This window comes from Phalangium opilio, unplaced genomic scaffold, assembly GCF_054372755.1.
Source record: "Phalangium opilio isolate 3A_F unplaced genomic scaffold, DU_Popi_V2 ptg000009l_1, whole genome shotgun sequence".
In the NCBI taxonomy this organism is placed as follows: domain Eukaryota; kingdom Metazoa; phylum Arthropoda; class Arachnida; order Opiliones; family Phalangiidae; genus Phalangium; species Phalangium opilio.
Window position 1 is genome coordinate 3,443,248 of NW_028324146.1, and position 121,896 is coordinate 3,565,143.

Consider the following 121,896-nt stretch of genomic DNA (forward strand, 5'->3'; position numbering starts at 1 on the left):
AATCCGTATTTCAACGGGAATTCGTGATTGTTTTATCATGCCAAGTGCCCTTTAACTGATTGAGGGGAAAGTTTGGACATTAACGAAATAGTGAACAATCCAGAACATGCCTTTAAAGAAAAACCCCGCGTTCACTATGTGTATATAACAGGCGACACTATTTCCCCCTGTTGAGAGAAATTCGCGCTAGCGGAACTGCGTCATTTTAGGGACAGAATTAAAGGTCACGTAAGAGGGAGCTATCTAAGGCGGCATACAAGAAATAGAGAATGCGGTTTATGTAAACAGGGAGAAATGAGGTAAACTGTAAATACTGGCTATCACTGTTAAAGTTTGGAAACACACAGTGCTTATTCTTAACCATTTTAGTTAAATAACAACCAAATTCCATTAACTTTAACCACGTTTTACGCCATTAGACTTCAAAATTTCAAATATTATAATTTATTTATTCACCCGCAGATGACGTTAGCAAAACCCAATTTATTTTTCTCTCTCAAACTTTCACCCCTTTCTTGTTACAAGTATTGGATGTCTCGGTTTGTACGTGCAAAGGTACGGCTGTTAAGGCATGGTTGGGGGAATGGTAAGTGGATGGCGGCAGTGGAGAAGTCAACATCAATGTAAATCGTCACTCACTGAGTTTTTGAATCGATTAAAGCTTTTAAAGGCAATATTAATTGACTTTTGTTTCGGATGGAGAAATGTTGTTTAAATTGAATTCGAAACCAAGCTAAACAACTATTTGCTCACCGTACCAAATTAATTGATTTATACAACAACATTATATCGGTGGCCCAAAGGGTATCGACAACTTCATTTGCCTTAACTATTTTACCCTCGTAATGTTAAGAAACATCGCTCACCATCTATTTAAAAACACATTTACACCTCCGAGAGGCGTATGCCACGGAGAGGTTATGTTCTCGGCGTATCGGTCTGTTGTTACACCCCAGGGGAGAGGGTTCGCAGTCTGCAAATCGGAGCAAACGTGTTTTCATTTTCCGGACCGCATTCACAGTTCACGGAAATCTGGAAAATTGTATTCCACTTAAGTCTCTTTCCTGTTTTCATTCAACTTATTTTTTAACTCATTAAGTTTTTTTAAAAACATTTCATCGTGCTGTATAATCGCGAATATCTTCATCCATTTTTTAACATTTATTACATTCTCTTCTAGTAATTTAGCCGTTTTGTCCAGAATAATTTCGTACTTTCGCTCTGTAAACGCTTGCAAAAAATATCCAAAGGGAATCTCCGACTTAATGTACTCGCAACGGTCCTCGTCCCACGCTGTAAGTCGAAAATAGGGGGCTCCAGCAAAAACAGCCACCCTTGTCATCAGGCTTCCACCTCGTGTCGTGTATCTAGATCCGGTAAACGATGTTACAAATTCTGATTTAATTGGTCGTAATTTCGACTGCTTTATTATGAAGGGGCATTAGACTGGGCAGTGGACCTCTAATAGACCGAATCTTAACAAATACGTTGGCCTGGCCTGTGTAGATAAATGTTACACACACGTCTCTTTAATCAATCTAATTAGATCTAAAATTCCTTTTTAGTCATGACGAGGCTAGTAGTTTGACCTGACCTGGAGATGAGTTATGAATTTTAGTATATTGTGGAGGGAATATTAATGAATAAACAATCATATCTGTATGTGTTTTAGGAATCCACAAATCTGACATCTTGCCTTATATCAAATGGGATGTCATACTTGTCATGTCAAAATTGCTCACACTTTAAGAAAAATAAAAATTTCGGTATTTATTCAGGGAAAGAACCGAAGCTGGATGTTTCACCAAATTCTTTTTCTTTCAAACTCTTCTGGGCTTCAGTCTATGTTAAAATTTTACAAGATATGCTTTGTTTCGATAATCAAATTTGATTTTGTATCGTAGCTCAATGATAGCACGAGCCATAAAGGGACTATAAATAGCCTTCCATTTTGTAACGATTTAGATCGATAAACTGACACCAAATTTTAAAAAACATTGAAAATTTTCAGAAATTATTAATGTTTTGGGTAAGTTGTTCTTGTGACGGGGACCCACATGTAACATAGAAGCCACACGCAGGCTTTGTATGGGTATCCCTTCGTAGATAAAGCTTATATTGTTAGATTATTATACTAAATAGGTGTTTGTATAGAGAAAATGTACAAATGTTCATCTAACGAATCGCGATGGGCACGTGACCTATGTAGTGATATTTCCAGTACATTCAAACAAACTGATCAAGCCTCAAATAATCATATTATACAGTCATCAATTGAAGCATTTTAGCGTGCTAACCTGTCTGCTATGTTATTGAGTAGTGTCAGTTTCCCAACAAGATCCAATCGCTGAAACGCACCACCAACAAAAATTCCCGATCTGAATTTTGTCACTTTTTCATCGGGGCTTTTTTCATCACCGTACAGCTCAACGAAGTTTTCACTTAGACAAGTGAATCTCGCAATTCTTTTACCGAAATCCACTTCACTTTGCGTTGGTGGTTTATTATCCAGCATTACAATGGCGGCATTGCTTGAACCTAAGGCGTTATCAAATATTACGAAACCAATTCGACCGCTCATTTGAAATTTTATTGTTAAAATAGCGTGTCCATGAAAATTCAGTAAATGGTGGTGATTGTCTTCCATATCTTTGGTGATTTTTAACATTAAGTTCGTACTGTCTAAAGTCGTTGTTGTTACGTAAGGAGCTCCGATAATATCAGGATACTCTTGACCTAGTTCGCTGCGTAGTAGTCTTTGAAGTTTTAATGTTCTACCCCTAAAAATGGAGGTTAGAAACGGTTAAAGGGACTCTCGATTGGACGGCAGACCCATGATGTTCTACGTTTCAACATAGACGATCGACAGGGAATATCAGACACTAAAAAAAGACACATGCTGCTTTCTGACACGTTATCAGCAGCTCTCGCAGAAATACCTCTCGTATATCCTGATATAGAAATGAGGTACGTTACCTGCAGGTGGGTAAGTCTTCGTTCGGCGTATCTACTTGGTATTGGCTGTAAAAATCCGGAAGGGAAAGAGACTGTGTTTTGAATGCTTCGTAAAAGTCGATGAAACAATGAACTCTTTCGTGATTCTGGTTTAATAATACCGTATCCATCACTTTTTGGCATTTGTTAACAAAAATTTCTAATTCATTAACTGATTTGAAAAACATCATTTTAATATTTTTATTCCACGACTCCAAGCTCAAGTCTTCTAGGGTGTACCTCGTATGAGCAGTTCCCGGTAGAGCAGTTCTCGAAATAGCAGCCGCGATTCCAAAAAAACAGCGGCGTTCTTCAAAACTGCTGTTTTAGAAATAGCGGCTGCTGTTTTAGAAATAGCGGCCGCTGTTTTAGAAATAGCGGCTGCTATTTTGGGAAATAGCAGTGTTTGTCTTCAGTTTCGAGTATTTCTTAACAATACAGTTATATTCGTTGTTTTCGAAAACTACCTTTTTCTATGATCATTTAGTCAGTAATATGACCTACTAACGGATCGTGTTTTTAAAGTACACTTAAATATTACACTATTCTTCAGGCTGTATCAGTTAACAATTCTAATACCAGAATAGAAAATATTTCAAGAAAGCTTATTTTATTTCGGAAGTAGATAATTGTAAAGAGTAATTTTTTGGAAAAGGCATATTATTATTTGGGAAGTGAAAGAAGACAAACAACAATATTTTGGAAAAGGCGTAACATTGTTACACCATTTCCAAAATATTACTAACCTAAGTCTAGCCAATCAAAACAAAACCTAAAAAACCCAACCGAACCAAACCTAACCTAACCTAACCAAACCTAACCTAACCAAACCTAACCTAACCTAACCTAACCAAACCTAACCTAACCTAACCTAACCAAACCAAACCTAACCTAACCTAACCTAACCTAACCTAACCAAACCTAACCTAACCAAACCTAACCTAACCTAACCAAACCAAACCTAAAACTATTGGGGGGTTCAAATAATCAACTTGAAGCTAACCATATCTGACCTAGTTCTATTTAAGTTCATATAACACAGCGTACACCATAATAAAGAACAGTCGTTTTTCGCATTCCTGTTTTTCTGCTCTTTAGAGAACTGCTGTAATGGTACGCCGCGTTTACGAGAACCGCTGTAATGGTACGCCGCGTTTACGAGAACCGCTGTATCGGTAACTGTTGTAACGGGTAAACTGCCATTTCGGGAAACCGCTATTTAGGGAACTGCTGATATGAGGACCGCTATTATGGAATCCGCTCATACGGGAACCGCTCAACTGAGGGCTTCCCGTCTTCTATGCCGTCCATTATATTCGAGTTTTTTCATTCATTTGGTGAGCAAAATTAAATAAAACTGGCAAAATCACATAACAGTTTATCAAATTTTCTCATATCTTATCATTTTAAATTATATGATGCAACCGCGGTGGCGATAACTATGTATTTAATAGACTGGTAGAATTTAAGCCAGCCTTTTTAAAGTAACAACTCGGAGCCTCCAAACTACTACATTACAACCTTCTTCAATGGTTGGAAATATTTGATAACGGATTTATCCTTAAAAAATTAGAGACCACTAAAATTGAAATAAGACAGTGATATGAAAAGCACCCACCAGATTTAACCAGCCATCATTTACCGCCACCTATAATGGCCTCTAATTGTATTCAAGGAGTTTTAGGGACTAGAAGACTGCTGTTTAGTGCAAAATCTTTGTTTTTACAATATAAATAACGAAACACAGAACACACAAGCAAGATATATTTAATATAATAGTTCAATACAATAAAACTCTATAAATGGGGCGTATATATTACAGTGCACAGAGAGGTGGTGGCTAGTTCCTAATGCCACAGCCATCGGCCTCTACGTTTGTCTTGGTAATCACAGGTGGAATTTTCCAAAAGCCGAAATAGCGGAGACATGTTACCAAAAGTATATAAATGTAAAAATAAAAAGTTCACTTCTTTATCAATTCCCTTTGGCTGTAGACGACATGCGAACTGAGAAGCAAACTATACACTTCTCTCATCCCCTTACACGAACTAGCCAATCAGGGAAGAGCTTCTTGACGTTATAGATTTATTGAAAGTTGTACATGATGCAGGCGTTCTAAACGTTATTTTCTGGTACTAGAGCTACCATCTGCAACTTTGTGAGTTTATTCACGGCTTGTTTTCTGTGTCACAGTCCGGAAGCTAGTCATGCGCAGAGGAGGGTCAACACCAGGCAGAGATAAAAGAGGGCTTCTCATACTTCATGGTGCCAGCAAGTGTCAACGAAGTGTACTTTTTGTTCTTATATCTATATACTTTTGATGTTACTTCTCTTTTACATTGTTTGGCTTATCTCGTTTCCCATACCGTTATGTTATCATGAGCATTCATTCGCCACCAAAATTTAATGTTTTGCAAAATTCGAATCTGTTTTTTCGTCTAGGAGAAAACCATGACAAGCACGTGATTTGTCAAGTTAACCATATGTGCTATTATTTTTAGAAGTGCCGCCCATTTATAATAAAGATACAATAAAAAACAGTACATAACTATTATATTGAAATCTCAATACGTACAAAATTATTCTTTCACTATTATATATAATCTTTGACTCACGCAAGCCTACATGTAGCTTTGTATGCATGGTGGAAAACTTCGCCGATAACCCTTAACTCACAGTTGTTACGAAGAGTCAGTGTTTTAGGGATTTACAGACGTTATTAGAGAAAATAAATCAAAATTTTTAATAACTCTATTAAATATGGGATTGGGATCTATTCAATTCTCTGTCGTAAAACATCCCAGCACAAAGGCTTAATGAAGCTCCTTTAAAGGGTATGGGAATTTACAATTTCATATCATATTTTAGCACGAAAGTGGTATTATATTACACTTTCAAGTCTCTACTTTCAAAATATAAAGTTTTTAATATAATTGAACCAAAGTTTCTATTTTTAAAATCCATTGGAAAATCACGAAAACTCAGCTTCGATATATAAATTATTTTGTCTTGTCAGCTTGTTCGGTTGGTTTATGACATCACACGGGCAAACCTATAAAAGCGAGAGCGAGCGCGAGCTATACCCGTCTCGTGCTCTGTCTATGCTTTGATAGCGGAGAGAGTGGCACCATCTCGCGTGCGTGACGTCAAAAACAAGAAAACGTTGTAGCCTTTCTTAAAGACTTTTAAAAAGTGGATTTTAAATAATTTCATATGAAGCATTTTCAAATGCATATTGCCAAATAACTAGAAATCGGAGAATTAAAAGCTTGATATTTCTGAATTCACAGTAATTAATTCTATCTTTTGCTATATAAATCAGAGGTTTTTCAAACGAAGCTTCTCATACCCTTTAACAATGGATTACAAACACATAATTTATACACTAATGCCTGTAAATACCCTAAAAATCATCCCTGCATTTCAAAATCGCAAGAAAAGTATCTATCTAAATTGATCAATACCGATCTTTCCACCCTGCACATACTGAAATTTCAACTAGTATCTATGAATTATTAAGTAGGTGAAGGTCGGTAAATTTACGGTTAAGTTTGAATTTTGTTATTAAAATTTTACTCTTAGAGCTTAAACTAAATTGTCTTGGAATATGGGTATTTTAAAATTGTTATAATTTTTTTTCAAATTTTGATAAATTTGTAAAAGTAATTTCTTCTGTTTAAAAATAATTATCACTTGTGTTTGAAAACAATTATTTAAGTTAGGAATCGCTAATGCTAACTGTATTTCGAGTAAAAGTGATAATCTCGCTTGCTTTTTTCAGTTCTTAATATTTGCACGAGGTGCAGAAACAAGGATATGGATAAATTTCTTAATTGGATAAAAATAGTAAGAATGAACGGTTTATTCGTAAATTGTACTCGGTAGCTGGAATAGCAGGAACGATGTGGCTTGAATATAGCCTGCAGGGGTATCTTGTTTAGTTATGATAATACATGTATTACTTGAATGCATATGGGTAGGTAATTATAAGTTACTTTAACCTATCACAAATATTGTAGGCAATCACTTTTAATATTACAACAAGTTGGGAAAACCAAAATATTACCTCTCCGTGTCGAGAAGATTATATAACCTTAAGTATCCAATGAAGGAAATATATCACAATGCACGGGCCTTGATAGATATAGGAGGCAATGAAGGAAATATATCGCATGCACGGGCCTTGGTAGATATAGGAGGCAATGAAGGAAATATATCGCATGCACGGGCCTTGGTAGATATAGGAGGCAATGATAATCTCTCTCTTTTTACGAGAGGTTTATCTTTAATATTTAAATAAATATAATTATTTTTAATTATTTTAATCTTCAATAATTAACATTAATAATAGTTAAATCGTTTAAAACAAAGTTATACCTATTATCTTCTCAAACTTTGCTAATATTGACGTTTAAAGTGAAGGGTACCCCTCTTCCCGCATTCTTGAAATTTTGGGGTATATATACGATTCGTTTCCATTATAATAGTAAGGAAAAAGCGCAATTGCGAAAACCTCTGGTAGCGATCCTACCTTAGGGAGGCTAGACGTTTCTCGTAACCCTAGCTGATCGCCGCGTATATCCTAAAACCAAACGATGAAAAATGGAGTAGAAGCCAATGGTACAGATTGGTGTCTATGTGGGATAGACGGAAGACCAGTGGATGGTGGTGTTAGAAGCCAGTGTAAGTGCAGACGGGTGTCAATGTGGGATTGACAAAGAACAGAAGATGGTGGTGATTAGAAGCCAGTATGTACAGACTGGTGTTCATGTGGGATGGACGAAGACCAAACATGGTGGTGTGAGAACTCAAGTATAGAGTAGCCAACGGAGAGAAATACAATTTTCCAAATTTCTGTGAACTGTCAATGCGGTCCGGAAATTGGGAATACGTTTGCTCCGATACGCAAATTGCGAACGCGGTCACGTGAGTGTAACAACAGACAGACACACAGACAGACAGACACACACACAGACACGGCCGTTACAGAACCTCTCCTGGACTACGTCACACGGAGAGGTAAAAAGGATTATCCTACCTCGAAATAATCTTAAATAACGGGTCCAATCATTGTGCAATAAGATTGCTGCACAAACCCTTTTTTTAACGAATCATTTTTCTTGGTAGCTAATCTAATGAATGATGATTAATTGTTTACAACCCATAAGCAATTAAATGTGAGAGAAATTTCACGATAAGCTGATAAACATCAAAAACTCTTTATGGGTGTCAGATTGTTCCCATATTCTATTAAACATTTCGGCGTTAGTAATGAATTCCCCATTTTTACAGGGATAAGAACATGGAATTTGTAAACTCCGAACTAGGGAATTTTAAGTGCCATACAGAAATGCATTGGAGCTGTTAAAGATAAATTGCCCTCGATTCAAGGATAAAAAACATGTGATTTTACAATAGCTAAAAGCCCAAAACAAGATAGTTTGATTTGAGATTCCCGGCTTGGCGGTGGATCAGAATATAGGCGATTTTCGGTCGAAAGTGCGAAATGCCTCGAAGGTGAATTATAGTCCGTCATTAATTGTGGATCTTCAAAATTCAGAAATAAATCATTATGAAACATCCTCATAGCTGCTTATTTCACTGGGAAGTTTAAATAAGGCTAGATTCCATTTCATCAAAGTTCTTAATATAGCAGTTAAAGCAATTTTCATCGTACCTTCACCTAGAAATTATTAATGAAATAAATCTAAATAAACGTACAATTAACATTGAATTACAAAGTATTACTGAGCGATACCATTGTACGTATTTCGATTTGATTATCGTTTGCATATCGCAAAGTGACGGTCACATAGGACGGGAATATGGTCACATAGGAAGAATAACCCATTGACCCGAACCCAAATAACAAAATTTCTTATTTTGTCTAAGACGGTATCAAAGGCAACATTTAGAAATGTTATACTTTGAGTACACTCAAAATAATAATGAACAGCTTTTCATAACCTTACCTTTCATGAGAAGAGTCCATATGAAAAGCTGGTGTTTTTTTTTAAATATTCAAGGAATTGCTAAACCAAAATATACAAAAAATGCACCTTTCTGTGCTACACCTTATAAACCGCTTTAATCGCACGAAAACGATAGTAATACTTAACGTTATAAAGAATTATTTAAAAAAACCACCAGGTTTTTATAAAAAATTGTTACAGGAAAATAATTAACTTCAAATATTCGGAAGTGTGGCGCACTCCTGTCAGCAAAGCTTTTGGGCAACGAAGTTTGAGCAAATACGACAAATGTGGGCGTAACCTATAGATTCCGATTGCCCCGTGTCTGCTTGCGATGGCTTGACCCCAACACTCTTCCAGTACCTTACAGCTAAACATCAATTCCTTCCCTGAAACTTGCACATTTTCAGTCGAAGGGGGTGCAGTATCGTGCTTGATGGTTAAGACAGGACATCCGTTAAGGTGATACAAAGACGTTATATAGGGCTTCAAGGTTACCAGTCCATCAATGTCCTTTTGTTTTAAAGGCATATATAACGTGTTTGGATAATCAAACCGAATGTTCTGTCTTAAGACCACAAGATGGTCACACGCCAGACGCTACATTTATCCGTCTTATGATAAGGGTCTATTAAACGGGTTGGGAAACAAAAGAGTTTTAAAAGAGTAGAATAGTAAGAACAATAGTTGACGGTCAATTGGTAGTCGAAATATTGGGAAGATAACCCAATCATTGGGACCCGCCGGGATGAAATAATAAGAGTGTGTGTCTAAGCTATGTGCAGCATACTACAATTTCTATACTGTAATAAATGTTCAAATTCTTACTTGGATACATTTTAGAGAGAAATCTCTTGATGAGAGATAGTTCAAAGTTCATTTTCTTAAGTGCAAAACGTGATATAGTTCATGAAAAGAACAGGATTGTCCCATTGATTGTGAATTTAAGTAAAGAGTATTCAGATAGAACAATGTCCAGTGTAAATTTTATCGAAGATCGAAATGCCATGTCATTGTTTTCTTCCGCTTCTACAAGCAAAAGTTGATGATAATTTCGCAAAATGCCACGACAGTTGACAAGGAAAGTCCGCATATAATAATGACAAAAACCCTGGACAGAAATCCAACCGTCAGGGGTCCAGTCTCCTGAATCTGAGACATTTCATCAAACATAATTTCCCTGCCATTCCAAGCTGATTGTCTGTTCCATGGTTCGAAATGTCCTGTCTCTTGAAACCGTAAAACTCTGAAAATGCAGTGATATGATAATAACATACCAAACCTCCTCCCTCAAGTCAGGTATAGAGTAGTTTTTTTTAATATGGCAACCTAACTATTGAGCGCAGAGGTTTAATATTTGAGCTCGGTTTTGCAATCTTTCTAATTATAATATTTACCAAATTTCATAATTTTTAAAAATGGACTGGGGAATAATGTATCTGGCGTTCCCGGACGCCATTTTCAAAGAAGGCGGTGAAAGCTTGCCTTCTGATAAGGGTACTTGACTCAAAAACCACCCGTGAAACGAAAGATAATTCGTAAAATGATTTGGACTGCTTGTTCTCCGTGGGTTTACTGTTTTTGTCGATGTCACACAGTCGCGTACAGTGCACATACCAAAGAGATTGGTTATGTAACGGTGCGTGTGATCGATTTTCCTCGCATAACTCCGTCAACAAAAACGTCGTACTTATTTTTAGTTAGTTGGACGTAAATATCCGTTAACACCATTCCCAGTCTCGGAAAGTACAAAACAGTAAATTTCCCTTGGAGGTTTTTACGAATCATCTCCCAAACCTTAACGGACAAGAAATTATCATAGGTAGTATCGAGAAGCGATATCTAGTTTACTATGGAGAAGTTAAAAGATGCCTAAATATTCGCGCGCCATAGTCCCAGTCCCCCTTTCAAAGTATAAGGGAGGCCGGGCTATTTCGCCTCTCCTCGATCGTAAAATACGTAATTTTCGTCATTATGATGGTTGTAATTTAGAGGCAGGGATTAACTCCGGACCTACATTTGGACTCGAGATAAAGCTGCACATGGCGAATTTATAACTTCTCCCTAGTAAACTAGATTTCGCTTCTTGGTAGTATAGATATTTCTTCGTAGCTCACAAGTAATCCAGTCGTTCGAGAACGTTGCGAGGAAGTTGTTTGTTGAAAATATAATATCCATAACGGTTTTCGGTAGCCTTTTTCCCAATGTATACTTTTCGGTTCATCTTTTCGATTCTTTGTTTAGTTTTCTTAATCTTGAGAAGGTAGGGTAGGACCCTTCTATCGACAAATATTGCTCCAAGTCCTTTGATGATTTTGTTAACCATGTCGTCGCTGAAGTCATCGAAGTAAATTCCATTCTGGTCCATACGTTTTGAAAGCCGGGAATAGTCCATAGTTTTTACTCTCTTGAGAAACAAATTAAAAGAGAAACATGTAGGGCATTTTTGTTGGTGTTTCAATTAATGCGTTATTAGTGTGAAATAGGTTTGAAAGTTATTATTTAGCTTTCAAAACGAAATATATTTTAAAGGTGAAATATTTTTCAGTAAAAGTACTTACTACCATAGCAGCGTGAATCTCGTCGTTTATCTTAACCATCGGTATTAAACGAGGTTGGTTTAAGATGTCAGAGATACTATCGACGTATTTCGAATTGTCAATTATTAATTCGCTCTTGAGTAACGAGGAATAACATTTTAAGAAAGCGAAAGAAAAGAAGAGCCATCCGCATTTTAAAAAGAAGGATCGTTTTTCAAAGTTATTTATATCTGTTAAATATTTTCAATTAGTGAAATTACATTTGTATGACTAGTCAAATCTTGTTTGGGAAACTGTAGTTGGTTAAGCTGAATCACCAAAAAGGTTTGTTATAATAAATGTGCCCATTTCTCTTTTACTTTTCTGGTAGACTGAAAAAGATTGCTTGTCTGTAAAGAACCCCTCGTTTCATTTCCATAGAAGAACCTGATTTCCTTGGTTTTAATACAATTTAATTTGCAGCCCTAGCCCTGTCTTACGATAGGTCTTGACAATGAAACTACGTCGAAATACTGATATAACCCAAGGGGTATGCTATCGATTGGGCGTGTTATCAAAACAGCATTGTCCAAAACGGCTTTTTCATAAACGCGTTTGCCATTACAGCCATTTCTCGTTTTAGCGCATTTTGATTACAGCGTTTATATCTTGAGCGTTGTTTCGTACGCCTTTTCCAAAATATTGTTGTTTATCTTCATTGACTTCCCAAAATAATATGCCTTTTCCAAAAAATTATATTTTATATTTACTTCCGATATAACATTACTCCTTTTTGCATAATATTGTTCTTTGTTCTATATACTTAATATAATAGAGATTTCCTTCCCTATAAATCACAGTTTGGGCGGAAACAGCAACCGCTGTTTTGGGAAATAGCGCTGTATTGAGAAACTCGGAAACAGCAACCGCGGTTTTGCTTCCACGCGGTTTCGCAAACTGCTGTTTTGGGAACAGCTTTATTCCAAAACGCTCTTTTGAAAACCGCTCAACTACCCGTGAACCATTTCAAGGTAGGGGGGTGCCTACGGTTAGGGCTTTGGCCTCGCAGCAGGGTTCGTTCCCGGATTGTGGCACCTGGTGATAAACCTAGGATTAAACCCTTCTGCGCTGGGTTTGAAAGCTCTGTTTACACTTGTCAAAGAAATTTTCCTTCGCAATTGCTCCATTCCATCAAAAACTTAATGAGGTTAACGGTAATAGTTAGTACCGGGCGCTGTAGCTTAGCTGTGGCATAGCGGCTTTTCGAAACTCCAGTTGCGTCGTGAAGGGACCCACATGTAAACAAGCCAAAGGCTTAGTGTGAACATCCCTTCTTAGAAACAGTTTAAATTATTTTTATTTTAACATAAAGCTTTAATTTGCGCCACTATCCTTATGACAATTTTTATGTAGGTAAATTTATCAAATCTGAAAGTGTGACACCCGTATTTGGTTTCCTTCAGCTAGCTTGGATGAAGAATAGTTACACTTCTTCATCCAAGCAGCTAGTAAGTTAAAACTTCATTTCCAAAAGTGAAAAATGTTTTCGCCATGCATTTTTCCTACAGGTATTTTGTAGTCCTACGTGAAACAATTCCCACTCCCGCTGCTTAATAAGCGATTGCCCTCTACAAGAGATGAGATGAAAATACTTCAAATTTATAGGAAAAAAATATTCTTCGCTGGTGCGGTATTCTATGAGGATTGGTTCGTCATCGCTTTGATGAAAAAAGAGGCAATGAATCTCAATAATATGAGTTTCGCTAGCTCAATAACGCTAAAGATAGGCAAAACATGTGGATTAATCCTCAGAGAAAACTGTCTTCACCTTCTTGAAATGAACTGAAATTTGGCATATTTCTGAACTCTGAATCAATTCTGGGAGAGTTTCGTTTTGCAACTGCCATGGGACACCGAGAAAAACGTTCCAGAGTTCTGGCCAAATTCCAGCTCTTTTAGAACTAAACCCTGAAAAATTATTTAACACGTCTGGCACCAATGTATTATTACCCATGATGCGAAATAAAGGGGCTTTCAAAGAACAGATATATAGTTATATAGGCTTGATTGAATAGTCTTTGTTTCTTCCCCATGAATAGTAAATAACTCAGAGTAATAATGTTCCCAGAAATTATTAGTAAATATGTATTATCCACAACTATTTTCATGGACATACGAAATATTGTGTAACTGTAAGAATTTAATTATTATTTTATTCAAGTTCAGCTATGAGGAAAATATTTTTGTTAATATTTTATACAAGTTTATGTATGAGGGAAGTCATTTTATTGGAATTTTAATTAATATACGTTAAGAGTTCCATGACAGTTGCAAAATTGCTCAAGACACTTTGAAAATGCCCATTCTTTATTTCAGGCCATCTCAGGTCTGTCACTTTGCTTGAGGGATTAACTTGAATGCGTCTCACTTGCTTCTCTCCTAATCTTAAACATTATGAAATTTGTAAATATCCACTCCAAGTTCCGAAAGCAAGTTGGTATATAGTCACTAAATCAGCAAACGGCCAGAACTATACGTCATTGTTCGAACTTTTCCAAATGAAAGAACAAACACTAAGGTCATTGCGGTCTTGGCAGAGCCTTTTGTTTCTCAACATTTTGAATTAGAATAACCTTTCGAGTGACGATTTTATCGCTAATCATCAGTCAGCTGTTGCAGTAAATATCTTCGGTAACAATAAATTCGATTACCTCATAAAAAATTCTTGGAAGGTCAAAAACATTATTGGCTTCCCAAAGGTCAACAAATTTTCAAATCAAGGGTTCTGATGGCCACGACTGGTTATATCCTTGATATCATTCGCCCAAACTTCGCAATTAAAACCCGAAGAACTCTTAGGTCATTCTTCATATTCAATGATGTAGTTCTGCTAGACAGTGGATTTTGTGACTCTACTAACTTGCTTTCGGAACTTGGAAGGAATTTACAAATACTATAATTTTTTAATAAAAAAAGAAACGCAATTGAGCACCGCTGAACATTGTTGGTATTTATTACTCTTAGTTATGTTTTACCAAGAATTAATTTACTATAAGAATGCCTAAGTCACTAGATTTTACGCTTCTACTCTTACGCCGGTGTTAGTGGACTAGTTAGCCCCACCCATTTCATGTCCGTCATTGCTCTGCGCTTTCCTATTGGATCCCGTGGGGATAGGTCATACAGACGCGATTGACGTATTACTAATAGAGAAAAAAAACCTCGAGCAAAGAAAACAGAAAACGGAGGCTTCCAGCGGTGCTGAACGGTTAGGGAATGGTTTTTAATTGCCATTAACAAGTTAGTTAAAGGTTTTGAACCTAACTTAATGGATTTTGAATACGTGTCTCTACGTGAAAATCGTTCGTTCTATAATTGTTTCTAAGTCGAATCAAGTGTACTATACTTATGATTTCGTGATTTCCTAAAACCAAACCAAGGCTTAACGAAAAGGTTAAAGAGATAGATGGTGGAAAACATCGAGTAAGATAAAATATTAAGTCCCGCCTTGGTTTCCAGCCTCCCCCCCACCCATGAGGGGGAATTGTCGACTATCACGCGCGCACCGGACGCCTTTTTAGGCATTCTTATAATAAATTCCTTCTTGGTTTTACCTACTTTTACCTACAATTCATGCGGGAAAACAAAGAATATACAATTCATCCTATATAGTTATGTATGTTTTTGGCCCCTTGATTTCGCATTATCCGCAATTCTTTGGTGCCAGACTCGATAAACATTTTTACAAGGTTTTCGTTTAAGAAATCTGTAATTATGCCTGATTATTAGGACGTTTTTCTCAGTGTATCGTTGCAGTTACAAAACTAAACTTTCCCAGAATTATTTTTGATTGAGAAAATCGAGATATATTCGAAATTTCAGTTCATTTCAAGAGGGAAAAGACAGACTACTCAGAAGTTAAATCTACCTGTTTTGCTTATCTTTAACATTATGGAGCGAAACTTAAACTGCCTCAACACCTAGATTATTGAGATTTATGGCCTTTTTTGCGACAAAACCACACCACCGAACAATATTTTTTTAACATTTGGTCGCTCAAAATCCTGTGCTGTTGCCCTTATTCTTTTTTTAATTTTTCTCGTGTCCTTTAATTAGAGGAGACATTACTGAATGCTGGACTTAACAGTTTTCAAAGAAACAAGAGGTGAACTCCCAGAGATTTTCGTAGAAGATTCGTAACTGAGAGCGAAATGTAGTTTTCACGTTCTCTTCAAGATAAGCGACAAAAGCCACCACCATGATAGACGTGACCGTGATGAGCCAGATAACTGAATCGAAGCATTGTATCCATAGAATAGCACCATCGACGTTGTTGTCGGATTTCACAGTCGTCACTATGCAATATTCTGTATAAAGTGCGGGAGATGATACATGGAACAGTGGAAAGAATTGCTCATCTGGTACGTAATAAATAACGGCAGCGTGAGATATCTGTTGTTCAAAATGAAACGGAAATTAGTAGGCGGTATCTATCTAACCTAGCATCATATAAACAGCCAATAACGTTCTAGAGCGTTCTTTGACTGTTTTGCCAAATATAATAAACTGAAAACATTATTTAAACACCGGAGAACATTTTTCAGAAAAAACACAAGTTATTATTAGTACATTTTCGATCCTGGCATATTTTGACCACATCTCTTTTTTACATTAGTCTATTCAGTCAAAATTCTTACCCCTTTAATTATGGCACTTGCTACATAATAAATTTCAGGCAAATCGTTTCTTTGGGCCCTTGCCATAATCTCGAACATAGACATTTCTTTTACGCTGCAATGATGAAAATATTAGTTTTGGAAACTATTGTAAAACATAGCCCTTCTTAATTCTCTAGTACTAATAACACTGAATTTCAAATCCTGCAGTAGAAAGTTCAAAAAAATAATATAGGCACTGATTTATTCGACCGTAATGACGAAAAAAACTAAGAGCCTCATCGTATACTACGATGTGGCTAAAAAGAAACCAAACTGCTAAGCCGTTTTTCATCAGTGTTGGGTTTGCTTCAAAGAAATGCTCAACTTTTTTCAACCAACTTTGATCCAAAAATTATTTCTTAGCTTACAGATTTTTGTATAGTTATTATTTGGAATACATAACGATTTACAATTACAGATACATTACAGCATGAGTGAATCATATACTAGCTCCCTATAAGTTACTCAGCCACACTGGCCTAATGTATCCAGCATTTTCTTCCCGCCAAAAAAAGTGTTACCTATATGTGACCCCCAGTGAGAGAATATAACACTACTCTCGGCGATTAGGTATTTCCGGTAAAGAACCGGAAAAGGCGATCAACCAATGAAACTTTGAACTGACAGGGAGTTAGTATAAGCAGACGACGTTTTAGAAATGTTGTGATTGTTTGCGGACGGTTCACAGTCGTATTTTATCTTTGAAATTATATTAATGGGCAATAGGAAGTTTTATTTTTTGCATTAAAATGGCTGAATTTTGGATATTTTTGACAAAGCCCAAATGAAAGAAACTCATTTAAATTCATAGCGTTGCCTACGGAATAAGAATTTTTATGAATGAATGTGACGCAAAGAAACCAAAACCTCCAAAACCGTTAATACCATTTGGAACTATCGTCACTTTCAAGTTCTCGATATATTAATTTCAAAGCCCTAAGAGAGGGCGCCGACTACTATCACTTTCACCCGCCTCCCCTCCTCTCGACTATTCGGAAGAAAATGCTGGATACATTAGGCCAGTGTGACTGAGTAACTTATAGGGAGCTAGTATATGATTCACTCATGATTACAGTAGTAACACGAGAGGGTTTAAAGCTGAGATGAGCTAACATTTCCCCATGCCCCGATTGGTCTTACAGAGTGAATTGATAGATATACAGTACATTTTAATTGCGATGTTAATTTTTATTTTATTGTTCATGAAGTCAATTCGCCATTGATATTATACCACATTTTTATATAGTTGTGAATTACAAGAGGGTTTTATTGAAATCCCAATATATTTGCGAGTATTTCAAGTAACCGATCTCGGAGATATCCAAGGAAATGTAAACTTACGTCACGTTTTGAAGGTTTGTAAAAATGTAGGAACATTGCAAGAGACGATTATTTTCATACAGGGACATATTTCCGTTGAGAATACTCTTTCCCTTTTGTTCAAGTTCCTATTAAATACAAGACAAAATATATGAATATGGGAAGCCCTCATATGAGCAGTTCACGTATGAGCGGTCCTCATAACCCTGGTTCCCTAAGCAGCTGTTTCTCGAAAACGCAGTTCACCCGTTACTGCAGTTCCCTAAAGAGCAGTACAAGCGGGATGTGAAAAACGATAGTCGTTTATGATGGTGCATGTAGTTTTGATCATTTGAACTCGTATAGTTTTAGGTCAGGTATAATTAAGTTACTTAAAACTTGGTTAATCGTACCCCAATAGTTTAAGGTTAGGTGAGCTTAGGTTAAGTTTGGTTGGTCCAATTTAATTATTTGAACCCCAAAAGTATTAGGTTAGGTTAGGTTTGTTTGGTTAGATTTGTTTATTTGTACTAACAGCGGCCGCTATTTCTAAAACGGCAGTTTTTTTTTTGAATCTCGGCTCCTATAATAATCTTATAATAATCTAAATTTTTTGTGTATGAAGGAATATCCACACTAAGCCTGTGGCTTATTTACAGGTGGGTCCCTTTACAATGGCTAGCCCCTATGCCACAGCTAACCTACAGCGCCCTATACTAACTATTACCGTTAACCTCTGCAAGTTTTGATGGAAAGGAGAAACCGGGTTAGACCGCAGAGGAAAACTCTTTTTTTATTTGGGAAACTGCTCAATATTACTTGTAAATTTTAATTTTTGATAGTACGTACTTTTGGCAATAAAACATTGAAATCCATGTTCCTGCAAAGAATTAAGTAATTTTATTAAAACCAGAAAGGTGTGCTGATATACTTATTTTTAAACCGAAATTTTATACCAAATTATATCAGTCGAGAAGTATCTCTAAAATAATCGGCTGTGAAACTATTTTAAAACAGATCCGTGGTCTAACAATAGTACCAATAGTTAGATTCAACTCTAAAATAAATGCTTGGAAGGTTCCATAAAGTTTATATATCAACTTTAAAACCATAAAGAGAAATTTCGAGAAAACTTTAATTCATCAAGCGAAAAATGAGTGAGTTTTTCCGTGCGAGTAAAATATTCAGTTCTTAATCAATGTTTCATGAACACAAACTAATTTGGTTCGCTCAAAATTCGTTTTAACTTCCAATATCCGGAAACAATCACGAACATTTAAGGGCGGGAGTATTCTCGATTCCTGAACAAGAACTGGGGGGGGGGAGACCGCTTGGTTTACGGAGAATTGCCACGGTCTACTGTTTGACCAAACGTATGGTTCTTAATAGAGCCTTGGCAATATTTCCCTGCCTCTCTTTGGATCAGAGCCTGCATCCCCCAGGGCATCATTCGCCATAGGATTCACTGCCGGATGTCTACACTTCAACTGAAGCTCTGGTTTGACATAGATGGGCAGAGACAAACCAAGGCGTTTGTCCCAAGTACATCCAAGGACAAAAGAACTGTTTGCCCTCACCAAAAAAAAAAATCAGGCTGGTTACCAGTTTCCTCACTCACACCTGCATTTAATGGGCATCGTTGATGACCCGTTTAGCAGCATCTGCTGCAGGGAAACAGAGAAAACCTCCTCCCATATCCTCTGTAGCTGTGATTACATCGCCGTTCTGAGGTTTAAACATTTTGATATGCATTCAATGGAACCTCACCAGTTCTCTACTATCTAGGTTAATCGGATTCTCCGATTCGTCGAGGCACCAGCACTCATTGCATAACTAGTTCGGTCTGAACAATATACCCCGTAGATATTTTTTTAAAGGATGAAAAAAAAATATTTGTCTTTTAAGTTGAGATCATAGAATTTTATGAAGGATATCATTTAACTCTGTTCACTGAGTCATCGGTAAATCAGCAACATATTGAAAAGTTGATAGTGAACCTTAATCGTACTTCTGATAAAATTTAAGCTAAAATCATTATCAAGTCATACCACACACCGATAATAGTCTCGGTTCAGTGTTTCATAATATAATATAAACAGTTCTTCGAGCTGAAAAATACTTTTAGGGTCTTCCCTACTATTAAAGCCTTAAAGGTATAAATATCAATATAGTTGATTTGTAACTCCATCAATCAGTTGTCTGTCATTCCTCATACATGAAAAGTTTTCTTCTAAACCAGTCATTTATAATATCTTGTATATTTTTGCTTATACATATGAATATAAAAAGTGGTGAATCCTTTTGGCCTATACAATAACTTTGCGTGCAAAAAAAAACTTTTCTAGAATACTCTTTTGTTCTTGCAATAAACAACAAACACATCAAGTAAGGAACTTTTTCCCATTGGACGTAATTTAATGAGTTAACAAGGAAGTTAAACTTTAAACTCAGTTGCGTGACAAAATCATTGCAATGATTTCACCATAAAGAGCAATTTGGAGAAACCCTTATTTTGTCAAGCGAGAAATTATAGTGCGATTCTTCAAGCGAGCAAAATTTTGAGTTCTTACTTAATGCTTCATGAACCCAAAATAACTGGGTTGATCAAAAATAGTTTGAAGTTCCAATATTAGGAAAAAAATCACGAATATCTAATGGCTGGGGTATTCTACAACTTAGCCACCGAGTTATTTGGACTGATAGGGCAATTGCTTCCATTCTCTAGTAGATATTCTCGTTGTGTGCGGCTAGAGACAATTCAACTTTAGCACGGGAAAAATTTAGCAATCATGCTGGCACTCCAAGAAAATTGTTGTTGAGTTGTGAACAGAACTTTCTATCACGTTTGAATTATTTATTATTTAAATTCGTGCAGTTGCTTATCAATAAAGAGCCATATTTCCTTTCTAGATTAATTATTAGGTCCTCATCTAACCTCGGAGATATAATATTTTGGTTGCCCAACTTATTTAATTTCAACCCTCTAACTAATGCGGGGCCATTTTGAAAAGAATTATGATGCAGAAATGTCTCTGGGTAAACATCCCTTAAATGGTTGAATAGTTCACTCGTTGCATACAGTTAAAATTAGAATAGTAATATAAGAAAATGCATTGAGCGGTGCGAAAAGTGCATAAATATTGAAAAGGACTAACCTTTTATGATGCTTGGGTGTTGTCTCCAGGAGTGGTTCAGAGACAAAAAACATTTAGAGTAATCACGAATAAAATGCATCGTTCTCTCGTTATTGAGCCACGCTATTAAAACTAGGGCTCACACTTTGAGTTACGCTTGAGTTCCATAATGGCAGAAGTTTATGACTTCTTATCCTGGGAAGTATTGGACTCTAACCATATCCGGAACCATCTCTGTTAGCCAACTTCTTATTAGTTCCGATCACCGCGCCACCTACGGCATTTCCCTCATTTTGAATTGGCAGGCTGATTTTAGCGCCAGCAGCGGGCAAGAAACGAAACTTGAAGGTGTGTCCTGTGGTTTGAGGTAACGAATCAGAAACGGTGACAAGAACAGCTGTTTTAATAGACTGCTAGAAATTCCGGTCAAACTAGTGTGGGGTCCTAGGCCCACGGATTGTAATGCATTTTCACAGAGTTCTAGCTAAGTTTTGAACACGCCCCACAGTTTGAGTGCCACAGCCTCTTGGCGTGGGATTTTTTTCAGTAGATTAGATAGTTTTCGTCGTTTGGAGGAAACTTTCGACCCTCTTTTACGATTGCCATAGGCAATTTTGACTTGCAGGGATGGACACTATATAATGCCTTACTGTCCAATACTTCCCAGTCATCAACTTCTGATAATGGCCTTATACTCAATTAATATTATAATTGCCTTATACTCAATTAACATCATAAGTGTGTCAGCGAAAAGTAATACTTCTCTACTAACATCGATTAAAGGAGCGTTTTACTTCCCAATCTATTAAAAACTGCTTTCATACACAACAGCTCTCGGTCATACTTTCAAAGGATCAGAAATTTAAAGTTAATAGTTGTGTAGAAATTAATATAGGCATTGAAATTTAAAATTAAGTTTATTTAATAAGTGAAATTTAGTTTTTATTTCTTAGGCTAAGGATTTGTTTTGATTCGAAATTTTTCCTTTCAAAGTGAAAAGCTCTTCTAATTAAACTTTGAACTAAACTACTTCTTTGACTTCTTTATAATATTTTTTAATACTTTTCAATATTGCAATAATTACCCTCCAACTCGGAGGAATTTTTGAAACAATTCACTAAATATGAAATTATAAATTTTTATTCCAAAACCCTTTTATCCCATGACTCACAACATATTTTTTATTCCATAAGTATTTTTTAATTTTATAACACATAATATATTTTCTGTTTCATTTTTGAAACAAATTCGCTGGACTGTATCGAAAATTTAAGATTTCAGACATTTCTGAAATTTAAATAAAAATTACATGATTGGAAATGCAAGTTATCAATCAAAACTATATTTGGAGGATAGTCCAAAGCACCTAAATGAAAGCTACTCAAGCAGACGGATAATTCTGTACAAACTGGAATTGAACGTTTGTCACTTGAGGTACTGCAGTGTGGACCGTGAACCACTGGGTTAAGTGGCCATGTCAAATCAAACTGAGATAACTTGAGATATAGCTCATTATTTTATTTGTCTCGTGGAAAAAAATTAAGATCCTTCTCAAAAATTAGGGGGTAAAATAGAGTCTGGTTTTCGATCATCCTGTTTTCTACTGAAGGATCATGATCAGGAATGTATGGAGGGCCTGGAATGGCTAAGGTGGCTCTCGTTGCACCCTTGATGGTGGAAACATAAGGCGAGTCCTTTTTTTTTTAGAAGTGTAGCTTCTCCCCCTACGTCTGTTTAGCTGTCTACCGAAGGCAAAAAATGTCATGACTCGTTAAAAAAGGCATGGCAGAAGTGACCTTTTAGATTTTTTAAAGTTAAATGCGCTGATTCGCCGCCGTTCGCGTTCATATTCGATTCTCTCAGCCTAGGCAGAGGACCTAGGGTAGAGGGTGGAGATGGAGAATTATAGCAAACAAGTTTTTTTGGCAGCCAATGAATGAATGAAAATAATTTAAGTGGTAAATACGATTTTTACGTCAGGCTATGACGTCACTAGCGTAAATTAAGCCACGCCAGTTGTTTCCAAGATCATTTCACGCCGATTAGGATTTGACCTTAGCCCTTCCAACCCCTCCATACATTCCTGACTGGGCTTGTTCACTCCCTTAAAAATAGGTCTTGTGTTAATTCGCGGTTACGCGGTTACCGTGTTTGTAGTCAGGACAGAGTATGGTAATGTTTTAAAAGGTATTTGAAGGTACAATATGGATTTAAGTAAGGTTATCGAGGCAATAGAAGAGCACACAATACTAGATATGATTAAAACAAATCTCGGTAATTTAGCTATAGCGCGGGGAGCTTGCGTCGTGATGCGCGTGAGCGAGTGGGCTATGGTTAAACCAAGGAGCATAAATGACTGAAATACTTTCAGTCGCGAGTTTGCAAGTCCATTAGTCACTAGTAAACTAAATAGTTATTGGCGAAACTTTAATGTTCGCGTTTTTTAACACAGGCTCTATGGCCAATGTCATACTTTCCCTCTCATCCACATTTGGTAGAAGATATAAATTCGCCACATTTCTAGCTTTATCTCCAGTCCAAACGTAGGTCCGGAGTTAATCCCCGCCTCTAAATTACATCCAGCATCTCATTGGTTCTTGAAAACTCACATCAGTGCGACGAGAATGAAAAAAATTACGTATTTTCCGACTGAGAAGAGGCGAAATAGCCGGGCCTCTTTTACGTCCCCCCTTGTACTTTGAAAGGGGGACTGGGACTATGTCACGCGAATACTTAGGCATCTTATACCTTCTCCCTAATAAACTAGAAATCACTTCTTGATTTAACTTGAAGCAGCATGGACTTTTACCCATCTAAAAGCTTAAAATTTGACCTGTACAAATGGCGTTGATATTATTTGAGTTTCATTTATATCTCCGTAATTTTATTTTAATCGAGTATTAAGAGCGAAAATTTCCTCAAGCCAAACTACTTTTGTTTCTATGTATTTTTGTAATTAGAGATCGACAATTTTTGTAACGAAAACCGTGTAACTTAATTTTAAGAAACATTTTAACATGGGATCTTTTTCAAGTTAAAATCAAATATCCGAGGACAAAATCTTCGAAGAAATTTCGTTTTGAGCATTAGAGATGGTAACTAAGTTTATTTGAGATAAAGATATATTCATGCATTATTGAACAGTATTGAAAAACTTACCACATAGAGATGACACAAACCTGTAATGTTCCTTTGATGGAAAAGTATATTTATACGAACTGATTGAAGACACGATACATAAAATAATAACATATTTCAGATCCATTTCAACCTAAAAAGAAATAGTAAACTAAGTTTTATGTAGAAAAAACTACTCAAATGAAAAGAGATTTTGGTTATATAACCGCGACAATCTGTCTACATTTTCATTACTTACGTTATCAAGTGAAAAGTTCAAAATGCTAAAGCTACGTGTACTATTTCTATTTTATAGGACAGTTTTAGTTTAGTACAAATATGTAATGTCATATTTTCATCATAAAACCACGAGAATCTCTCTAAATTATTTTCAAGTGAAAGTTTTAAATGCTAGGTACGTGTTATTAGTTTCAATATATACGAACTTAAAAGAATATATTGCTATCTGTTATGTCAGGCTGTTCGAATTAATACTTATTGTTCAATAATTTCATCGCGGTCGTATTTCTTTTTTGAAATTAAATATCATCTTGTTATAAACTATGTCATTCTAATCAGAAGAATGCTCAGTATTTTATGTTTTTCTAGCACACCTAGACAAGTGAGAGAGTTATACTTCCATTCTAAGATCTATAAACCGCGTAAAACCCTAACATCTCATAAAATTTCGAGATCAGGAAACCCCTGATAAAATTGCGAGATCATGAAATCCCTGATAAAATTGCGAGATCATGAAATCCCTGATAAAATTGCGAGATCATGAAATCCCTGATAAAATTGCGAGATCATGAAATCCCTGATAAAATTGCGAGGTCATGAAATCCCTGATAAAATTGCGAGATCATGAAATCCCTGATAAAATTGCGAGATAATGAAATCCCCGATAATATTCTCTTTCGAAAATGGCGAGTATTTAACACAAAATATCTGATAATTTTGTGAAATCATGTAATCTCTGACTGAATAGCGAAAACACGAAATACGGGACAAATTTGCGAAAACGTAAAATATGGAAATATCTGACACAAATACAAAATATCTAAATCTTTTGTGGTTCGGAGATTTCGAAGAAGTCTTGAAATTTTTCAGGGTTGGTCGAGTGTCAGAGAAAGACAAATATGATGACTAGCCAAAATTCCAAGATCTAAAACCGTAATATATGATAAAATAGCTTAATTCATGAAATCCCTGGTAAAAATCTTAAATTACGAAGAGTTCCAAACACTACGACTAAAACGGGACATATTTCCTTTTTTACCTCTCCCAGAGACGATGACGTCGACATCACGGAGAGCTATTAGACTGGACGTGTGTCTGTCACCGCGTTCGCAGTTGACAAATCGGAGGAAACGTGTTCGCAGAAAGCAATTTTTGGCTTCTATTCTCATCGTTAGGATTAAGATGTACAAGGCGATCAGCTAGGGTTACGAGAAACGTCTTGCCTCCCAATGTCAGTGTTCTACCAAAGGTTTACGCAATTGCCGTTTTTTTATCATTAATTGTGAATCAATCGCCTTATATACCCTAAATTCCCAAAAATTGTTTAAGAGGCATACACCGGAATTCAAACGTCAACAATAGCTATGTTTAACATGATTTTTGAATAAAGTTTCTTAAAACGATTTAAATAGAATTAAGATAAATTAATGACGATTAAAATAATTAATATCAATTATATTTATTTAAATATTTAAGAAAAACCTCTTAAGTGCGTCTCGACTCGGAGAGGGTCTTTTGGTCTCCCAACTTGTTTTTAAATATCAATTCATCTTCGTGCTATACATAGTATATTTACCCCCCGAGTGACGATGACCTCACGGAGAGGTATTACACTGGGCGTTTCTGTGTGTGTGTCTGTCATTGAGTCTAGATAAACTCTTAAATCGACTCGTATGTACGATGTATCGATATTATGATAGCAATAAGTGACATTTTTCTTTTTTTCTTTTAACTTTTGAAAGTAACGTTTCATGTTTCATGCTATCTCTTCGGCTCTTTTTGGGTGTACACTTCCGCTCGAACCGGGAATGGATTGCCAGTGGTTCATATTTCGTCAGATCTCTTCAATAGTGAACAGGAATGAGTCTGGGTGAGTATTTGTTGAGGTAGAATTGTTCGATAGGTTTTAGAATGGATTCGTGGTTGTAGGTTTTCAATGGATCATACTGGGTACTGCATGATTTCCATAGAATTATATACTTTGGTATTTAAAATTTTCATCGTCATTATGTGGGTAAGATTTGACTACTACTAATATCGATTAAAGGAGAGTTTTACTTTAAACTCTTTTCATACACAACACCTCTTGGTCATACTTGCTAAGGATGCGAAATTTAAAGTTAATAGTTGTGTGGAAATTAATATAGGCATTGAAATTTAAAATTTAATTTAATTAATAAACGAAATTTAGTTTTTATTTCTTAGCTTAAGGATTTGTTGTGATTCGAAATTTTTCCTTTCAAAGTGAAACGCTCTTCAAATTAAACTTTGAAATAAATCTTCTTCTTTGACTTCTTTATAATATTTTTAAAACTTTTCAATATTGTAATAATTACCCTTTAACCCGAGGGAATTTTTGAAACAATTCACTAAATATGAAATTATAAATTTTTATCCCAAAACCCTTTTATCCCATGATTCACTACATATTTTTTTATTCCATAAGTATTTTTTTAAATTTATAACACATAATATATTTTCTGTTTCATTTTTCAAACGAAATCGCTGGACTGTATGTAAAATTTAAGATTTCAGACATTTCTGAAATTTAAATAAAAGCTACATGATTAGAAAAGCAAATTATGCCATGAGGGAAGGGCAGGTATAATAAAAAAAAACTATACGGGGAGGGTAAGCCAAAGAACCTTAGTAAAAGCTACTCAAGCAAACGAATAATTCTGTACAAACTGGAATTAAACGTATGTCCCTTAAGGTACTACAGTAAAGGTAATTTAAGATGAACAGATCCTTCGCAAAAATTCGGGGGTAAAATAGAGTCTGGTTTTCGAGCATCCTGTTTTCTACTGAAGGATCATCCTTTATGCTGATTCACAGACGATAGATGTGGCTTCAAACAGGACTTTGATGGACTGGTAACTGTCTAACCTCTTTGGACCTACACACCGGTAGTTCCGTCTTAACGCTGTATCTTGAAATGGAGTCTGTATCTTAAGAGGAGTGGTTATGGTGCGTTTTTAGCCCACGCGAATCGATCACAGCCTGAGGTGGAATTTTTGAATATTGACCTTGGTTTACTAGGGGTATTTCTGTGGGCGCTTCCATAACCTGTAAAACGCGCGCCATTGGCTAAAATTCCCTGTCGGTTGTCGAGGTTCTTAGCATTGACAGAACACTTTTTCGAAAAGGGGGCGATAACCCGTATATGAAAAGCATCTCCAATTTGAAATTTCATGGATCCGTGCGGTGCAAACGACCATGAGCTACTGCCAGCCAGTCGCTCGAGCTGATAGAGACGCGGGGAAAGACAAATTACTGCTCCTCTTAAAATACACACTCTATGATCTTGCCAACGTTGAAAAGAATCTATTGGGTATACGGACGTTTCTTTACAGTTCTAATTGTCAGCTCATGTTTTCCACTACTTCGCACGATAAACGTCAGATTATTTATAACACAAGTTACCCGAAGCTCTTCGGTCCACAACTTCATTTTTTTTGTAGGTGCCGTATTCTCTAACCCAAATCCAAATCGACATTTGAATCTCCCGCCAAACCTTTATCCAAACCAAATGTACGTCACTTCCTCTTTCATTACGTAATTTTACTTAGTGTTTATTGGTCAATTCTTTTGCGGCGTTTAATATAAAAGTGAAATGTTTTTAAGCCTTGGATTTTTGCATGTTAGATTGTAATAATTTTGTACAATTAAGAAACCTCTTAATTTGATAGTTTAAGCTTATTAGGCCTAATTATTATTAATTGGGAAATTAATTTGATAGTTTAAGCTTATTAGGCCTAATTAATATTAATTGGGAAATTAATTTGAATGAAAAATTGGTGGATATCTTTTATTAATTGGGAAATAATGCACACATTTTACATTTAAATTTTGGAAGTAAACATTTATTTTGTGTATATAAAATTCATAATTAATTTCACTAAGGCGATAAATTAATTACCTACGAGGAATTAACTAGTACATATGTTTAATATTAGAATTTAACTCGTTTCAAAACTAATAAAGTTTTGAACCGGTTTTTTTTTTTTAATTTAGTTAGTAAAATTTGTGATTGTCGATTGGTAAATATTGTAAATTAACCAATGGTGGAATCAATTTTTTTAAACTCAATGAAACTGAAATATCAATCAATCTTTCAATCATCTACTGAAAGAGGTATAAACCTATTTTTTTCAAAAGAAGGTAAATAGGGATTAGATGGCTTGCTGCTTCAAACAAGATTTTTAATCATGAAGAGAATATTTTGTTAATTTTGGTCAAATTTAGATATTCGGTAATCGAGTTGATATGAATAAAGCCCTTTTTGCTCATGTCTATTTTAAACTTTAATCACAGATTTCGCTTACCATTTTACAAGCATAATAAACACTACCGAAGGGCGCAAATCTATCTGTGAGCGGTAACAGTGACCAATATAGCAATTTGCCCAATTAATCGGTTTGAACTTCATTTGCACATTTCTATTCGTTAATTTGAAGTGTTGCGAGAAATTTGAATGGAATATAAGTAGATATCTCTTTCAGTAGATAATTTTTGATGTTGATATTTAAGATTCATGGAGTTAAAAAAATTGGTATCAGTATTTCAATTAAGCTTTGATATCAACATCGGTTAATTTACAATATGGGCTTATGATGGTAGTCTGTTTATAAGATTAAATCGTTACTTTAAGTGTCACTAGACAGTATCTACCTCCAAAATCGAGAGTTAGTAACTTTGTAACCATCTCCTAGATATCCGAGGGTCAATTTCTTATATCATTGACATGCGATGATGTCCCGAAGAAGGCTTACTATAGCTCAGTCAACTTTTGGCAAGGCCTAATACCGTTTCTTTTGCTTGACTTTCGCCGTCAAATTCCTTTTAAAGCATAGATCATATAGTATCCACCCTTGATTTTCATTTCGTAACACTCGTTGGATTCGTAAACCTCGACGCACACCACGATTAGAAGCATTAAAATGCAAAAACAACACACTGACCGCATACATTTTTAGTAAACAACATTTCTCACTACAGCTGTTTTCGGGGCTGACAGACGGCCATAAAGGAAGGGGGTAGTTTCGAGGGAACGAAATTCAAATGCAAGGCGCGTCCCTTGAATTCGTAAACACCGACGTTTAACGCAATTATAATATTGAAATCTTATACAATTAAGTAATATTTAAGAAAACAAAGCACTACTTTCAAAGTCTAAACTTTAAAAATACGACGATAAGAGAAGGCGAAGTAACGGGCAACGAGAGGCAAACATTTTTTAAATGGCAAAAATTAACGGTAAGCCAAGGCTTAGCGCAATTTCACCGCCTTAAAAAAAGGGCCAAGTTTAGAAATAGATTGTGGGATAGTAAAAAGGTGGAAAATTATGATATTAGGCTTTTATTAAAGCTTGAAACCTACTTTATATTATATTTAAAATCCATCCATAAGCAAATCCTCAAAAAATATGAAAATGACCACGAAAAAGAACCCACTCTCAATTTTTTTCCCCTTAAAACAATGGCGGCCACAAACGGGGTGAAAAAGGCGAAAAGAGCTATCCAAATGACGATTTGGCCGGCCATTTGGCTTGCCAAATGTTTGGATAGGGTTTGAACCAAATGAAAAGGGATTTGGAGTTACAGAATACCGATTAGTGTCATTTGGGGATGAATCGACCCCAAATCCAAATCATTTGGATTAGGAACGATCCAAATGCAGTTAGAGAATAGGGTCCCTGGACGTAATGAGCATGGTAAGTTTTCCTTACTACATCTTCTTCGTTTCCGTTTTCTATATAATCGCAAAGCTTTTGAAATGGCGTTCGCTCGTTAATGTGATGAAACCTTGTACACTTGTGGAAAATGTCTTCCAAACACTATTCAAGGAGTTATAATATCGTGGAAATTTCCATGAAATTAACATTGTTCGTTAAAGGTTATGCAATTGAAGTTTGAGAAGCGTTTCAAATATATATTTTTAAGGGCACACACGTACCACGTCGTTGTAACATAGACGTGTTATTTTACAGTCACGGAAAAGTACGTCCCCAATTTGTTTTACACATGGAACATCGTTCCAATTTTCTCCCTTGTTAGATGCTTCTAAAAAATTGTAGAAGGCTTATAAGTATTTCATTATAAATATTGCATTTTAGATGATTATGACTTTTGCGCGAGTTTCTCTAACTCTTGATTTTCCGAGAGTTTTTCCTTTTAAACAAGAATTATTTTGAAGAATAATACTAATCAGTATAATCAAATGTAGTTGACAATTTTAAAGCGAAATCACATTTCTCCAACCAAAATATAAAACTCAATGATATTATTCTGGGAATCCTGTAAGATTTAACCAAGAAGTGATATCTAGTTTACTAGGGAGTACGTATAAATTCGCCACATTTCTAGCTTTGTCGCCACTCCAAACTTAGCTCCGGAGTTAATCCCCGCCTCTAAATTACAACCAGCATCTCATTGGTTCTTGAAAACTTACATCAGCGCGACGAGCATGACAAAAATTACGTATTTTCCGACTGAGGAGAGGCGAAATAGCCCGGCCTCTTTCACGTCCCCCTTTGTATTTTGAAAGGGGGACTGGGACTATGGCACGCGAATACTTAGGCATCTTACACCTTCTCCCTAATAAACTAGATATCACTTCTTGATTTAACTTGAAGCAGCATGCACTTTTACCCATCTAAAAGCTTATAATTTGACTTGTGCAAATGTCGTTGATATTATTTAAGTTTCATTTAGGTCTCCGTAATTTTATTTTAATCGAGTATTAAGAGCGAATATTTCCTCAAGCAAAACTACGAATTGAGCCAACTTTTGTTTCTGTGTACTTTTATAATTAGAGATCGACAATAACGAAAACCGCGTAACTTAATTTTAATAAAAATTTTAACATGGGATCTTTTTCAAGTTAAAATCAAATATCCGAGGACAAAATCTTCGAAGAATTTTCGTTTTGAGCATTAGAGATGGTAATTAACTAAGCTTATTTGTGATAAAGATATATTCATGCATTATTGAACAGTAGAGAAAACTTACCACATAGATGTGACACAAACTTGTAATGATACTTTGATGGTTCAGTATATTTAAACGAACTAATTGAACTTATTGAAGGCACGATACATAAAATAATAACATATTTCAGATCCATTTCAACCTAAAAAGAAATAGTAAACTTAGTTTTATGTAGAAAAAAAACCTACTCAAATTAAAAGATTTTGGTCATAAAACCGCGACACTCTCTACATTTTCATTACTTACGTTATCAAGTGAAAAGTTCAAAATGCTAAAGCTACGTGTACTATTTCTATTTTATAGGTCAGTTTTAGTTTAGTACAAATATGTAATGTCATATTTTCATCATAAAACCACGAGAATCTCTCTAAATTATTTTCAAGTGAAAGTTTTAAATGCTAGGTACGTGTTATTAGTTTCAATATATACGAACTTAAAAGAATATATTGCTATCTGTTATGTCAGGCTGTTCGAATTAATACTTATTGTTCAATAATTTCATCGCAATCGTATTTCTTTTTTGAAAAGAAATATCATCTTGTTATATACTATGTCATTCTAATCATAAGAATGGCCAGTATTTTATGCTTTTCTAGCACACCTAGACAAGAGAGAGTTATATTTCCATTCTAAGATCTATAAACCGCGTAAAACCGTAATACCTGATAAAATTGCGAGATCATGAAATCCCTGATAAAATCCCTGCTTCCCAATGGCAGGGTTTCCACCAAAGGTTCTCGAAAAGGCATACACTGGAATTCAAACGTCAACAATAGCCATGTTTAAAATGATTTTAGGAATAAATCTTAAAACGATTTAACTAGACTTATCAATTATATTTATTTAAATATTTAAGAAAAATATCTTAATTGCGCCTGGGCTCGGGGAGGTTTATTTTGGTTTCCCAACTTATTTATGTTACCAAGATTGATAAAATTAAACTCTATTTTAATCAGCGTCAGTCGGTTTTAAATATACGAAAAACGTATTAATTGATTGGGCCTTTTCACGGGATGTTTTACCCCGAAAGAGAATAATTCGAAATAACTTGTTGGTCGTGGACGAAAATTCAGTAGATGAGTTGGCAGATGCTGCTTGAGTCTCGATTAAACTCTTTTAAATCGACTCGTATGTACGATGTAACGATATTATGATAGCAATAAGCGACATCTTTCTTTTTTCGTTTTAGCAAATGTGGATGAGAGGGAAAGTATGACAATGGCCATAGAGCCTGTGTTAAAAAACGCGGACATCAAAGTTTCGCCAATAACTATTTAGTTTACTAGTGACTGATGGACTTGCAAACTCGCGACTGAAAGTAGTTCAGGCATTTATGCTCCTTGGTTTAACCATAGCCCACTCGATCACGCGCATCACGATGCAAGCTGCTCGCGCTATAGCTAAATTACAGAGATTTGTTTTAAACGTATCTAGTTTTATGTGCTCTTCTATTACTTCGATAACCTTACTTAAATCCATATTATACCTTCAAATACATTTTATAACATTACCAGCTAGTCTGTCCTGACTACAAACACAAATCGAGGAAGTTCTAGCATACACAATAGCAGACGACGGTAACCGCGTAACCGCGAATTAACACAAGACCTATTTTAAGGGAGTGAACAGGCCCAGTATAGCTACGCCAATTAAACGGTCAACTACGGCGAAACTCTGATGACTCGCGACTTTTGGCCATTTTCACACTTTTCCTCTCATCCACTTTTGGTTTTAGCTATTGAAAGTAACTTTTCGTGTTTCATGCTCTTTCTTCGGCTCCTTTCGGTGCTCGAATGGATTGGCAGAGGTTCATATTTTATCAGATCTTTTCAATAGTGAACAGGAATGAGGCTGGGTGGGTATTTGTAGATTTAGAATAGGTTTTAGAATGGATTTGTGGTTGTAGGTTTGGAATGGGTCATACCAGGAATGTATGGAGGGGCTGGAATGGCTAAGGGGGCTCTCGTTGTACCCTTGATGGTGGAAACATAAGGCGAGTCCTTTTTTTTAGAAGTGTAGCTCCTCCCCCTACGTCTGTTTAGCTGTCTACCGAAGGCAAAAAATGTCATGACTCGTTAAAAAAAGGCATGGCAGAAGTGACCTTTTGGATTTTTTAAAGTTAAATGCGCTGATTCGCCTCCGTTCGCGTTCATATTCGATTCTCTCAGCCTAGGCAGAGGACCTAGAGTAGAGGGTGGAGAATTATTGCAATCAAGTTTTTCTGGCAGCCAATGAATGATTGAAAATAATTTAAGTGGTAAATACGATTTTTACGTCAGGCTATGACGTCACTAGCGTAAATTAAGCCACGTCAGTTGTTTCCAAGATCATTTCACGCCGATTAGGATTTGACCTTAGCCATTCCAACCCCTCCATACATTCCTGGTCATACTGGGTACTGCATGATTTCAATAGCATTATATACTTTGGCATTTAAAATTATCATCATCATTATGTATTCTGTGTGTAAGATTTGACGATGTGAGATGTACGATTTCTTAAGCGGAACTTCTATTTTGCTGGTCGTTCTATAGTTTCGCCATTTCCGTGGGTATTGTTCTGTATTTCATGGGTCGATGATGAAATTTGTCTCTTCGATAGCATATTCAACGTTAACTCCCTGATAGATCGCACATCAGGATCCCAACTTAACGGTGCCTAACCTTACTTAAACAAAAAAAACCCAACCTTGATCTAATATAACCATAGTTACTCCAACAAAAATAAACCAAACTTAATGTAATATAAACAAACTCAACCAAATAAAACTTGTATTAGCCATGTTGTCTATTTTGCCTCTTGAAGGAATGTAATCAAATGCAAGGCTCGGTGCCTAAATGACCACGCCTACACGGCAACGCGAAAAGGATCCAGCCAGTAATCCGGTATTGTGGCCTAATCAATATAACGCGTGTTTGGAAGTGAATATCAACGCTAAAGGTTGTGTCCTAGAATCAACGAAAACATGCAACATGCGCAAGTTTCAACCGAAAATTCTCGGGTTTACGATTTCCACGTAAAAATTATCGATAATTTTTGATGTAATACATTAATGTGCTTGTTTTTTGTTACTTCATCGTCATATCGGTTACATTTCTTACTTACGTGTTCCAGCACTAAATCACCAAGGCAACCTCCAATGCCCTTTTGGGTTTCATAAATAATATACATTTATTTGCATTTACATTCTTTTTAACGTTACCGCGTGCGGAAATATAAGAACCATTAATTCGATCGTTATTAGAGAGTACGCTGCCCACCTCAAAGGGATAGAGTCAAGCGGCTCTAAATGAAACTCATAGGGAAAAACAATGCAAACAGCCAATTTAATAAAAAAACTAAGAGACTCATCATATACTACAATGTGGCTAATTATGAAGTGTTCTATGTAAGATACATATTTTGTGAAATACGTAGCTTGCTAATTTAGTTTGAAAACTTTTATTTTAATCTATTATATCTCATCCAAATTCATAATCATTCGGAATGTTTCTTCCAAGATTTTTGGAATTGCGAAACATTTCACAATCACCCAATCGAAATTAAACCTTTTTTACGGTTGTTTTAGCATTTTTACCTATAATTAAGGATTTTACATGAAATGTTTAAGAAGTATTTAGGTTTATAGGTATTATAGGATCTCCCATAGGTTTATCAGATTTGAATTTATTATCGCTGAACTCGCACGGTGAGATCATAAAAACCACCTAATTTTGTATCGACATGAACCCTCGACAGGCAGAAGTAAAATAATCATATGAAGGAACTTTTATATAAAAATTTTGTAACTATCCCTTGAATTAGTGTTAGATTACATATAATAACGTGTATCACCTCTTAAACATGGTCGTTGTTTGCGTGATACCTTTAATGATTAGAACGCTGACAATAATACCATATTGCGCGAATCGAAAAACTAGTCCAACTTAACTTCAGTAAGCCAAAATATTTATTCTCCGTAACGACACACAGATAATTACGAACAATGTTTTTTCTATGAGTTGTTAAGAATGATCAATTGGTATTTATTCTATTATTATATCTCAGGAGTTATAGTGTGCGTTTGTTAGGTAGAAGTGCAAGTCCCCATGAAATCGCTTTACCTTAATTAGAGAATAGGGCTCGGACTCCGTTATACATTATCTGAAATTATAGATATTGAGATGTATATATTATTTATAAATATAGCGGAACGAATAATGCTAATGATTACGTTATTTACAAACAATAACATATGTATATAGAAGAACTTAGTGGATATTCAATTGACATTGTTAGTATACAACATTAGCGCTAGACATTTCTATTCCCGTATAATATTGGCAACTGATAAAGATAACATATTTCTTCATATTGGCTCTTTTCCATAACCATTCATACAAGCTTTATTTCTGAAAGTAGTCTCTCACAGACAATGTATATCAACGTTACCGTTACTAACGTATATCCATGAGAGGCTTAAATTAAATTCCGTGCCTATATAGGATATGGCTTTGTTTAATATTTAAAAATATGCTTCAAGATGACATCAGTCGTTACAGCTGTAAGCGAAGAAAGTCGTGTTTCACTACGAAAGGGTTGTCATTTTACGGCTATTATTACTCTTAGCTTGATTCCCTGGTGTTTTAATGATAAATTAAACCAAGACGTTAATGAAATAACGTGTGTGTTTGGTATCAAAATTATTTGAACGAGATAGCCTCTCAATAACATTTTAAACTTTCACAAGAGATCCAAAGATTGTCAGCGGATGTGTATGCGTAGGACGAACGTTACAAACGCGGTGGGTAACTCTACTTTCAGAAACTGACAAGTATTTAAACACACTTAGGTTTACTTGTAAATATGGGTGCCACAACAATAATAATAAAGCTTTAGTTACGTGGATATTCTTATGAGCTATGCACAAGAGTCTTTTAAGTTAAATTCACTAGCGTTAAGTAATTCCCAGGTCAATTCGGTTAAAGTTAAATAGCTTCATGCAGTACGAGATGTACAAGTCAGCTGAGTTATGTTATTAAAATTTTTGCACCTTTTTGTAAATATGATTTTTAAATAATTTTAAATGTTTTAAATGAGGTTTAACTTATTAATAATAAATCTAGTGAATTCCATAAGCCTACAATAAGTCCTCAGCAATCACCTCAGAAACATCGTCCTGACGCGGGACATAAATCCACAAGCGGGGCTTTTCAAATAGTTAAGCCGTAAGAAAGTAAACAATATATCGCGTATGTGATTAGGTTTAGTAACCTTGCTCCAAATATTCTGATGTTGAGAGAGAATCATGTTACAATTACCCCGCATTGTGGTACACCTCTCTCGAAGAGAAGTATTATATACATCTGTTATAATACATGAAGAACCAACCGCAATTTCATTAACGAGGTATTTATTTTCTGGTACTGACTGAAACCCCGAATGAAAACCTACCTTAAGGTCTTCAAGTTTGGTGCGAGAAAAGTGACGCGTGCTTTTCCATTTTCATTTCAAAATTGTCACATTAGGCATAACTACATCAAGTTCTTTTTAACTGCAAACTTAACGAAACTAAAGTGCGAAAAGGTTCCGGGCGCTAAACTAAACGGAGTACATTTGTATCCGACTGTATTCTGATAAACATGAAACACTTCTCAATCTAAGCCTCTAAACCAAGTATGGTTTGACAAAGACCCCGACTCACGCTTATATTTGGCTGTATTTTCAACCTAGAAAACATTTCAACCCAAGAAACTAGAGAGCTGCATGGAAACGGTAAATTTCTATTTATCGCGGTAACCATTGAAAACCGTGGGAATGGATGGTTTTTCGGTTCGGGAATGGACGGAAAAAACCAATATGGAATGAATGTGGTTAAATTGATACACACTTTAGTTGGAAATGGTTAATAAATGGATAGAATCTATTTTCTATGGAAGATCCTAAAATTGTAAAATAAATAAAAACGGTTTTGCCACTGAGTAATGGCAGATATCGGCCTTTGACAGTATTAGACGATATAAGGCCACTACTACTCATCTCACTTAGTTTGTTGAAGGCTAGTTACTAGCTAGCTATGCTCACAGTACCGTCTTCTAGCTCGTACTTCTATTACTATAGCACACGAGATTCACGGCTATTATAGCTGTCAAGCCACTTAACCGAGTATGCTTGGACAGGGACACCTAATCCCACTTGTATTTAATTCAAGTTTATAGCTGTCCCACGTAGTGCAATGGGATTTTGGACGAGGGGTTGCCCAAGAGTGGGAGAGCTAAGTTTAGTTGAAAATTTGAGACTGAAAAAGAACTTAAAAGTCAACTTTAATCATTTGAATAAAATTAAAGGGTTAGTCGAACTAACGTCGATCAGAAGTAATTCGGTGGAATAATGAACTGATTTTAACAAACAAAATTATTACTTTAAACCATAAGCGTGATTCACGCGAAAGTGAAATAGAACTATGGGCAAGAGAAACCCAAAAAGACTATTGATAAAACTTTTTATTTAAAGGGTTAGTATTTCAATATGAAACAAAACATTTCCAATTAAATTTTTGTACAGAGTTATGACACACATTTACAGTTCACAAAACAAAATAGGGTTAATAATCAAAATCAGTTTAGTTATTTAGTAATTTCTTTAGTTATAGTTAAGGTCAACAAAAATAATTTAACACTTACTACTCGGAAACTTACTTCGTACAATATACTCATTTCGCGACACGTTTCATTTTATTACCGACTGTTTCACATAATATATCAAAATGATGCCAAACACTGATGCGGGTACGCGGAATCCATGGTGCGTTAACCTATACCGGAATCTCCAACATGATGGCAATGGATAATAAAACGAAAATGGATCGCAACTAAGTTATGAAACCATAAACGAGTAGCCAAAACGAAGGATTTAAAAACATGAAGATTTTAAACTGTCAATGAGGTCTGCATATATTTTTTCAAAATATAACATATTGTTGATTTATAATTTCTATTAGTTGAAAAAATTCTTATGAGTATTAAAAAGATGTGTAATAAGTTGAATTTTTTTAATGGATTATAAAGTATAAGACGAAATTATTTTCTTTCATCTATAAAAAACGCTATATACGAATGAACGCCGACATTTATTTGTTGATACGCCTTGTTTATATTTTATTGGTTGTTATCAAGTCTAAAGTTACGATAATTAAACTGATAAAGTATTTCGATTATCCATGTTTATAACAGTAAATTGAATAAATATATACTTCTTTTGGATGTTTATAGATATTTGTATATAAACAACTTAATCGTCTATTTCAGTTACAATCCATTAATGCATATCGTATTATGTATAATGACATGATAGTAATCATTATTCAAATGGCTTATATTATAGAAACTCCGAGCCCTATTAGAGAAAGCGGAAACCGCAATGGCGTTCGAATAGTATATACATTGAGAATCAGAACTTTCTATACTACTAGTGGATTGAAATACATTTTTTGAAGATGCCAGAGTCAAAGACAATTCGACTTTTCTCGGGACATACGGTAAGGAGAACATAATATCGATAAATGTAATCTGACCTTTGCTGTAATGCTAAATTACTCGAAGGTTTGGTCCCATGTTATAAATAGTGCTTTAATACCTATTGGCCTAGACGTGTTTGCTAGCAAGTTTAGACACTCGAATTGCGAGAGCTTAAGTACTTTCAAACTCGACTGAAAAATGTCAGAAAGTAAATAACTAATTTTGATAATGTTCCTTCGATACGCGCAGACTTAAAATTAGCAACTTGGAAACGGAAATGGACTTTAGTTAATGCAAATAATAACAATGCCTTTAATAAAAATATTTAAAATTCCAAAGTTTCGATTTACAACTAGATTTTATCGATGAAGTGGATTCACAGAAGAATCAATAACTTCTTAGGCTAAATAACGCGTTACAACTGATGTTTTTAAAAATTGTCACTTCACTAGGTAAAAAATAAGATTTCGCATTTAAAATTGGTTTCTATGAATAGCTTATTTTTTAGTATATATTAGTATATTTTTAGGGTCTTTAGGATCGTTTACAGATAAAACCCAATTTTACGAGCACACTATGAATACCATGAGATTTAACAACGCAAAATCAGAATTTTATTTTTACCAACTGTAGGCCTACCTAATAATGGTCAATAGTGTAAACTGTCTATAGGGGATGATAGTATTTTCATTACACGGACTAATTGGAATATATATTTTAAAATTGGAGAAATTCCTTCAATTTCTTAGCCTACTTCAGGGGTATCATCTGATCTGGCTCCCGTTTAGCTCTCGCTGCGATTCGATATCAGGCGAATTATAGGGCAACTCGAGTGAACTTAAATCAACGGACTATGGTTCAAATATTTTAATAATTTTTTTATCATTTTCTTTCTCCCAAGTTTTATCCTTTAATTTATCTGAGTGAACATAGAAAGAAGATTGTTCAACCCATAATTGACGACTACGATGGAGTTATTGCCGAAATCATGTTCGCGATAAGAAGAAATCTCAAGTAAAAATTTATACATCTTTAAGAAAAACCTGTCGAAAGCTTTGTCCACATTGAACTCGCGTTCGCGTGTTCGCGCCTTCGTCTATTCGCGTCTTCGTAACAGATCACGAAAAACATTTGCACTTCTATTCTGATACACGCAAAAATTTTGCTTTTCCCATTCTGAGAGCCAATAAATTTTGAGCAATCATTTCGCCATCTGCCCTTCTCCATCGACGTTGTCCAACGAGAAAAACGAAACTAATCGCCCCAACCTTCCTCTCGTCTGTGATTGGTGCTTTTCTCGCGAAGGTGCGAAATTCTTGGCCTTGTCGCAAGAAATTTGTACCTTCGCGAGGTGAGGACGCAAAGTAGCGAAAACCCAATGTGGACAGTAGCGCGATCTTGCAAAGAAGCATAGTGAAGATGCGAACTCGCAAAATGTGTCAGTCTGGACAGGCCTTTATACCCGTAGTCTTACGCGATTTTCAAACTCTACCCTTTAACTAGTTATGACGCGTTCGCTACGCGTGAAGGAGCCATGGATATTTTTAAATATCAACGTAATAAGGAGTACCTTCCACATCTAACGTATTTCGGATTTCAAGTTGTGAAAGGAGCCATAGATTTTCCTAAATTGATCTAACTACTTTATATCCCCCGGTGTATCCTACTTTAGGAGGCCAGGTTTGGAATCCATAATGCGTTAGTATTTATACATATCCATAACTGAACGCTAGAAATGTATTAAAATGGTGCTACATCATGTGGGGCCGTTCAAAATGCGTAACATCGCGAACAATTTTCAAATTCTCGATTTTTTTCAATTTAGCCTGACCTATCAGCAAGTGTACAATGTAAGACATTTAAAACTCTTCATTTAAACATAGTTTAATGCAGCTTTGGGTATTTATAATAGTTTGAAAGCGAATGGGACATAAAGACCTACCCGAACGTTATCTCACATAATCGTTTGCGGAGTGTCCGATTTGCGACTGAAATCTATTATTCCAAAGTCACCATGTTTTCGCAGCTTTCTCATACACAACGTGATAGTTTTTTGTCGAATATAATCGCAATACCTCTATGGGTAATGTCACGTGTTAAATAATTTAGTCTGAATTTTGTTTCCGTGTCAATTGTCACATGGTTGGGAAAAATTCGCAATTCAATCCTCAAGTTTAATTTTTATCCCGTGTCCAGTTTCTCGCCTTAATCTTTCTGGTCATTTTGATTCTTTCGGCGTTAACGAAAGCATTTGAAAAGTCGAACAAATTTGGAGCATACACGTGGATGTATTTTGCACCACTCTTTCAACAAAGTAATGTAAAATAAAAAAACATTCAAGCTCTCATTTTACCATTCAAATTTGTTTTAAGATTTTGGTGTGCAAATTGTTCATCGCATGTCGGCGCATTTGTTGAATATCTGGTACGCGACTTTGATCGTCCTTAATATTGTGGTTTTGTCCCATATTACCGCCGATGTGTTAGTGGGGCAGAAAATTATAATGAATCATTTAAGCGATATCTTGCGAGTTGAAAACGTCAAGTATACGTCACGTCACTCCGACGCAATGCATGACTTCTTTGAAGTGAGTCATTCTTCCTTTGGCAGATAACTTCGTGTTATTTTGAATTTAAATGAACGTAATTTTAAATCGGGATAAATATTTTGAAATTAAATAATGATTTAGTCAATATACTCATCAAATGATGATTTACTGATCGAGCTCCAAGGCACATATCAAATGAACAATAAAATGGATTTGGGACATTTTTTAGGGAATACCCGGCAATGTAGGAATTGAAATTCGAAAAAGAGCTAATCCTCAGAGTAATGAAGCCAATCGTTTCAAGAAAGTGGTGAAAGGTGAACTTGTTTACATCGACTGGCACGAAGAAGTGGCTGATCTCAATAAGTTTTGTGAAAATGAACTTAAGTTACGTCAGAAGGGCGATGGACGCCCTTTGTTGTACCAGTCACCTTTTCCTTTAAAAATTGATTCAATTGGGTTCATAGTGTCGCGAAATCACACTATTGACAAGGACACATTGCAGGGAATCAATCGAATGTAAGTATATAAACTTTCCATTTCAAATGCTTCGGAGTTAACGAACGCCACCACTATAATTTAGCAGGAGTTCATAATAGCCCGAAGTACGAAACTGGTTCAAAAGCCCGTAACAACAAAGTTTCGCCGTAAAGTTCAGCGGATTCATACACCGCTTAACTCCCAAAGAAATAGTTACCCCATTTTTTAGAGCCCACGCGCATTAACTTACACACTTCCGGTTTAGCACTATTTTTATTTTGTGATTTTGGGAGCGAAAATGGCTCACGTGTGCTTCTGTCGGAACGTGTAAATTAAGCCTTGGCTAAGAAGTTGGCTTTTAGTCGGGGTTTCCAGTTTTCTTCAAAACATTTAAACGATCGTCAATTATGTTTTGTTGTGATATGTGTGAGTGAGAATTCCGTGGTTAAATTAAAACGGTTTGGACAAATTTATTCCCAGTATCTTTAATATAAGAATTGCAACGTGTTTCTGCGTCCACCATATCGCCATTTTTCTTTTCGACGGAGGTCCCAGGAACGAAAACCAAGGAGCATATATACCACTACGATATACTGTAAGGTTGTATGTCCATAAACAGGCTAATCCATTTTATGCGCAACGACAGAATCTTGTTCGCGATTTTTACCATTAGCTCTATGGCCAGTTTCATACTCCCCCCCCCCGAAGGGGGTTATTATGAACTCCTGAATTTAGTTTTTGTTTGGTTAATGATTTTAAGGCTGAAAGCGATATATTAAGCTGGAGAAAATGAAATTCCACTAAACGATCATTCCGAGATTGGTTTTGTTCTTACTACCCCAAAATATTTTGCAAAACTATTGAACCATTTGGTGCAAAATGCCACCCACAGTAGTTAGTCATGAACGTTTTATTTGAAACTATGAACGCTAGAAGTTTCGTTAAGTATTTCCTTTGAAAAACAGGGTGCAACACGCTAGTAGTGCAAGCAATTTCCTTTGTAACTAACGCACAAATAGGACCTGGAACTGTGTTTAAAATTCAACTCTGACAAAGCTAATTTCGGAAGCATGCAAGGCAGCTTTCATGTGAATGCTCGATTGGAAAAGGGTATTTTCAAAATCTCGACCTGTGATGGTTTTGAGTCATACCTCCAGTTGGTTTTTTTTCTAAGTTCCTGAACATCATCTTTTATCACTTGCTCTTGATTGTCATGGGCGTATAAGGCTCAGTCTCTTTCGAGGTCTGGTTCGAAGCGCGGTTAAAAATTTACCGCAAATATGATTCACGGTTCAATCTTGCGTAAAACCGGACATGATTTTGGACATAGCTGAACCTAATTTATTTGCATGTTACAAGATTCAAATGCTTTTTAATAAGGTGAACCTTGTAACAAAGCAAATTTCGGACAAAGTGCCCTGAAGTAATTGAAATATTGGCCACATAATGGAATTTAACCCTTTTATTTGTCTCGTCTGGTATTCGTAGACTTTTAGAGAATGAACAAAAGATAAAATAATCTAAGCTTTGCCTATGAAGGGATTTCCACACTTTGGCTTGTTTACAATGCATAGAGGGGAGGTGGCTAGCCCCTATGCCACAGCTAACCGACAGCGCCCTATACTAACTTTGCCTTTAGTATGAAATTATATGAAGACAAAGAATTTTTTGTGGTACTAATTTGTTTCACTATTTTGAATCCTTACCTCGCAGTTTGCGCCGCGCCGCTTCAGCGTGCCTGTGTGATGAAGCGATCAAGAAAGCTTACTGGCATATGAACACAAAATGCGTCACGACGGAGAACCGCGTCGACGACATAGATTACACCAAGAACGAGAGTGAAATTCGTCTCTTGCTCAGCATATTAATCATCAGTCTAATGCCGGCATGTCTTGTTATAACATGGGAACTATGCTTCAAGCTATGTCCGTTTTTCAAAACAGCACGTGTTGAAAACCAAACTCGTCGCAGAAAGAATTTGGCATTATTTAGACGAGTTCGTGTGAACCCAGCGTCGCATTAACAGCAACCTCACTTCGGAAACTCACATTAGCTAAAGATAAGCCATGACTTGTTCCGCATAGCTATAGGGGTTCACTTTTAGTAAATTGAAACAAAAACTGGACCGTATCATTTTGGAACCGGCGATTCGCAAGAACAAAAAAACTTTCACGAAGGGCGTTGGCATACTACGTTCGATTATGTGGCGGATTGAGGATCAGCGTTTTGAACCTGTTGATAAATACCGTTGCGATAACATACCTTTTGTAGTATTGGTTTCGGAACTGGGGTGGGGAGGAAGTTCTCAAGTGGATTCTGAGAATGTTGAGCTACATGATGTATTCACTCGACCATTTTATCCAAGCTCCATCGAACCTGTACCGTTTTGAATCAGAATTCATATATTTTCTCTCTTGGCTTTTTATTCGGGACAGAATTGAGAAACTTAACGGGGTTTCTTCTTTTATTTACATTCTTTGATGTGGCTGAGATTATAAAACACACATCATTTCAATTACAAAAAAATTATATATTGTAACGTCAAACAATTGTTGCTTTAAACGATGGAACTAGGCAGGACTGTTCTACTTGCTTATTCAATCAATTCTTTGGAATATTCTCTTTGTTAAATGACAAGTGGAAAAAGAATTAAACTTAACCAGTTTTGAGTTCCATCTCCTGAAGCCCTTCAGACAATATGGGCAATTTTTTAAGGAACGTTCCAGGCTAGAATTTTTTCGTTATAATTCGTTGCTCATATTGTCTTTTTATATTGTAAACATATGGTTCTAATTTCAAGTATTATTTTATATTATTTTTTGAATGATAACAAAACAGTTCTAGCCTGAACCCTTCCTTTTAGATTTAATCTATAGCACCCTCGATAGTTGCGTTTGTGCAGTTCAGTTTTCTTAATGAGTTTTAATCAATTATTACTAAAGAAATTAATAATTTTGTTCGGAATTACAATATTGGCACTACCGCTATCATGAAATGAACTGCCGCCACTACAAAGGGTGATATAGGCGTATTTAAATGTTAGTTTTTAAGTCAAATTCATGGTTTCTGGTTATAAATACAGTAAGTTAAAAGAGTAAGTTTTCGTTTTTTAATCTCACATTTCATTTTTGGCATTAATTTTAAATACATTTTACTATGTCATAGTTTTGGTAATAAATTATTAAAATTATGGACCCTTTTTTATTCGTGTCTAGATATTTAGTTCCTAAATATATATTAATTTTTATTTAAATATTTTATATATTAATTTATTTATTATCTATTTATAAATTTTTACTTTCTTATTTCCGGCAAAATCCTAAAATACGGGTTTTCCGCCAGCGTTAAAAAAGTTGTTTTAAAAACCAAGTTGAAACTACCCAGTAAAAAGGTGTACACTCGATTATTCGCTCGTAAAATTACACGAAAATGTTTCGAGATTATGACATCAACACAACATACTAAGGGAATTCATTAAGGACATTAGCTTCTTCTTTCTTCTGGTTTCTTAGGAGGTAGGGTGTAACGAATTTTTCAACTGACTGTTCAGTCTTACATCTTGTTCTTGTTCGGTCTTAGAGTCATGGAAACGTTCGCATTTTTGACGTTGAAATTCAAAAATCTCTAAATACTTATTAAACATTTTTTCTCTTTTCGTGTTATTTAGAATATAATTAATTAAACGTATTTCAGGTTCAGAGCGTTTATTAAAATTCGAGAACCACGTGATATCAATCGAGAGAAAACCTTCGTGTCACGCGCAATTCAAAATGTTGTCTTCGTCAACTAAAAGTTTTGGCAACCTTTTTTGGCAAATTTAATTCTGGAAAAGTCAGCTTTCCGTCTTTGGGAAAACTAAATTTGACTTTATGTTTAAGTTCCATTGCATTTTATTAAATGTTCTCGCTATGGTGAGTAAATGTCTATGCGGCCTAACTGGCCTTCAATGGTAATGAACAATTTTGCATATATTATATAAAAATTAATTTAATTTTGTCTATCTCTCTCTTAGCTATAATTTATAATTTATATTATCGGTATATAATTAATAATACTGATATTACACCCAATTTAATCATGTTAATTACCTCGAACTTTTGCATATTTCCAGATAATTTTGACAAGTGTACACCTTATTACGCAAGTGGTTTCACCTCGTTTATATAATTCTGACTCGTAAACTACAAGATGAACAAAAATCAAATACCATTTTTCACATACTCTAAACCTGATTCGACCCTTACCATTACTAATTCTGTTTTCATTCCCTATTTTTGAGAAACCAGTTTTACATTCGTATTTTTCATACATTATTTCTAAACAAATTTTGTTTTTGACTTCATGTCTTAATTTATCGTTCCGATTCTTTTAAAGCAATATATAAATCAATTAACCATGCAGTTGGAATAATTCTGACTACATGGTTAAAGTTTGTAACTGCTTTGAAATTAGATTAAAATAATAAAATTTGTGTATACGCTAATTATCATGTCATGGGACTGCCAAATGGCTCGCGTTTTAAAGAAATGGTTAGCCTAATATATAGATTAATTTATTTTCTAAATTTAAAGTGTAAAGTAATGTAATAGAGGGTTAGAATTTAAATTCAAAATAATGGAGTTATACAATATTTAATATAACGCTATAATTCTCTCTATAAGTATGGGTCTGCCATACAAGCATCGTCCATGTTAGGCAAAATCGAAGACACTTCGCTAAAATCTTCAGTTAAGCTATGCCCGCTGTAATTTTCGTTTCCTGATCCATTCAAGTTACAATTAGTGGAAGTGATCATTGTACGTAATGGTTTTCTTTTCCGGAAGCATCAGCCACCAGGTGACGCTGCGATACCATTTATTAGATTACGCGTATTCCACCCATACTTATGGATAGTGGTATAGGGCTATGAATTAATCTAAGAAGCGTTTACAATTGCAAAATGTAACTCATATCGTCATATTTTTCAAAGTACAAATAGACGCTGCAAAGCAGAAGGCTTTAGTAAAATCTTATAAAAAGGCAGAGAAATTTCATTTCGTTTTCATTTGCGAGATTCTAATATTACACAAACTTGATTCCATCTTATCCAGTAACTCTTAAGTATTTTGTATTTAAAGTGATACTAAAACACTACAAGTGTTTTTCATTATGAGCCATGTCTTATGCAATACCAAATCTATGAAACTTTCATCTCCATTGGCAAAGTTCAATCATTCTTTTTATAAATCACGCGCCAAGAGTGAGTAATGAAAATTCAAAGGTTCATTTATTACGTACTACAGATTATTTTCCTTTCACTTGCTTCATGTTGTCCATTTTATTGATAATGAAGTGAAACTCAAATTTTAAAAATTAATAAATAAAATAACTATTATTTGGTTTATGCGGGCTCTGGTACTTCTTACTAGAACTCTGATAACGAAAAACACTTGCTGGAACGTTGCAGTATACTTTGACGAACAATAATAAAATTCTATTAAGTTGCGTGTAAAAAAAACGCTGGAACGAAAATTATCAGTTTCAAAATTGTTCTTCTAAACTATCGGAATCCAGATATTATTTAATTAAAATTTATAAAATTGACTTAGTTTTCCTAAATGTAATCTTTGGCAATTTCGCAATATTTCTGTTAAGTTTTACACGCTGCTTTTTCAATACATAATATATTTACATCAGTAATATTTTTATAACAACTATAAATATAGTTAATTTAATACAGAATCATATCTACTTTTAAAATAATTTGGATAAACAATTCGATGGCCTAATTTACAACACAGAAGCTGAATTGTTGTCTATAAAAACATTGATAATTCCTGCCTTCAAAGTAACGCGAAACTACCGAAGATGTTTCGTTTTAACTGAAATATTAAATATTTGAGGCTTTTTAACGAACCGATATCGACAACGTTAAGGAACTATTCTTGAGAACAAGGAAAATTAAGTGTTACTGATTATTTTTTAAACTGTTGTCGAGATTGAATTCAACCATCAGGGAGAGCGCTTGAAGCGCTTGACAATGCGGTCCTATTCGTGCTTTCCAGAGGTCGAGGAGTCGAGTTGTGATGACCCATCACTTTGTGCAGTTCTTCATTTTCCTTCCGTACTGTTAAATAGAAAAAAAGAAAGAAATATTACTTTCAATAAATATGAATGCGATAAAGTAAACAATTAGAAAATGGTAAAAATCGAATATGCACAAAACATTTTTAATAGCCCTATTTTAAATTTTTTAAACTTTTAGAATAAATCTATAGAATATTCTACCAATAGTATAAATGTGAAAGTTTGTGAATTTGGATTTTTGCTACGCAATCGCGCTTTAACGGCTAAACGGATTTCGGTGCAATTTGGCATGCAGCTAGACAACAATCTGAATTAAAATATAGGATACTTCACACCGCGGTAGTCTATTTTCGTCAAAAAATATCGAAGTTGTGCGATTTACGTCGATATATTGTACTTTTTCTTTGTATTTAACATACGTTTCCGTGTGCTAATTTTAAAGATTTTCAAAAACATACCTCATTGACTTTTACTTTATAATTTCAAAGTTTTTGCGCTATTACGTCGAAGAAAGGTAGCAGATATTTTACTGTAACCTGTGGAATAATTTTTATTCCGGTAATTCCCGTAGCACGTTTCCGTCTGATAATATCAGAGTTATATTATTTGCATTCTAATTATAATTGATTATGTCAATTACGGTTTGACTTTTTGTATGGTAAATAAAACTTGACACATATATTAATTGTGCGTGTATATAGACAGTACTTTCAGGGTAAACATAATTAATTTTTCACTAGGTTTATGAATCTATTTGTCGTTTTAAAAAACAATTGATCGAAATTTGTTCGGATAGTTTCTATTAATCGAGGAATTTTTGATAATTTCATAAATAGTTTTTTAAAATAAGCCATATTCCCACACTCCTACTGAAACGAATATCTGTCTTTATTCAACATTAGCCCCCCCTCGCTAAAGAACCGAAATTTGCAATTTTGTAAAAAATTATTATTTTTTCAGTGCTAAACTAGTTTCTGCCATATGGTAAAGGGAATAGGTGTAATTTTTATATTTTATCATCATTAGTCTCGCCGAAACAATGGTAGTTATTTTTAGGAGATTTTATTTCATATTAATGTAGCCGTATTATCTCATATTTTTAAAAACAAATTAGCGTATTTAAACGTGAATAAACGATTTACTGTTACGAAATATTTTTATAAAGTTAATTAGAAATAATTTTCCTATCATAAGGCAATTTAATACGTATACCAATACTATAGTATTTGTAATTCAATTAAAATTATGACATCTTTTAAAAAATAAATCCTTTGGGTGACAGTTAAAACCTCCGAAGATAAATATGAGAGTATTCGCAATAACACTAATTGATATTTGATCTTTTCAATTCTGTTCGGTCAAACAACAAAGGGTTTAGTGTAGCTCGTTAAACAACGGCATTGGAACAACCCTTTGCAAGTCCGGTGACTAATGACTTTGGTAAATTTAATTTCTTCAATTAAATATATTGCTACTTCTAATTCGAGTAATTTCTCTAAAGCGCCTCTTAACGCCGTACAAGTTATCCACGCGTAAAATCAACGCGTTACGAGAAGTAGCTAGACTGGTCGGCGGCGATGTTTTCCACCCTAAATTTGGATAGCTATTAGAAATAAACATAATTTCAAGGACCTTTGTTAAAAGCCTGGCACTTTCTGAAGAGGGGTCTATTAAACCTTCGATTAAACAACAAACGACTAAAATAAACTTACAGAATCCGTCAACAGCTGGATTCAGCATCAAAGTTATGGCCACCAAAAAAACACTGGCGGTTAAAATGGCTAAGCTTATAACAACGACGGCGAAGACAATTCTACGTCGATTTGACTCCTTAAAGGAAATTTCGGGGGTCTCTTTGAGTCCTAATTCAATAGCCACGCTTTCGGAGAGTGATCTTTGTCGGTGAAACGATTTCCCGTTGCTTTGCACACTGATTCTATCAGCCAAAGATCCTAAACTCTGTTTCGAGTGGCTTAGTGTCGCTTTGCTTCTTTTACTACCTTGTCTATGATTATGGTGGTGGTGATGTCTATGCCGCTTAGGCCTATCTTCGTCTTCCCCGCGTTCGCTGACGCTTCGTCGAACCTTATGCCTAGTTTTACCGGCGTGTTCATTACCGTCTCTGGCTGATTCGCACCTACGTACTCGGCGACCGCTACCTCGACGTTTGTGGTGTTCCAAGGAAGGAACTCTTTCTAAGTTCTTGTCAGAGTGGAACAAAACGTCAATTTCCGCGCACGAATCATACAAAGTCACACTTTCTGGCCGAGATTGGGAGAGGCAATTAGTTTGTACCGATGGATCGGAACTTCTTTTTAAATTCTCCGAGCCTTCCGTCAGCCTTATGGACGTGTTATGTTCAGGGCTGCTCAAAGCGCTTGACGCCCGACTTGGAAGACCTGAGACACCCGAGTCGTTGTCATTTTTATCCAATTTTATAGTATCCATTGCCAAATTTTATGTATTTAGTTGTTTAAATTCAAATATCGCGATGAAAAAATAGCCAGTAATGTCTTCAAACATCCGAGATACTGGTTAGTTGACTGTCAAATGAGGTCCCTCGTCACCAGGAGAATATTTTGCCAAACCTTTGGATTGCTAATAAAAGCTAGGGCATCTTTTTTTTTAGCTTTCATCGTCCCCTGTTGAGCCTCCCATGAACTAAACAACCCTCCTGGTTCTAAATTTAGCCTGGATGGAGGGACTCTGTTACTAAGTCTAGAGAGTATGAAGAGGCGGGCCGATAATTTTTTTCCTAAAAATGAGTTTCTTCATCTTCACCGTCTCTCTCTCTGGTCATGGAGTCTTTAGCTAAAACCTTATAACCGGACGAGCAGTGTGGCGCTTTGACGCGATGTGAAAGTTAGAAGAAATTTCTCAATCGCAATCTGAAGGCAGAATAAAGATGTGATAACTATACATTGTCTTTTAGCTCTATTGAAGACTTTACATCTCCAAAACCAAGTAAAAGTATTTCCGAAACAAACCATGACTTAACGTTAGATCATAAACTATAATGGGAAAGAAGCCTCGTCACGAAAGTTTTGTCCTTTTCCTAAGCAATAAGAATTGTTATTGCTGTAAATGCATAACGTCAATGTGTTTAAGAGATGTATCCATACTGGTCTTCGTCTAAGTCCCTCCTCCCTATAGAAGTTGTAGGCAAGGTGTTATTAGTAAAACTTAATTTAATTTATTTCACCATTCATTTTTACACGACCGAACAAATTGGTGGTAGCAGCAGAGAGAATTTATAATAGGGAGTGGAAACTGAGGAATATTATGTAGCTCAAAAATCACGTGATCAACAAAACTGGCCAGGTATATTTTTGGTATAATTTTTGTGGCCCCTCCCTCTAGGGTGGTTCTAGAATGTTGCGGGAGGGTCTCTAGAGGAGATGGACACTACCTTTTTAGGGAAAGGGAAACGTCCGACTTAAAATAACTCCAAATGGCGCCAGTCGCACTCGAAATCGCGAACCCTTATTGGGTAATTGTACAACCAACAGTGATTGAGGGCAAACATTAAAATTAAAGGATAGTCATGTGACCGGAAATTTACCTGGCCAGTTTTAGCGTCGCAGCCTACTTGTTTGAGCTACATTGTATTTAGCACTGTCAATGGCAAGAGTTTCCACTCCCTATTATAAATTCTCTCTGGTAGCAGAGCTTCATTTGTATCCGCGCAAATCAAAATTCGTCCGAACGCGTTTCTCTTATTAACTGCTATACAGATCAAAAATAATTATGAACATCTTTAAATTTATGTTTACTGTTGTTACGAAGCCAGTTTTGATCACGATAGAACACATAAGATAACTTATGCGGCTGTCCATAGAGATTTTGCATGAAGTAGCTTTATTGGATTGATAATTAATGTATTACTTTAAGTGAATTGCATTGTATCATTGTCTCATTTAAAATAAACAAATGGTGGTATGTTACACACCTATAGTATAGTCAATGAAAATCAATCCTAGACATACAATGAGATTATCCTAGGGTACATACGTAGAAAATAAATTACAGTAATAGGTTATCAATTCCTCACAATCTTGGGCTAGCGTGTTAAGTTTAGGAATGATCGAATATCATCTAGTTTAAAAATTAGTTCTTGTATTTGGGATCGCAAGTGTAATGTTGAAATAAGCTTTCGAACACCGTCCATACCGTTTTTCAAATGTCAGTGACATTGGAAACTCTTCCTCATCAATGCAGTTTTGTCAAATTTACATTCATTAAAATCGTAACAGAAATTAATCTCTACTATAGCTATCGCAATGTAGTTAGATAGTTTTATTACACAGATTTTCTGTCCCAATAATATAGAGGTTCCATTATCTAAGCGACCCAGAAAGAAATTTGATAACCTTACTGAACATGAGAAAATATGACAAGAGTGTGGTTGGTATTGAAGAGAGTGCGCGTAATAAACGATTAAAAAAATGTTTTTTGGAGGTGGAATAAAATGAATTAACGCAGAATTAGCAAGATTCGAGAAATCTTGATGTTTTTTTAAAGAAATGAACTATTTCGTATCTTAATGCTGCAAAGAGTTGGAGACTAAATAGAAGAAAAGTCCAATTTTCATCTGATCTTGGAAACTCTCCAACAATGGAACGGATATTGTAACGAACAGTTCCCGTTATAAGAAGCGTTAACAATAATGCATTATGTCGGTTGTAGTTTGTTTTTTGTTGACCTGCATTTACGAGATTTTCATTTTAAACATACAGTGTTAGGCGTTTGCAATGAATTTTTAAATAAAAAATGCACCAGCTAAAAGGGATGTCGTGGTTTTTGTGAAAGCATGTGAGAACGCAAGGACAATGGGGGGGGGAATATCATTCTGGTCTAAAAAATGTAAAGAAGCTAGGTATTGAATGTTTTTTATTTCAAATTTTGATCGCGTTTAGTTGTGATATCGTCGATACCGTTTAGAAAAATATCCCCCACTTTCATAAAGGAAAACAGTCCCCCCCCCATGTGTACTGAAAAGGGATAATTCTGAAAATTATCATGGCCCAAACAAACGGTCTGTAGTAACTCCCTATAAAATACACTCCTGATATAACGAAATTTCTGGAATCGAGCTAATTCTGAATTTTGAACTCGCTCCAACTCTGAAATTTATTTTTTATGTTTTAAAGAGTCCATATTTTTATATAAGGGAAGCTATTAATCATTAATGCCATTTTCTCCTCATTTACACTAGTAGAGAGTAGGGACAAATTAGTTGGCTAGACTATGGAACCTTTATTCTCATTGGAAGAGAAAACCAGCAGTGGAATACGTCCCCACCATTCTGCGCAACTAAAACACAGGAGTTCATATTGTTCGTTAAAAAAGGTTACTGATTCGAGATATTGTACTTAAATGCGAAGTATTTAAGGCGTATATTCGACGAAGCTTGTGTGAGGTTTTTACGTTTCTTGGTAAGTTAATTCTTGGCTTTAGATCATTTTCCATATTTTTCTTCTTTGGAAGTAATAAATTCAACCTGTAGGTTCAATTAATCGATTCAAAGTTTCAAACGAAACAAAAATGTTTCATTTCTCAAATAATTGCAAACATTTTTATTTGTAACATAAATGTTATTTTATATATAATAAGTATTTAATTTTGCAATTATTGCTTATTTGTTTTAATTTAGATATTAAATTACAATCGTCATGTCTTCATTTTAAAACATCGGCTTCCATTCAAAACATGTATTGAAGTATTGAATTTCAATGAACTTGTGTATGGACCGTCACATTCCACTAAATCCCAAGATATGATGCCTTGTATACGTTCTTATTCTCCCAAAATAGAACTATTGTGTTGCCCATCAGATAGTAAACACTAGCTCTCAGCGCTAAATACACCACTTCAACATATCTAATTCACAAGCACCAAGGACGTTAAGCGCGTCAGTCTACGAAACAGTGTTACGTTGGGTGTTTCTAAAACAGGCTTAATCCAATCTAAGTCGATTAAAAAAGGTTGTTTTTGAACTTGCGGGAAAATTTATTTCGCGCAAAACCTTTAATATTACTAGGCCTAGTAGCAAATAAATTAAGCATGGGCGAATACCAGTTTTTGACTGTCGAGACAAATATCGAATAGTGAAAAATTTTCTTATCGAATACCGAGACGAATAGTTGTTTGGGAACCGAATATCGAATAATTAGGCTTAACTTAAAATTGCCCTTATCGAATAGTCAGAAATAGAAGGATTAATTAAAATCCATTTAAATTATATTTAGAATTTAGATGCGCTATAGAGTAGTAGCACTTCAGGCCTATTTTCCCATAGAAACTTATACATTAAAAAGTGTAACTGCCATTACTTTTTTAAAACATTTTAGGGTTAATATTTTTGTTTTCTCGAATAGTTAGTCGAATATTTAACGAATAGTAGGCCAGAATAGTAAAATTCACTATTCGATATTCGTTCGAATACCCGAAATGGGGCTTATCGAATATCGAGACGGTTATTCGTCTCGATATTCGATCGAGTTATTCGTGTTACTCGAGTATTCGCCCATGCTTAAAATAAACCCGGATTTCAGAAAATTGTTCTTACTTTTCAGTAAATGCTGTAATTTTAAAATATAGAAGAATGTTCATGATAAAAATACTGAGATTGTCTATACAATATGGTGAACTACTGAACTGAATATTGATGAAATCTGTTGAGACGAACGGACTTTTTTGTATGAGGAAGAGTGTTTAATATTTCTTTCCAATTTTCAAGATGGACGCGGTTCCAAAAGTATTTCTTCGTGTGGTACATGCTACTTAGTAGTAACGGATAAAAATGTACGCTTTTAAGATAAATCGGTTTGGACTCGGTGATCATTATCAATCAGTCGTGACTTACATAGAATATTGAGGTATTAATCTTTTAAAGAAGTTTTACGTCTTATGAATAACATAAAATGGGTTTCGACTCTAAATTGTGTTAAGCTTGTGTAATTTCCGCTCGTGACTACTGTCAGAATTTGACAAGAAATGGGACGCGGTTAATTATCCCCAAGAACGAACGACACACGGAATGGACAGCATGATATACTTGAGTTGAAATTCCGCGGGAGTAAAGCGATATCCCGGCGGACCCCAACATCCGGTACCGTTTAAAAATAGATTGGGGTCAACAAAAACGGCATGAATATCGTTTAAATCTATGTTATTCCATTTCGTCCAGATGTCCGTGCTGATGAAAAACCTCCGCTGTTCTGGAATTGGCTAACCATTATAGCGCTATATACATTTGAAGAGAGAAAGAAGAGTAAAATAAAAGGGATTTTTTTTGAACGATTCTTCTATTAACCTTCATCGATCCTCAGCCTATATGGTTTATTTACAATTGGGTCCACCTATCTGCATAGTGAAACATGCTGAAATTTAAAACAATGAAAACCGTAATATTTCTCCGAGAGATTAAAAGTTGCATCTACTATAAACTGAATCTTATAAATAATAATTTTCTATAGTAAATCATGTAACGCCCTACCTTCCAGCTACCAAAATTGAAATTTTGAGGCGATAAATTATCATTAAAAATATATGCATAAAGCGAGAAGTTTAGTATGGCAGAATTGTGCAGCGTAATGGTATGACATGAATTGACATTGAAAAGACATTGTCAGTGTATAACACTAAATCTATTATATCATCAGCTGTCACATTTATTAGGGTATGGTAACTTTAAAATATTAAAGGTAACAGAAGTAAATAAATTTTGCAAAGGTCAAAACTTAGACAAAGTAACGTCTCGGAAGAGTTAATTTGACAAAAAGAACGCTTAAATATGTTGGAGACGATGTAAATATGATCCCTTAGCAATTACAACACGACTGTCTTTCATGGTCGGTCGTTGGTAAAAATGTTCCAAAACGACTTTCCATTAAAAAATCTGTCTTTAGCTTCGTTAAATGTCAACTTCTGAAACTTAATTACGCAATAGATTTATACATATAATTACCGCAAGAGTTTCTTTAAGTTTTATTCGTGATTTTGATGTTTAGTCTAAACCGACTGAAAAGGTTTGTGTCACCATTTCATTATCCCTTTTGATGTTAAGAACACGCGACGCATTTTTTTCTGGATGCTCTTATAATAAAAAGCTATCACAGTAAAGGCTCGTTTATACAAGAGCGGAAAGCTGAAGCGTAAGAGCGTAGCTGAAAAGTTCGATCTTCCCGCGTTCGGCAAAAGCTTGAAGCGTCGGCTTTCGCACTCCGATTAGTTCATATAGAAAAGGGTAAAAGCGTGCGCTTACGGCGAGAAGCCAAGCTACGTTTCATTTCAAAACAACAAACATGGCGCCTGGGCCTGGGCTTACCGTCACTCTACTTTTATTGAAAAAGAAATTATTACTTTTGAGAAGGTTAAATTTAATAAATAACAAAAATAAACGGCGTCAACGACGTTGGTGGGTTCATCCCATATGGAGAAGGAGGACAAACGAGGGATATTTTCACACTTTGGTCAGTATTTACTCTTTGTAATGTGCCTAAATTTTAGCATTGAGTTTTACACGTTGTCAAATCAAATGTTTACATTCCAGCTTAAAAAATGAGACGACATGATCATGTGTATTTTAAAAACTTTACTCGAATGTCACCAAAACTGTTTGATGAACTCGTAAATTTGATAAAAGATAGGGTCCAAAAATTCCCACTTTCTCGAGAACCACTCTCACCAGCGCATAGACTGGCAATTACCCTCAGGTAATTATCTTCTAAATGTTTTCAGATAGCCTAGAATATCTTAAATTTAATAGATCTTTCAAAGATTTTTAGCTAGCGGTGATAGTATGATTAGCATCGCGTATGGATTTCGGATCGGGAAATCAACGGCCCATATGGTCATCAAAGAAACTTGTGATGCATTGTGGGATGTCCTACAGCCACTTTATCTTAAAGTAGGTACACAAATATGAACTACTGGGAACTATATTCATTGTGTTTATTACATAAAAACACCAACTCAAGAAATGTGGAAGGATGTGGCTCATGATTTCTGCCGATTATGGCAGTTTCCAAACTGCTCTGGCGCCGTCGATGGGAAACATATAGTTATCCAGCAGCCCCCAAACAGTGGTTCTGTTTATTATAATTACAAAGTATATGAATTGTTCTGGCATATGTTTTACATTTTTTAACGTTATCATAACTTTTTATAGGGCACTAATTCGATAGTTCTCATGGCGGTAGTAGATGCAGAATATAAATTTTTGGCGGTGGATATTGGAGGTTTTGGATCAAATTCAGATGGTGGCATTTTCAAGGCCTCGCTAATTGGGTCTGCCCTTGAAAACAAACGCCTGAATCTACCAGAACCCAAAACACTACCAAGAAGTAATATTCTTGCCCCTTTCGTATTTCTGGGGGATGAAGCGTTTCAGCTGCAAGAGAACTTTTTGCGTCCCTATTCATCAAAGGAATTAAATTCCCGATCTCGAGTATTTAACTATCGACTAAGTAGAGCCCGGTAAGTTGTACTTTTTAAAAACCTTTTAAGTTATTTACAGTTTGGTAATACTTGCACACTCATGCTATATTTGTAATTGTTGAAGGCGTTGTAGCGAAAATGCGTTTGGGATATTGGGTGCAAGATGGCGAATATTTCACAAGACTATAAACGTTGCCCCAGAGAATGTTGACAAAGTTGTAAAAGCTACTGTGGTCTTGCACAATTTTCTAATATCGAAAGAAAAACACTTGAAGGCATCAGAAAAGTCATACTGCCCTCCTGGATACGCAGATTTTACTGACAATATGGGAAATTATCGCTATGGTGTATGGAACGATGAGCCAGAAAATGCTCTATATAATCTTCCAGGGTCCATGTCCAGAAACTCGACAGAAAAAGCAAAACATTGCAGAAAGATATACATGGATTACTTTTGGTCTGAGCAAGGCGCTGTTCCTTGGCAATGAGATATGCCTGGAGTTACTCGTTGAATTAATAATACCTGTGCTTTTAATAATGTGTTCTTATTAATGAATATTCTTGTGTTTGCATGTAATTGAACATGTTACTGTCAATAGTTATTTAGCCATTTAATTATAATAAGTAATAAATTTCAACAACAGAATTATTTTTCATTATTTACAACTTCAGAATTGCTTTTCCGTTTTAAATACCCCCGAACCACACCAACCAAATCCATTTCACAATCAAGTTGCATTTCTTCTGGAACCCCTGATAATAGTTGAGCTAAATATTTGCAAAATGTTTGTGGCCTTTTTTCTACATTGTTTTGGCACTGGTGAGCAATAGAAGCTTCCAAATATCCATCTATTTTGGAAATTTCCTTAGTAATTTTATCAGCAATCTCCTTCGGGTCCGTTTCTGCTTTTCGCTTCGTTTTTCTCGATGATTTGCTTGTGTCCAGGGTTATATTTGTGGAAGTAGAAGGTCCAGCAGAAGTTGGAGGCCCAACAGAAGTAGAAGGTCCAGCAGAAGTAGAAGGTCCAGCAGAAGTAGAAGGTCCAGCAGAAGTAGAAGGTCCAGTAGAAGTAGAAGGCCTAGCAGAGGTTGAAGACCCAGCAGAAGTTGAAGGCGCAAAGGAAGCGCATGTACTTCCTTCATTCTCTTCCTCCTCAACAGCTTCATTGTGGTCTTCTTCGTTGTTTAGTCCTATACTCTTCAGTATTTTATCAGCAGCTTCGCCATCTTCGTCATTGTATGCCAAGTTGCAAGTTGTCTCCCGACGACACACAACGTCTTTCAAAAACATAAGTTGTTTAAAGAAGGGCCATTTAATGAGCTGCATATCTTGCTCCTCAATGTATTCCTGGCCCGACTTTTTTTTACTGACAGCGTGAAAATTAGTCCTAAACTGATCCTTCAGATATTTCCACAGTGTTTTTGTGTCTTTAACTATAAATTACTTCATTTTAAATATTTTTAAACTTTGAATTTAACCATCAACTTACTGGACATGTTCATTATGTTGGATATTTCCTCCCATTTTACTGCTTGTAACTGCCTATCTCTGAAATCCGGACTTGCTTTATTCCATATTTCCGGATAATTAAAAATTACACTAATTAGCTCCTCTTTTTTTCATTATCTTTCTGCCTAATTTGAGCCTTCAACTGTTTTTCCTGCTCTTTTTTCTCTTTCAATGACATTTTAAATTGCAAGCTAATTACAAATTTTTTCTGGTCGGTATCAACAGACAACGTGACTGCAAAAATGGGAATCCAAAATGAAAACATTGCACAATATTGCGCAATTCTAGGAGTTATCTCGATATCTACTTCCTGATTGGTCGAACGAGGTCACATGTAGTTTTGCGAGAGTTCAACTCGAGCGAGAGAATCTGCCTCGGCAGATCGCGAGCGCATCGCTAAAATCGGCTTCCGCTTTCAGCAAAAGCGCGCAAATTTCAGATCTCGCCCGCTTGTGAACAGTCGCGCGGGTTCGAAAAATCGTTTCAGTTTCATCTCTCAGCTATACGCTTCAGCTTTCCGCTCTTGTATAAACGAGCCTTAAGTCATACGAAAACTGGGTGAAATGATAAAGAAACAAAATTAAATATTAAGATCAACATTTATTGGGGGTAAAATTAAAATAACTTCGAGCTCCTTTTGAGAATTAGAATAGAAACAACATAAACATGTCTACGTCCATTCATTCTAGGTTTTTTTTATAATACTTCATTCACATTTGGATATTGGCAAATATGAAATTTAATTTATCATATTGTTGATTCCAATCAAGTCTGAATTTACATACGCGTAAAAATAATTTCCAACCCATATAGGAAAGAGAGCCTAGCGGAAGATCTCCCATCCACCCATTTTTTGGCACAGTCGATATAACGAGTTCGCGCCGAAAATAGAACTAATCTGAGTGGAAGCTCACAGCGTCGCTACCCGAAAGATGGTTCAAAGAAGCATATAGATGCTCATCGTGCCTCGTCTGCATTCATACCCTAAATGCAATGTTCTCGAGGCTGGCGTAGGAGTACGCGATTATATCTTGACAAAATTTATTTAAGGGTGTATTGTATATTGCCGGAAATTTGGAATGATTTTTTCTTGTAATTTATATCATAAGTATATGTTCCATAAGTATGACACTGCTTTCCCTTCTTAATTCTAGAGACTTACTGAGACCTAGTTCGAGAACGACAAGCGAGAAGTGACTACACTCGGTTTGCAGTGCATCTTCCTATTCAGTCTGAATTAACCCTTTGACAGTGCCTCAACAGGCGTCGCTTTACGAGAATATAAGACGTTTCACTTACGTCACTTCATGACCTGGGTAACCAGTGACAACACTTTTAGTGTTTCTGTCTACTTCCGGAAAATTTCATTCTAAAAGTCATGAATGGCTCGCCCTGTATTATTTTAGGATTCTATTTCATGGAAAAAGGTTTAAGGTGACCCCCAAGTCCTTTCTCGGACTTAAAAATGTCCAGTGCAGTTAGTTCCCCACAATATTGCCACTTTTTTCGATCGGCCAACGACTTCAGCCGTATCAAAAGTTGCTACAGAAAAGTTTCAACTTTGGAGCTATGAGTTTTTCCACCAAAATGGACGGAAAAAATAAACATCAACGATTAATAAGGTTCGAAAATAACGAACTCGAACGAAAAAGCCATGAAGAGTCCAGATGTAGAAAATTGAAGCAAAGAAAAGGATAAGTTATACCATGTCCCATCAGACCAAAAATACTGCTCCGCAGAAGAGCGGCTCAGAATCAATAGAGAAATGTAAAGCAAGATTTATACAATAAGACTACTCACAATAATTGTAAAAACAGGTTAATGCCGAGACCAATGTAACAGGCATACATTCATCTATAATTAGGCGGCTGCGGTCTCAAACATTATTTAATATAAGAAAGCCTATTTATTTATGTTTCGGATAGACGAAATATTTATGTCAGGCGTTATACCGACCAAAAGAGAGTGAATAGTTCACCTAGTTGAACACATCCTGAACAAAACTACCAAATTATTGTCTTGGGAACAGTTTTCAACATTAAACTTGGTATTAAGGATTCGTTGAAAAATCTGAAGAGAAAAGACCATCGCTTTCACCGAAACCATTTTACAAAAATGTATAGCCATGGATCGTCACTTCAACCATAGTCATGCAGCCATTTGAAACCCTTTCAGATCTCTATAATAATATATAAAAAACTCTAACAACACGTTAGAACTCTATGGAATAGCATTAAAGCTAACCTACCATTAGAAATATCTAAGAGAGCAGTTTACCGCTTGTTGCTTAAAACCATTTGGGGTGCGGTTCCGAATAACTGCGATAAACACGATCGATTTAAATTCTGCTACATTACCATATAATAACAGCACAGATAGTATGTCCTTCTAAAACATTGAACGGTCACGAAACTACACGACATAATTCGAACCACACAAACAATATCTCCGTGGGTTGGAATATCCGTTTCCTTAGAATTATTGCCCATGAACTTAGTTTAAGCTAACTCTTAAGTGTCACAATACATTATTAAGAGAAACCTTTATATCGGTATATCATCTTTAGACTGTTCTTTCGTAGATCCAGATTTGGGTTTAGCGACTAAAAATATTTTGTTTATAGTTTTGTACCTTCGCTTTGCAGCCTCAAACCAAAGGTTAAAGGCAAACTGGCAGTTGAAATCTTTGAAAACTAGTTCTTACATATCAATTCTAATGGAATTATTTAGGTTTCTTCGCTGTAAGTAGCCTATAGATACGCACGTTTAGATATATAATAGCTATGGCTTTATTTGACTATAAACCCCAGCGGTTAGATAATTTCCACGATTGTCCATAAAGGTTTCACAAGATTTGTTAGATTGTACAAAAGTGCTAAGCTAGCATCAATTTTTAAATAGAAATAGCTATAGAAGTCCAAATCTCTTATTCTACAGCTGATACTAAGGAGAAACATTGGTCACTTAGACTTGGGCAGAGAACCAAATCTTTGATACTTGTCTATTTTTTACTTGTTTCTTTTAAGATATGAGGTAGAATTGGTAAGTTTGTTGAATGACACTAAGGAAATTATCATATTCCTTAATTTTTTTGAATATTTCCTTACAAGATAGCTGAAGCTTATAAGCCAAGCACTAGAGCTATCACAGTTGTGACGTCAGTGCCTAGGTGAAACGTCACGGGCTTAGCTTTGGGAGTGAGCAGCCATGTTTGGTACCGCTTTGGTTCTATTTCTTTCAAATGATCTCAAAAAATCCTTAATAAAGGCCATGGTACACAATACATGTTTTCTTATCTAGTGAATATCATATTTCCTTAATGGTACACAGAACATAACCTTTTCCTCAGTGTTAAACCCAGAAATGTAACGCTGCTTGCATGGTCATTGGTTAAATTATCTTTGACTTGGTTGCGATGGATTTTTCAGTTATATTCGTTGTGTATTTAGCTTCATTATCCTGCGATTATTTAGTCAGTGGCTTTCGATTTTTAACTGCTAGACTGCCTTTCGTTTTACCGGTCAGTGGTGGTTTTGGTTTATCACTATCCAACCTTACAGCTCCTGCCGCATTTGGTTCTTCTACTCTTTAACAATTTTATAAATTGAAAAAATATATAAATACTTACAACAGGTTAAAAAATTACACTAATACTTTGGATTATTATTAATTAAAAGTACTGGTGTAATTATTAATCCCCTACTGAGAATTGATTAATATCTTTAAACTAAGTTAAAAATTCACAACTCATCAACTTTTAAAAAACATTCGTTTTAGATGGAGTAGAAAAAAAACAAATTTGGAATTTAAATGCTACTAGTTTAGCTAAGAAGAGCACAGCACGTGGTTTCCATTCCCTCCTAGTAATTAAATTTGATGAAAAATTATTTCAAGAAGAATTAAACTTTTCGAAAGCTTAATTTCTTTACTTTTACGATAAGAATTTTATGTAAAATATAACCTCGTTGCCTAAATTTAAGAAAGAACATCGGCCTTAGCTTTACAACGTCTAAGTCAAACAGCCTTTTCTCATGTTGTATATTTTTCTCGAATTTAAATTGCATCATATGCTTGCTCCCACGCGTTAATACTATCCAAAACTCGGCCGCTTCACCTGGTAATTAAATTACTATGCCTTTGGAAGTTCACTTTTACAGACCTTTGTTTCAAATTGGCTCTAAATCTTGTGCAATTTAGTTATTAAGTTTACAACATTTATTTTTGGAAAGTTGGTTGACAATCGTTGTTGCTTTGCCTAGGATAGATCATGATAAAAGTTGCTTTAATTTACGTTAACGACGGTTGATACACATACGCTAATGCTTCTGAAGTCTGATTATTTATATTTTGGATCGTATATACTGGTTCACGCTCTGGAGTCCCAAAGCTTATTTCCTTCGACGAATTAATTTCTGTATCCATCTGAACCGTCACTATAATGATTTATCATTAGTAATTTCCTTTTCGTCGCCAATCCGACGTTGTATTTTTCTGCCGGCTTCTTCTTTTGGTTTCGGTATAGCTGATGATTTGCAGCCCGTCCTCCTCTACTTTTATTGTGCATGTTGGCGATTTCGCAATTGCATCGATAGCCTTTTCACCGATGACCCGAGGCTCTCCATTACAGCGTTTTGATCATAGTCTCCTATATGGGTCATAATTATAACTTGTCCATTGTCGATTAAAGTTTTCTTTTTGTTGAACTACGTGGCTTTTACCACCGTAAGTTTTGCCTGTGCAGAGTTTAAATGTTTAATAATTACCACTATTGTGACTCTTTGTCAACTGAGTCGTAATTCATCATGAAATCTACTAGAATTAATTTCCAGGAATGTTTTTTTTACATTTCTTATGGAATCTGAACTTTTATTTGTACTCACAAGGTTTTGAGATGATGAAATAAACCTTTCACAACTGTTTCGTTTTTAGAATATATTTCGGCTGGTTGATATTGGTTGAACTCGACATAACGTATTTCTTCGTTACGTAGTGTTCATAGGTTACAATCATCAAAACACCATGACCCCTAAAAAGTCAGTTTCTTACCAATTTTGCGTCACTTTCTTAAATTTAATGGAGGTGAAAGAATATTAACAGAGCTTAAGTGAGGTGCTTAGTTTAAAATAAATCATATACTGAGCGTGTTTTCAAAAATTACGATTTTCTAGAATTCACAGTAACGAGTTGCGGCTAGTACATTTTTAAGCCTCTTTTTTAATTTTGAGATTAAAAGGGATTATGGAGTAATTCATAATATCACGTTTTTTATTTTATTTTTATTCGTTTCGCCTATGTTTTTGAATTTTCAGATGCCCAGTGAAAAAAGAGAGTAGTGTCGCGTTCTTAGTGAATTTGGTAAATATATATATATATCAGTGCACTATATGAATATTTTTTTCATAACTTTTATAGTGACTTTCTTTTTGACCTTTTCCCAATTTTTTGACAAGTCCGTGTTCGGGAACTGCTGTCTAATTTTTATAAAAGCCTATCCAATTATATACTACGTGCTTTATATTTTATTGACCGGCCACTGGTAACTATAAAGATAAAGATAAAGATAAGAAGCCGTTTTCTATTTTTATTGGAATCTCACGGAGGCCGTTCTTTTTACGTGGAATTTCTCGGAACACTTAAATTCGTAAGGTTAAAGATCACGAACATGGTCTAGCATCACGAGTAAAGGAGGCTAACAATGTCATCCAGACTGTAAAAATATTTTTCCCTTCAACAGAGGTCGCGTAAAGCCGGTTACGAAAACTCCAGCCAAATCGATAATTATGTAAGTTCCTGTACTTAATCAGGCTTTGGAAATGTCCGAGTATTAGTAACAATGGTAACAATGGAAAATACTGATAATTAGTTTCAATAGCGGGTATCAGCTTACCGAGATCGTCGATAACGGGGGCTAGCCTCAGCGTGATGCCAACGAGCAATATACACATGAGAACCAAAGCGACGGCGGTTATTATAATGATCCACCTGGCTTTTCTGGACGACTCGTTGCTACTCTCCTTAACCGCCAACACTAGAGAAGAATTATCATTTCCGTCTGATAGTCCGGTAACTCCTGGACGGACACGAGTCACTTCACAAAAAGAGACTTCCCTGAAAGAATTCGAGTTGGCCACTTTGTCTCTTCGATGTCTCCGGGACGATGATTCGTTTTTAATCCCAGACATCGATGACTCCCTAACCGAAACGGGACTGCTGTTTTTAGACCAGCTACTGTCCGCTTCGAAACTCTTAATTTCAGTTGGGCTTGCCAAGCAAACTGCGCTGTGGCTTTTTGGCTTTCTTAATTTTGCCGTGTCGGGTACACTAATTTGTAACGAATCCATGACACATTGTTTTTTGAGACTTTCCTTACCCGACCGTTTCGACGTCTTTTTGTCTGACATGATTTTTGTCTTAACCGCGCTCGTATCTTACTACTTAAGGTTTATAATAATTCGCACGAAACCATTACTGGCTGAGCGTATCCTCGGGTACCCTAAAAGTGCCTAACTTCTTCACTGATGGGCCGTCAGCTCGAAAATAACACCAAAACAGCGCGATGCACATCACCTGTGTGAATACTGTGTAGCCGCCGACTCGGAGCAGCGAGAGAAAATATCCCGGTTTTATCGATCTAAAACTTCCTTGGGCCAGACACTATAGAGTAAGGGGTCCAAATCTCAGCTACATCGGCTGGGGAGATTTTTCGTGGGGTGGTACACTTCACAACTTATCTAGTATTCATTGAAATCAGCCAATAACAACAAATCCAGTCCTATTTTAATCTCAAAAACATTTGAGATTAGGTTGATTATGAAGAAATTTTCATGACTTGTTGAACACGACATTTTGAAAACTAACAATTAACGAAAACAACAACTCACGACTCACGGAGCACCGTAATGTTACCCTCGAAATTTCTCTACAAGTTTTGTTTTAATTCGTATTAGCTTACTATTTCGGCACGTTGCCTCGTTGAACTTCGTTCTTAAATCAAATGAAATATAAACGCTAGAATTTTTATCGAGACGTTACCACCTCTACTCGCGGCAAGATGAGGAATAGACTGTATTTTTTATCCGTTCTCCGCGCTTGCTTTTTAGATAACGTGTCTCTGTAGTCGAAAAAAAAAACTGAAGATTTTCCTAGTAGGAATGAATCGACTCGAAGATGAAAGGATCGCTTTCGTGTAACTCAGTGTGCTGTGTCAAAAGTATACTGTAAGCATTTTCTGGAAAACGTTGCTGTTGGGGAAAATAAGTTTGACGGTGAAATGTAGAACTTCGCGTCTTAATTAACTGTGCGAGAATAACTGGAACTATGATTCCAAGAATTCTGCACCGAAATTGTAGGTGGCTCCACATTTCATCATTAAAAGTATAAAAAGTTAAACAAATTTTGCTATACACCTTCATAACTATCGGTTTGAACCTCTTATGAACTGTTAGTCGTTCATAACTAATTTTAACCATTGTATGCCGAATTATTATTAACGATCGACTAAAGTAACGATTCTTCATAATGTTTGCCATTAGTTCACAAGATATGTTGCATAAGTTTGTTACTGGTTACAAACTGGAGCTTCTCATGAGGTAACGTAGGTGAAACGTCATAGATTCACGTAAAGCGACGCCTGGTGAGACCAAATAGGAAGATAGATTCCAAAACCGCGTCGTTCTCGACCTAGCTCTCAGTAAGTATAGGAAATGTCATACTTATGGACCATATCTTATAAACTTATGTTATAACATACAAACGCTTTCTGATCGTTTAAAGCTAGCTAGCTACTCGGCCTAAATTATTGATTATAAACAAAGAGAGATAATGGAGTTATAATTGATAAAGAGAAACCTGGGTCATTGTTCCTTCTTTGTATCCAGTGTTATCTTCCAGAGGATAGAGTTCGGGTTATAAATCCCACTCAAAATGCAATATTCTATTTATGGTAGTTTGTTTCAGGAACGTACGCATTGATGAGGGTGGCGCGCTCCCGGAATATAAATTTGGAAGATATGTTATTTCAACCAGATTTATATAGCCGGTTTTATTTCGTACCGTTCTAATTAAGGCAGAGTGGATTGCATTAACATATAAAAATTAATATTTAATTCAGGAATTTTAAGGCAGGAAACAAAATTTACACTCTGTATATATAATTTACTGAAACACAAAATGTATTTAACTCCGAACACCTGGAATGCATATTTCCAAACATCATTTCATATATATCTGAAACATGAAATTTTTTGGTGCATACTTTATAATATGGATTTTGTGAAAACTATAGACCGTTCCATTAATTCCAGAGGAGAAGGAAACGCAACAAGGGCCGGGCCTTCTTGGGTTATTTCCCAGGCGCCAAGTAACACCGCTAGAGGAAGCGGGTATCGGTTAACCTCTCGCGTGTAGAGAACTCGGGCTTCGTTTGTCGTTGCATCTGGGCGATAGGGAAATAACATAAGATGGCGCTCTCGTACTGTGCGTTGGTTTCTCGGTAAGTTTTTACTTTATTCTAAAGTATTTTTTTTTTGGTCTAAAATCAGCCATTTTTCATAAAAGCTGCGTATTTTTCCCGTTAAACTCATGTTTATTACATTTACACACAATAACCTTTTCCATATTTATTCAGTATATTTCTTTTCCCCACTTTAGCGACGAAAAATTTTAAAACTGGGGCTTTCTTACAGCCGGGCTGTAAGATATTTAGTGTAGCCTGAAAGAATTTCGACTTTTTGTACCGTTAAAATTCTTTAGCCGACACGCTAGCCAAAGTCCAAGGCTTGGCAATTACGCTTGAACAGAAACATCCTTCTCATTCTTCATGCTGTTCTTATAGTTCGGTATTCAACAAGTATTTTTTCCTTTCCTAAAGTCCTTTAAGCAGTTTTAAAATAAAATACAAAGGAGAGCATATAATAGTGTGGCCATTAGATAAATGTTATACTTCCATATGTATAAAATGATTCGTCATACGACAGCTAAGCTACTAAGGCGCTGTTAACAAATTACGTGACGCTGAAAATTCTCATTGACGTTTTGTCAACTATAATGTCCGTTATGTAATGTCGTTCTTGCACGAAACATTTTCATAGACCTTCTTTCCCCATTATTTTTAACACTTAGTCTAATCTCCTCCCACTCTCTCAGAGATAATTGATTTACGAAAAATAATGTTTGTATTATAAGGAGTTTTCATGGGTCCCTCTACAGTGATATTGTTACCTTGTCATAACAGGAATGAAAATATAAAAATTAAAGCTGAGTTTTCAAGAAAATCTTATAATATTTTTGAGAAAATGGTCTGTTTGTCTCTATGTTTGCTTGTTCTTTATGCAGAGTCACAATTCGTTACCGAATTTGACCAAACTGCATGGTATGTAACAGTAACACGCTGGAAAAATTTTATAAGTAGTTTGAGTTCTTCAAGGTTGGGTTCACGGACGCCTAGTCTGTATAGAACGTCCTATTCTACACCCATAACATTTTAGCTTTATGAAAAACCTCTTATCAAGAATAATTTAGTGGATTTGAAATTTGAGGAAAAGAAGTTTCCTAAAATAAAAAATAAAATAAAAACGGGTTGGTTCAAAGACTACTTTGTGTTTAGTGTCTACGTAGACTGAAAAGTCTTCATGGTTTATTGGTTTCTAGGCTAAAACTCCTGGGTAACGCCGGGTAGCTTAGCAATATATTAAACAAAAATGGGAGCGACCAAGAATGCAATTGAATTCTTCCACTGCTGTTAACAACGGATCAAAACTATTCAATCTATTGGGACAAAGCGCTATTATGTGATAACTTTTCTATTACGAAGTTTTTCACATATGCTTTTTACATAGAAAATAAAATAATACAAGCATGAGTCATCTATGTTGGGGCTGAGACTGTCTAATCTCATTTTTTACCAGATTAATTTCCTTTGCCATATCATAAAAAAAATGTGAAAAATAACCTTAAAAAAATTTGAAGACATTAAGAGTTGGGATTGTTGTTTAATGCAATTTTTTTTTCAAAACAGTGAACGCAATACGAAAAAGGTTATATCCAATCAAAAAGCCATCCTTCCACATTAAATCAGGTATAAATACTAAGTTACCTGCAAACGGAAAATCATCAAACGTCTCACCACATGAGGGTTTCAACTTGTAGCGTGAAATATTCAATGTAGACACTAAAGATATAACTAATATGTTTCCACTTTATCGACCCTAATTTTAAAACTGTAGAATCTGATATTAACCCTAAAGTTTAATTGAATAAAGAATGTTCATGAACAACAAACAAACCAACTTTCTGAAATAAAAAATTATTTGTCTAAGTCGCTGCTGTACATTTTTGCTATTTTCTCAAGTGCACTCGTGGGTATTCTGGCACCTTTGAAAACCCGACTTTACTTTTTAGTCAGGGCGGTGGGTAACAGATGGGCAAAAAAACCTTCGAAACATATAACTATCTTCTTACATTCCGTTGCGGTGCCAAAAAATGAATTTCTCCTATCATTAGACTCTCGACATAAGCCTTCCAAGATTTGCGAAAATGTTCCCGAGTCTTGCACGGTTAATGAAGATTCCATCTGGGTTACGCCTATTAGTCGCGCTTCAATTTAATATAGTGTGAATCCGGATTTTGAATCAGACCGCCGCTTCAATGGCAACGGTAAATATATATGTCTTCGTAGGACGGAGCTATTTATAGATTCCATCATTAAACTACAAATTTTAACGAGCGCTTCTTCCAAAGATATATCTCAGGGGGCCTTGACAAAGATTTGAAAGACTAAGCAATAGAGGTCGGCAATATCTACCCTTTGACCACAAATTAGGGACTTTTGCACTTCTCTGGATAACGATAAAATGACGTGGATTACAGTTTAAAAATGCCGCGCTTATAACATGCTAATATGCTATGTTAATTAAAAAAAGAGTTTCTGGATTACTTCCACCAGCTTCCACATGGAAAACTAACATATAACTCGCGGTTTTCATACTGACTTGAAAATAGAAAAGCTGTTCATTTCACTATGAAAAGATACCTTGGGGTCCCTTAAAATCCATTAATTAAGCGAACTCTCAAGTTAAAACTGAACATCCAACGCCTATAGATTTCTGTTATAGGGTGGTTTTTTTTATGACGTAGTGGGGTATCAGTTTAGTTTGAGAGATGACAACGTCGGTAGCAACGTAAAGCGTGGCGCTTCAAGTATCGTTGTTCAAATGGGGTGGGGCCACAGGCGACATATTCTCCGTTTTTGAACCATAATTTTTAGGTTGAAACTTTTTTAGGGGCAAAAAAATTTTATATTTAAAATCTCCTTATCTTGATCCATAAAAAACTACTTCTAACATAAAATAAGGGAAGAAGTTTGTTTTGATAGTTACCCTTTAAATGTATGTCTAAATAAACTTATTGAGCTTTGACCGTGCCCATAGTGTTTAAATATCAAGGTTAGAAGCACATGTAACAAATAACAAGCTGGTAGGAGGTAATCATGTTTTATTCGGAATCGCATTCATTAACATTTCTATTGTATCTTATCATATAGAAAAATGTATGGCACATGTGTTGCTTAGCTTCGTTTCTTAACCATATTGCCGGGGGTGACTCCCATAATCCCCCTGGACATAATCCCTCCAAAAATTTCCCCCCGTCCAAATGGGCATAAGACAAAATCCCCCCATTTGCAGACAAAATCCCCCCAAACTGGAGACAAAATCTCCCCCAAACTGGAGACAAAATCCCCCCAAATTGGAGACAAAATCCCCCGCTTACGGAACAAAATCCCCAGCTTGGAGACGAACCCTTCAGAGATCATTCCTATTTTAGAGGTCGTTTTCCACAGTGAAAATTTGTTTAGTAGGATAGTAGTAAAAATAGTAGTATTCCCCCTACGAGGAAAAGCGGAACCAATGATGGAGAAAATAGTATGAATTGCCGACTAACCATAAATTTTCGCCTTTTCCAAAATATCGCTGACTAACCATAAACTTCCGCTTTTTCCAAAATATTGCTGACTAACCATAAATTTCCGCCTTTTCCAAAATATCGCTGACTAACCATAAATTTCCGCCTTTTCCAAAATATTGCTGACTAACCATAAATTTCCGCCTTTTCCAAAATATCGCTGACTAACCATAAATTGCCGCCTTTTCCAAAATATTGCTGACTAACCATAAATTGCCGCCTTTTCCAAAATATTGCAATTTTGGAAATAAGTTAAAACAAAATCAGTAGTTTACTTCTTTTGGTTTAGGAACATTGTTTGCAATCCCTTTCACTCTTGTGAATTATACTTTTGCATTATTATTAAAGATAATCTTTGGATTTGGGCTTCCGTTTACCTTTACTTCTAAATGCCTATTATCTGGGGGATTTTCAATAAAATGATCCTTTCGGTAGGATTTTGTTGAACAGTTTTCCTTTTGGGGGATTTTGTCCTGGACGTTTTCTCTGGGGGGATTTTGTACAAACGCGTCTAAAATCGGGGGGAAAAAGTCTTGGCAAATCCAAAATAGGGGGATTTTGTCCGGGGGGATTATGTACGAGACCCTATTGCCGGTAGCCAATGTAATAAGGTTTTGCCACTTAATTGTTAGTTAACGAGTATTAAAAGAAAAAGCTATAAATGATGGTTAATAATGCCGAGAAGAAGCGCCAATTCAGTACGATGCAAGGACGCACATGTGTGTAGAATTGAGACGTCACTCACCCAAATTATCGATTGTTGGCGTTATCGAGAGAGACACGGCAATTAAAATCATGCTAACTGTCAAAATGAAGAGAGTAATGGCAATGACGACTATCACCATGATGCGCCTCTTGCGTCTCGTTTCTGGGTCGAGTTCATTCGAGTTCACGTAGTTCAACTCCTTTTGAGTCGAACGTCGTTTTCCCCGGCTTGAAGTACTCGATAGCGAGCCTTTTCTATTTGAAGGGGTACCGGGTAATCCGGTAATGTTGAAATTGTGGCAAGAATTGTCGTATTTTCGGACAGAACAAGAACTCCCTCTAAATTCCGTAGCGCTTCCACTGAGGCGGGAAGAAGGTGCCCGGTAAATACTTCTAGAGTTCTTGGACAGCTCTCGTTTCGATCCTGATAAAGAGCTGCGAGAACTTCGAGGGCTCACACTCGAACGACTCGACGACTTACTTCCGCCTATTCGAACGAATGAACCCTTAGTATTGCACCTCACAGTGCTTAAAATCGGTCAACACAAGTTTGAGAAAAATCAATATCAGCGGTTCTTAAAGTTATGTTTTCTTATAAAGTACCAGTTCAACTACTTTAATTTTACATCGTTTTAAAATTGAAATTTAAGGCTTAGGAACTGTACAACCGAATTATTATTTTATTTTCATCATACGAATATTTTTCGGAGACCTCGGAGGCCGTGTGCTACATTTTAAGAACCATTCAATTAGATTACATTTTGAAAATAAATAGATCGTTAAGGGTTGTTACCATATTGTGACTCGCAAAGATGGTCATTTTTCGACCACTCACTCCCAATTGTAACAAAAAGAAACAAATTCTCCAGGGACTTGACCAAGAATCATGCTCGATACCTGCCGCATGAAACTATCAACCGAGGCAGCAGATAGTTGACCGGCTACGCTTTAATTTACGCGTAGAATGGACTAGCTGTGGCCTAGGGGCTAGCCACCACCCCTCTATGCAATGTAAAGGGACCCACCTGTAAATAAGCCACAGGCTTAGTGTGGAAATCCCTTCATAGACAAAGCCTAGATTATTATTATTATTATTATATCATAGTGTTTTTCGTTGCTCTGACGAAAATTTTTATTGTTTCGATTACTAAACGTGTATTCAAGCTGAACGCTGTTTCAGCGTAACAGGGTTAATTTAAGGAACATTTAATGCATACTTTGAAGACGTTGCCTATAAACTTTCGTTTGAAAAAATCTGAAAATATTAAAAAAAAAAAGTGGAAGAAATTAACATAAACTAAAATTTGTCGTCGTAAATTGAAACTAAATTTGAAAATTAAAACGTTATGACAGCCATTCCCGTTTATATCACAAGTGCGTTCGAAGAAACTAGCTGCGTTTAGCTTTATGTTCTGAAAACTGGATAGGTATGAAACGTAAATGTCTAAAAACTGGATGCGTTTGAAGTATGAACATTTCCGAACTAAACTTTTATAGGTTTGAAGTGCATTTTCCCCTAGAGGGAACGTTTCGAATTGAAACGTAGTTTTTTTGTATGCAGAAGAAGCAACACTATCTCGAGTTTCTATTTTACTTTTAGCCCAACTATATATACCAAAGTAAATTGAAGATTCATGAAGGCCACGGTTGGCTGCAACACACTATGGATCATGTGGCTTTCGACCAGCTTGTTTCACGTAAACAAAAGTATATACATTATAACAAAATGTTTCGGCTTCCCACCTTTGTATGTGGGTGGCCAATTATGAACGTAGCGGATGATTCAAGTCAAGCTCTCGCCCAATCACAAACAGATCTAGGTTAATTCAAAAAGTATCTTGGCTTTAGTTGGTCTATGTTTAACTACTGCCCGTACGGTTTCTTGTTATTTCATCGGCTATCTCTGATAGGTTATATTATCAGAATTTGAAATGATGAATAGAGTCAGTGAGTGACTCCGTAGTCTGCGCGAAATCATTTATTTTAAGTGTGAAGCTTTTTTAAGGAATTTAATATGCGTTTAAAAGGAAATGCACTTAATTTTCAATTTAAAAAACAGCCAACTGTAAAAAACTAAAACCCATGATTAATAGATTTAAAACATCTTGATTATTAGAAAATAATTTTTTCTCTAGTACTAGTTCTATTTCTACAATTCAGAAAACCATAATATCGGTTTCATACGCGCAAATACATGCCATGGCATGGCTCTCGCGGTTTTTTTCCAATTTACGCTGCTCAAATTATTAAGCACGGCTTAAAATTGGAGGAACGGGTATGACCCTTCACCCTTTCGCTTGCTTGATCGAAACATTTTGTTTTAACATGTTGAGTTTTAAATTAACCTTATCATAAATTTGGCATAGACACATGTTTTGTTGTTTTAGATCTCAAAATCTCACCAAGATTATAAAAATTAAATTCCAATATTTTCAGAATATCGCGAAAGAACTTTCACTTAAAACCACTTTTTCTCAAACTTGTTTAACCCAGATAGCCTTATCCTTAGAGCAGCTATAAAAAATGACGTAACATCCTACCCGATAGGCGTCCTTCCATTTTTAATTCTTCCAGACGTCTGTGATGTTTTTTTGATGGTTTAGCTTCATGCTGGACATAAACCTCACTCAAAGAATGTCTTCGGTTAACAGAACATTTCCGCGGGACGGTGGTAATCGGATCTCTCGGTGCTTGACGCCGGCGACCGGAAGGCGAGGCGTAGGTAGGCGGTAAAGTAGAAGTTGACGCGTACCTGGCCGAACTGCCCTTATAAAGACGGTATTCTCCTTCCGGAAAAGGAATGTACGACATAACATCTTTTTCCATTTGTGGTAGCTCAACTTCTTCATGACCACGGTCGTTTTCATTCATTCTTAAAGTGTTTTACAAGCGTTTCCGTTAAAGTACGTTAAAAAGAACTAATTTAAACCGTTCTAGCTTTGGAGGCGTCGGTCGAGATCACCCTTTGGCAAGGATCTGGAAGTTAAATGATACATTATATCCCAACTTTTCCGCGATACAACTCCCGCTTTCTCACCTGTTATGTGTAAAAAGCCGAATGAAATATATAAACAATCCTCCGCGCGTGCTGGAAGCTCCTTTTTTTTAATTTATTGAAGAAAGCTTTAGAGATTGCCTGAGGTTTTTGGAGGAAAACTGACGGTTTTGTCCATGAGATCAGAAACAAATGAACCGGAAGATAGCAAATTGTAAATCATTTCCTTCCTCACATTAAGTGTAGTTTTAGACATTTTAGACATAACCGAAGATCTAACTTACAAGGAAAATTGGATAAAACGTAACTGGAAATCATATTCACTGTTGTTGAATTATTTGTTCGAATGAGATGCTAATAGGGTCAAAATGTGCAATATAAATATAACGTACAAATTTAATTATTCCATCTTTGCGGTAGAAAATTCACTTATTGATATGTTATATTGGAGAAGTTGGTATAAGTATACGTACGATAATGTGTCTTCGATAACGTAAACAGTCCAAATATCTAACCGATCCATAACTTGCAGGAAAGGACCCGCGTTGCTTGTAAGCCCATCAGGACATTTTGGTAACTTTTCGGCGCGTCATTTTGAAAGATTGCGGCACACTCAAACTGTAAACAGTAAAGGTCGCAGGTGGTACGCAGAAAACCAGAATATAGTAACTATTAATAAACTTGGTTGAAGCTTACGGACGTTATTGCTTTTTTAACATTATTCGACGCAATTTTTCAAGATATCCACAAAGGCACAAATTAAAAAAATCTTTCATCGAGAGTACCTGGAAAATTTAAACTTCTTTGGCAAAAGAGGTTTGGGCTGCGCCTTTATCAGTTAAAACTTATTTTTCAAGACCTCTTTACATTTCATTAGATTTGCTATGCCGCAAAAGGAATCTCAAATTTCGATACAGGTTATCTATGACGAAGACTTTTATAATAATAAAAATTATAGCTTTATTTTCTAAATAACTTTACAATTTACTAAAAACCTATTTACATAAGGGTCCTAATAATTAATATAAATTCACTAAAACCTATTTACATAAGGTCCTAATTAATTAATATAAATTCACTAAAACCCATTTAATAAGGGTCCTATTAATTAATTAGTATAAATAAGTTATTTCATCAATAAATATTTTATGTATATTGTTATTCCGGACTTAAATAAATATTATATAAAAGTTCTTACACAGTGTTCGTATAATATCACTTTTATGAGCCCGTCTTAAGCTGTTTGCGTTTAGTGGCCCAAAAAATCTTTGTTCCTTTAGTAAAGAAAACCGGATGTTTAGAAACTTCCGATTATATTATTTCTGGTAGTGTAGCTGTGTTATTGAAATTGCATTATTTTTGGTTCGAGAGGCAACGCGGCGGCCGTAAAAGAGAGAAAGAACCTCGTGAATCTTCGAGAAAGTGCTTACCACAGGCCCTCACAAATTTTCCTAAACTGAAAGACAATATTTGGATTTGCTTGTTGCTTTTCCCAATCTGGATTTTAGCGGAGTTCTGGATAATGTTAACTACCTAAGTCTGGTTTTCACACTCGGCACAAATCACGACGTAGTCGCCCAAGTTAAGGCTTTAGAGTATTTGAGCAAAAATGTTATTATTGTTGCCTGAACAAGCAAGGCTTCTAAATTGGACAATGATATACGAAACCAAGTAAAGGATTAATTTTAGTATTGAAGAAAAATGTCTTATATTCCCAATGCCTTAGATAATGACCCGACGGTAGCGTTAAGTGAAAACACGCTTCGAAAATCTCAAAATCTGGCGTTTTGAAGTCGGGAGCACCATAATGGTTTTTTGCGAGGTATCACGGTTAAACGATCTAGTCTGACGTCATAAACGAAATTTACGTCCTCCCAGGATTTTAAAATGGCTGCTCTAGTTAAGCCTGGAAATACCGCAAACGAATGAGTCGAGTTTTAGAAAGAATGTTAGAAGCTTAAAATTTTAAGGTAAGTTTTTAAACTAGTTTTATTTGTTAAAAGCATAAATAGTATTATTTATTTATTTAATTCATTATTTGAAATACGATTATTGACGAATTTAAGTTGGCATTTCTTACTTTTCAGGATTTATACTTTCTTTCTGTGAAATATGAAGACATACAGCCTGGGCAAGATGTTTTTCCCAGTTACATTTAAAAATATACCTAATTGATTAGTTCAATTTATCTTGGAATTTCAAATCAATAATTAATAGAGTTGTGTAGGTTTATTCCAATGCATCGAAGTTCTGTTTGCACTAATGAAAATATTTTCTGGAAACTATAACCACTCATAGAGCACAGTGTGTATATTGCTTGCAAACGTGTCCCACTATTTATGTTGCTCGTTCGAAGTTAAAGGGTATACGAATTTACAATTTCATATCATATTTTACCACGAAAGTGGTATTATGTTACACTTTCAAGTCTCTACTTTCAAAATATCAAGTTTTTAATATAATTGAATTTCTATTTTTAAAATCCATTGAAAAATCACGAAAACTCAGTTTCGATATATCAACAATTTTGTCTTGTCGAGCTTGTTTGCTCATTTTATGACATCACAAAGACGTGAGGATATAAGGCGCGGGAATCCTATACGCGCGAGGTATACGCGTCTCGAGCTTCTCGCCAGTCTAAACTCTGGGTCTGATAGCAGAGAGAGTGGCACCATCTCACGTGAAAAATATATCTGTGACGTCGAACTACGGGAACCGTTTTAGCCTTTCATAAAAAGAGGATTTGTTCGATAAAACTTAGCCATTTCCCTAAAACTGATATTTTCTACCATTTCATGATCCCTTTAGTCATATTCCTATAATTGTATCTTTTTCTTGGAACCTTTCTGCGCGATTCTATTGCTGGTCAAAGATCGTCAGAAAGGAACCGACAACTTTAAATTCTCAAAGGCCACGAGAATTTACAAAGCAATTACCAAGCCTTCCCAATCACGCTAAGCACCCCCCAAGTTTTTTATCTGGTATTCCTCGAAACTCCTCGATCTTTATCTTTAAGTGCCCCACCTGAATATTTTTACCGAGAGTTACAAAAAATACAGGTCATTGTGTATATATTGTATATGTTATAGTGTGTGTATATATATTGCCTAGCGTTAAGTTGTAAATAGTATCTGTCATCCTTTGTGCGCGAATGAAAAGTATTGGCCCGCCGTAATGGGTTCTAGAACGATAAAGATCGGAAGGCACATGTGCGAGAACGATGTCGCCGAACTAAAATATAAGGTAACGAATCTTAGGCGCCATGTCCATCAAAGGACTTATAAGCCGAGAGTAGCTATTCCCTCGTGGGAAAGCCCTACCTCGAAGTTCATGGTTAAGGAAAAAGAAAGAACTTTAACCAGAGAGCAGAACCTACCTTAACTACCTACGGAGAAGATGGTACCGTGTCGACTCCGCGCTAAAACTTAATGTCGGTTGAATGCGAAAACAACTAAGTCTAGTTGGAGGTTAAAAATATAACCCTCACCCGCCAAAAAGGCTCGATAGCCCATACGGTTATTTCGCAATTAAATTTATCCGTCGCGTTGGGCGCCCGCCTCCTAATGTCATCAAAAGTTAACTCCGCATAATTCGAGCCGGACGAGCGACTAACTCTTAAACCGGACTCTCGCGATGCTGTGGTGTTTCGGACATCCGCCGCGAAATGAACTACTCCTGCCAAAAGGACACGTAACGTTGGCCGTACTTTATTATTTTGTTAAGATGTTTTTCTGTTTATTCCAATCTATCGCGCACAATATTAATTATTTGTTTTGTATTGTTTTGTATTAGTTGTACTTAGTACAAAGGTCATGACCAAGTTTAATTACTTTGCTACGTTAATTAATTAGTATTTAGTAATGATTAAACATTCTTTTGGTAACTCTCAATATTGTTTCTTATTATGACCCTATTCAAAATTCCCCTAGACAAACTGACCAACTCCTATTTAATTTAATTCTCCCCCTTTAACATGACCCGGACCAGCACTAATTTGTATAAACCTTTTTGTGGCGAAGTGTTATTTCCCAAATTCTCATACCTTTATTAATGGTACCCCAAAAATCGCTCCAGATTTCATATGAAGCATTTTCTAATGCATATTGCGGCCAAATAACCAGAAATCGGAGAATTAAAAGTTTCATATTTTTGAATTCACAGAAATTAATTCTTTCTTTTGTTATATAAATCAGAGGTTTTTCAAACGAAGCTTCTCATTCTCTTTAAGGCAGATACGGCGGTAACAATATAGAACAGACAAAGGCCAGGTGCCATAGAACATTAGTTTTCCACTTTCCCTGTCCAAAGTGATACACACGTCCAGCGTTAGTCGCTGAAAATGAAGTTACTAAATTGGCTTTTTAAAACGCTTAGATGATTTATTGAGATGAACATTGCTTCTGGGGAGGAAAATGAAGACCAATAATCGATAAATAATTAATTAGAAGTCTGCCAATGTTATAAAAATGTACGTTTGCTAGGCCTAGTAGTGTGATTTGAAGAAAATATTTTAGGAATTTGAGAGCAATTCGTAATTGAGTTTGAAAATATCGGAAATACGGTTGCAGAGAGCCTGACCAAAAATTTTAATTATTTATTGGAAAAATTTAATCCCAAAATGTATCATCCCTCTTTTCCTGTTTTCAAATCGCAAAATATATCAACCTCTTTACTGTTTAATAAGGTTTCAAATTCTTAATTGTTTCAACCCCATGATAATATTTCAATTTGCAAAACATTTTAACCCCAATTGTAAGGTGTCCAATTCCCAAAGATTTCAACCCTATGGTAAGTTGAGGTTTAAAATCTGATATTGTTTCAACCCATATAGTTACAAATCCCAAAATATTTCACCCCTATCCAAAGTTCATCGAGTTTAATTAACTTGAAATTCAGACCCATTGAACAATCGAGAGGAAAAAAAAACGATTTATTCTAGAATGTAAAGTTGTAAACAATTATTTTTGAGCAAATCGTAGTTTTCATTTAACCCGGGGTTACTGCCAGTCACTGGTATTTTTTCTGCATATAGGAGACAGAAGTTTCATGAAGGTTGTATAATTAGATTTCTTTTCAATAAAACAATTATTAATATTTGCGCGTAATTAGATACTCCAGTTTTTACTAGTCACATTCACTGGAACAGATGTGACAAAGTACAAGGATTTTCAATACAATACAATACAGTATCAATTGGTAGCTTTTCGTGTAATAATATGGTTATTGAAACTCTTTCAATATTTAGTTTTAGAAGAATATGATTTAAGTTCGGAGGGTTCATGAGGACTTCTCATTGAAGTCCGCACTTTCCTCAGAACTTCAAACTTTTACTTTAATTGAACATAACTAAAGATCATTACTTAAATTAGAACAATTATAGTTTCCTCTGCATTGACTTTCAAATAACAGCAACACATTTCACACAACCGCAACGTTCAATCATCAGTTAATTCGAAGCATAAATTTAACAATAGGGATAATAGACAATCAGAAAATTCCAAGGGTTACGGCAGCATTACTCTTACGCTTTTTGTCAATTTGTAGAAAAAAAATAAAAATAAATTTTATAATGGGAGTTCAGAAGATTAATTAAGGGCATGTGGTCTTCGCGATTGTTAAATCTTTTAATAGAAGATTGGGCTTAGAAAAATTTTTTTTTTCATTGCGCATTGTAATTTGTCAACAGTTTTAAAGTCTGACTTCGAAATCGGACATAAAAAACAAGGTTCAGCTCAGGTCGTAGAAACTTCGCTTCCTGTGTTTTCCATGATTGCTCACCCTTCTAATCATCACGTCATATAATGCGACAAAAATATATCGTTCACAGATCAACGTAGAAACAGAAGTAAGATGATACTAGAAGTATCGAGGCAACCAAATTCTTCACTTGGCAAAAGTGAATATTCTTGATAACACACCAACGGTTGGCCCTCTGGTAGCGGTTTCTGAATTTTCCCTCCAAAACGTGAGACGCTCGCGGCGGTAGACGGCCGAACTAGATTCAAGCACCCGCGTCCGTGTTCCGCGGCTTTAGGTTGAGGGGAAGGGGGTAGGAAATGTTTTGGATCTATTACCAATGCTAGAGCTCTTTACTTCTAGTCTCATCCTACTTCTGGTAGAAATAATAATGCACAATAGCTGCTTCATCATTAGCTTTACTCTCGCGGCAAAACGTGTTGACTTTTTTGTCAGAACAGTTTCAAGCGGACTTTGCACCAAGCGCGTGGCAAATGAAAAACCGAAATCTGAGCACGGGCAAAATCTCCAATTGGAAAACGGAAAATTCTTCTGAGCGCTGTAGTGCTGTTAAACCCGTCGCGTAGAAATTTAAAATGTATATATTTTACTGGAAAACTTCGGCACAGGTCTAAATATTGTGTGATGGCTGCTCCACGAACTCGTAACCATGGAAACCGCACGTGACGTAAGATAAATTGAGAAGGTATTTCTCTAAAGCTTTTCTCTTACTTTTTGAACGAATATTATGCTAAAATCCTGAAAACCAATTCTGTAACATTTGTAATTTCTAGAGAAAAATTACGAATCGGTGAAACGACATGGATTTTTGATCCTCTAAATCTAACGAGCGCGAGTTGAATCAACTTACTCGAAAAACTCATTCACAGTTTATTTAAAACACTTCAATTAAGGAAATCCCTCTAAATCTATTTCTCACGGTTTTTAAGTAAAACAATTAAATTGCTAAAGCCTTATTTGACTTTTCCACGCGACTCCAGTAAAACATTGTTAAGCCCAATTCGACTTTTGAGCGCTGCCACCATAAAGAACAACGATTGGCTGGGTCTCTCTAGATTACGTGATAGTCCACGTTTTTAAGACTTATTTAACGCTAATTATTTTGTAATAAGATTTCATTAATTTTCTTTAATATTTTTCCTTTTTGTTTAGAAAAAGGCCGTTCTTTTAAGGCATAATGTGTAGAAATGGGATCTTTCCTTTAACATAGCCAACTGTATTAATATCTTATCAAATTGCTCCATTATTGCCTCGTCTACTAAGAGATACTTCGCTGTCATTGGTTTTTAGACCAAGTGATTACACTCATAGGGGTAATATCGAACATCGAAATCTTAATTATCCATGGCGAAAATGAAATTTGAAGTTATAGAACTCGACTTTTAGTTCACATTCGACATAAAGCAACCCTCGAAATCCAAATCTTATTTCGAAGCTCAAAGAATCGGGACAACTCCTTTTCGAAGCTTATTTATCGAGATATATATAAGTTCAGGAACTTCGTACAGAATACCATTTTTATGATTTTTCAAGATCGAGAGAGATTTCGATCGAAAAATCTCTTTCGAAGCTTACAGAATAAAATTCATGTCGACATCTAGTTCCAGAACTTTGTCGATAATCGATGTTATGATTTTCAAGATCTCGGTTAGAGATCAATAGAGAAGTCGATTGACAGCTCCCTTTCGAAGCTTAGAGAATAGGCCCCAGGCAATTATTTCATCCAGGCGTTGTATGTATACATATACATGTATGTACATATACAACGGACTTTAGCATGTTTCCGCAATTCTTTCCTCTTGAAATATTCTGTAGACGTTTCCTGCCTCTACTGATTTCCTCATCTCTGAGTGATGCATTGTCACTTGCTATCAAAGTACAATCATTTTCGTTGTAAGCCTTTGTTGTTTTAATTTTCAAGACTTGAAAGAAAAATGTAACGTGAAAGTAAATACGGTCGATTGGACGTGAGGATGAACATGATATTATCTATAACTTATATCGAAAAATAAGAACAGTAAATAAAAGCCGCGTCCAAATGTTCTCGAGTTACTAAAAGCCTACTGATTGAAGAAAAGTCGAGTTACATGTGCTGGTGTTTCTTTTACTCTTTACAAAGGTTTTTGTTCCCAAAAACTTACTTTTTAAAAGAAGATTAAAGAGAGAAAATTGTTTGGTGGAGCGAATTACTTTCGAGATGAATGTAACCGAAGATCTCTTATATACAGAGATGGGACTAGCGCATTTATTCAAGCGTGATTAAATTGAAGCTAATTTGTTTCGTGTCAGAATCGGCCGGGTGCCAGGAGAAGAGAAGCTAACGCGGCAGAATTTTGGATCGAAACACTCGCCTCTAGTATTCAATTCTAAATGCCGGATATACAACTACGCTCCTTGACAATTATACGACTTCGTATTTATTTCTAGTGTTTCCCGCAGTGCGGTCATTAAGCCCTTTGCTACGACAATTCCAGTATTATAAGAATAATAATAGCGCCAAGGCATTTAACATATTATTCGTTAATAAATGATCGTTACTGTAAAATATTGCTGGTACTTTAACTAGGATTGAGTTAAAATATAACTGCATGGCTGAATCATGAAGGAAATGATTTGATTTCGATATAGGCATGAAAAATTGGCGAATAGCTGAAAATATACCATATAGGTCGTGACTAGAATACTAAAGTCTCGACAAGATCATCTCTTGTTTTCTTTCCAGAAAATTATGGTGAACTGAATAATTTTTGTAGAATTGAAATTAATCACAAAAAAAGAGAAAGAAATGCAAATGTCTCCGAAAACAAGTTGCATAAAAGATTAGAGTATTTTAAAATTCGATCACAATTTTCTATAAAATGCCTCGAGAAGGGGCCCTAATTGTCGGGCTGCGGGCCCAACAAACGTCGTTACGCCACTGGTGACCGGGCCATTTTAAGGAATCGTCTATTTTTACCAAAAAACATATTGGAAGAAAGGTACTTTTCACTCGTAGATGAAAAACATGCGATTGAGAACCTAAGTCTAAAAGCTTAACAAATCTAAACTTAAAAAACCTTTTTACCTCTTTTATAATGGTTTGAAAATAAGTGATTATTTAAATTAACTCTGAACCACTGAAAAAACTTTCCTAAACTCTTTACGAAGCTTAGAGCGGTAAAATTGTACTTTGAGATTTTCAATCCAATATTATTCCCCTATGACTGTTGATAGTATAGTTTTCTACCATTATAGTTCAGCGATTTAGAGGGTCAAGTCTTTCAGTGACACTCCGAAGAACTTCGGTCTTGCATTTGAAACGTAGAAATTTATGTATGGAAATGTCCTTTTAGGGTGATGTATAGATTTAATTTTTTAGAAGGAACAATTTTGAAGTCTGGAGAAATGCGATATTACGAAATGCGTTCCCATAGCCAAAACATCCCAGCTACGAATGTATCGGTACCGATTCGACCCGGCGCTTGAAAGACCTGAGACCAAAATGACCTGCCCCCAAATGGCAGCACCTAAATGAACTGAACCAAATGAGCACGATCAAGATAGTTGAATGTTCGAGAGGTCGGCATTATCCTATTCTAGTTTCCCAAAATCCTCTAAAATGCCTTGGGGCATCTTGTTAAAGGGTATGCGAATTTACAATTTCATATCATATTTTACCATGAAAGTGGTATTATGTTACACTTTCAAGTCTCTACTTTCGAAATATGAAGTTTTTAATATAATTGAACCAAAGTTTCTATTATTAAAATCCATTGAAAAATCACGAAAACTCAGTTTCGATATATCAAAAATTTCGTCTTGTCGAGCCCGTTTGCACGTTTGATGACATCACTATGACGTTGAGGAAAAAAATCGCGGGAATCCTATACGCGTCTCGAGCTTCTCGACAGTCTGACCTCTGGATCTGATAGCAGAGAGAGTGGCACCATCTGACGTGAAAAAATGTATCTGTGACGTCGGAGCACGGGAAACGTTATGGCGTTTCTTAAACAGTAGATTTCAAATAATAGAATTCACAGAAATTAATTCTATCTTTTGTTATATAAATCAGAGGTTTTTCAAACGAAGCTTCGCGTTCCCTTTAATGATAGACTATACACTTTTCGAGGTTTGGTTCAACTACAGCGTATTATTATGAAAAGTCGCCTAATTTGCAATGCAGCGAACCTTAAAGTCGATTCAGTTTATATATTGCGCCCTTTAGCATTGCAAAAATATTAGCCTTACTCCTTCGGTATGTATCTTGTTCAGTGTCAGTTACTTCAGAGAAAATGTTTTTCTTCCAATTGAGACTTTCCAATAGTAGAAATGGCAGAAGGCTATATATACAGTATATGGATCGACGAATTGGTGTGTCACATATAACCTAGATTTTACCGTCAGTTCGATTCGTCTGGCTCAATGGAATTTTCCTCATCGCCAATATTTCAAAAGTCGACCCAAGCAGGACGGAAGCTCATCCGGTATATCATCCCTTTTTTATCCACGTCTTAGCGTCTACGATAAACTTTTAGTTTTTACTTGGACGTAGAATAACGAAATGCTTTTCGTGGTGGTGGTGATAAAATGGAAGTTGTTTTGAGGACTGAAAAGGGAGACTTTTCTCAACATTTGGTTTTAACAAGTGGAACGTTTCCTTATCTCTAAGTTAATTTGACAGTTTGGAAGTTTCGTTTTCGATATCACAAGCGAGGTTAATCCTCAGTAGATCTTTCGATATTTTTATCTCTCCGAGTGCACAATGTTCAAGAAGACGTTTTGCACTGATCTTGTCTGTCTGTCCGTCCGTTAATTTTTTGTCATGTTCACAGTTTGCAACTAAGCGCGTGTGCCATTTCTGGAAACAATCTTGAATATTATAATTTTCACATTTCCCACGTTTTGTTGTCGGGTTCACCAGTGTATTGAATCACTAGATACAAACTGCACACATTTGCTTCTTTAATAATCCATCTACGCTTTTTATCTATAACACATTGTCACCGATGGCTTCTCATCTTTCATGTACTGTACTACCCCGCATATTGACCTTCTAACACGAATCTTCCTCTACCACACATAGACACCAATCAATACACGTTGGCGTCTACTCAACGAGGAGTAAATGTATTAAGTTATTATAACTTTCACTAGAAGTAAATTAGTATGAAGTAATGTTATATTTCAAGATTTGTCGCCCGAAAGTGAACTATTTGTTCAAAACATCTGAACAATATTACTGCATGGTTGCCGATTCCTAATTTGGCAGCGAATTGAAAAAATCTGTAAATGAGTGAATTAGGTCACGGTTAGTCTTAACTTTTACTTCTATAAATATCCAATTTCAATCATATAAAAATCGCAGACTATTTTTAATCATCGTTGTTTTTAATTGTTATTGGGCCATTCTTCTACTCGATAATTTAATTATTCTGTATTTTTCACATTAAAACACAAAATATAACATATAAACAGTAGTCGGTAAGCCATCTACCAGATAATCGCCAGTCTTCTGCATGGATTAGCCACAAATTATTCATGAAGTATAATTCTGCAATCGTTACTAATAGACAGACAGATAAAGTCGTTTCTTTCTTATTTTAATTGAATTTTTCACCATAGGCCATTAGAGTTTGCGTTAAATATATTGTAACTACTGAAAACCGTTAAAAACTATTGGTAACCCATTTGTATTACAACAAAACCAATCAATATACTCCGAACTATGACGTACAGTACAATCCTTAAAACCTTGGATTTTTGGTGTACCAAATCACGTGTTTAAAGTCCAAACTATAATAAGTCGTAGGAAGATTAAAGGTTCAACCACCCTCATCGAGTGCTTCTCAACATTTCTGATCCCGTCACGTAATTCACATTAGTTTCAGAACGATAAAAACCGTTGTGGCGGAGAAGTGCGGCCGAAAAAGAAATGGCGCGTTCTATTTTTCCTCGTGCCAGAGACAATGAACAGCGGAAGAAAGTTTAATAAAAGTGCATTTGGGTTAGAACTTACCTCTCCTGAAACATTTCTCTAAAGTTTCCTTCTGGAGGCCCAAATGTAAAACGCCATTAAAGAATGCGAGCGGTCCCTTTCTCTCTCGCTTGAGCTGACGAGAAACTTTGTAGATTCTGCTAATGAAACGTGCTTCTAATCCGATTAATTTTTGATCGCGCACCGAAGCACAAATCATATTTCCCTTTCCTAGGTACCACGATTACGAGGGTTTTTAACTGAATTCTGGATTTCATGTTGACTTTAAGTTTAAGAGGCGACTTAAATCCATCGTAAATTTCAAATTTTTCATTACCTTTAAGAAATTTTAAGAGAACCAAACTTCTATCCTTGCAAATTTCAATTACATTCGTTGCATAATTTTATAAAAAAAGAATTTCCCATAACCTTAAATAACTAAAAACATTTTAAAGCAAAAATAAGCCACCTTAATCGCATGCTACTACGGGGCAACTCGCGGGTTCGAATCCTGACCAGCCAATGTTAACTTTGTTAAAGGTTGAAGTTACTATACTAATGTTCGTAATGATAATCATCTTTCGTATGCTAAATGCTTTCAGAGCGTTACCAACAGAGAGACAGACTAAGCAGGGTTATATACTTATTAAATCAAGTTTTATGAAAATATTTCGAAATGAAATTATGTTCTAATAACTTATGTAAGTTACTTTATGGAACTCTAGTAAATATGAGGAGAGGTCGCATATTTTGCCTTTCCAACTTGTCCTAGTAGGTTATACCAAGCTTTTGGCTTTGGCTAGATAGCCGGCTTTAGTATTTTAACGGCTTCAAGTCTAACGCCTTTCAGTGCACACAATCACATAGATAGGTTTGTATGTCTATAGAACTAGAAACCTCGCAGTCCGTCCGTGTTAAAGCCTAAGTTTTCCTTTTTCTCGCGGTTAGAGCTTGGAGAAGGAAATCTAACGAGTAAATGGAATAGTGTATTGTAGTATGTTGCACGCAGGAGCACGAATAATGTTATGGTTAGATTTTACGCGGAGCTACATTTCGAGCAAGAAAAGCTAAGCCGCAATTTTAAATGGCTGGGAAGGAATGTAGTGCTCACTTATCAAGTGCTCTTGAACATGAGCTTAGAGGGAGTACAATACCTATATCTCAAAGTTCTTTTTTCGAAAAACGATTTGAATTTTAAACTTGATAATATACGGATAGCGGGTGTTGTAGTAGTATATAAAGTGCATTTTTAGTGCATAAAAAATAGACACGCTACATGTATAGATAAGGGCTGCGTTCAGTAACCGGCATCAAAAACATCGATGACTAAAAGATGACATCGATGTCTTACTGAACGGTTTTTCGCGTCTTTGGGCGTGACGTCATGATGCTCATCGAATGCCCATCAGAAAAATCAGCTGTGAGAGGAGGTTTTTTTGATGAGCATCGGATTCATGACGTAATTTTCGTCATTTTGCACCGCGACAATTAAAATAATGTAGAATTGACAAATATTATCCTTATTGATAATAATACTAAAACGCAATATATTATTTCGGTAAAAAATGGATTCTGACAGAATTTTGATTTAATTGATAAATTGAAGTACAATATCATTGTAAATAGTTCGGATTTATTATTTAAGCCTCTGCCGTAACGTTATCATAATATCGTCGCCATTAAGAAAAGCACCGATTACACAAAATTGTGCCGTTCAACAACTGCAACGTCATCATGACGTCAAAAGAACACCGATTTCATTTTCCCAAACATCGCTGTTTTTCCTGACGAGTGTTACTGAACGCAGCCAAGATAAAAAGATTACTTAGTTTTTAACATATTGTGAAGCGGGCAGAACTTTAAGACGACCTAATAAAGAAAGTTAGCGATTATGTTTTCAGTAGCAACTATAATAGCGGGTATATGTTTGATTTCTATACAGGTTTGCATAAAAACATTAAGGACAACGCTAAAACTAAATTACTCTAACCATTGGCTCTGGGGTTTAATTATTGCGTTTTTGTTCCGATATGTCCAATATAATATTGTTTTGACTAATATCAGTTGCAACAATTACTAGGGTTAGTCCCCCTATTATCGGACACATTTTAAAAAATTATGGTTAAATGTAAGGAAATCACAGAAAACCTTTGAAAAGTCAATGAAATATTTATTTTGAACGTTTCTGCACCTAATGGTATAGAAATAATTCCAAAAGAACGATGTAATGTTGTCCCAATCATGGATTTTATTCGGCAAGTATCGTACCCTATTATCGGCTATTTGGATGTTGATTCGGACACCCATGTTCCATTTATCGGACGCCTATACATCCTACTCGGACACTGGGATCTCAGAATCGGACAGTGGGTCTTTGTAGCCCGGACACTGGGATCTCAGAATCGGACAGTGGGTCTTTGTAGCCCGGACACTGGGATCTCAGAATCGGACAGTGGGTCTTTTTAGCCCGGACACTGGGATCTCAGAATCGGACAGCGAGTCTTCGTTGTCGGACACTGGGATCTCAGAATCGGACTCTGGGTCTTCGTTATCGGACACTAGGATCTCTGAATCGGACAGTGGGTCTTCGTAATCGGACATTGGGATCTTGGTATCGGACAATGGTTCCTCAATTGGGACACCAATTTTTTTTAACAATAAAAGACCCGTGAAAATTGTTACTTCTCCGACACTTCTGGACCCATTCTGAACATCACTTACCGCTTTAAGCATTAAATATTTACAATACCTCTCTTATTGTAAGCCTACGTTAAATATTTGTCTTTAAAACGTGTTTGAAAGCTGTCCGATAATAGGTTTTCTACATTAGATACGATTCGCGTTGTATTTTCATGTAAACAAACCTAGAACTAACTGTTAAAGAAGCAATTTATAGAAAAACATTCGGGCTTTACAGCCATACTCATAACTTATAATTGGCTTCTATTTATATACCTCTAAGCACGATTTAAAAATGGGGGGAAGAATTTTTCCGGCCCCTCAATTAGTTTTAATTAATCAAAAAAATTGGATATCTGATTCGTTCGCGCTTTCCTTCTCTGACATCGCGCCCCTTCCCTGTTTTTACATGCAACATACAGATTTCGACACCCTCTTTAAAACTAGGTAACTTACAGTGTTCCTTTTTTCCCCGGCAGTTTTATAAACAACTTTTTAAAAATGTGTCCGATAATAGGAGCGTCCGATAATAGGGGGACTAACCCTATCATCCTTCTGTATCGCAATTTGCTCAGGCTTTCTCAGTAGTTACAAATTTTAGCCGAAAATATCTAAGCTGAGTCGTTATAGTAACTTTTCACCTCATTGCTAATTATGATGAATATATCTTCAGTTCAGTATTTAAGCAGCTTGATTTTTCCCAAAATATAGTATAATTCCCCGGTTTTTATTGAACAGTTTTCTGGCTAACCAAGCTGCTCAAATACTTAGGGAAATAATAGAAGCCATTGAGATGATTGGTGTTCATAATAATCGTCATTTGTTTTCTCTAGCATGTACAGCTCGTGCTCGGACCAAAATTATTTGCTCCGTTGACCAATGTATTTGTTACGGAAACTGATTAAGAAATTGTCTTGTCCTTCCTGATTTATTTCCTTCTATGGGCCGAAGTATTTTTATCCTTGTGTAGTTTTTGGAAACGGATTCTTGTTGGCCTTGGATGTATGTTCCATATATGTGTCTTTGCAGATAGGTTGCACGAAAATTGGTTCAGAAAATATCAGCTACCAGGTATTTTAAATAAATACCTCCAACATTACACGCCATTATGTCTTACTTCCTGATTGGCTATAGGGATTAAGGCCAAGCGTAAAGATCCATAGTAAAATCAATCAAAATCACTTTTAGAAACCACAGCTGTTTTTGCAACACCAACTTGTTATTTTTCCTTAAACATGAACAAAATGCATTCTGTTAGATACGCAAAGAGAAAGAAAAGCTGTCCGAGTTTTCTTTCAGTTTTTATCTCAATACGGCTCATTGCTTAAAAAGGTTTGGTAATAAAGATATATACAGTTCGCATGGCTCAAGAGACTTTTAAATTTTTATATAAACCTTTTGTGTGTGTTGTAAAAACGGTTTTTATTTTCTGGGCTCTTTTATAGGAGCGTGCAGTTCACCAGAGTGAGAGATTTTGAAAGGAAGACAGTGTAACAGCGGGGTGGCTTCTTTTATCTAGGAAAAACCTTTTATTTTAATTGAAATATTTGATCAAAAAAACGAGGTCTGCCAATGCTAGAAGGAATTATTTTAGGGTTACAATAACCAGAGCTACAAAACTGAATAGGAACATTCTAGAATATTTGGCATTGCTTAAAATCCCACTCAAATACAATTACAGCCTTGAAAGCCTCGTAGGATCTTAGAAGTTCCTGTACTATGCGCAGGTCATAACTTTTTACTCCTATAATAAATAGAAGGAAGTGAAATGGTCAGTTAAATATTCCAAGGCTGATGTTAAAGTGAAATAAATCTTTGTTAGAGGAATACAGACAGAAAAATTGAAAATATTGCTTTTTCTTTTTAAAAAATACCCTTAAAAATAGAAATGATTGTGTTTTTAATAGAATTAATTATATTTTTGGGGCAGGGTTTTTGTTTGACGAAGTAGGGTTTAGATTGGTTCAAGTAATGGCACTGTCGGTAGCAATATAAATCTCGGCGCGAAAAACAGCGTGGTTCCTTCGCTGTTCCAAGGATTTGCCGTATGAATTTAATTGTTAGGGGTATGGTGCTTGCTAAAGAATTACTGTTTTGTGACGTATTCTAGAATTTTAACAAGCAGCCCTGATACATGTATATAATAAGAAGTTCATATATGGGTGGGGCCAAACATGTTTGAAATTGTGATCTATTTTTCATGATTATTCACGTTAATCCGTCTGAATATGCAATGTAATCTCAGAATTATATTATTGAATTTAATCAAGTATTGTAATTTCACTTTATCTATAATACACAGATAATATTAAGTGAAATTCTGGAAAAAGCATTTCTCGTGGTAGATGTCATGGATCATTTCTCTCATTTTTTATTTCCTAGATGATGGCCCTTTTTTACGACGGCGTGGGATAACGAGTTTACGGGATTGGATAGAAGAGAGACACCAAAAGGAAGGAATTAATACCATTGCGTTATCAAAACTAGTACTCGAAAAGTAGAGGAAGAAGAATAGGGTGGAGACTGTAATTCTCTTCCCACTTTCTAACAAGGGACGTAATCTCGTTTTTTTTCTTTCTTTTTCCTCCGAACTGTTGCCGTAAGTTAAAGTCAATCAATAACGATCAATAAGACGCTGAAACGAACATTCCAATACCCAAAGCAGATTGTATAGAAGTCTTTCTAGTGTCAAGAAAATGAGTATGAGAATTTACCAATCTATACGAGACATCTACACTCAAGAACACTTTGGTGGCTGCTAAAACAAACAACCGTTCCCTAAACAAACCAACACATACGTACCATTATTACAATAAAAACTATTTTACTAGAAGAGATCTCTTTGTCCTTCGATAGAACGATAACATATAATATCTATTTCTTGGCTTCAGTTGGAAAGACTATCACAAATCATATTATTAATGTGTTGAACATTAACGTTACCCTGACGTTACGAATTTTTCAGCATTTTAGCTTACTTTATAAAGACTTAAAAAAAGTCTTGCAAGGGTAATTTTCACTTTCACGGGATTTGGAGAAGGCTGTAAGTTCTATTGAAATATGGGTCTACTAATAGAGTTTGTACGGGATAAAATATTAATCGGCGTCGGGCTCAAGGTACCCCCCAAAAGACATGTCAGGGTCGCACGCAGGGTAAGACAACATACATTTCAGAATTTTAGAAACATTTTCAATAATTTTAGCCCTAATATTTCTTGGTATTTGGAAATTAGCTTATTTATTAACAATGAGGATTATGATATACCACTGTTTGTATCAGGCGAGTAACTATAAAATCGTAATAAATTCCGAGCTATGCAACGGTAATTCCCACGAAGGGCAATTACCATTATTAAAGAAAAGAGAGGGGCGCCTGTTAGCGACAAGGAATCAGTCTAATTGTTAACCTCTCTTCTTTTTATAAAGGAAAACCTATTTCAGACCGATCAGACGATCGTTTTTGGAATAGGTCAAAAAATAACCTTCCTAGTACCAAAATCTAACCCTGAAAATACATTTTACATCTTAGTTACCGGGGTCGGGGACGGAAGAAAAAGTCCATGGCCCCCTGCTTTTGGGGTCGGGGTTGGAGTCCCCGTACGATCACTAGTCTACTGGGAGCAATTATTCAGATTCTTGTACGATTAAACTACTAACAATAACTATAAATCAACTATTTGAAAGGTAGTCGACATAAGATTGAGCATTCAATTTGGGTACGGAGTAGTTGCTTGCTCCAACAGAGTTCAGCTCCTTCGTAAACCGCTAACACAAAATTTCAAGAACTTCTGTTCCTGAATTTTATAAGAACTAAATATTTAAACTTGTTCATGATGTTTCTTGAAATAACAATGGAAATCTACACCCTTCACGCTGAATATTTTTGGTTTCTTTGTTTAAATCACGAAATCTCGAGCTACATAGATCTGCATAAGGCTATTGTGTACTGATATGCTTTTTTATGGAGGCGCGGCTAAGATAAAAAAATGCAACACAAATATTTACTTTCCTAGATTTTTTCAGGTTTTCTTTGACCGTCTAGAGTCATTTATCCCAACCAGTTTGTCACTTTTTATTTGTAGGAGAGTCCGAATACGTTTGAAAATTACTTGAATCTTGAACATATTTTGATATTATTTCTTCGCAATATCTTGCTTGTATTTGAATGTCTCTTAATTCTTTAAGTCCGTGGAATATTTCTCCGGTACGCTTTGAAGTACGAGCGAGAGACTAATATATGTACCTAATTTAATATATATATATAACTATTACTCTTATGCTTATGTAATTTTTAATTTTGTGCCCACATTATCATTTGACTCATTCTCTTGTTAAATCTTGCAGACCTGTTTGTAAGTATGATGATAATTGTACTACGCCATTTCTCTCAGCTATGTTTAGTTCGAAAGTCTTATATTATTTTATTATTAAGTTTGACTATTATGATATTAATTGAAAATATAAATGTATTTAAAGAATTTCTTATGAGTTGAGACTGACTATTTAACGCAAACATATTTTATAAATGGAATGAACTGTATTTTAGAAACCCTAGCACCATCTATGTTGGCTACGAAACATCCCTCTTTTTTTAGTTTAGTTATACCTGGTCTTCAGTTTTATTGCGGTTTTATCACGCAACCACTGCATTTGACGGGTAAGTCTGGGAGGCAAAGAAGGTGTGGAGCTGCCGGACGGAGTTCTTTGTGTACTAAGAACGTTGGAGGTCTTTCCGACTTAGAGGATGTTCTGTTGTTGTTGCTGAAGGTGTTGTTATAGTAGGACAAATCTGGAGTCTGGCGGGGTGAATTCTGGTGCTGAAGGGCTGCCTAAGAAACGGGTAAAATTTAGGCTGTGCGAGCCATGAATTTTTGGGTTCTAGCCGAGCCTTGAGCCTTGCTTTTTTCGATTATCGAGCTTCGAGCCTTAAGCTGCATGTTGAAAATCTGGTTTCGAACTTTTATTGAGCCTCCATTTTCTGTGGCGATCCTTAACGACTATCAATTTTAGCTCTTAATTTTCAATACTAGTCCTTTATAATTTCAATTACTGTCCTCAGTAATGAAAAAAACCTTGTTAATTTTTAATTATAAAAGATAGACTTTTATTTGACTAATATTACACTTGAATCCTTCATGTTCACTGTTTGATTTTTTTTTCAATTTGACGAAGAATATTTCCTATTCACCAAAATGGTTCGACTAAGATTTGTTTCTACAAGTTCGCCATCCTGTAGCTCACTTAAGGGTTTAGTTGTTAAACTAATTTTTTTCAAAGCAAACCACTGTAGCAACTGCGATATGAGCTCCTAGTTCTTCCATAACGCTTTTAACAGTGGTTAATAATCGCAATACATTGTCAATCACAGTATACAGAAAAATACTGCTAGAATGTAGTCTCACCCAGTGGACTAGTTCAAGAGTTTATCTAACAACATCTGTGATATGCAGAGTGGCGTAAGGCTATTTGGAATGTTTTCACACTAAGGATGGCTTCCATGAGTATTTTCAGAAGAAGTGGCTTCGCGGAAAAACTTTTTACTTAGAAACAGGACTAAAGGTTTTCCATTATTGTTATAATCTATTATGAAGAAAAATATTGTGGGAGCATACAGACATGGACGGCACATACCATTTACACCATGAAACCTGGTTACTTGGTGGAAAAAATTTGCATTGCACTTCGTCCACAAAGTAGTAAATTTTCCATGCCTGAAAACCATGTATTATTCACGATGATTTCCAATGGTTTTGTTCGACCTTTCGTCAAAAATAACGTTATTTCATTGATCACTAGTAAAAATCCCTTAGCTGCTAATATTACGGGAATATGCGCATAAATTTAATTATTTCGTTAAAACTTTGTCTTGATTTTTGAAATTCCGCCCGAGTTAACAATTGAGAGAGTAATGTCAAATGATAAGTGAATACGATTTGTCGGTCGTGGTAACAAACACACTTTTAAATATGTAAATAGTTGTAGCAACTGTCTGAAATGTATTATTTTTTCATCTTGAAACCAAATACTATAGGCCTAAGTCATCCTCACCAGGCTAGCTGCGAACTTCTGACCATGGAATAAGAAAAGAAAAGAAAACGATGGAGAAATTTTGTCGAAACTCAGCACGTATGATACAAAAGAGAATTGGAGTTCTCGAGAGTTTCGCGTGACATTGGCAGAAAGTATTTACCCTACCGCTTTTCGTTCTTTTTCAGAAATGCCACTGAACCCTTAACGAGTAAACGACGGATCTGTTTTGATTTCCAATATATACCCAATCATCCATCGTAACGATACGTATATAAGCCGGATTTACCAAGGGATTTTCTCAAAGTACAAAATTCTACCGTCGTACGTATTTATCTCTCAAAACTTATCGTTTTTCTGTAGTTGGTAAACTCGTGGTTTTTAGAGGGGTATTGTAGTTAACTGCTATGTGGGGATATTTTTATATTTCACGAAAATGTTTACGTAAAATGTTAGACCTAAATAAACCTACCATTTTTTAAATGGGACTTTCAAGAAAAAAAATGTGGAAACAAGGCTTAGCGTTTAGATTCTTTCGGACATTGTGAATTACATTATATGAATATCCCTCTATCAGATAAGAAACGATTTATAACATACAGGGTGTTTCTGATAAAACTGTCATATATAAAAGGTGTGTTTTAGGGTCAAACTTAGCGGAAAATGTCAAAGAACGTGGGGGTGTACAGCATTTAGTTCAATAGATATAGGCTCACAAGCATTGGCCTTCACATTTAAGACAGGGTATTTCTGCGACAAAATACGCTTTAAATTAGCTAAAATATCAAGAAATATGTAATATGATGTCTTGAAAGTGGATTTCGTTCAGATTTCTAAAATTACCTTGGAAATATTATAATTTTGCAGAGATACGAAACCTCCAAATTAACCTCATTGTCGTACAATCTTTCATATTTTTATCGTCTCTTGTTAGCAGTTAAAATGCATTTCCGAATTTCAACATTTAATATAGCAGAGAAGCACGAAAACCGTCTTTGGAACATTAAGTGAACGAACAGACATGGCCATGACATTATATTTTTCGATTTCACTTCTTGCACGCATCACTAACAAGAAGCAATTGACAAATATTAAATTCTATTTTTTGGTGCAAATATTTTAACAAAGAAGAATAAAATATTCGTATAAAATCCATTAAAATATTTCGCTCCTATTTTGAATGAATCCTTACGCGTTCACTTGACCCAAATTATATTTTAATTACATACTTCCCTGGAACATTTGGCAATGGGGCTTAAAACAGTTTGCCTTTGTTCTGTAAGAGTATAAAGATGCTGGCCTACACAGTTAAGAAGCTTGCGGGGAATAAATAAGAAAAGAAAGATTTTGCTCTCGGTGGCTGTAACAAAAGGGATTGGACACTCCCGAAATCAGGTGAACACAGTGGGAATAAATTCCCGGGAATTCAGGCACCATTTGAAATCTTGCAAATACTCCTTGAAACCACGGGACGTAAGGAAAATGTTTGATAATCATATACTAGATTTCTCGCAAAAAATTTCCATAGACCATTTTCAAAAGGGACATACAGTTTCGTCTGCTTATATACAGTTACCAGTTCACCAATGACCTTTAGTTTTAAGTCTTTGGTGTCACATACCGGATGTACCGTTATACGAAAACAAAGTGGTCAAACAACAGACTCTATTCGACCCTCAACATTTGAACGGGTCCATTATGTAAGCGATAAATAATAAATGGATATTAATGCTAAAAATAGATCACTGGAAATTAAGAAAAAGGTTTAATAGTATTCAACCTTTGTAGAGCGTTCATGAACATTTTTGACCTGTTGTAAATGAGAGCATTTCTTTTGTAAAAACTTTCCGTTCAAACGATTTTATTTAACTAAGCGTAATGAATTTAATAAACGGTACTTAAACGTATCATTTAAGCATTATCATAACTCCATTTAATGAAGTCCTTTATCTCAACTCAGAAGAGCGAGACTAGCACGCAATTAATTGGAAAACGAGGAATCACTGAAATCAGTTGGGAATGGCTTAATATACGAATGCGTTGAAATCATCATTATAAGCGTAGAATCAATGGCATTTTGGGACTATTTGAAAATTCATGTATTTTTTTTAGGAATCGCCGCTGATTATAAAACTATAATTTGATGCACACATACATTGTAAGTATCCAACCTCTCGCCGAAATATTCCAATAATCCCCTCTAGAGAAAAAGATGTTAGTTAACGCTAGACTGGCGCTCGCTTAGACACAAGATGCAAATAGAGCGGCAATTTTCCCATTATTTTCTATCCTTCCTTCCACCTACGACAAAAAATAGGGCACTGGGACATGGCTCTGTAGAAATTAAAATTTTAAAAATGACTTTCGAAAAGGTTAGCTTTTAGGACACTGAAAAAAACATTATATTCAATTTTAAATAGTAAATATTGTACTTCTTTTTAATGCGTTTTCGACGAAGATTTAACTATAACTAGTGATCAGAGAAGTAAAGAGCTCTAGCATTGGTGAACAAATTTGAGGATTTTATGCCGCTTCCATCGCGACTACACTAGAGAGAAAAAATATTTTCGAGTTCCAAAACCATTTTCTACCCTCTTCCCCTCAAACTAAAGCCGCGGAACACGGACGCGGGTGCTTGAATCTAGTTCGGCCGTCTACCGCCACGAGAGTCTCACGTTTTGGAGGGAAAACTCAGAAACCGCTACCAGAGGGCCAAGCGTTGGTGTATTATCAAGAATATTCACTTTCGCTAAGTAAAGAATTTGGTTAGCTCAGTACTTCTAGTCTCATCTCACTTCTGATTTTATTTTTATTTCGAATATAAAATAGTGAATATCAAAACTTCGAATTAGTGTATTATTTAATATGATATATAATTACATGGCTTATATTTTAAATGTTGCTATATATGTTTTGGACTAAAAACGAAAAGTATTATAGCGAAATTTTTCTTTAGTAGATAACCATTACCCGAGTAATATATCTAGCTTAGGAAAAATTCTTAGTAGAAAAAAAAAAGAATACTGTAAATCAAAATAACAATACACCGACTTCTTTTTACTACATAATTGTAAGTAGATATTACAGGCTTTGAAAATAATATTAACCTAACGTTTCAACAGGAAAATGTTTATTGTGTTCAATTTTCTGTACTGTTTTATATTAAATAGCATTAAAATACTCCTTGCTATGTTTCGAAACTAAGCCTAGTTGAGCCTAGGTTACTTAGTTAGGTTTGGATACTAAATTAATGGCTGCCAACTTGACTAAAGAGATCCGGATTACTGAAACACTACTAGAGGTTTCACGTCATACGTTAAGAAGGCCCTAGCCTCTCGGAAAATGGGAGCCTAAAACGAACTTGTATGAAAAAATAAGATAAGACGTATGACAGCTAATTTACTTGTTATTACAACAGGGTTTAGGAACATTACAAGGTGAATCAATCAATATATAGGGTTAATTTCTGAAAAGGCTTACCAACTTCAATGTTAAGCCAATGAAAAAATTCGCGCAAGAAATTTCAGTTATAATAGATGACAAAAACAAGCGAGTGAGAAGACTTAAAATATTTGAGAAATTAATATTAATCGCGGTACCAAAGTGGTGTTGGTCTAGTACCATTTATGTTTCGTATTGAATTGCATTACTATGGCGCTCTTAATGTACTGTAATTTCTTCTAATGAAATTTAACTTCCAAACACCTTTATCTTTCCGTATATTGTAAAATGCTTCTTTATTTTTCAAATGAGTGTTATCTGCGTTAGGGACTGTTCATTTGCATTTAACATAGGTTAAGAAAGTTGTTTATCTATAGACCATTAAATTAGTTACAGAAGAAAACCAAACATCACAAGGGCGAGGCCATCTTGGGTTATTTCCCTGACTCCACCTCGCACCTCTAGGTGCAGCATGAAATGGATAGTCTCCCGCTTTTAGTGAACTCGGGCTCCGTCTGGCCTTGGCTCTTGGCGCGAGGGAGATAAGCTAAGAGGGCAACCTCCCACACGTGTTTTGATTTCTCTGCAAGCATTTAATGGAATAGACTATTATATAAAGAGAAAGAACCATTGTGGTTTATTTTTCGATGGCTTAGTTTAGAATTAGAAGCCACTGTAGGAAGAACGTAATTCTAACGTCGCTATACGGCCATTTAGAGAATCATGCAACTATATGGTTTTAAGCATCGCACGACGGTGATATGATTATTTTATCGTACACAGAATTAAAATTAAACTGCACTCGGGTAGTCCATCAAACTATGATTATAAAGCTTATTAAATAAGGTTTAAGTGGGTTTATTTTACTATTGTGATGGAAATTATTTTACTATTGTGATGGAAATTATTTTCCTATTGTGAGTGAAATTATTTCACTATTAACTATGAAGTAATTGATATGAAAATAATTGCGCATATACGAAGACATAATTTGTGAAGAGCGCCTTAGATGGCATGATGACAATCGTGAAAAGTGGAATCTTGAACAAAGAGCCGAACTGAATCGAACGTGGTTCATGCGTATCTCAAAGGTTCCTATTTTTCTAAGTTAGACGAAAACCTGCATGATTAGTATGCTATATGAGATTCGTGTCGTCACGTTCATTGGCTCATGGTTGGACGCACATTGCATCAAAAGGGTACAACAGGGGTAGTATACTACTCTAAGGCTTTCCATCCCTGTTAGTCAAAATTCCATATGGCAGTACAAAAATGGATGAAATTTTCCGTCACAAATATCGAAGTTTTTAAAAGCTCTTGACAAAAATAATCAGCTTATAGGAGAATGTAGGATTATTTTCAGCGCCCACCAACTCTTGGAAACGGATGAAGTCGTTTTGATCAGTATGTCTATCACGCTCTGTTGAAACACAGCGCCTAAAGGTTTCGTTACTTTCCAACTATACTGGAGAGTAAATAAACTCTTCAACTGAAAACGCAAAAGCGTCATAAGAGGGCGCGATAATAGGAACTGTATATGCCCGAGTCTCACACTTCCTTGTAAAAGTCGTTAAAATCTAAATTCATAGGGTTCGAGGAAATACATTTTTATTCGAACCTCTTACCATTTTGGACCGTATCTTTGAACTTTAATGTGAGGAATCTGAACAGTTTTAATCACATTATTATTATGAGGTTCCTTTATAATTGTTTAAACTACGAAACACTCTAGGAGATTTCTCTGGCGTTTATCGAGTTAAATTAGAAGCCGTCGTTTAAAATGGAAAGGGTTTCCAAGATTAATATTTTTATCACAGGGAGCATAAATGAGCGTATCTTTACATCGTCTTTTGTCCATTCCGTCGCGTTTTGTCCGTATTGAATTCTTTTTTTTTCTAGCTCAAAATTTTTCTTCAGATAAAATGCTTCAAAATTTATCTTCTCAACTTGTCAAAAAGGATTTTCCTATAATCTTTTTCCTGTGATCTGAAGAAAAAGGAAAGTATGACACAATTCTAAGGAAAATATATGTGATGCCACAATGCTCCATGGCTATTAAATTCACAAGGTTCAAATCATTCCTATACCATGGAATTTAAACTAAAAATGCTGTTAACCACGAAAACCAATCCCCCGGAAATTTTACGGGACACCACATTAAGTATTAGGTACACACCATAAAGGATATTTCCACTCCACTTTCATCTTGAAAGTAGCACCCAGAAATGTAAGAAAACCCTTCCTTACGTAGTAACGTCCATACGTTGAAATCCACTTATTAAATATTAATGTACATATTCGCCAGGGCTTCATAGCTTGAATATGCGCGGCCCGAAAAGGATAAATAACGATATAAGATTACTCATATAATTTCAATATTACCGTCTGTATAACACCAACGTGAACGAGAAGTATCTATACCTGGCTCTCCTACAAAGTTTTTTTCTCCGTGTGTAGTGAGGAATTAAATCCAGTGAAAAATTGCAAACAAAAAGGAAAATGATTAAAAGTTACCAATACGTCTAGATTACTTCAAGGACAGAATTAGACCCGGCCGGGTCAGAAATAACTGATGGACTGTTTCAGAATGTATGCCAAGACGCGCGATGCCTTCTTGAAGAGTGATTGCATTAATAAGCGAGACGCATCGAGCATTTATAAATTATGCTTTTCTCAAATAAAGCTGTTAACTTTCATTGGGAGTAAAGCCGGAGACACACAAATGTTAACGTTCTAGCGAAGCCCAATTAGATGAAAATCGATAACTGCAATGCTGAATCAGTTTTATAAGTTTGCGGTTTAGTATTTAAAACGGAATAGTTCTTCCTTGGGAGAGCGGTGCTGATTTTTTTAAAGGTTCACGAAACCGACTGAAAAAATCTCGTGCCTTATTTTAATTTTAATTGTTTCTAAAGGTTTTGTTTTTTGAAATCTAAATTATTTCGAGTTTTGGGTTTTGGCTAAGTTTTTCTAAGTTTTTTCTAAGTTTTTTTCTAAGTTTTTTTAAGGCAATCTTCCTAACTAAACTAAATGAAGATGCAAGTTTTTTCAAAGGTTTTTATTTTATTTTTCTTACTGAACATGCGGTTCTCTCTCCTTGAGAGTGTCCAAGTTAAGAGTGACCTTTTTTCTCGGTCATATCGTACAGGTAAGCTCGGTTGGCTATTTCTATAGACACCTGCATTTTGAGCTACCTCGGGTAAAAGGGGTATACAGGTTTTTTCTTTTCTTTATAATTTTAGGGGTGGTCGAACTCGAACTGGTTGGATTTTAAGCTATAATAGGTTGTTCTTATTTGTTCGACCTTTAACCTGTCCTTTTATTCAAATGATTTTTCTCTGGGCTCTATAGAAACGCCAACCTTATTTTTCTTTTATGTACAGTACATTTACCTCAGTTTTTACTGGAAAATTTTCAACACTCCCCGACAAAGACTTTTGTCTTTGCAAAAGGGGTTTACAAATTATTATTATTTAAATGAAAATTTATACATCAACATTATACATTTTAAACATCAAACAAAATATTATTATTGTTTTTTAACATATCAAACACAATTATTTTTATTAATTTTACTATACACAGATTTTACTAAATGATAATACAGATCCTTCAATGTTTAGAATTTTAAATTTGTTTTCATCTATATTACCATCTACCTCCCTGACCCATAGAAACCTAACGGAATCCCTATCCTCTTCCGCTAATGCTACCTGCAAAAAGGCCTTCTCTATGTCGGCCGTAATCGCAATAACATTTTTTCTAAACCGTAGTAGCAATAGCAGTAGATCTGGGTTTAAATTAGGCCCACTATTCAAACAATCATTTAAAGACGGTTCCCCTTTAGCATGAGACGAACCGTCTAAAACCACTCTCAATTTTGTAGTGGGATGGTCTTTCCTTCTAACTGGCTGAGGAGGGGCGTAATACGTTCCAGGGTTATTCTCTGCCTCTTTTGGGTTAACTACCCTTTCGATTATCCCTTTTTCTAGCTGATCCTCAATTACTGCTTTATAATCTACGAATAGTTCATGATCTGATTTAAATTTTTGAACTAAAGGTTTGAACCTTTGGATAGCTAAAGGGAGATTATTGGACAGTGTTTCCTTTTCTACACTCCATGGAAGTTTCACGTGATATCTGTCATTTTTAAATTCGGTGGTTTCCCTGAATGTTTCCATAAATTCAGAGTCTAAAGGTTTGTTTTGGGGATTTCCATCAATGCCTATAGCTTCCAGCTCCCAAAGTGATTTCAACATATCTGACGTTTTTCCTGTATTTACTAATCCTACTCTAACAACGCTATTATTTACAGTTGCTGAAGGTGTATTTGTTGGGCCTTGGATAACCCACCCAAATAGCGTTTCCAGGCAAACTAAATTTTTGCTAAAACGTTCTACCTTGCCTGTAACCATCTCCCAATAATAGTCTCCTCCTATTAATATTTCTATGTTCGTGTCGCCTAATTTAGCCTGACTAGGCGGGTCACACAGTTTTAATCCTTTCTTTTCCATCAAATTTTCGATATGTTGAAATTCATTTGTGGCAATCGCGTCACACAAATAGGGAAGAACTATAGCATTGATTTCAATCCTCTTATTTGGTTCTACTTGGCTTTCTAGGGTTATTTTTACAACTTCTCTTATCTCCTCGCTAGGGGTTTTATTTGCGAAATTATACACAGTGACACTTTTTCGCCCTATTACTGGTAAATTCAAATTTTTAGCAACTTCTTCTCGTATGAAGCTGGCTTGCGCCCCACCGTCTAATAGAATTCTAACTTCTAATTGTTGTTCAGAGTTTTCAGGGTTTAAACCCGTGGTTTTGGCGGTTTGCAATAGGACTGACCCCAATTCTACTTTGGATGACGCAACTGTCATTGTTTTTACCTCAGTATTTTTCTGAGACTCCTTATTTTCTATTTTTTGATTTGATCTATTTTTTACGCAGATTACTAAGTTGTGTCTGCCTGAACAAATTTTGCAAGTTTTGTATCTAGATAAACAATTACTAGCCATGTGTCCCTTCTTAATACAGATATAGCATCTACCTTGCTCATTAACTAATCTTTTCTTCTCATCTAGACTAAATTTGTGGCAGTCAGTGGATGAGTGACTTTCGTTTTCGCAAAATATACAGAATAATGATCCCCTGTTTTGATACTGATTGAAATTTTGATTTCGTAAATTTTCCTGGCTTTTAAAATTACCTTGACTTTGGAATTTTTCCTGGGATCTAAATTTTCCGTCATATTGCGGCTTATTTACACTTGTTTGCAAAGCTGTAGCAGAGGCTAATTTTGGCCCGTCATTTGACGATTTGAACTCTTTTGTTTTTGTTTTTTCTTTAATTTTTGAACCTAACCTAGCGGACGTTTCTCTCGCGTCTAATTGTTTAGCTAAAAAATCCATTAATTTTTCTATGTTAAATTCTGCATCATAAGCTCCGCTCAAGCTATACTGAACTCTAATTTCTTGGGGTAGGCTCTCTAAAATGGCTGGGCAAACGGAATATCCGCTAAGCGACGTGTCAACCCCCAGTGACTCTAAACTCCTCAAACTAACTTCGCATATGGTATAGAGACGGCGTAGACCTTTTACATCATTTGGGTCAATAACTGGATCCAAATGTAACAAATTTTGTATGTGTGTATGCTTAACGAATCCTGGTTTATCATATTTTTTCTGTAAAATTCTAATTGCCTCATCATAACTAGCGTCTGAGACATGTAATCCAGCTAAACTGTCTTTTGCTTCTCCCGCTAAGTGGGATTCTAGTTGAGAAAGTTTTTCCGTAGGAGATAAATTTGCTCTGCTTACCGCTAGCTGGAATCGGCTAAAAAATCCTTCCCATTGGGCATAGTCTCCTGAGAATTTGGTGATTTCCAGCGGTGGTAGTTGGGACTGTGTCCGGAACTGGTATCCTGGTGGAGGGTTCCCAAAATTTGGGCCTTGGCCGGCGCTATTGAAGGCGGCGTTGGCTGCGGTTGCCGCTGCTGATGGTACGGTGTTGTTAACGAGGGCTCCCCCGTTGTTTACGTTGTTGTTTACCGTAGGTGTGATAATCGTTGATCCACTTGTAGAACTCGACGTTGACGTTGATTTCAAATTGTTGATTTTTCTTTCTGTTTTGCTTATTAAAAGCGTAATTTCGTCTTGTATTTGGTCGGCTTTGTCCACATCCGCGTCTATAGCCGATTGATCGGTTATGGGCATCAGGGCCCAAACATCTTTGTCTTGCTGTTGCAGGACTGTTTCTTTTTGTTTTAGAATTTTAATATTGTCCTCTAAATCTTCACTTAATACTGCTGGGTCGATCAATAAGTCTTTTAAAACATTGGAGACTCTTGTTACCGCACATCGCGTTCTCGTTCGCAATCCTTTTATCCTAACTAAAGCAGTCGGGTCTCCAACTGTTACTGTGGATTGTTGGTTCGTACCACCGGAACCTCCGGGAGGTTGGTTTCCGAGCATTTTTCGCGATTTTTTATAAACGCGCTAAAAGTTTTAATTACCGCAATTTTTGTTTTCAAGTCCCGATCTAAAGGTCCCTGGTTAATCCCGGGTTTCGCGTGCACCATAAAACGGAATAGTTCTTCCTTGGGAGAGCGGTGCTGATTTTTTTAAAGGTTCACGAAACCGACTGAAAAAATCTCGTGCCTTATTTTAATTTTAATTGTTTCTAAAGGTTTTGTTTTTTGAAATCTAAATTATTTCGAGTTTTGGGTTTTGGCTAAGTTTTTCTAAGTTTTTTCTAAGTTTTTTTCTAAGTTTTTTTAAGGCAATCTTCCTAACTAAACTAAATGAAGATGCAAGTTTTTTCAAAGGTTTTTATTTTATTTTTCTTACTGAACATGCGGTTCTCTCTCCTTGAGAGTGTCCAAGTTAAGAGTGACCTTTTTTCTCGGTCATATCGTACAGGTAAGCTCGGTTGGCTATTTCTATAGACACCTGCATTTTGAGCTACCTCGGGTAAAAGGGGTATACAGGTTTTTTCTTTTCTTTATAATTTTAGGGGTGGTCGAACTCGAACTGGTTGGATTTTAAGCTATAATAGGTTGTTCTTATTTGTTCGACCTTTAACCTGTCCTTTTATTCAAATGATTTTTCTCTGGGCTCTATAGAAACGCCCACCTTATTTTTCTTTTATGTACAGTACATTTACCTCAGTTTTTACTGGAAAATTTTCAACAGTATTCTGTTTTTTACGAGACAAGTATTGTGATTTTTGCAGCCACAGCGTACATTAAGTAATTCAATTCCTTGGTAAACTTCATAATGCTAAGTCTAACAAAGATTTTAAAAAATGGAAAAGAAATGTAAGCGCCATCTATGACAAATTAAACCTATTCATGTCAAATTCTTCAAATTAAATCCTTTGAGTTAGAAAACGTTGTTGAGAATCACGAGTTGTACATTATATTGCGACCACATTTGTGTATAGAGCTCGGCATTTTCGATCAATTATCTACTTTATTTTATCTTTATCCATACCCGAAAATTATCCACAGAACTTACGTGTTAAATCGTATTATAATCCGCAAATTTGTTTATAAATAATCGGTTATCCACCAATTTGTGGATAATTGATCGAAAATGCCGAGCTCTATTTGTGTATTGTATTTTTCAGTAATATTAGACAGAAATTGACCGACAACTGAAAAGCTCAATTGAAATTTAAAATTGTTTCAACTCTTCCTGCAGTTCAGACCTGGTAGTTGCGCATTTCTTTTATAACTACTTCTTCCCCCATAATATTATTCGTATATATCCGTAGCATAAAAGGTTCGCTTTATTTTTTCCAATTAGGCCTACTTCTTTCGTAAATCAAGATCGAAGCCGGTAGCGGGTCTTTTCTTATTAACTATTTCCTCGCCATACAGGTTTTTCGTGTATCCGCTTTCCCCAAACAAACGCGCAAACAAAAAGTACACACGAAAAACTCTGATCTTGTAAGCCTATCGTATGAAACGTATCAGAAGAAAAAAATTTCCGAACGTACCTAAAAAATTGGAGTCAATAGTCCATGTAACCTTTCAAAAATGAAAAGAAAGATTTTCGTTGAATACAAAGAGAAGTATACCAAACCCAAGCCAGAGAAACGCCTTCACCGAGCAGTAAAACCTTTACTGAGAAGTTCTCGCATACACTAGTCAAAAATCATTTTATCGACCTTTTCTCCTCTCCTAACCCGGGAACAAGCAACTGAAGTGGAATGTAATTTTTTCCCATCGTATCTTGATAATGTTTATAAATATGATTAGAAGTGCGTTACTCTAGGTAATACGTTAATTAAATTAATTCTTTCATAAACCAAGTTTACAAGCAAGGCTTATAATACTGGCTTACCGAGACCTTTTCCCGAATTTAAAAGCAATTCTTTTAAATGCACGAAGCGGATTTTGTTCAGAAATTCCAAAAAATTGAAACGAAATACAATCAAAGTTCGTCCTTGTACTACCTATACAACACATGGGGGTTCCCAAGAAAAGAAAGAAAAATTGCGCGAAAACAAAGTCAACAAAGACACGAACTATGTTGACTTAACATCGAATGCAGTTGTTCTTTGAACTAAATCACAGAGACGTCTAGCTTACTTGCCTGACGTGAACAGACAATTAAGGGTAACAAGACACCAATGTACTATAATAGCTCCTCATTGCGACTTCGTCAATACTGCGTACTAATATTGAATTACTTTGGATGTAGAACGCTAAAATTGTGTTCAACAGTTTTCCGCAATCACTATAAACTGTTACATTTAGTACTTTATGTTAAAGAACGAACTAAGCGCTGTTGCTTAGAAGCTTGGAAATTCTTTTAAAGGAAGTCATTTTATTGCCACCCATTCGGCTCTGTCATTTATGTAAAAGGTTTTGTCAGTAGAAAGAGAACAGTTATGGAAATATTTATAAAATTATACCAAAAAAAACCTCAGAAAACATTGGTACCCCATATTTCCAGGAATAATTTATTTAATGGCTCTATAAAGATAGGCTGCGTTCTTGTAAAAGCGCCCTTCCAACTTGCAACCACAAAGGGTATAAAGATACATTTAACAATAAGCGACTTTAATATTTTTATGCAAGTTTAATGTCGCACTAAAAAATTAAAAACACCCACGAAAATTCGCGTCTGATAGCGTTTTCCTTTGGGTCCTCGCGGAGCGCTCCCATGGAGGAATAAAACTAGGAGATCCTATTCTTCAAAAACAGTCTTCAACGAAGCTGGAAACTACTACTACCATTTTTATTGCTCCTTGGGAGCGCTCCGCGAGGACCCCAAGGAAAACGCTATTACAAGCGCATCATCAGGTTGGAATTTTCGGAAAAGATTTTCTTTCACTCATTCCTATCGTCATGTGGTTTTTCATGCTGTGATTTGTATAGTTTTTTAATCAAAAGGACACTGATGAGACTTCCCGGGCCGTCGTCGCGGCTGAGAGCTAAACGTTTTTTGCGTTATTCTTTTTTATTTCTTACGATTCTCTTACATCAGGTTTAATGTAATTGTTACGCATGAATATTTTTTTGTGTTGGTGAAATCAGGTGTATGGTTATTGTTTTCTATAATATGTTCTGCTAATGCTGAAGAGTAGCATTTTTTAATTTCCTACGTGAGCACATTATTTAAAATATACCATATTTGTTAACAAGAGGAATTTAGTCTTATTAGGTATTTAAGTATTGCCTTCCTTCAGATTTGAGTGTTCTTGGTCTAGTGCTTAGTTCTGGTTTTCATGTTCATGACTTGACACATTTCAAGTTGCAAAAGTAAGGAAGCAATTATGGATTCATTTAAAAATAACATTTTCAGACAATTTAAGCATCATGTGGAATAAAATATTTCTATTATTTTTCCAGTGTATACCCTTTTTTACTGTTTCGGGTCATGGATAATTGCTTTTAAACATTTTAATTCCTTGTTGTAAGCTTACTCTCCAACCCCAATGATCGGCACGTGGATTATAGTTGGTTAATATCGAACTACCTCAAGTCTGAATTTTCAGTGATAAATTTCGCCAAAATCAAACCGTACAAGATCTTCTCGCACAACACAGAGCAATCGATATGAAAATTATGCCAGTGTAAAAGTATGTCATTAAACCATAACTGTGAACAGAAGTATATTGTGTAGTGTTAGAAAAACAATTAGCTCAGTTGGTGAAGGAACTGAAGGCTTAAAAAACGTTTATTAAACTCGAAGTAGAATTGAAAGTTACGGGGTACAAATTTGTCTATTATCTTACTTCTTTTCGGGATTTTAACGGATCCAGACTTAGGTTGATTTGCGAAGTTCTTCAAGATGAAAAACTTGGGTCGTCTTGCGTCAGTACAGGAACTTCCTTTAGCCAAGGTATTTGAAGATATTTGAGATTAACCTTCATCTCTATCGTATTTAGAGATAAGAGTTGAAAATTTACCGTCCGTAAATTACCTTTAATTTACCAAATATCGCGTAATAAACCAATATATATCTTATCGTAATTTTACAGTGGTTTTTCACCGTGGTAAAATGCCAAACATTTTCAAAATTTTGGTGCTCAGAGTTCAAACCTCTGGGAGTAAAACCAAGTGTACTAGCCTGCCAAAGACTATAACAATGTCCCTTTTTATTTTGGAGTTCCGTTTTCCCTCGATTTCCTGTTCGTTCACGCGGAAGTTCTGGCGGGAAATCGTGGTTCACTCATTCTCATATTGTTAATCACGGTATTTACTTGTCAGCTAGGCCAAGAGGTAGGCTTACTATGCTAGTGCTTTTTTTATTTGGGCCAAGAGCTCATTAAGCAATAAATGATCAATTATTTCCCTATTCTTCCAAAATGACTCGCCAGGCGTCAGCCAGCATTTACAAAGGTGCGATAGAAATTTCGTCTTTTAATAAAGGCCACGGCTAACGTCCTGGTAGTAAAAGTCCCAAAAAATTGTAAAGCTAGGTATAAAATGCTCCCAATTCAACGTTGTTTAAATTAAACACTTGATAATATAAATTACCATAAATTTAAGACTGAACGTAAACTTTTGGTTTCCCAAAATTTTAATCAGTAAATTACAGTTTTAAGAAAAATTACCGTAAATTCACATCTCTGAATTTGTCTCTAGTATCATGAATCACTGATCTCACAAAAAGAAATACCGCTACAGTTGACGGAAAAAGGGTATTTCTTGTCGACTGCTATTGCTTGTTTGTGCTATACTCGAAACACAATTTTCGCTTAACAAATTTGGAGTAGAATCTTTGCCCAACGTCTTACAGACAGGATGAGATAACGAGCTTCTCATCGACAGTTGGTCTAAACAAGGCCCTGTAAAGTTAGATCCTCGACATACAATCGATATTTACAAGATAGCGCGTTTTTTCGTAGTATTTCCATCTTGTACAGTTACCACGGCTAAGTGACCTTTACCCTCTTTGATAGAAAAGTTTTCACATCGTACTGAGTCCTTAAGAATGCTAAGTAATTTCATGTAATAGTTTCGTAGTTATAGAGTACTATATTAAATTTGGAGTCATATGACCTATTGACAGTCTAAGCAAAGGTGTAGGATCGGCATGATGATGACTACAAATAGAACTATATGTACCCTAATTCAGTTGGTTTTTAAAACAACGTATATGATGATAAAAATATAACACGACCGAAAACAGGCGATCCATTAGTTCTTTAGACAAACAAGGAGCTCATTACAACTATAGTTTTTTATTGTTAGAGGTGCAGGCTGGGCCGGCTTGACGGGCGGCCTTGAGAGGATGCGATTAATCAGGCTTCATTTAGTGATTAAGCAGGAAAGTAAATGAGGTTTTCTTTGTAGTTGTTGGAAGGGTGTTGAGCCAAGTCACTGCCAGCGGACATAGGGCATTCGGCACCTATATGAGTTGCATTTCCTCAAACTTTGTCGACCAAAACTTGCAAAAGCTAGGCTAACAGGACTGCGCCACACTTTATTCTACAACCAATATTATAGAAAGGCATCACTCATTCCCTTTTAAAGATTTAAGACGACCAAATGTCGCTAGAGCCACCACATAAATTCTCGTCTCTAAGCGTGCCCCGCGATAGTGGGGCAGCCAGCCAAGAGAAAATATTGCATTTAAAGAGATGTTTTCTTTTCGGGCAGGAATTTCGCGGGCTCATGGGACCCTGTAAGAGTTGGGGCATGTCACACGTCTGCGAGCAGAAAACTCCTGCAAAAAAGTGGTAAACAAGAGCGAACGGAAAAATATTTAGGGGAAATTCATGAAATATCTCGCGTGAAAGGGGTAAAACCTTGTTTTGAAAGCAAGTAAACTAACGGGGGTTTTTGGAACAACATTTTCTTAGCCAAAGAAGAAGCGTTATAGAGTTTGAACTTCTGGTAAAACAGATTTGTTTCGATACTCTATGAAAAGAGATGGTTCGACAATAACAGTTGCTGTAGGATATCCAACACAGTGCTACTAGTGTTATCAAACTTATGCTTAACAAAAACGACTCCGTGAAAAAAAAAACATTACTTTATAGCTTCAACATGAAGTTTTTAAAATGTTATTTCATAGTTTAACCATGATTTCAAAGTTAGGATTCTTGTAGTTTAGTGAACCTTGTATACAGCACCGATCTGAACTTTGAAAGAGTCAAAAACATTTTACTTCTCTACACCATTGTGAACATTATCACCATTATCACATTCACCATAAATAACACCAAATATGTAAACACTCCTTATTAAATAGTATAAACCTTCCCGGGTAAGAGAGTCGCGAACTTTCAAGGTATAAGTTTGAAAATGAAGTTTTGGCGTTAGTTATTTATGCAGTTGCCGGAATAAACGAAGAATACTTTAGCTATGCTCAACGGTATTGTGCGCTAATAGAGTCTGGGTAGGTAAAGCACTAGGAAACGATTTGAATATAAATCGAAAAAGGACATGGAGTCAGTAAGCGGTTTGTTATCAACCAAAATAACCATAATATAAACAGTTGTACAAAAACCAATTACGTGACTTGGTTTATTTCATTATATTAGAGAGATCTTAGAAATTTATTTTGAATTCCAGAAGAACTTGGAATTAGCCTTTGCTACCTTGAACTCCATCCGTTGAAAATTGATAAAGTCTCCATTTTATGTAATACGTCAAAACTCATTTCTAGCGTCCACAGGAGGTTACAATGCTATGTTTTGGGACATCAAATTATTTAAAAATTTAGATAGCCACTAGAGTGAACTAGTAAGGATCCAAATCCAAAATAGGCTCCTCACTCATATTGTGAAAAATAAAACATTTTTAAGCGAGTATACCATGTTTTGAAAATATTATGGCATCATAAATACGTTCTTTATAAGTATACTTGATTTAAATTACCTTAGTTCAACGCTCTATTGAATGTGCACAAAAAGAGGATAGATTTAGCAAGATTAATCGCGCATTTGGTAACCTTTAATCTGGGGAAATATAACTTCGTTATTTAAGGTAAGTGTATAGTTGTTATAATATCTCAACAAACTAAAATAGGTATATTCATTTAATATGAGGAAATTATTATTGAAAAACAATTTAAAAAAATAAGGGAAAAATGTTATATTGGGTAACCTTTTTAATTAACTTAAATTTATTTGACCATAGAATCGGTTTCGAAGTTTTATTTTTATGAAATGAGACTATTAAAATGTAACAAGATTATTAATACGTAATAATTTCGATCATTCAGATATCTTACAATTTTATCCGCGTTCCATTAGTTCAAATTCGACCAAGAGTAATTTCTGCAATTCGAAATTCGAAAGACGCGTTGAAAACGTTCAGAGTTCCACGATAGAGAAATCATTATTTTCTATTCCCTTAGGTTCTTGAGGAATTGAGGATTAAGGATTTTTAAAACTTTAATACTTTAATAAGATTTGAATAATCCTTTAAGTACTTTTGAGTAATATTTATGAAACTTCGAAATAAACCATTTGGTTTAGATCAGGTTTCAGTTACCTTACATTGGGAAGGAAGCTCTCAGCACCGTCTTGATAAAAATATACTCTATGATCGCGTCCAAACCTAGTGATGTCTTTCATACCTCTCACAGTAAATGAAATCTACAGTAAATAAACGTTTCAGTGCAGAAGCACACATGCATTGCTTTATAATCACAATTACTTTTGAAAACTACTTCAATTAAGCCAATAAAATTACTATATGCTGTAAAAATTGCGTGTTCGTCCTAACAACCGGCCGCATTGACTTTTCAAGCAAAATACTTAGTCAATTCTTACAGCGCGGTATTTCACTATTCAAGATCAAAGGCTTCGCTAATACTAATGAATTTATAAAACAATACGTGACAATTAATGCCTGCATAATTTCATAAGTTGTTCCATGTGTATATCACAAGTTACTGAGAGCTTGTCAAGAAGTAACGTAGGTCATAGATTCTCGTAAAGCGACGCCTGGTGAGGCGCTGTCAAAGGCTTAGGACAGACTAAATAAGAAGATGGACTGCAAAACCGCGTGTAGTCAATTCTCGCGTCGTTCTCGAACTAGCGCTCAGTAAGTCTTCAACATTACCAGGCATGGGTAGTTTCACACTTATGGAACATCTTATAAACTTATGTTGTAAGACAATGGAATATGTCAAAATTTAGAGCAATGTGTAACGATTTTTTCAAATTTGTTTTCTGATAGCGACCGTTCTATTGGCCGCAGCGGCTTTTTTATTATGGTAACCAATAAAAGCGGGAAACAAATGGCATAAATTAGTTTGAAGTTAAATTAAACGGAAAGTGGCAGTATATACCAAAGCGATAAAAAAGTAATTTTCTCGTGAGCTTCTATAAACGAGGAGTTAATGTTTTTAGAAAATGCTATCAAGAACTTAATTTATGGTTCCATTTCATTCGAATGCTCTGAGGGTTAGAATTGAAAAATTGAAGAAGAAATGAAAGTTGGAAACGAGAGAAATGGCTGGGAAAAAAAGACCTTGGAAATAAGACTGATTTACAATCCTTCTTGGAAAATGCTGATGATTTATGGTTTTCAGTTTATAACCCTTAAACATTTCATCAGAGGGCCTTTCTATTGTAGTTTCTGAATTCTTCAGTCGGTTTTACATGTAAAACACTTTAAATATGTCTTCTTTATTTTTTTCGTCCTTTATATGACAAAAGAAAGAACTTTACTCAGGGTCAACGTTTCTAAAATAACAGGGTTCATACCAGCCTGAAATATCAAGGAAAATAAACAGTTGACTAAAAATTCATTTAAATTCATAATTTTTAGTAAAATTCAGGGAAATTTGTGAGGATTGAGAAAGTTTGCTCGGGAGGGGTTGCATCAACTAAATAAAAACCACTGTCGACTATATAAACCACTCCAGCAGTTATTAAGTGGTTTTGCACCTAAGTATGTCAGGGAAATTGGTTTAATAAAGTAGTTTTTGAAATCTCATGGATATTAATTAATCTCGTTAAACCAAAAGTTCATAGAATTTCGTCCTGTAAACGTTCGGTTAGAGCTAGTCTCGGCTGAAGTTTAGTTTAAACAAAAGCCACTAGATGCTCCTGAAATCAAGGGGTGGAGTTGACTAACCCTCTAAGCTTAGCAAAGGCTGTTTTTAGCTCCGCCCTCAAGCTCTGATTGGCTCTTGTCTTTGGCAAAGTAAAATTTGTGGTAGAAGGTAAGCTAGAATAGGGGTGCCACAGGAGCAGACATATTCTTTAAACAATGTGATTTGAAAGTCCATTCACAAATGACTTACGTTCATTTGGTTTCTTTAATAAAATCAGAAGTAAGATGAGACTAGAAGTGAAGAGCTCTAGCATTGGTAGTAGATCCTGGCACTAGTGAACAAATTTGAGGATTTTATGCCGCTTCCATCGCGCCGACACTAGAGAGAAAAAATTGGTCGAGTTCCAAAAAAATTTCCTACCCCCTTCCCCTCAACCTAAAGCCGCGAAACACGGACGTGGGTGCTTGAATCTAGTTGGGCCGTCTACCGCCGCGAGCGTCTCACGTTTTGGAGGGAAAATTCAGAAACCGGTACCAGAGGGCCAACCGTTGGTGTGTTCTCAAGAATATTCACTTTCGCCAAGTGAATAATTTGGTTAGCTCAGTACTTCTAGTCTCATCTCACTTCTGATAAAAAAAACTTATTAAATTTCTCTACTAGCTCCTGTAAATGCCTTAAAGATTGTCCCTGCACAACACCAAGGCATTAGGTGAAGTATCTAGACTGGTTGCCGGCGAAGATTTCAACACATAAAAAAATATAAATAGCCATATCGTAAAAACTGTCAATGTTCCGGTTTTTAGTTTTGTAAGGAAATTGCTGAGGTTCTACTTTTATTTGCCTGGGCTACGTACACAATCATGTAATTCATTTATTGATTTTTTGAAATCGATATAACCAGTATTGCTTTATATAATGGTTGGGAGCTCCTATCTGAAGTGGGTAACGCGTTTAAAGGATGTAGATTTCGTGAAAAAAGACGTGGATAATAATTTTAACTGAAGACTTCCAACAGCAAGTCTAGTTTCTATCAGTTTTATAGAAAATGAAGTAAATGGGGTAAGAGCTGAGTTATAGTGAACTTTGAAGGGAGAATGAAATGGTATGAACACCATTTTTTAATCGATTGGTATTGATAAAATAACATCAAAATCATTAATAAAACTTAACAAAGCTTCACAGGTTAATGCGTTTCAGAGGTAATGCTAGTGATAAATTATGTACCAAAACCTCACGTGTTTTATTCCGCTATTAAAAGCTTCAGCTAATCTTAGTTAGGCCGTTTTTTAAACAATACAGCCGACACTGTGACAAGTTTTCAGTTTAAGTCATGTCAACCACGTAACCTTTTAACTAATATCGAAAACGGATTTATGGGATAAGAACGTCGGAGTTAGCGAATTCACTCCCCATCCTCGCATACTTTATTGAGAAACTTCGTCTGCTTATATTTTGACTCCACCCACAAATTCTGTATATAGCTACTTCTAGAGATCGAATTTGTGGGTGGAGTCAAAATATAAGCAGACGAAGTTTCTCAATAAAGTATGCGAGGATGGTACTAGAGGCTAAAGCTATGATCCGACGTTCTTATCCCATAAATCCGTTTTTGCTAATATCAATATTAAACTCAACCGGAGAATGTTTTCTCAAAATTAGCTACATCGTAGGGAGTTTTCAAATTTTCTAAAAGAAATGGGTGTACAAAAGGGCCTAACGAAGAGATACTCGAAGCTTATGGAGCTTGCTTTTAATCACGTAAAAAAACACGTTCGCTAAATGGTCACTTACATACCCTTGTTTTTATTATAAAAACCAGTCTTAAGCTTAGTAGTCATCTTTGGATACCTTGAAAAAAATTTATAATTATATAACATTAACAGAAATATTTTTTTAAAATTATTTTCATATTTTTTAACAATACAAAAATCGATTAAAAATGCTTCTCAGACCATTTCATTCACCCTTTATTTACTAAAATCTTTACTTTGCAGGAACTGCTTCGATTGCATATTTCGAAGAGGACTCTCGAATCATAACTTCAAAAATAACAGAAATTAACTGTAATTGTTAGTTTGGCATAGGGACTAGCTTTAACCATTCTATTAATTGTATTGTTCGTGTGGTTATTCCTTAGAAAATTATTAGTTAACTCTTATTTGTCAATGCCATAAATGTACCTTGAATCGAATACCAAGTCTTAAATTTTTAAGTTTTGTTCTTCAATAGTAACGAAGACTTGATTATGAATATAACAAACGGTAAGACGCAAATCTACAGTTAATAATTCCATTCTGAATTTAACTTCATTAGACTCAAGTTAGGGGTTCAACATAGTAACGCCCATCAAAAGAAAGCACATGCTTGTTGCCTTGTTTGCCGCGCCCTTCTGCGAACGCCTATGCGTTAGTTTTTCTAGCGTGGTTTAATCCCCGAGTCGACCAAAAACAAAGAATAAAACTTTTCTTTGAAGTCTAATACTGATGGTTCTTTACTTTCAAATCTTGCGATAAATTTCATTTGGCATGGAGCGTGCCACGAGAATTTTGGTAACAAGAAGGCAGGGCGTTACGCGATTGGTCAGAGATCCTTATTTCAAGTAATTCATAAAATCTGAACCCAATTTTAATTTTAAAATCATTTCCTGGATGTTTCACTAAGCAGACTAGTCTTTTAATATGTAAAAAAATATATAAAAAAATCACATGATTTTCCACTTCACCCTCCCTTTAAGACTAGGAAAACCGTAATGATGAAATCCAAGGGGATTTTTATTAGGCAGTGTTTCAATACGTTTCATACATGTTTAAAATAATACTTTTTTTATAAGCTGCTAAAATAATAATATCTCGGTAATTATTTTTTTACCGTTTTAGCTAATAAAACCTTATAAAACTTGGTTTTATTTCAACATCGAAATTTTACAGAGCCTGAGACTTCTGTTGTGACTGATATTACCATGTTTCCTTATTATAAGTCAATAGTGAGTTGCGTAGTAGAATTACCATGAAAATTGTCGGCATGTTTTAAAGTTGCACTTCACGAATTTAAAACTCTGTGCTCTGTTCAAATAAATAATCCAGATTGAATTATCAGATGAAACATTCTTGTTAAACGAAAAAGAAATAGAAACACGCGTATTTTCCCACATTTAGAGTATCAACCGATCCCAGAAAGAGATAAGTGTTCTCCGTAATCATTAATCAGATTGAAACACTGGCCACGCTCACACCCAGCTTCTCTAGTCACCAAGTGTGATAAGAACATATTGCGCAGTTATGGAGAAATTACTGATCGTTTCAGAGGCTTACTTGAAATATGAAACAAATTAAAATGGACTAAGTCGTATATCGTCTAATTTATATAAAATTTATCTCAATAACAATAATAATAAATTTATTTTCGATCTGATATGATAGGAGCAAATATACAAAACTAATAAAGAAATTAAGTAATAAAAATAAAAACAAAGAAAAAATAATCCAATTAAGTCACAAAGAAATAATTAAAATTAAGTCATAAATAAATAAATGGAGTCTTACACAAAAAATAAATTATGTCATACATAAAAAATAAATTATGTCATAGATAAATAAATATATTAAGTCATACATAAATCAATAAATGAAATCGTAGATAAATAAATAAGTAAAATCGTACGTAAATAAATTAAATCGTAGTCTTAGATAACTAAATAAATTATATCGTAGAAAAATAAATAAATGATGTCGTAGAAAAATAAATAAATTATATCGTAGATAAATAAATAAATTAAATCGTAGATAAATAAATAAATTAAATCGTAGATAAATAAATAAATTAAATCGTAGATAAATTAATTAAGTCGTTAACAAAAATAAAATCAGCTAAAAGTTGTCACAGAAAACTGAATCAAGAATTGAGCATCTAAATGAATAGACAGTACAGCGGAATAATCCTCAAAAAATTTAATTCAAGCAACTGATAATTTATAAATAAACGAGACTTGAGAAAGAGTTAAGATGGTCTGAATTTCTATCAATATTCTTAGTATATAAATTGGAAAATTTTGAACAGGTGAAATACCTTAACAGACTCTCAGTGCAATCATTAGCTCGCTCATAACTGACTTTAACACCATACGTGATGTCTCTACATATCACTTTCCACGCTTCGCTAAATATTAGGGTTACAACCTTTAACGCAACAAAGGCTTCGTTATTCCCCTTTGTTAGAGCATAAGTCATCACCTGCTCTATTGTGAACAAATATTTACAGCTAATTTAAGATAGAGCACTATATCGGTGCGTAACTTTAGAGCAAGTCTCTTTTTTCAAAAATAATTTTGGATCAATTCCTTTCGATGTTTTTACGGCAGAAACTTTTAACGTTTTACGTTACTAATGAAATTTTCGGATATCGGCTACCCACTTTATTGAGCCAATAGAAGATAAGATAGTAACGCTAAAGGAATTGAGCATATGTGGAAGAATATTGACTTTTTCCCTTCTTTTTTTTCTCTTGGTTCTGGATCACAGAATAGATTAAATTCTAATTAAAAATATATTTATTCTGACACGTAGGTAATGTAACCTCAATAAGTAAGACAATGTGTAAAAACTTGTACAATATCTGTTTCTTTTACACACAATAGATATTAATCGCATTTTCTCTATTTTCTTTAAATTCATCAAGCGGGTCTTTCCAATCCTCTAGCCTATGAGCTACTAACCCATTACTAATATATCAACACTAGTGACATCACTGTGCGCGTGTATCTGAGATTCTAGGACACTTTTTGTTACTATATTACTTCTGGTATTGATAATCGATAAGAAAGAATTTAAAAAATGGTAAATATTCCCCGCAAGGGCAAAAAGTCTTACAGGCCAACTCACCCAATTCGTCAATTGCGGGTGACAGAGACAGAGTGACGGCCACGAGCATAACGCACATGACTAAAATGAAAATTCCGAACGCTCCTACGATCAACATTACGAGTCTATGCCTGTCCCTGTCCGATTCAGGACTTCGTTCTCCGGGAAGGGTACGTCTTCTTTTCAAATTTCCGGAATTGCTGACGGTAAAAACATCAGACACCCTTTGTCCCTTTCGGGGTAAACCACCACTTCCACAACTACTAGTCGCCGAACCAGTCCTTCGACACTTTCCCTGACACTCCCCGGCGCTATGACTGCTCAACGAACTTTCTCTCCGTTTTCGATCATCGGAAGAGCATCGGTGTCGCTGACCGGTGTGACACTGATGCACTTGGTGGTGCTGTTGGTGTGTCGTGCTGCTTACGTGATGGTGATGGTGAGATTCGTTGTGGGAGGAAGACCGTCGCGGCCCCGCGGCACTTTCTTTGGAACTGGATCTCCGTATGGTATCCGAAACTTGATTGGAAGACCTTTTAACTGTTCGTGTTTCTTGATGATGATGGTGAAACGTCTCACCCGGCCGATCATCGAAACGTTGATCGCGACACCCTCCACCCCGGCGATGGTATTTGCGATTTCCTTCAAAAGCGTCGGAGCTTTCGTCGTTGCACCGACCACCGCGTTCAGGACACGAACCTTTACGGTTTCTGTCTCTCTCCCGGTTATTCAGCGTATTCAAGGATGAAATTTGCATAGAGTAACGCCTAGTTGGACCTACTTTATCCGTGGGCATAGTAAGTGTGCAACACTTGCGTTGGAATGACGAATCGTTTTGATGGTGTCTCATCATGCTATTTACACCACACACGTGTGTTTTTGGAGGTAGCGGTGGTATGATGTCGAAGGTTTGCAAATTCGCAGCTCCAATATCGCAACAGGAATCTTGAGCAACTTTAAGTATAATCCCATCTTCGATGCACTTTGACGAAGAGGAAATAACTCTTTTAGGGTCTGATTCCACATGGTGATGCACCGTAGCTATGGTGTGTTTTTCCATGGTTGGTGTTTTACCACACCCGTTTTATTTCCATAACCGCACTAAGGCCACTTTACGCGCTTTACAATAGCACGCGCCGTTTTCCTCGGATGTATTTCTTAGTTGGTGAAGCGTGCAGGCGAGAACGTTGGCTGGCGCGAGCGTTTCCGGCAAGTTTTCACACGCACGGGTCATCTTTAAGTGATGGGGGAAACTACGCGCAAGCTCTCGATGTACACTTTTCTGTAGAGCGAAAATTTGTGGATGTAACTCGTGGACGTGGTCGATCCGTCGTAACGGCCGTTCGCTCGCGGGTTTTCTCCCCAAAAAGGAGCATGCGCTGAAGATGGAATTCGGAGGGAGAGAATGATCCGAGATGAGCTTCTGCTTTCTCTTCTCGGCAAGACTCTCGCGCCCTACTCGAAAGATTACTTCGCTTCGCGTCTCAAATGCCATCCGCTATTCCGCGGCTCACTAGCTACTATACCAAGAAATGGATTACGAAAACGCAAGCCAAATTTTATCTTCCGAGTGGGATTACGACGTGCGGAATCGCAATAACTTACAATTTATTATTTTTCTCTTTGAATCACGGTGAAGGTCGAAAATAACGTGTATCTTTTAAAACACCTTGAGACAGGCACTATTGAGATTTATTCCTGGTTTTGTTTAGCTTTTAGTAACACATGACATAAATTCGAACAAGACTCGGGATCAATGTTGTTAAGTATTTTAAATTTTAGGAAATACCTCGGAACTAATATCCATTTTTTTGATCTTCAACAATCTTAGCTGAACTGGGAGAATGTTAGAGCTCAGAGTTTTATGTATGAACACCCTCTAGAACGCTACTACTTCATAAATATATAGTAGAATAACTAAATGTTTCTATCAATGTGGGAAATTTTGACACAGTCCTATTTAACAACTAATTATATCAGAAACAACTATGACTGCAGTTGTTACTTTAAATTTGAACTCAAATTTCAAAACTTCACAAATACCACCTGATGAAAATTTATATACTTCGCGGTATCTGAAGTCATTGAATGAAATTTTCCAATTATTAACTGTTAATAATGGCGGTCATTTTCAGGTGGCATAAAAGCCAAATATCCGTTGCTTTATTTCTCCAGTGTTATTTATGGTAGTAAGATACTGTATAATGTCCATGGAAGGTGTTAGCGTTGTCCTCATTTAATGTTGACTTTAAGTACCGTTTGTTTTCCAAACCTTTAAAGCGATTAACAATTGAAGAAAATAAAGCCTATTAACGGAGTTTAGTTCCGGTACTACCGGTAGTAGTTCCAAGCTTCGTATCGCAAACAGATAAAAGTATTTTTTTAAATCCCTTCAAATCTTGCTTTATTTGAGCTGTTAAAAAGCGGAATCGAAGCAAAGAGGTAGATTGACAAAATATTGCGAAGTGTGTCTTTGAAACACTGTTTAGATAATTGAAATTAAAAAACCTAATATATTTTCGAATAATACCGTTTATTTTTCACACAGACCCTACATGTCTGCCATATTTCACGTGAAATTTCAGATTTTTAAAAATAACTAATAGAAAACTATAATATCGGGTGCTATTTATTAGATTATCTGAACTATTATCCTATATGCATTTCGTTTTATCTGAATTATCCTTTATTAATCTTCTTTATACTTTAAGTTATTCTTTATAATCTGCCTTGCCATTTAAAACATTCTTTTTAATCCCCACACACTATTTAAGTTATTCTTTCTAATCTGCTTCACCATTTAAAATACTCTTTTTAATCTCTATACTCTATTTAAGTTAATCTGCTTCACAATTTTAAATATTCTTTTTAATCTGCTTCACCATTTGAAATATTCTTTTTAATCTCTATACTCTATTTAAGTTAATCTGCTTCACAATTTTAAATATTCTTTTTAATCTGCTTCACCATTTGAAATATTCTTTTTAATCTGCTTCAACATTTAAAATATTATTTTAATCTTCTTCACCATTTAAACTATTCTTTATATCATGCTATATATTATAAATTATTCGTTATATCATGCTTTATATTTAAATTGTTCTTTATAACTATATATACTTTAAATTGTTATTTATATATGGTTTATATTGTTCTTTATTTACGGTTTATACTTTCATTTGTTCTTTATATCCAGTTTATACTTTAAACTGTTATTTATATTCTGTTTATACTTCAAATTGTTATTTATATACGGTTTATACTTTAAATTGTTCTTTATATGCGGTTTATACTTCATATTATTCATTACAAACTGCTATATACTTTTTCTCAAAAGGGCATTAAAAATTCAATTGAAACCATGCATCCATCTACAATAAAATTGAGGATTCAAATAAATATGTTTCTTACAAGAGCCTACACGTTAGGTTTCTCTGTGGAGCAGATGACGTCAGGGTTATGAATGTGACTTATTAACGATGGTAATACTGTAATCATTCCAGGACCAATGTGTTTCACTTGAATAGAGG

The 121,896-nt window shown here is 35.6% G+C and overlaps 3 protein-coding genes and 2 long non-coding RNA genes across 10 annotated transcripts; 2 read left to right on the plus strand and 3 right to left on the minus strand.

Annotated features, from left to right (window-relative positions):
- Positions 1 to 43,956: 43,956 nt before the first annotated feature.
- LOC149713217 (uncharacterized) lies at positions 43,957 to 119,163 on the minus strand. Of its 3 annotated transcripts, XM_089847418.1 has the most exons (3): positions 51,584 to 51,985; positions 49,285 to 51,428; positions 43,957 to 47,612 (listed from the first exon to the last, which is right to left on the minus strand). In XM_089847418.1, exons 2-3 carry the CDS (start codon positions 50,018 to 50,020, stop codon positions 47,491 to 47,493), a joined length of 858 nt encoding a protein of 285 aa, XP_089703544.1. In that variant the 5' UTR covers positions 50,021 to 51,428; positions 51,584 to 51,985; the 3' UTR covers positions 43,957 to 47,490. The 3 variants fall into 3 exon arrangements, with proteins under 3 accessions (XP_089703544.1, XP_089703525.1, XP_089703534.1); XM_089847399.1 differs by lacking the exons at positions 49,285 to 51,428; positions 51,584 to 51,985 and adding an exon at positions 118,388 to 119,163; XM_089847408.1 differs by having other exon boundaries at positions 49,285 to 51,985.
- Positions 61,290 to 65,360, minus strand: LOC149713218 (uncharacterized). 4 transcript variants are annotated; one of them, XR_016370975.1, is made up of 4 exons: positions 64,410 to 65,360; positions 63,403 to 63,548; positions 63,286 to 63,334; positions 61,290 to 63,167 (listed from the first exon to the last, which is right to left on the minus strand). XR_016370975.1 is itself a non-coding variant. In XM_089847435.1 (2 exons), the coding sequence occupies exons 1-2, from the start codon at positions 64,921 to 64,923 to the stop codon at positions 63,532 to 63,534; spliced, it is 531 nt and encodes a 176-aa protein (XP_089703561.1). In that variant the 5' UTR covers positions 64,924 to 65,360; the 3' UTR covers positions 61,290 to 63,531. The 4 variants fall into 4 exon arrangements, 2 of the variants coding, with proteins under 2 accessions (XP_089703561.1, XP_089703576.1); XR_016370974.1 differs by having other exon boundaries at positions 61,290 to 63,334; XM_089847435.1 differs by having other exon boundaries at positions 61,290 to 63,548.
- On the plus strand, positions 65,760 to 68,840 carry LOC149713219 (uncharacterized). Its single transcript, XR_016370976.1, has 2 exons — positions 65,760 to 68,459; positions 68,538 to 68,840. It is a non-coding gene; the product is annotated as an uncharacterized LOC149713219 (long non-coding RNA).
- On the minus strand, positions 70,784 to 74,447 carry LOC149713220 (uncharacterized). The gene is made up of 2 exons (XM_089843707.1): positions 73,726 to 74,447; positions 70,784 to 71,672 (listed from the first exon to the last, which is right to left on the minus strand). The coding sequence occupies exons 1-2, from the start codon at positions 74,054 to 74,056 to the stop codon at positions 71,218 to 71,220; spliced, it is 786 nt and encodes a 261-aa protein (XP_089699833.1). The 5' UTR covers positions 74,057 to 74,447; the 3' UTR covers positions 70,784 to 71,217.
- On the plus strand, positions 76,937 to 96,528 carry LOC149713221 (uncharacterized). Its single transcript, XR_016370954.1, has 4 exons — positions 76,937 to 83,560; positions 90,952 to 91,168; positions 91,235 to 94,920; positions 95,464 to 96,528. It is a non-coding gene; the product is annotated as an uncharacterized LOC149713221 (long non-coding RNA).
- Positions 119,164 to 121,896: the final 2,733 nt, after the last annotated feature.

Bases quoted from the DNA above. Each gene is read 5' to 3' on its own strand.
- LOC149713217 (XM_089847399.1), bottom strand. From the start codon at position 119,162: ATGCCCACGGATAAAGTAGGTCCAACTAGGCGTTACTCTATGCAAATT. The intron at 47,613-118,387 runs GTGAGTTGGCCT...TCTATTTAACAG, and splicing joins ACCCGCAATTGACGAATTGG to TACGGAAGGAAAATGAAGAA.
- LOC149713218 (XM_089847435.1), bottom strand. From the start codon at position 64,923: ATGTCAGACAAAAAGACGTCGAAACGGTCGGGTAAGGAAAGTCTCAAA.
- LOC149713220 (XM_089843707.1), bottom strand. From the start codon at position 74,056: ATGAATGAAAACGACCGTGGTCATGAAGAAGTTGAGCTACCACAAATG. The intron at 71,673-73,725 runs GTAGGATGTTAC...TCGTTCGAATAG, and splicing joins AATGGAAGGACGCCTATCGG to GCGGAAGTAAGTCGTCGAGT.